This window comes from Artemia franciscana, chromosome 17, assembly GCF_032884065.1.
Source record: "Artemia franciscana chromosome 17, ASM3288406v1, whole genome shotgun sequence".
Classification (NCBI taxonomy): Eukaryota; Metazoa; Arthropoda; class Branchiopoda; order Anostraca; family Artemiidae; genus Artemia; species Artemia franciscana.
The window spans coordinates 10542912-10687090 of NC_088879.1; the positions used below are offsets into that span (position 1 = coordinate 10542912).

A 144179-nucleotide genomic window follows, 5' to 3' on the forward strand; every position below is an offset into this window, starting at 1 on the left:
TCATCACTAACTAGCATTTATATATTTTTTTCATTGTAATAATTAAAATAATGATTTAATTTCAGTACTCGGTTAATCAGTGCAGTAATAAGCGTCTGATCTCCGTTCCAAATAGAAAAACAACAAGATCTGAAAAACTGCCAGGTGTTGCCAAATGCTTGATAGTGTTGATGTTTTTTGCAGTCTAGCGACAGTTCCTATTCTTTAAAGTTACTCATACTCTTTGGTCCTTGTTTTCATCCCAAGGAAAATAACTTTGAGTAAAAAAAAAACTTTGTTATAAAAAATTTTCCATTGAAAAATTTTCTACCAAAATATCTGCAGCAAAAGATTAAAAACTTGCTATATTAAGATTTTGAAGAAGATTTTTCTTAGCTGTTCTTTTTGCTGAAACATCGTCGAAGGTTTGGAACATATGTTCAAAAAGTTGCAAAGCTGCCAGTAGCAGAATTATAAAAGCTGCCAACACTTTTGCAGCACAACTTGTCTTTTGCTTAGCCTCAGGATTTTTTCCTAAAACTTTATTACTTCTGGGATTGCAAAACATACTTTTACGTAAAACACCAAAACCAGCATTTGGTAACGTAATAAGGTGTAATGCAGCTCACCCATACTTATCAGTAGCGTTAACAACAGTGTCATATCTCAAAAGAGTTTCAACAATTTCGAAGCATTCGGTTTCAAGAGCTTTGAAAAAAACCTCAGGACTGTCTTTTACATTAGCTTTCAAACAGATCATGGTAATGAACTGTAGTAAGGAGCGACCCAGCTCAATAGTAACTAAAACTCTAAAAAATGGAGTTTCGATACCAATAGCTGCATCAAAAGAATCGCATTTTAATACTGATTTTAAATATATAGGTTTCATCAAGTTTAGTCTTACCAATCAAAAGTTACGAGCCTGAGAAAATTTGCATTATTTTAGGAAATAGGGAGAAACACCCCCTAAAAGTCATAGAATCTTAACAAAAATCACACCATCAGATTCAGCGTATCAGAGAGCCCTACTGTAGAAGTTTCAAGCTCTTATCTACAAAAATGTGGAATTTTGTATTTTTTGCCAGAAGGCAGATCACGGATGCGTGTTTATTTGTTTGTTTGTTTTTTTGTTTGTTTTTTCCCCAGGGGTGATCGTAACGACCCAGTGGTCCTAGAATCTTGCAAGAGGGTTCATTCTAACGGCAATGAAAAGCTCTCATGCCCTTTTTAAGTGACCAAAAAATTGGAGGGCACCTAGGCCCCCTCCCACGCTAATTATTTTCCCAAAGTCAACGGATCAAAATTCTGAGATAGCCATTTTATTCAGTGTAGTCGAAAAACCTTATAACTGTGTTTTTTGCCAGAAGCCAGATCACGGATGCGTGTTTATTTGTTTGTTTGTTGTTTTTTTTCCCAGGGGTGATCGTATCAACCCAGTTGTCCTAGAATGTTGCGATAGGGCTCATTCTAACGAAAATGAAAAGTTCTAGTGCCCTTTTTAGGTGACCGAAGAAAGTGGAGGGCACCTAGGCCCCCTCCCACGCTAATTATTTTCCCAAAGTCAACGGATCAAAATTCTGACTTAGCCATTTTATTCAGCGTAGTCGAAAAACCTTATAACTATGTCTTTGGGGACGACTTACTCCCCAAAAGTCCCCGTGGGAGCGGCTACAAGTTACAAACTTTGACCAGTGCTTACATATAGTAATGGTTATTGGGAAGTGTACAGACGTTTTCAGGGGGATTTTTTGGTTAGGGGGAGGGGTTGAGAAGAGGGGATATGTTGGGGGAACTTTCAATCAAAGAATTTGTCGTGGGGGAACAAAATTTCCATGAAGGGAGCGCAGGATTTTCTCGCATTATCTAAACAAAAACAATGAAAAAATAAATATGAAAAGTTTTATCAACTGGAAGTAAGGAGCAGAATTAAAACTTAAAACGAACAGAAATTATTACGCATATGAGGGTCTCACCTCCTCCTAATACCTCGCTTTTTACGCTAAAGTATTTTTAGTATTTCAACTATTTATTCTACGGCTTTTGTGATTCAGGGGTCATTCTTAATGAATTGGGACAAAATTTAATCTTTAGTGTAAAGAGCGAGGTACTGACGAGGGGATGAACCCCTCATATATGTAATAAAAACATGAGATTACAAAAGTTCGGTACTTAAGCTAATTTATAAGTTACTTTTATCTTTTACTAATAAAAACATTCGTAAAAAATTAAAAGTTCTAGTTGCCTTTTTAAGTAACCAAAAAATCGCAGGGCAACTAGGCTTCCTCCACCGTTCCCTTTTTTCTCAAAATCATTCAATCAAAACTATGAGAAAGCCATTTAGCCAAAAAAAACTTGCAGATTTCGTGTTATATACCGAATTACTTCGGTATATGAAAGGGGCTGCTTCCTCATCAACGCCCCGCTCTTTACGCTAAAGTTTTTTACTGTTTTAAAAAGCAGAGTTGAGAGAAAGAGTCAAACTCTTTTCTTGGTAGCATAAAATATCAAAATTTTGCCATTTTCATCTTGGACAATTATATTAGCTTCATTGCTTATCAATAAATTAGCCACTTCTTCCTGTTTATTTTTAAATGTAATATGTAAGGGGGTTAAACCTTTTCCGTTCCCGCTACGACCAAATAGCGCATTAACGTTAGCACCATACTTTAAAAAGTCTTCAACAATCTTGTCATATCCTTTTTGACGTATGAAAACAAGGAGATAATAAATGGAAAGACAAAAATCAAAAAGGTGAAAAACGAGGATTTTGTCAGCCAGTGGCAAAATATCAAAAACAAGCAAATATTTCGACAAAGACCTCCGCCAAGTCGTCCTCAGTGCTAAAAAAAAATAAGAAAGAGGCATATTCTGCTTTTTCAACAGCAGAATGCAACAACTCTATGTTATTTGCATCTTCGGGGTTTAAACCACATATTCTAGAAGAGCCTCAACAACCTCTTTAAACCATCTAACATAGCCACACTCTGCAATTTAAGACATTCTCTTTTGCTTTGATTATTAATGTCTGGGCTATAAAGGTAAAAAAAAAGGTAAAGGATACGGCATTAGACTTTACAGTCCGTACCGGCGGTGCTGATCTCCGTTTCTTGGCCCTTCAGCCAGGAAGTGCAATGGGGGGTTGGGGGCCAGCCATCCTGTGCATTCGCAAACCCTTCCTGTTTATCTTCCCCAGATTTCTCCAGGTACCCATTTAGACCTGGGTTGACTCTGGCTAAGCTTACAGAGTCACGCCACTGACCCCCGTCCCAAACCGAAGAATTGGGTACGTCGGGATTCGAACCCGCGTCCTCTCAGACAAGGGATCCCGAATCCAGCGCACCAACCCACTCGGCCAGGACGATACTTAAAAAAGACTCGCTATACTTAAAAATATCCTCAATAGTCGGTAACTTCCATTTTTCAACAGCGAGGCGTAGTGCAATTTTACCATTTTATTCTGATTGTCAACTTTAGCTCTATACCGTAAAAGGAATTTGACAATGGTTTCTTCTCCCCTTAAAACAGCAATATGAAGAGGGATGTTGCTATCTTCTCGTTTAGCATCAACATTAGCACCACTGTCCAAAAGTAGCTGAACAGCTTCTGCACTCCCTTTTTCAACAGTACAGTGCAGTGGTGTATATCATTTGTGCCATGTGGAAGTATATGCACAACAACATTGGCTTCATTTGAGATGATAATCAACAGCCTGAGAGCAACCTCTGCAAGCAGCTAAATGAAGTAGACTTGTACCATAATTTGTTCTTCGTTAACATTACTTTCATGCTTTAGAAGTAACTTTGCGCAGTGAAGTGGAGTTTCTCCCTATTTGTTTTCTGCAATCATCCTAGCTTCGTTGTCTAGAATCATCTCAACAAATTCTGCACCACTACTAGCAAAAACCAAATAAAGTGGCGGATCAGAAGGCATTTTGTTTTTACTGTTTACTTCACACCCGTAATTTAAAAGCAATTTAGAGATTTTAAATTTTTGTTCAACAAAGCATCACAAAGTAATGCATATCCTTCTGGCCATCCTTTTGAGTAAGAGACCCCATATGAGCTGATTAACACCCTTGTTCTTTCCAGTTCTCCTTTACGATCTTCACGAATTAAAACATAGTGAATATCATAGTTATCTTGCATGGCTACTCCACTCCTTTTAAAGATTTTTGGGGTATGAAGTTTTGAGCAAAAAATATTTTTATACGTAAAATTTTCAGGAAAGTAACAAATGTAACTTAGAATAGCTTACAGTTACAAACACTTATAGTTTACTGAATCACAATTAACAATGTAATCTAATTCAGTGATAAGCCATATACTAGCCATAATTATCATAATCCATAATTTTATATGTAAAATTTTATCAAAAGTACTATATCATATTTACTCTAATACTGCAAGTGTAGTATAGTATTCAAAGTCTGAAGTACACTGTATATAGCTTACTGCTGCTACTTTATGGATGAAGTTGTTGTCTCCGATCCTATTGGTATTATAAGAATAATATATACCCAACTGCATGCTTGATACTCATTGATTACTATACTACAACTACAAAAAGCACCATTTGATTTTCTGGGAGAACAATATTGATTGGGATCCTGGCAGGCACATGCATTATTAAGCTGTATTATTAGCTTTGTCCTAATCTAATCCCCAAAAATAGAGAATTGCAGCTAGATTGTAGTGTGGCTGTTTTAGGCTACCAATGTTCAGTGTTCCAGCCTTCCCATTACCTTCTTTAATTGTATGTACATCTTTATGCATAATAGCCCTTTTAAAATTCTTTCAACAGACGAATAAACAGTTTTGAGAAAATTTGGCTATTAGTGTGACATTTGGACAAATATTCACTTTCAGCTGAAGAGAAGTGGAGCAACTAAAAAATTGACCACAAGGATGAAGGATAACAATGACTTAAAAGTAAATTTTCACATAGCAGCACTGAAACTCAATGATTTTATAGTTTGAATACGTTTCAAAAAGCAGCAGCGTGAGAAGAAGTACATCTCTTCTTGCAGAAGAGAAGAGATGCATAAAACTTGTGAGAAGAGATATTATAGAAGAGATGCAACACTTGGTAAAAAAAAAAATATCAAAAACGAAAACAGTTCTTTTTGTTTTGTATTTGTTCTTTTTAGAGTTTTGGTTCCTGCTGGGTCAAATTACATTCAGTTCATTACCATAAACTGTTTGATCAATCACCAAACACAGATATCAGGCAGCCGAGTAAGAAATAAAAACCAACTTTTTGGAAAAAAAATCTGAAAAATAATATGAAACTTGACAAGACAACAATCTGGAAATATTAATCAGATTTTAACTTTCTGCTATAGCTTACAGTTTTTAATGAATCATGTTTTGGGGTCGCTTCCATTTCAATCTACTATTCCCCGAGAGGGGAATAGTTAACACTGTTTTTATTATATTATTTTATCTCAGGAATAGCCTTCATACACGGTTAAATATCACCCGTTTTAGAACAACCTCTTACCACCCCCAGTGCAATGGGCAAGCATAAGGGATACATTAAACCCTTAAAAATGTTATGACTGACGTGATTTCTGGGATGAACACCTTCTATTCGCAATTTATCGGCTAAATACCGCATACAATAAAACCCCCAAGGAACATTTTGTCATGTCTTCCTCCCAAATATTGCTAAAAGAAGATCATTCCATGATTCTTTGGAAAATCATAAATCCCATATGTTGACCAAAATGACTGAAACCCTTAATCAAAGTTCCAGTAGGATTTACGCGTAAAAACATTATCAGAAGAGTTAAGCGGACGAGAAGGCCACGGTTCAAAGTGTTGAACCCGGGGAATATTGTGTTTTTTTGAAGGTACCACTATCTCCCAGTATGGGTTATAAACGTGCAGAGGTTCATTTTGAAGGGCCTTATCGTGTTATTTGCAATTAAAGGAAAGATTGAATTATAAAATGCAACGGTCGGGACCAAAAACTGAGATTGTATATTATAAACGTTTGGCTCGGTCAAATTTGAAGCCCCCTTGGATTTTTGAGCATGATAAAATCCACTAGGCACTGGAAGAAATCTCCCCTCAATCGGTCACATCAGCACCTGAAACAAAACCCAGGAGCTCTATCCCACAGCTCCTTGAAGATTTCTCTTATTGCCCGATAGATTTGGTTGAAAATCGGTGCACTGACCTTCCTAGTAGCGGATCATTACATTGCCAGTCTTTTCAATGTGCATCAAATCACCAGATGCCTCCAAGTGCACCAAATCCCCAGCCCCCTGCAGGTATCTCCAACCTCCCATTCCTGGGTAAAACCTAAATGGATCTATTTTAGTGGTGTTCCAACCATTCCTCACCCCTAAGAAGAAAGTTCACATAACTCTGTTTTTTAGAAGGTGCTGTACAGTCTATTCTTGCTTCAGACCAAGTCGCTAGAGAGGAGGTGCCAACATTAGGGGCAGACACAACGGTGCTATCACACAGCTGCAATTTGAGGCCTCGAATGAGCAAGCATCAAATGAAATGGTTATTTGGCTATTTGGAAATTTGTTCGTGTCATATCGGATGCAGGAAATTGATTTGTATTAGCCTGCTGCAAATCTAACTGGACAATATCTGGCACTATTTGAAGCTGGGGGGTCGTAAAAAAGCCCCCCTTGCGTGCAAGTCTTTGTCTCATGTTAATTAGAGTTACTAATTAGTAGTTTACGATGTCGTCTTGGAAAATCGGAGATGTTGCGGTTGCTAAGTTTCACGGTTATCCCTTGTGGCCAGTTAAAATTATTGGTGAAGTCAAGCAAGCGTCAGGTACAGCAAAATTCACCGTTTTCTGCTACGAGTCGCATGATTTTCAAACAGTCTCTACCCAAAGCCTCCACGACGTCAGATTAAAGAGAACAGAGGCACTGCAAAAAACTACTAACGAGGCCAAGCTTGCTTTCTATGAAATGGACAATGACCCAGAAATCTACCAGCCATACTTGGAAACTTATCGTGCTAAGCGCAAGGGCACTGTTTCTAACAGCACCGACCAACCAGGACATCTCTCGAAAAATCATCCGTCAAATCCAAGCCCGGATATAGGCAACCATTCTTCTGACCTGAGCATGAGACTAACTCAGACCCAACAAGAATTGGAAGCTGTAAAAGTGAATCTCAGGGATGAAATCTCACGTAAAGTTTCTGATCGCATAAAAAATCAACTCCCGCACTCAGCTGAATCAATTATATCTGACGTATATGATTCTTTGATGGTCGAATACTCTCCAAAATTTGATTTTATCGAAAAGCAACTAAAATCGCTAAAAAACAGCTTCATGTTACTCGAAGAGCGAGTGAAAAAGATCGAAAGTAGTCTTGACGATATTGAGCAGGAAGATAGGCTGGATTCACTTATTTTCAGTGGTGTCAAACAAGATCCGGGGGCTGATGTAAAATCGTGCATTAATAATATTATCTCTGACAAGATGGGCCTACAGGTTAATATTTCGGAACTAACTAAAGCGTATAGATTTACCCTACCAGCGAATCCTACGCGGCCTGATATGATTGCCCCGGTACTCGCCCAGTTTTCGTCTAAGGATGTGGCTAGAAAGGTATTTGCTGCTAAGAGCAAACTGGCCAAATCAGGTATATTTGTGTCAGAAAGTTTAACTAAGAAGCGAAGAGAAATTCTGCAACTGGCTCGTGATAGGTTAGATAACCACAACGTATGGTCCGATCACGGCCGTATTTTAGCTCGATCTGGAAATGACGCTCGGACACGCCGACTGTGGAGTTGTGACGACATCTAATCTGATTTTTTTTTTGTTTTAGTTAGTTATAAATGTGTACTTCAGTATTTACATTCTTTCGTAGTAATAGTTCTTTAATAGGAAGTAGGATAATTTATTTATGAATGTTTTCACGATTACTACAGTTAGAAAATAATCGCTTTTCGTTGGATAATATTTTGTCGAGTGATGTTGGAAGCCGGTCGGAATTTCCCGATAAACAGCCTGCAAGGCTTAGTAAATATGTTGCAGTAGATGATGTGAGTGCACCCGTTATGCTGTCCGGATTCCAGATTCTACACTGGAATTGTCATTTAACTACTTCACATGGAGATGTAGTTGATGTAATTAACAAACTTGACAGTGAGGTGCAAGTGATAGGTATTTGTGAATCATTTATTAGTGAACAGTGTCCTGCTTCGTTATTTAATTTTCTAGGTTACACACTTATTTCCAAGAACCGGTCATTGATGGGAAGGGAAGGTTTAGCATTCATAATCAAGGATGATATAAAATTTAAAGTAAGGGAAGATTTATCTTTATGGATTGAAGGTAAGATTGAAACTTTTGCTATTGAAATAGTGACAAGTAATAATAATCCACTTCTTATTTCATCGGTGTATAGACCCCCTGGTGCTAGCCCGGATTTTTTCCTAAAGGAATTCGCAATTTTAATATCTGAAATAAATCGAAATTTTGATAAAATTGTAATCATAGGTGATTTTAATTTTGATTTATTAGATCTTCAAGCCAGAAATTAGGATTTCCTTAATGTCATGCTTTCATTCGGTCTTTTCCCATTAAATTCTATCCCATCCCGATTAACAGACCATTCTGCAACTTTGATTGATAATGTTTTCGTCAGTGAAGTTATGGTGGAAGATAGCATGTGTGATGTATTAATCCATTCTGGTTCGGACCACTTACCGCTTCTTTGTTGGTTGCAGAAGTTATCACATTGTAAAATTAAAAGGAAAAATAAGATTCTTCGACATGACATGAAAGAAGTTAATCTGGCTAAATTTAAAAACGAAGTTAGTTCGATGGATTGGGAGGTTGTTTACAATGAAAAGGATGATGCTTCAAAAGCTTTTAATATTTTTTCAGATATTCTTTACCCTGTGTTTGAGAAAAATTGCCCATTGAATAAAATTAATTGCAAGAAAGCTAAACCGAGAAAGCCACGGATAAATGATGAACTTTTGAGTTTAATAAGACAAAGAAATAAGTTGTATTGTCAATATCTTGATAATCCATCTGAAATGATTTTAAATGAGTTTAAAGAGTTGAGAAATTATGTAAATAATTCAAAAAGAAATGCAAAGAATGAGTATTATTTAAACCGTTTGAAGATTAAGGAAGGTAATATAAAAGATACTTGGGGAATTGTCCGTGAAGTGATAGGATGTGAAAAAAAAGATATGTGTATAACTAATTTAAAAACTAGTAATAGAATTATTCATGATAAATTGGAAATAGCAAATTACGTGGGTGATTATTTTTCGAAAATTGGTAGTGTTATACAGAATGAAGTGTCTAGAGGTGGTTGTGCCGTCAACATTAAAGCAAATCCTTCAAGCATGCAGAAAGGGTTTGAATTTGTACCATGTAATGTAGAAGAAGTTGAAAAAAAATTTTGTAGCCTTAAATCAAATTCTTCTGGTGTAGATGGATTGAACCTAAAGGCTTTTAATTATGTGTCGGTGTATCTTTTACCGGTACTGGTTCATTTAATCAATCTCTCAATGGTTAAAGGGCATTTCCTGTCGGAAATGAAACGATCTAAAATCATACCTTTACATAAAGGTGGGGACCCCTCAGACCCCTGTAATTGGCGACCAATTTCCATTTTACCTTTATTTAGTAAAATTTATGAAAAAGTTATTTATAAACGATTGTATGATTTTTTGGATTCGAAGAAAATTTTGTATAATGGACAGTTTGGTTTCAGAAGTAAACATTCCACTAGTCATGCAGTACACCATCTTTTAAGTTTTGTTGATAATGCGCTTGAAAATAATATGGTTCCTTTAACTGTTTTTGTAGATTTCCGTAAGGCTTTTGACACTGTTGATTTTAATACTCTTCTTAGTAGACTAAGTGGGCTTGGGTTAGGTAGTACTTGTGTAAAGTGATTTTCATCGTATTTGCATGGCCGGACTATCAAAGTTGCTTTATCAGATATATCAAGCAGAGAGTTCGGTGTTAAGTGTGGAGTGCCTCAAGGTTCCGTGCTGGGACCTTTACTTTATCTTATTTATGTTAATTCGTTGGCTTCACATGTTGGATTTGAAGCGCTGACCTCTTTCGCGGACGACACTGCGATAACAGTAATTGGTAGTTGTTTGGTGCAGGTTGCACATGAGGCTAATTTGGCACTTGAACGTTTGCGCAGTTTTACAGTAGGTAGTTCCCTAGTGTAGGTTACTTAATGATAATAATAACATTTTTTTGGACATTTACCCATTAAACAAGTTTTTGAAATTAGGTATTTGGGGTTTTATTTAGATAATAATATTAGTTGCAAAAAGCATTGTAGTGTTATTGGTGCTAAAATAGCTAGGGGTCTAGGAATTTTGAGACGTGTAAAAAAAACTTTTCCGTTCAAGATTTTAAAAATCATTTATTTTTCCCTTGTTCATCCTTATATAGATTATGGTTGTGTTCATTGGGCTAGCAATTTCTTCTCTAATTATAAAAGGATCTAGATTTTGTAAAATAAATTGATTGCGGACATAAAAGAGCAGTTTGAATCCAAAACTACTGCTAGATTTTCCCTGAGTAATGTTTTAAATGTTGGTCAGATTCGTGACTACCAGGCATCCATTTTTGTGTTCCAGAGCATGAAACATATATGCCCTGAGTATTTTCATGATTATTTTTCCATGAATCAGGAGTACCATAATCATGATACAAGAAATTCACAACTTTTAAGCCATGAACAAAGAAAAACAGTTCGATCATCATATGTGGTTCGTAATCTGGGGCCTTCTGTTTGGAATAGTTTGCCGGCTGGCATCAGGGAGTCTGTCACTTTATATGGGTTTAAAAATAAATTCAAAACATTTTATTTAAGTAATAGATTTTGAAGGGCAGGAGGTTTTTGATGTCTTGTTTTTTACAGTTTATTGATGTGGGGTAGGGGCTGAATACCGGTAAATGATATTTAATATGATTATTTTGTTGCATTTTGTTCACGTGCATGTGTTGTTATTTTTTATATATAAGATAGGCTAGGTGGTTAATCATGAGATGATATGTTTAAATATTTATTTATAAGATGTAAATCATAATATGAAATTGCAGCACAAGTCCTTAGGACTTTCTTTTTGCTGCAATAATTTATTAGTGTTGTCTTTTTTATTTATGTTTGTATTATGGATAAAATAAAACTTACCTACCTACCTACCTATCCTACGGGTTTGAAAATCACCACTGAGTCGCCTCAAATCCTAAGTCACATTGAAACAGCCATAGGGCTTGAATCAGGCACATTAACAGATATGTGGTCGTCACCCTTATCTATTGGCTCTGAATATATGGTAATACCAGCATCGCTCGTTCATAGTACTGTCAGACATTCGAACAAACCTATACCATATACTTCTACCCCGTTAAATCTACACCTACTAGCCACTCCGTTCAACCAACTAACCCCTCCAACTCCTCAAGTCAGCACCATTCGATATAGTTATCGACTTTCAGTGATTCATTTTACGAACTCTCTTTCCAACCATTGTCCAGCGCAGCATATCCCACCTCCCCAGCGATAACCCTTAATATCAACAGCTCCTGCTAGATTTTCAAGTTATTCCAGTAGATAATATGAAAAAAACTTCGTTTTCTTAAAGAGTTAAAGAGGCTGCGTCCCAAAGTCGAACCTTAAAACGTACAGGAATTAGAAGAGGCAGTTGGGGGGCTGCCGCCCCCCAAACCCCCCGCTTTTAAAGACTCTTTTGGACAGGTTTTTTTTTGTGGGGGGACTTCATTGTTACTAATTACTAGTTTCGGCAAAATGGTTCTCCTGTCCTCTTGTGTTTAACATTTTTCGAAGTTATTCCATTATTCATTCATTTCAATTATTTTTTAGTTAAAAGAGGGCCTTTCCGAAGCCAAGAGCGGGGGGTTAGCAAAAAAACAAAAACCTATACAAAAGAGTCTTGAAAAGCGGGGGGTTTGGGGGGCGGCAGCCCCCAACTGCCTCTTCTAATTCCTGTACGTTTTAAGGTTCAACTTTGGGACGCAGCCTCTTTAACTCTTTAAGAAAACGAAGTTTTTTTCATATTATTTCTGTACGTTTTTCTACAATCCATGGTTGATGTAATTTAATAATTCCTGTACTCCTCGTACAGGAATTAGGAGAGGAACCCCCCCCCCCCGCTTTTAAATCATTGTATAAAATAGAAAAAAAATAGATAGAATGACCGAAATGTTTCTTTTGCTCATAAGAAGCTAATATTCTGTTATATCTCAAATGATAAGCTGTCCAGGTGTTATCAAAATTTTTTTGATGTTGTGAAAAAAAACCGCCCGTAAGGGACTTGAACCCTTGACCCGAGGATTAAAAGTCCCACGGTCTACCGACTGAGCTAATCACTTGCATGTGTGTAAATATAACTTCTCAATAAGTTTTAAAAATTTCAAATTAACATGGGCTCTTATGGACAGAAATGCGTTAATTAAGTAGCTAATGCGTGGTTTCTGGAAAACAGGGAAGGAGTTGTCGGATCGAGCTGAAATTTCGCGGATAAGCTCTTGGGCCGTAGGGAACCTTAACTTGTGAATTTCAGCCCGATCGGACAACGTTAAAGGGGGGCTGGGGTTGACGGGTCGAAACTTTCGGCCAGATTTTCTCCATGAAGGAAAAGTTGGAGGGGGATGAAATTTTGCAGGTTTCTTAGTTGGAGCTCGGGCTACGAAATGCAACCCTCTCCATCCCTCTGCAACCAGTGGAACCGAAGATCGCTTAACATTGTCGTGTGTCGCCTCTTTATAGAGGCGCGAGTGTGCCTCCTTGATATATCGCTATCCCCCTCGTCCATTGCCAGTGAAAGTTCTGCCAAGCCATTCATGCCCCTCCGTCTTTCCCAAAGAAGTCGGCGTCCACCTAACAGATACAACCCTAATTGGTAGCTAGAAGATCTACATTAAAGTAGAAAATTGCATTCATCTGTTTATATACCGCCAGGCAAGATACTGAGCTGTCATCCATCAACGCCTTCCCCATCTTGTTAGAGGAGTCAAGTCATGAAGCCAAAAGTGTTAATCAGTTAGTGTTATTGTTATGTTTGTTGTGTATTTATACGTATATTCGTCATGTTCGTACCGTGTAGAGTTATTTTGATGTTTTTTTCCCGCTCTGATCTATCCATTATTTGGATTTTGGTTGCCACCTTGATTGACCTCGGTAATAATCTTTTTTATGATATTAATGGTTGATAGTTCGCCATCTTTGGGATACTATTTTCCCTTTTGGCTCCCTTAGTCCCTTTATCTTGTCCCTTGTTTTCGGTCCCTTGTGGCTCTCCATGGTTGGTTTCTTGGTTTAAAGCTATTTAAAAGTAAACAAATTATGTTACAAAGGGGTTGACCTCACCCAGTCAGACGTATGCATTATCTCTTGACAAGTCCGCTGCATCCACCCTAAAAATAATATTTTGCAATTTAAAATTTTAATTAATGTTGTTTTAATTATTTTTTTGGATGGCCCTGGTTTTGATCCTTGAAGGCAGATATAGTTGTTAGATGGTCCAAAAATTAACAAACTGTCTTTGCTCACATTGGGTTCACTTTATTTTCCTTTTTTTCGGAATTAGTGTTCCCTTCCCTAAATTTTATGTGTTGAATGAATGGCTAGTTAGTCTGTTACTGGACCAAATTTTTACAACGGCTAACTATGGCTGGGAGATCACAAATTATTTTCCTTTACTGAAAAAAAAATGGATCTGGACCATGGGCAGCGAGCTAAGCATGCCAAGTGTGGTCAGCGTTCAAATACTGAATATGCAAGGCTAAATATCCGTTGGTCATGCCTAGTCTACACTGGCCAGGAGCCACTATTTTGGTAGCCTTCTGAATTAGGGTAAGTGAGTAAGAATTACGGGGATGTGATGCAGCAATCTAGAATCCATGCTGTTTATTGAGGCCTATGAATTTAAGGTAAAATCAGGAATCTAGAAAATAAAAGCCATTACAATAGTTTGGTTAGAATACAATAGTAAATATTTTTGAAGAATTAGGCATATTATTCCATTTCTCCAGCATTTCATGGGATGAGTTTTTCAGAAATTCTTACCATAGATAGCTCTCAGCGTGCTAGACACCCCATGCCTTGCTTACTATGTTCATACTGCTGCTACAACTAGAAACTCACTGCAGCACCATGCCACCTAAGGTCAAAAATAGCTACGCAGACTCCTATTCCATACCAATTAATTCAAGACATCCTTCGTTTCACCTTTCCAGGAAGTACCTGTTTCCCCTGAATCTTTCCTTATGACATGCTCCCAACCCAATTGATGATAACCTACTTTTCTTTTGGCCCTTAACGGTTGGCCGACAAGGATGATATTCAAGCATCAATAAAAACAAAAAATAATCACTTTGTTTGATACCATCGTCTCTTTCTATCAATGCGAGATTGGTTTTCTTCGTATTAATGAGAACTTTGAATCATGCATAAAATCAAAAGCCACAACATGTAAACCCGATTTACTCCAACTTTCCAAGGAAATGCAAGCACATTGTTCGCATTAATAAATATTCATTAAGTATAAAATTTAGTTTGATATAGTGTGCTAAAATTTAGTGGAATAAAAGTTTATTAAACAAGAAGACTTGGCCCCTAATTTTTTTTTATTGCTGTTATGTTCATATTTGACTCTTTGGCTTTGGCAATAAGTTTACCGACCACTGACTTAGAGAATTCTTCGGGAAATCTTTGAAACAGGGCTGTTAGCATGCTGAATTTGATAGTTTGGTTTTCATTGGATCCAACCCTGATCTCGGACAGTCTTTCCATCATTTTTCCAATTTATGCAAATTTTTATCCCTAAGAACTTCTTTTATGTAATTTTACAAATAATAAGTTTTATATGCTGGAAATTACCGTTTTATTTATTCTTGAATTTTCTTTTTATTATTCTGATGACTATTTTGTTTTTAATGAATCGTATACTTCAGGTTCTTGGTTACCATTGGTAAGGGTATAGTTTGTTACCACAAGCTGTTTAACAAGGTATACAGGGTCCAATATTCTACTAAAATTTATTTAAGATCTTTGAATTAAAATTGACTATTTGTGTAACTAATTAAAAAAAAAATTTACAGAAAAAAGCTTTTTTAAAAAAAAGTAAAGGTCTCTATTAAAGCAAAATTGAGCAGAAATAAAGGCGAATAATCATCCAAGTTTAAAACTACCACACTTAACCATCAATAAATAAATGAAACCCAAAACAAACACAAATTACAATAAATAATCAAGTCAAGCTCAAAACGAGCAAAAATTAAAATGAGTAGTGCTGACATCCCCCCTGCCTTCTCAAGCCTAGAACATAATTCGAACTGTACTGAAGAAATAAAACAATGACCCTGGATTGTCAGTTTAATATATATGTAATGGCATTAATTCTTTAAATTGTTCAAGAGGTTTTATTTATTAACGTCAGAAAATGTGTTTTCAGTCTAAAGCACAAAAAATAAAACTATTGTCGAAATTAAAATTATTGTCAAAAATGTAAAAATATTGTCAAAAATTGTTTCTATGATTTTTGACAATTTGGATACACTTGCACACTTTTGTGTTATTTACCTTGTAAGAACAGAAGGAATAATAGTAATAGCCACGAAAGTTTCAACTTAATATCCCCAGTCGTTCGAGACATATTGCTGAGGCGTCTTATTGGTGACCATACACACAGTGCCTTTTGATTTAGTTTTAAAGCAGCATTCAGTTTTAAAGCACAATGGGTCATTTACGTAATTGTGGGTGGGGGGGGGGGGCAATATACCCAATATCCCTAGAGACATAGTGACAGGACATTTCAGCTATACAGAACAAAATGATTATCTGAAAATTTTGACTGGATGTGTTGGATGGATTTTGGAGGAGGGCTGCTTTCCCTCTTATCTCTTTTGACTGTTAGATATGGCATTAGAACTTTTTGATTTAGTTCAACATCCACCTACATATTCCTTGAAAACATCAACCTTATTTCTCTTAGCTCGCGTAGTAGCAATAGTTGTAATAGTATTAATAGCAGTGTGTGAATAACATCTTTGATTTCTTCAACATTCCCTTCAACACATGCTGAAAGCTTAAACCTAATACCCTGATCCCTTCCTTAAGGATTGCTGATACGTTCTCTTAACAACCTATGGGAACACAGTGTATTTTGATTTATCTTCTCATACAGTTTCAATATTTCCAAATTGTTGCCTTTATGCCCTTAATTTTAGTAGCAGTAGTACCAGTAGTAGCAATAGATTTAATAGTTGTAACCTTATACTTAGCGCCAGTAGTAGCAGTAGAAGCAGTAATAATAGTAACAGTACTATTAGTATGAGTAGAAGAAGTAATAGTCGTAGTATAGCAGTACGAGTAGAAGCAGTAGTAATAGGATGCAAATATTTTCTTTTGGTTAGTTCAACATCCCCATAACAAGCCTTGTTCGTTTCAACTTCATATTCCAAACTTCTCCTAAGATATTGTTACGACGCCCTTTTGACACCATGTATTCAGACGGCGTGTTGTGATTAAGTTCAACTCCCCTTCCCCCCAAAACAATTCTTGGTTCTTTTACCTTTGAATCATTAGGTATAGCTGTTATAGTATAGTAGTATCAAATATAATAGCGACAGTAATAGTCGCAGCAGAAGTATTAAAGTATTGCCTATACAAAACGCAGCAGTGATATAAGTATTAGTAGTAACGTGCACATGTTGCCTTTTGAACCGATAATTTTCCCCTTCTAGCATTGTCTAAATGCTTCAACTTAATTACCAAATCAATTCTTTAGATTCACTCTTTTAACAATGTGCTTGCAAGTAACGTCGTTTGATTTATTTAAGATGTTCCCATAATATTGTATTTAAAGTAGTGTGGTACTAGTGGTGGTAGTTATAGCAGCAGTAGTAGTTGTAGTAGTAATGATAGTATACAAATATTCCCGTTATGATCACCTCGCCTATTATTTCCTTAAAGTTCTAAATTGATATACTCAGTTTTAATTGATACACTCAAATTGATATACGCCTTTTTGACGAACCATAGACATATAACGTGTTATGATTTAGTTCAGCACTCTCGTCAACATTTTCTGAAAGGCTCACCTGAATTCCCTTCGTATTTTTTGGAAAATAAAATTCAAAAATGCATACCTTTCTCAATAACATATACTATACGTAAATCATGAACAAATTGCAAAATTTACACACCTTAATTTGAGGACTGTATGGAGGTTGACATCCCCAAAGACAAAATTACTGGACCTTTCAACAATGCTTAACAAAATAGCGCTCTTAAAACTTCGATTGGATGTGTTTCAGGGAATGATAGGCTTGTGGGGGAGGAGCTGGTTGCCCTCCTTTCACTTTTGAGTCTTTAAAAGGGCACTAGATCTTGTAACTTTATTTCGAATAAACCACATCTGATTCGAAGTTGATATGAACATCCGTTCCATAAGAGCCTAATATGAACGGGTCTTAACTTACACCCCTTGCCCCTGAGCTCTCGAGAATTGTGTCCACCCTGAAGGCATTGCTACACGTTCTTTGGACTATTATGAAGAAAATGGCTATCTTATAATTTTGATAGGATGCGTTTGGTAAAAAGAGTGTTTTAGGAAGGGGGGGGGGGCTAGTGGGCCTCCATTAATTTTGACGCTTAAAAGGCAACTAGAACTTTAAAGTTCCAATCCAATGAACCTTCTCTTATGTTGGCATATCCCCCTTTCCATGAAAAGCTTATTGGCCCCCTGAGCATAGCTTACAGCCCTTGCCCCTAGACTCTGGGGGTTGTGTGAGCCCCAGAGGCCTTTTTTTGTGGTGTTTGGACTATTTTTGAGTAGAGGGCTATCTCAAAATTTCTATTGGATGTATTTGACGTAAATAGACCTTAAGGGGCGTTAAGTTATGCCTTTTAAAAAGGGCCATAGAACTTCAGATTTCCAATCCAATGAGTCCCCTCCAAAGTTTATACGACCGTCCTTTGCATTTAAACCTTTAGATGCCCCAAGGGCAGAACCTACAACCCTTGCCCAGAGGGCTGTGTTGGGTGGTTGTCATCTTAAAATACATAATTACCGAACCTTCTACTACACGGAGCAAAATGGCTATCTCAGAATTTTTCTTTGATGTATTTTGGGAAATGATGGACGTATGGGGTGGGGGAGTCAGGTTACCCTTAAATCAATTTGACTATCAAAGATGGCACTAGCTATTGCAATTTCCAATCGAATCATTACTTTTCAAAGTTTCCACGACAAAGTCGCCATTTGAATATTGGAATAAGCTTGTTTAAGAAGCAAATTAAAGTCTAGGGATCGGAAAGCAGGAAAAACAAAAAAAAGAAGCAGGAAACCAAAAAAGAAGCAGGTGGCAGATCCTTCTTATTGATGATATGTTTGTTTTAAATTCCACGTTGGCCTCAGACTTAAAATTGAAATGGTTAATTTCTTATTTAATTACCAAAGGGATACTCACGGTCCAGGAGCCCCACAAAGAAGATTATCAGGTGGAGGGAGGTACACTTACCACCAACAGCTTTTTCTTACCATGATTTAAATTTGGATATTTATCAATATCCCGTTTTCAGGACTTTTAAATGTGTGTTAAAAGTCCTGAAAGATTTTCCCTCAATATTGTAAATAGAGTAGCGTGGTACTAGTAGTGATAGGTCCCTGTCACAGTTTCAAGAATGTGTGTCTTTTTGTTTGCTGTAATTTTATTATTTTGTTTTCTTTTCAATAGGATTGAAGATATTGAAACAATTTAGTAGAAAACTGGGTGAGGGAGATTTTCCGACGAAGATTTTCATTCTAATGATCTTTCCAGTGGAAAAAAGGTTGTCATCTATAAAGAAACAAAAGTTTTTAAGACCGATAAATTGAAAACATCATTTATATTTTGGAACAAGTACTCCGGCCTATTATAATCAACTTACAACCGAACGGTCAGGACTATTTTCTTGGGAGGGTAGTTTTGAACGATGTAAAAGATGGCTTTTCTAAGCCCCAATTAGATTAATTTTCTTGGGTTTCAGATGTGTCATTTTGAACACATACAAAGGACGGTTTCCCTGAATTTGGTTTTTTCCTGTTTCATTCCACTTTAATTCCGGTTTCATTTTCATAGGATTCCCTTACTGACTGATGAACTTTAAGAGAAACATATCTTCACAATCTAAGCCTTTGACCCAATATAAATGAAAAAGAAAAGATATTACGTACAAAAAAACTGTTTTAACAAAAAAATAATAAAGAGCCAAGTTATATCCTATATATAATGAACAAAATGTACCCTATATGTTAGGAAAGCTACCATTCTGACCATACCGTGCAAACCATCCTGACCCACATCTTGTGGACACTTTTGATTAAGGCCATATGTTCTTCCATTAATTTATTTACAGTTTTTTAGTAAATGTAATGCTTTAAAAGAGTACTTTATGTTCTATAAAAATCGATTCAAGTAATATAAAAAATCTTTATGTTCGTATAAGACATACAATCATTGCAGACATTAAACAGTTCTTAGTAACATACTGTAAGTAAGGTGAGACTCGTTCTAATAGACATAAAGAAAAGAGTCAAGATAACATAATAAATTTCAAAATAATTGTCTTTTTATCTGGATTAATTTAAAGAAACTTTTTGAAAAAGAAGTTTATCAAAGAAGTCCCAAGAGCCATATCGAACTTTGCTCTGGAAAATCAAAGTGGCTCTGAGAAAAAAGTAAATAATAGGAAAACATTGAAGCCTTAGTGCTCTTTACTTTTGCCATCACTGCTATGCTGCCTTTGACTCTCAAGTTCAAGTTCAAGTTCCTTTTATTACCAATATCCATCCATTTATAAACAAAAAATATCCCAAAGGGCTCAATGGCCCGTTATTTGGGAAAAAAAAAACAACAAAACAAAACATAAATAACTATTAATTACATTCACACTTAAAATATATTTAGAGTCTACTCACCAATCCTCACCCGAGTACAACCGGTCTCCGCACCACCTACTTACAAAAAATAAATAAAAAAAAAAAAATATATATACATCGAGGATCCAACACTCACACCACCCAAATCTAAATAAATAAATTCAATCTAAATAATTAAATAAATAAATTAAATCTTGATAACTAAACAATATAAATAACTGATCAATATTATAATTTAAATTATTTTTTTTTGATTAAAAAATTCTTCAACCGTTTCTTGAAGGATCCTATGGTACAGGACCGTCGAATCCCAACAGGAATGGAATTCCAGGCACGTCCGACAGCAACTATCAGACCAAAGTTCGAGCGCACTGCAGGGGTGGATGGCACTAGCACATCATCCTTGTTTCTAGTTTCATAAGGACTGACATTTCGAACAATTTCAAAAAGCCCGGAAAAACTTGATGGAAGGTCTCCACGGAAATACTGAAACGCAATGAAAGAGAGGTGTAATGTATGAATATCTTTAATCTTCAGAAGTTCAACAGAAATATGGGTGGTAGACTGAAGAACTTTTGCTGCTTTCAGTTGGAGATTATGTAAAGGTGTAAGTACAGATGGAAATGTTGACATCCACACTGACGAGCAGTAGCATAAATAAGGGTAAATAAGAGAGAAATATAATAGACGAAGGATAGAGAAAGGAAAGACTCGCTTCAGCTTTCGAATAATTCCAAGGCCTCGAGAAACCTTTAATCTCATTGACTCAGTATGCCGTTTGAAAGATAGATTTTCATCCAGAAGTATCCCAAGGAATCGAATAAACCGGTCAGCTGGGCGGGATATGGATCCCTTAGATGTTTTAAGCTCTGTCACTGTAGGGCAGCTTTTGCCTATGCGGGAGAATATAAGAAGAAACGATTTTTTTACATTCAAAGCTAACAAATTTGCATCAAACCAACGATATATATTTTCTGCCATCAATTGTAGCTTGAGGATAAGAGATGATTCATCAGGTGCTGCAGCCCCCAGGGTGGTGTCGTCGGCGAATGCAAAGAGTTCTTCATGTTGACCAGGCGTATCCAAGGCTTCAACCACAGCATCTCCTTTCTGGCACAAATGACAACAGAAATCAGATCGTGGGTTGCTAAATAGTCGATAGAGGTCGTTGACATATATGAGGAAAAGGGATGGCCCAAGAACTGAGCCTTGTGGCACTCCATATTCGACTGGAATATGCTCATCAGAAGCTTCAACTGCAATGGATCGGCCAGTTAGGAATGAAGAAAACCAGGACAGAGCTTCTCCACGAACGCCTTGATGCGACAACTTACCAATAAGTATCTCGTGTGTGAGGCTGTCAAAAGCTTTCTTCACATCAAGGAATATTGCCGCAGGTATAAGGCCGAAGTCTAAAGACTGTCGTACAAAATGAAGAAGCATATTACATGCGTGTTCTGTTGAGCACTTCTCCCGAAAACCAAATTGGTGCCGATGAAAAAACTTCTTCGCGTCTAGGAAACTCAGCAAACGCTTTAGCATAGCCTTTTCAAATATTTTAGAAAAGACGGACAGAAGAGATATAGGCCTATAGTTCTCCGGGTCCTCCTGGTCACCTCCTTTAAATAGTGCTATCACTCGTGCCAACTTGAGACGCTGAGGGAATATTCCGAGCTTGAATGACTGATTAACTAAGTGGCACAGTGGTGTAATAATTGAGGGAAGAATCTGTTTGATTAATTTGGCCGGAATTTGGTCGAATCCAGATGAAGAATTTTTCAATGACGAAATTATTGTTATCAGTTCCTGCTCCGTAACTGACTCAAGAACCATTGACTTTACACAGGAAGGACCGAGGAACTGCTTCCAAGTTCTAGAACTTGAAGAAGGAACCACACCTAACGCCGTTGTTTTCCCAACCTCAGCAAAAAATTTAGTCATCTGATGTCTGATGTCTGATGTTGTGTGACCGGAGGTCATCCTCGTCCTTGGATTTTCTTTCGACAATGCTTGCTTGTGGAACACTACCTTCTGCATGCATTCCAACTCGCATAACTAACACTACCACTTCTTTGCTTGATAATATTTTTTCATCTTTGACGTTGATGCGAAATTCTATATTGATGAGTGATATATCAGACCATTTTCCTGTTTTTTCCATGTATGATTATTCCGATTCGTTGCCAAGGAGGAGCCAAGAAGCTGGTTTTTCCTCTTTAAAATTTAATGATCAGGGCTTGCATATTCTTAGGTCACGGTTGGCAGGTCGTTCGTGGAGTATTTCTAAAAATGGATCTGACATAGATTCTTTGTTTAATTCGTTTTATGATTCTTTGAAAGAAGTTATCTTTGATACATGTAATGCACCCCAGTCGAATCCAGCATCGAAAAGAACAACCCCTTTGAATCCTTGGATGACCCCTGGACTTCTTAAAAGTTGGAGGAAGAAAAATTATCTTTGAAAGGCTTACAGGTGCTCTAAGCCATTTTCGCGTGATTCTCGGCTTCAACTTTTCAAAGCTTATAGAAGAGTTTACAATTCGCTTTGCCGAAGGGCTAAATCGTTATTTTATCATAGAAAATTCTCTGCGTGCGGTAAAGACATTAGGAAGACATGGCAAGTAATCAATTCTGTTATCAGGCCATCTTTTCTGCCTCCTTCTGTCCCTTCAAGTGTTGTGATTGACGGGAAAAATGTAGAGGGTGAGCTAAAAGTTCAAGATGCGTTTACTTCCTATTTTGCTAATATCGGCAAAACTACAGCCTCTTCTGTAAGTCCTTCTTCTTCTCTACCTGATTTTAGGTCTTATCTAGGACCACCTTGTCCTAAATCAATGGCATTGGAACCTGTCTCTGAAGCTTAAATAGCCAGAATTGTCAATTGTTTGAGGGGTTCTCTTCATCCTCTGGCCCAGACCGTATTCCGACTAAGGTTGTCAAGTTCATTCTTCCTGTCATTGTGTGTGCCCTCACGAGACTTGTCAATCTTTCTTTTGAAAATAGTGTCTTCCCAAGTGCTCTAAAGCGTGCTCGTGTTATCATCCTTTTTAAAGGTGGATCAAGAAATGATCTTGCAAATTATCGTCCCATATCTCTTTTATCAGTGTTTAGTAAAATTTTTGAAAAAGCTATGCTTTCTCGACTTCTTGATTTTCTTAATTCTAAACTCTTTTTTCATGATTTTCAATTTGGTTTTAGGGCCAAACATTCAACTGAGCATGCATGTGCAACTCTCTTGAATTATTTAAATTCAGCTCTTGACTCTGGTTTGATACCTGCTGCTCTTTTTCTTGATGTTCGAAAAGCGTTTGACTCATTAACACACAAGATTCTTCTTCTGAAAATGTCCCATATTGGAATAAGAGGGAATGCTTATTCATGGTTTCTATCATATTTATCTGGTCGAGTCATCTCGGTTCATTCGGACTTTTCTAATCCTTCTGGAATAAAGTTTGGTGTTCCACAAGGATCTGTCATTGGGCCGATACTCTTTTTAATCTACGTCAATGACCTTATTAATGCGGTTAAAAATTTAAAACCTACCATTTGCTGTCGTCTTTGTCAACCAGTATCCGTTACTAGCTGTGACAAGAGTTTGTCCTTACTGGATACACTTATTGCTTTTGCTGATGACAGTACTCTTGGCACAACTGGTAGAACTGAGTCTGATCTTCGTTCAAGGATGATAGCCCTTTTTGAAAGAGTTATCCAGTGGTCTGATGTAAATTATCTTGCCTTAAATGTCGAAAAGTCATATTTTCTCATTTTCTCCAGAGTCTCAAAGGCTTGCCCTAATTTAAAGGAAATAATTGTATCAAGAGGTTCCCTAAGTAGACCTAAGGATCGTTACGTTCGATTCCTAGGCATCTTGCTTGACGAAAATCTTTCGTTCAAGTGTCATATTGACCTGATTAAAATGAAAGTCTCCAGGAGTCTTGGAATCCTTAGAAAGCCCAAATATATATTTCCAGGGTCGATTCTTAGACTCTTGTTCTGCAGCCTAGTTCAGTCTTATGTTTCATATTGTTCTGTTATTTGGATGTCAACTTTTCCCTCGTCTCTGAAGCCACTTTCAAAACTTTATGATAAAGCAAGGACTCTTATTCAGGAAACTAACCGTTTTTCACTTAAACCCTTGCTTGATTTGAAATCTCTCTATTTTCTTTCTTGTTCTTCTTTCGTTTTTTTACAGTTGCACGGCCATCTTCCTGCTGTCCTATGTAATAATATATCTTTTGTTTCTGATCAATCGACTTATCATCTCCGCAGTTCCAAAAATTTAATGGTTCTTCACACACCATCAGTGAGGTCTGACTTCAACCCTCTGACAGCTTGCAACAGGATCTGGAACACGCTCCCAGAGTTCGTACGAAGCTGCCACTCGTTTGGCATGTTCAAAAATTATGTTAGAGATTTTCTAGCTAGTAAATAATTTTGTTTGTTTGTTTTTTTTTTTTGTCTTTATTTTTTATTCCGGTTTCCCTTGGAGTTGATGTCTCTGGGTTGAGTTGGAGATTTAATTGAGTTGGTGAAATCATGTGCTACTCCCTGCCTAGCTTGTCATTTTTTGGAGATTATTAAGGTGGGTGACTCAATTTTTGGTTTTTGTTTATATGTTTTTGTTGTTGGTATTTTTTTCTCCCCTGTTCTTTCCCGGCCATGGAGCCTTATGGGGGAGATGGTCCTGAAGTAATTTTTTTGTTTATGGATTTTAATGTTAAATAAAGAACTCAGAACTCAAACTCAGAACTCAGAACTCACAGTTTGAATAGATATGGCGCATGTAGCTTGGTTCTCTGCACAAAAAATAACACAGCAATTTTTCACGACTCTCTCTAAGATTTAGTCTGTATTCAATTCGGAGAAACTAAGTACAGCAAAAAAATTCTTAAAATATTTATATTATTTGCTTATTATTTCATTATTAATTTGTGAATTAGTTTTATTGATAAAACATTCTACAGCAGCTGATTTTCAAAAGTAATTAAAAAAAAATTATAAAGATATGATCACAAAGGTTACTGAAAGAAAAGGGAAAGATAATAATAGTTATGTACATATTGACTTCGAACTATCCATTAAGTATTAAGTCATATATTATTATATTTTATCAATAATTATATAATATCATCGAGTATTCTACTTTCACTGTAATCTTTACTGGTTTTATTTCCTAAACTTTCAATTTTATTCATTTATCATACAAATAGGTTTATTAACCAAATTTATTCTTTCATAGTGGTATGTCAAAGTTCTTTTCTATATTTTAGAGCTTCTTTATTTGTTTTCAGATCAACCACTAAAAAAAAAAGAAATTTAATCTTTAGAAATTTATCTTTTTTCGCTTTGATTAGAAAATTTATAAAGTGTAAAATAATTACATTTTAATTGTACTTTCTAGGCTATCAAAATAGCTCTCAGAAATATATTATTGGCACATTTTGTTTTCTATCTCTCACGAATAAATCTTCAACGTTTTTCTGATCCTTTTTTGTTAAAAATCTTCAAAGATAACTAAATTCGCAAAATTATGGTCTAAGTCATCTACTTCTACGATATCGTCTTTATCATTACTTGCAGACAATGTATTCTGTCCATTTTTCTTTCTAAACAGTTTTTGGTTTGAATTAGGTCTTGATATTTGTATTCTTCGAGATCTATAGCATATAAATAAACTTAATCGAAATATAAAGAATTTAAAATATAAAGAATATAAATATATTAAATTTAAAAGTAAATTGGTTTACCACTACTCTAATTTGCGCAAAAGAATAATCGAAAAGGGCATTGAGGTGCTATCGGATGATTATTATGCGATTGAATATTCAAAGATTCAAAACCATATACTTTAATATGTGCTTCAATTTGATTCGTTTATTTAGCATAAAATTTTAATAGATAAAGTACTTAACTACCAGGTTAACCTAATTAGCTAACTTGACTACCTAGCTAGCCTAACCTTTGCTGCAAGGGCCTCTCGGTGAGTATAGCAGTGATTAAAAGTGATTTAATCATAATGAGTAGCTTAAAAAAATTATTTAAAACGAATATTTTTGCCTGTCACTTAAGCCGGCGAGTAAATTAAAAAATTTTCCCACCAGTCACCATCAGAATAAGCCAGTCTGGCGAGTAATAAGCCAAAATGGCAACTTAAAGAAGAACCCCAATACTACAATAGTTCACATTACTGTCATTACAGTCAGTGTTATTGAATCATTGTCTCGCTACACGTGTGCACGCGCATTCCAACCTTTGTTTGTGTGCAGGTATGTGAGTATGACTCTACACAAATACACATCTAGATGTTATACATCGTGTATTTAAATATTTGACATTAAAATCTCACCCTACCATGGAATTTCGATACGTGACTCAATTTGTGGTCGTAAACAATAGTTTAAGAAGGCCTGGTATATACCAAACGAACATTTTTTAATAGCTTACAGAAAAAATACACTAAAACTACTGCTACTACTACCAAAAACTCACTGTAGCATCTTTTATATATATATATATATATATATATATATATATATATATATATATATATATATATATATATATATATATATATATATATATATATATATATCCTCAAATTTGGCTCTTTTCTCCATTGACATTAGTTCTTGCCAACGTGCTTGTCCCCTGAATACTCCTTCGACTGTGATTTCTAAAGTTAATTAAGTATAATTTACCTGATTAGTGCTTGTCCAAGCAGAAGCATATTTGTCATCTGGGCTTAAAGACAGACCTTGGAATATACCCCTAATTTTAGGTGCTACTGCTCTTGCGAGGTCACTCGTAGACATGTCAAACGTTAAAAATTTGTTAGAAACAGATACAATGTAACGGCAGTCAGAAGTAAGCTTGAATCCAAACACTGCAAACTGATGACCTTCAAGGGAGTACTAAAAAAAGAGTGAGTCTTATCATTAAACTATGAAACTAGAAATCAGTATTTCACAGTAATTTTTATATCTCTCTGCTGTAATATTTCAAGATACTCTTGTCTATTAGTATTTTAAAATGCCCTAGATAGTAGATACTATATAAATAAAGAACTTTAGTGAATAATTACGATGTTCTCTAAGCACCTCTTTTTTGTTTTGACACGACATGACACTGACTGGATTTATGTCGGGGTTGTTTTCAATAGTTAATAACAGTTCTATAATACATGTATATTGTTCAAAATTTATTTCTATAAAAACACGTGCATCTCTTGCCACATAATAAATTGCATTTTATTAAAAGCAGAAAATTACGTATACACTTGAAATTTACGTATACGATTGAATGGTCCAGCATACGGACCATTAAAATACTATTTTTTAGAGAAAAAACATATTTAAATGAAAAATAGTAGATTCAGATTTTTAGACGTTTTTAGCCCCCCCCCCCCAATCCTCTATTGCGTTACAAAAGTTTTAGGCCACACAAAGGGTGAAACTCGTCGGCAATAGAAGGAAATACAATAAGAGATTGACAGCTGGTCGAAAGTCTCAGCCAAAATATTTGCATTCTTTCCGCTTTTCACTTGCTTTGAGTTTTCTCACTATTTTCCTTGTCCAACGTTTGTTCTAATGTCAAGCTTAACCAGAGTTATCTCAAATTTATACGGTGCAGAAGTAAGGTCGTTTGAAGCAGAGCCAGTGGGGCTGTGTGGCCTTCCTAATCTCAAGAATACTAGAAACGTTCTCCATAGAGAGGAAAGTAAATTGGAAAAGCAAAAAAAGTGTTAATTTCTCGAGTCCCGCAGGAAAATTTTTGGCTCCTGCTCTCGTACCAAAAAAAAACGAGACAGAAATTATGGGCAATAATAGACTTAGACAGCTAATATAAAACTATAGAGATATTTTTCCGACAAACTTTCAATTCTTCGTAATAAATTGGTAGAAAATTAGTTCAACTGGGCCCTTTACTATTCTATCCGGGAATAATCTTGTATGCATATCTGTTGCGTAATTTTATCTAGGAAAAATCTGTATGTATAATTGTCATTAAACGTAAAAGGATTTCTAAACACAGTCAGCTGCACAGCTTAGATATATAATACAGTTATGAAGACCCGATTTATTTTTAGGACACAGTGCGCGGTAGTAATCATAGCCGCTGGAGACAGGAAACTGGCAGTCTGAATCTAAAACTCGGGGCAATTGGACTGACGTCATGAATAGAATCGTAAATCTGTAATTTATTGCTGTGTGAAAATCATGCCGGTTGGAAACAAAACAAAATTGCGTTCCCACCTATGGTGCTGTAGTACGATCTACGCGTCGGAGCGCGGGCTTGGAGGAGGCGCCAAGTTCAGAGCTCTGTACCAAAAGCTTCTCATGGGCAAGATAGGAGTCTTCATAACTGAACTTTATATCTAAGCTGTGGTCAGCTGCAAGCAGTCTTTGTAGTGAGAAATGTCTGTCCCCTCTACAGTATTTAAGCGGTTAATATATCTCCATCGGTGTTACTTGCTGTTTGTCTGGCAGAATGTCCGAAGGAGAATTGTACAAAACAGGGCTGAGGCTAGTGATCACATTTAGTATCTTTGAATAGTATTGACCGCACAACAATATATCTTTCATAATACCATAGAAAATGCATACTGATCTTCTTCTTCTTCTAAAAAACATCTATAGTTCCAGTTTTGTTAAAATCAAATTCACTAATAGGAAATCTAGAAGGATTAACGAGAAAACCAAAATCATGATGCCTGGTGTAAGACTGAGTTCAATATTTGCACTGAATTTTAGAGTCACCGAGAGTAGAGGGAGAAGAATCGACAAAGAAAAGTATTAAAGGCCTTTTCCTAAATGCCTAAAAACGGTCTTAATATCAAAGAGCATATATATTTTTTTCAGACTCGAGACATCTCCAACTCCAAATTTTTCTACCGACTTAAAAAGCTGAAGCTAAAAGCTCTAGTGATTATTTAGATCCATCTTTTACCTTTAGTGGTCCCCCTGGAGTATGCAAACAGTGTGCAACAGGGATAAGTGCACAATCTTGAGGTCCTTCCAGGTCACATTGCTTCAACAGTGCTTTGACTAAGTTATGGCCCATTGACTCGGGAAGGAGTCTGCTTAAAAGCTGAGGGGCAAGCATATCCGGGTAATGGCTCAAAATGGCACCTCCTAATCGCAGTGCGTCTGCAACCAATGTTATTTGCCTAAAAAAGTAATACTTATATGATTAAGATATTATGGACAAATTTAAAGGGCATAAAGGATAAAGGGCAAAATTATCCATGCAAATTGTATTTTCACTATAAACTTTAAGAACTTTATTAGCGGTCATGGAAAAAATTGTCACGCAGGGGAATTATCACCATTTTCTCGTATCTCAATTTTCTACATTATATAAGCAAAGTTGACCACAATTCTCAACAAAAAGTTAATAATTTTTTTAATCTTGTTCTTAATTTTTTCACTTTTCCATTAAAAACAGAATGCAAGTATCGGCTTACATACTTTAGAACTTGGTGACTTACAAAATCACTGGGTTACGATCTTCACTGGCTAGACTTAAAATCAACCTTCATTTTGTATTTTTGGTAAATATGAAAACCTAAATTTTCCGAGACCCATTATTTTTAGCTGTTCTATTTTCAGCCGTAATATGGAAAAAGTAGCTTCTTTGGATGAGTTTTTTTCAGTTCACTAGACTCGAAAATTAACACCAATCTCAACTCCAACTGAAGTTGGCATTCTGAATTTCGTTTTGTGGAAGATGCCAAACAGAGACCTGCCTTTGCCCCTTTAAAGTAACAAAGAGAAAGGAAGCAATTTTTGCGTCAATATACTAAAATTTAGAGGGGGGAGCAAATTGCTTTTTCTTCAAAATTTAAGTGGTAAGGGAAAATAATTCAAAGTGGAGCAAAAGCCCCCTGCCTCCCCCTCTCCAGCTAACACCACAGAGGAACAGTATGTTATAAAAGTTGCGATTCTGATGGCTTCATAAAACTAAAGACCGTTCTTTGGTACCTGGGTCAAGCTTCTTTGGTCCAAAGTCGGAACATTAGCTTGTTAATGTACGTTTCTGAGAAATTTAGCGGCATTCAAAAACAAAATGTCGATCGCTGATTTCGGTGCACGGAAAAATTGGTAAAATAATGCAAATGACATTATAGTACTTCCATGTACAAAGGGTACTAGTAGGATCTTTGCTTTCTAAAACTTATGCCAGGAACGAGAAGTCAAAAGTATACATTAAAGGGAATAAGGGCGAAGTCTTTTTTCGTATATAACCCACTACTTCCACCGAAAGGAGGAAATATGTAAAGTTATAAGAATTAAGTATTAATTTTTTTGCTAGGAAACGTAGATGGCTACTTTACCTTACATACAGGAAGATATTATCATGTCAACTATTTTTATTTATTGGTTCCCTCAGAAAATGGCCTTGGTAAAGTTCTATTCCAGTTAGGTAGTTTGGGTCAAAAAATTAGTTACCTGCTATCTCAAGTTGAATTCCAAAGGTGCACCAACCCAGGTACTGAAAGGCCCAATTTTACTGCGTACCCTGGATACTGTTTGACCAAAGTATTTGACATTGCTCGGAACCCTCCGAGCAAAAGCACAACCCAAATTCTTACGGAAACTAAACTGACGGTAATCTATCGAGCACTTGGATACTATTTCTGAAAGTATAAGTCGTTCAAACACTTTACACAATGCGGTAGAAACTGTTATTGGGTGGTAACCGGAGCACTCGTTAGCATTTTTACCTTTTTTTTAGTATATTAGTAACTATACCAGTATGAAAAGACTGTGGCACTGTTGCAAAATCAATACACATCTAATATAACAAGGTAAGATGCAGGTAAAGTAAGTCAGACCCGTGTTGAAGGTGTTCTGTAGATATGCCATCGAAACCAGGGTCTTTCCGGCGTGACGGATAGTACACTATATATCTGCAGGAACAATTACAAATGTGCTTTTTTTAGAAGGGGTTGTAATTTACATTTAAAACTAGTTTCACTGTCATTTTCCAGCTTTAAACTCTTAGATTTAAAGACGCCACTATTATGCTTAACCCACTCTTCCTCACTAATGTTTGAGGCAGGTCAACTTTCCGGACACGATTTTTTAAAACACTTCCACATGTAATTTGGATTACTGATCGCTTCCCTAGATACTTGGTCAGCATTTTCCATCTTTGCTCTGTCAACCAACATACTGTATTCTTTCTTGGTTCTTTGGAAAAGATTAAACAGGGTCCCACTTCTAGGCTTATTTGAGTCGATCCATATGCGATACCACAACTTGGCTCACCGTTTAGCAATTTTGAGTTTGGGGCATGTATCCCATCCTGGTTTGCGAGCGCCTTTCCTAATTTTGCACTTTGGTACAGCAGTGGTCCCTGTAACTTTCATTGCATGAACTATCTCCTAAGGCTATTGGGTCTTTAGTTCCATGTAGCAACAAATTATACGGTACTTTCATTTTCGTTTAGAATACTATCAGATGTGGCAGCGTACAGCTCTCTGTTTATTTTTCACCACTCCGACTTAATATAGAATTTTCCACTTTTGGGGGTAGGGGCAACTGGCTTGAATAGAACTTTGAAACTTAGGTAAAGAAGATCACTCACTGTGTGTTCTGATTCAACTAGAACTGAACCTGATAGTCTTGCGTTGGTTAAAACATGGTCGATAGTACTAGTAGAGCCTGAATTATGAATAAAAGTAAATAATGAATCAAACAAATTCAAAAATGGCATTGGTCTCATTTTGGGCAATTTTTGTCTTGACTAGTGATATAATGAAATTAGAAAAGTGTCAAAACACCATCTATCCCTAACTGGATAATTTTTGCACACGGTTTTATATGATATTTTTAAGATGAACGAATTTATATCTCTCTCTTTCTGAAATGGCAGTGTTAGCATTCTGATCTTAACTTAAAGAATTAAATTTCTTCCCCAAAGGTGGTGTTTGTATTGCAACTAGTCTAATTTCCTTGTACCTAAAAATCTCACTTAAAAGACCAAGTCTTCGTGATAGCCCAAACATCTCTCCTCCTCCTTCAAAATTAGATTTATAAAACATCTAGTGTGAGAACATGACAATTTCTTTAACCCACCAAGGACATTGAAAAAGAATATAATGGTTTGAACTCGTTTAGTGGAAATTTACACCACCACATTCCAAAAAGTTACAAAACAGTAAGGCCCCAATTTCTTATGAAAAAGACCACCATATGCAGTTATAGAGTTTTTGGTAGCAGTGAGGACAAATTAAAAAAAGAAGAAGAACGGTGACTGAAACATCAGAAAAAATAAGCCAAAAATATGACACTAAGCAACATAAGAAGGTGCTGCATTTCTTTGAAGGCGAAGTAGTCTATGGGAACAAAAATTGTCCTTTGTTTTTAAGGTTAAACGTGAGTAAGAAGACAAAAATGTGGTACTATCGTAAAAACTTCATAATTTTGGTAAAATCAAAGGAAATATCATGGAAAATCGCAGTTTTAAGGTATTAATGGACCAGTTATTGGTCAAGAGGGCAGAAATATTTTATTTTTATATCCTTGTTACTTTAAGTCTAATGGTCAAATAACAAACTTACCTTTTTATGTGTGGATCCTGAATATGGACAAAAGCATCATCAAAGTCACTCAAGACCGCCTGTAGTGGACATGCCGCCAATTTCGCATGTAACCATTTATAGTTAAATAGGACGTGGTTAAACAAATCGTCAAACCTTTTTGATCTAATGAAGTGGAACGGAAGCTCACCAAACTGAAGAGATAAATGTAATAATTAATAATTATTAAGTAGATCGTGGCTTAATCTAAAAAAAAGTTGCTTTTGGCTGTATATGACCAAGCAGTAAGAAGGAATTACAATTATATTAGTTAGTAATTAAAAACATTTTTTTACACAAAAATGTTTTTCAAAGAAGAACAAAGACTTAGACTTAGCAAAAGTAAAGTTAAATGATATTTTTTTCAAGTCGAAAGCTGACATAAATCTCTATCAATGAATAAATGAAACCCAAATGATTAGAAATCTTTGGTTTGACGTGGCCCTTTGGTTCTCTTAGAAAAACTTCTTTTGTGGAATTTTTTTTTACATAATTTTTGATCCATTTAATTGACATCTAATTTTCCACTAGTAAATTTAAGAATATTTTTAATCTTTTCAGTTTTTGCTATAAGAATCCAGATTTTGGCTTACTATTTATGTGTTGGACAATGCTTTGCAACAATTTTTAATATGAGTTGTATTATAATACCCTCGATTGATGAATACCTCCATCGTGTTACAACCTAAAGTATAGACAAATATTAATCAAATATTCCCTTCTACATGGCCTGAAAATTTCAACTTAATTCCCTTGACCTTTCCTAAAGTATCGTAGATACACCCTTTTTATATGAAAATAGTTCATTTTTTTTTTCATTTTTCGTCTCCAAAGCCCCGAAAATTTGAACTTAATACCCTTAGCCATTCCTGAGATATCGCAGATGTGTCCCTTGGTTTTAACTGGACGTAAATATTGTCTTCTGATTTAGTTTGCCATCCCTAGAAACATAACCTTAAGGTCTAACGTAATACCCTTAGTTTTTCCTGGGATTTTACAAAAATACTCTTTTGACAACCTGGATGCAAACAGTTTATTTTGATAAGTTTTACATACCCCTTGACTTTTCCTGAAATTTTCAACTTATAGCTCTATTCCACTCCTAAGATATTGTATCTCTGCCATCTGGACAGCATGGACCCACTTAAACTCTTTTGATTTAGTTCAATAGTAATAGTAGTAGAAGTAGTGGTAGCAGCAATATTAGAGTAATACTAGTTGTAGTATAGGTAATAGTGTTAATAGTATTAACAAGTGCCAAGTGGTACATCCATATACAATTCCAAGTGGTATATCCACGTAGTAAAAGTAGCACATACAGACCAGTGTCCACTGAAAGATTCACCCTAATACCTTCAGCCATCCCAAATATATTTTGGGATATACCTTTGTAACATCCATGTCAAATTAAAAATCTCCCTAGTGCACTATGCACATAGTACCTTTGATTACTCCAAGACACCCTCAACATGTCCCTGAGTCTTAAACTTAATACCGTAAGTTGTTCCTCGAATATTGCTGGTACGCTTGTTTGAAAACCTACATTCACGTCGTGTGTTTTGGTTTAGTTTGATATCCTCCTCAAAATTTTCTGAAAGCTTCATCTTAATACATTTACCCTCACTACTAATAGTAGTCGTAGTAGCAGTATGCACATACTGTTTTTGGCTGCTAAATCAAAACTTCGCAAGGCAGAGCTACAATAAAACCATTAGCTGTTCCCATAAAAATTATATCCTACTCTCACTGGCAAAAAAACGGTTTGAGAAACTTAGCTCTCTGTACTAACAAATATGGTAACTCCGTATCACACTAGACAGTCCTTAGATATATTGAACTTATCCATGGACAACATTTTAGCAAATCCAACATGTAAATCAACTTTCTTAGATTTTTGAGATGACATGTTTGTCAAATTAGAGTAACTTAAGGTCAATCTCCTAGGATGAAAGCAAATTCTATTTCCAATAACATTGAAATACGTTACGAGATTTCCTCCTTTCTCATTGGCTTAATTGCTCCTTGAGGGTTGTACCAGAATATCTAAAGACTGTTGAATTTCCCTGAACATTAAGACCGGATTTAAAGGGAATTTAGATTTTTCACATGTCTAATTGGTAACAGCTGACCATTTGAATTTGGTTGATTACAAGTCAGATAACAGTTTAGCATTTGAATTTTCACGATGGGCAGAAAAAAAATACAAAAACAAAAAAGGGACGGGAAAACCTGAGACATTAGTAAGTTCTATCTCAACGTTATAGTAGAATGTATTACTTTTATTCATTTACAAGTTACTATTTCAAACAGTTCGTGGTAAAAAACTGTAGTAAGAAGCGACTAGGCTCAATAGTGACCAAAACTCTAAAAAACAAAGTTTTGATACAAATAGTTACATCAAAAGAATTGCATTTTAATACTAATTTTAAATATATAAGTTTCATAAAGTGTAGTTTTACCGGTCACCGGTTAAGGTTTTTCTCCAAGGTCACCGGATCAAAATTTTGAGATAGCCATTGTGTTTAACTTAGTCAAAAACCTAATAATTATGTCTTTGGGGATGACTAAATCCACCACATTTCCCGGGGGAGGGGCGGCAACTTATAAACTTTGACCATTGTTACACATAATAGTTGTTAATTATGAAGTGTACAGACGTTTGGGGGGGACTTTTTTTGTGTTGGGTTTAGGGTGGGTTGGGAGGGGGGGCAGGTTAAGTGGGAGGATCTTTCCATGCAGGAATTTTTCATGAGGGAAGAGAATTTCCATGAAGGGGTCGTAGGATTTTCTAGCATCATTTACAAAAAGACAATGAGAAAATTTTTTTTTTTTTCAACTGGAAGTAATGATCAACATTAAAACTTAAAACGAACATAAAATATTACTTATATAAGGGGGTTCATCTCTTCCACAATACCTTGCTCTTTACGCTAAAGTATTTTTAGTAACTCTAACTAGTTATTCTACGGCCTTTGTGATTCAAGGGTCATTCTGAAAGATTTAGGACAAAATTCAAGCTTTATTGTAAAGAACGAGGTATTGACGAGGGGGCAAACCCCCTCACAATAAAAATATACAATTATATAAGTTCGTTGCATAAGCTAATTCGTAAGGTACGTATGTATATTACTAACAAAAACGTTTGTAAAAAAATAAAACAAATCTAGTTGTATTTTTAAGTAACCAAAAATTGGGAGGTAACTAGGCCTCCTCTCCCACCCCCTTTTTTTACCGAAATCGTCCGATCAAAACTATGAGAAAACCATTTAGCTTGTAATTAACATAAAAATTGCTTCTCCAGACTAAACATCCGTATGATATATGGGTAGATTATTGCAAAATATATCGTGCGAAGAGTATGTTCCGGCAGAATATGCTTCAATCTTTTGAGGATGCCAACTCCAAGTGCAACTTTGGTGGAGATAATGTCGCTATGATGCTTCTACGATAGATTAAAATCAATATGGAAGCCGAGGTACCGCAATGATATAGCTTGTAAAATAGGTTTTTCACCAAATAGAACTTTACTAAATACATCAACAGAATCACCCACTCCACAGAATGTCAGTAAAAAATTTTTCTTTACATTCACACACAGCAAACTTAAACTCGTAAACATCTCTAATCTTTTGAGAGTAATAAGAGCTTTTGCTATTAAATTATCTGCAGATTTTGCAAATTTTGTTAGCAATAATGTTAGTAATATATGTATCCTTTAGATAAACGTGCATCATGTTCACGTAAACTAAATAAAGTAAAGGGCCCAGCACAGACATTTTGCTATTTATAATATTAGATATCGTCGTATGAGTGTCTACACCAGGTAACTACTTTAACCCATGAAATACAAGGCTATCAAGCATGGACTCTTGATCATAATTATCAAGCTTTTTTTCTATTCGTCCAATTCTCTCCTCCAAATTTTCAATTTGAAATCTCAGACTACCTAGTAGAGCCTGATCAATTTTCGCAAACTATGGATTAAACTCGAGCGTGATTGAATCATAAACCTGGCTGATTATCAGTTCAGTACCTTCTTTTTTCAGTGAATTTGGATCATTGAACTTTTCAGTAACTGAAAGTAAATGAATGTAAGGAGCAACATTAAAACTTAAAACGAACAGAAATTACTCCGTATATATAGGGGCTTTTCCTCCTAACGCCCCGCTCTTTACGCTAAAGTTTGACTCTTTCTATTAACTTTATTTTTAAAACAGTAAAAAACTTTAGCGTAAAGAGTGAGGCGTTGAGGAGGAAAAGCCCCTTTCATATGCGGAGTAATTTCTGTTCGTTTTAAGCTTTAATGTTGCTCCTTACTTTCATTTAAAAAAGCTTGTTTTTTTTTATTTAATTTCTGGATGTTTTTGAATTAATTCATGTTTTGATCTTGGCTCTCCGCACATAATAATTAAAGCGAAATTTGCACATGAATTAATTGCAATTAATCGGAATATTTTGAGAAAAAGGAGCGAGGGAGGAGGCCTAGTTGCACTCCAAGTTTTTGATCACTTAAAAAGCAACTAGAACTTTTAATTTTTTACATATTTTTTCATTGGTAAAAAATATTCGTAATTACGAATGAACTTACGCAACGAACTTCTATATCCGTATGTTTTTATTGCGTATATGAGGGGGTTCAACCCTCGTCGATACCTCGCTCTTTACATTAAAGCTTAGATTTTGTCCCAATTCCTTAAGAATGACCTCTGAATCACAAAGACCGTAGAATAAATAGTTGAAATTACTAAAAATACTTTAGCGTAAAGAGTGAGGTATAACGAGAAGGTAAACCCCTGATATGCATAATAATTTTTGTTCGTTTTAAATGCTGCTCCTTACTTTCAGTAGAAACAAACTTTTCATATTTATTTTTTCATTGTTTTTTCAAATAATGCTCGAAAATCCTGCGCCACCTTAATTGAAATTCACTTCCTCCATGAGAGGTTTCTCCATGGAAATATCCTCCCATGTAACCCTCCCCCCTCAAATCTCCCCCCTAAACCAAAAAAATCCCCCTGAAAACGTCTGTACACTTCCCAGTAGCCATTGCTATATGTAAACATAGGTCAAAGTTTGTGACTTGCAGCCCCTCCCACGGGGACTGCGGAGGAGTGAGACGTCCCTAAAGACATAGTTATTAGGTTTTTCGACGATGGTGAATAAAATGGCTATCGCAGAATTTTGATCCGGTGACTTTTGGGAAAAAATGAGTGTGGGAGGGGGAGTAGGTGCCCTCCAATTTTTTGGTCACTTAAAAAGGGCACTAGAATTTTTAATTTCCATAAAAATTAGCCTTCTTGCGACATTCTAGGACCACTCAGTCGATAAGATCACCCCTGGAAAAAAAAAGGAAAAACAGAAAAAAAAAACAAAAAACAAATAAACACGCATCCGTGATCTGTCTTCTGGCAAAAAAATGCGAAATTTCACATTTTTGTAGATAGGAGCTTGAAACTTCTACACTATGGTTCTTTGATACGCTGAATCTGATGGTGTTAATATTGTATGACTTTTAGGGTGTGTTTCCCCCTATTTTCTAAAATGAGGCAAATTTTCTCAGGCTCGTAACTTTCGATGGGTATAACTGGTCTTGATGAAACTTGTATATTTAAAATCAGCATTAAAATGCGATTCTTTTGATGTAACTATTGGTATCAAAATTCCATTTTTTAGAGTTTCGGTTACTATTGAGCCGGGTTGCTCCTTACTACAGTTTGTTACCACGAACTGTTTGATTGGTTATATTTTCCAGCAGATGACTTCTTGTTTTCTCCAGCTGGGCTTCAGTTGTAGCTAATTGTTCGTAAATCAGGGCGATACTTGAAGACACCGAGTTAGACCCTAATTTATCTCTTGCTTCCAGGGCTTAAAAGGTCTTAGAAAAAGTTTCGTAAATTTCTGTGGTATTAGCAAGTTTATGTGGCACTTTGTATTTACAAAGTGACATATAGTGATCGTAAATTCTGTCAGTCTGTCTGTCTGTCTTTCCCTGTTTTGCTAGTTTAGGCACTTCCAGATAAGCTTGGACGATGAAATTTGGCAGGCGTATCAGGAACCAGACTAGATTAAATTAGAAATAGTCATTTTCCCAATTCGATCATCTGTGGGGAGTGGGGAGACGGTTAATTCAGAAAAAAGACCGGTTTGAAACTTGGTGGAAAAAATGAGAACAAATCCTAGATACGTGATTGACATATTCGGGACGGGTCCGCTCTATTTGGAGAAGTAGGGAGGAGGGTTAATTGTGAAAAATGAGAAAAATCAGTACCAGACAAGATTAAATTAGAAATAGTCATTTATCCGACTCGACCGTCTGTAGGGGGGGGGGGGGTGGAGGGACGGTTAATTCGAAAAAATGAGGTATTTTTTAAGTTACGAAGGAGTGATCGAATCTTAATGAAATCTCATATTTAGAAGGATCTTGCAACTCAGATCTTTTATTTTAGATCTGGCTGAATCCAGTTTTATTGGGGGGAGTTGTGGGGGGGGGGACCCCACAATAAGCACACATCCAAGATACGTAACCGACGTAACTGGACCAGATCCACACTCTTTGGGAGAGTTGGGGGGAGGGTAACTTAGAAAAATTATAAAAATGAGGTATTTGTAATTTATGGACGGGTGATAAGATCTTAATGAAACTTCATATTTAGAACGATCTTGTGCTTCAGCACTCTTGTTACAAACCCTGACAAGATCCGGTGACAGTAGCCAGAGGCGGAGGGGGAAACCAAAAATCTTGGAAAATGATTAGAGTGAAGATATCGGGATAAAACTTGGTGGGTAGAATAAGCAAATATCGTAGATAAGAGATTGACGTAACTGGACGGATCCACTCTCTTTGGGGGAGTTGGGGAGGGGAAGGGTTAATTCTGACAAATTAGAAAAAATGAGGTATTTTTAACTTAGGAAAGAGTCATCAGATATCAATGAAATTTGATGTTTGGAAGGATATCGTGTCTCATAGCTCTTATTTTAAATTCCGAACGGATCCGGTGATATTGGGGGGAAACTGGAAGGGCAAAAATTATGGGAAACGCATAGAGTGGGGGGATCGGAATGAAACTTGGTGGTAAAAACCATCGTAAGTCCTAGATATGAGATTGACGCAGCTGGAACGGATCTGCTCTCTTCGGGAGAGTTGGGAGGAGGAGGGTTAATTCTGAAAAATAAAAAAATAAGGTATTTTCAACTTACGAAGGAGAGATTGGACCTTATTGAAATTTGATATTTCCAAGGATATCATGTCTCAGAAAACACTTTGAGTATAGGGGTCGTGATGAAACTTGATGGTAAAAATAAGTACAAGTCCTAGAAACGGGATTGACATAGCCGGAACGGATCTGCACTCTTTAGGGGATTTGGGGGGGGGGGAGGGGGAGGATTAATTCTAAAAAATACACAAAATTAGGTGTTTTAACTTATGAAAGAGCGATCGTACCTTAATGAAATTTCATATTTAGAAGGACCTCGAAAATCAGATCCCCCATTTTAAATCCCTACCAGATCCAGTGTCATTAGGGGGGGGCGGAAATATTGGAAAACGCTTAAAGCGGAGAGATCAGGATGAAACTTGGTGGAACGAATAAGCACACGTCCAAGATAGGTGACTGACATAACCGGCTCGGATCTGCTCTCTTTGGTGGATTGGGGGGGGGGAGTAATTCGGTAAAATTATAAAAAATGAGGTATTTGTAACTTGCGAACGGGTGTTCAGATCTTAACGAAATTTGATATTTAGAAGGATATTGTGCTTTAAAACTCTCATTTTAAATCCCGACCGGCATTAAGCCTTTGATTTTCCTCTTAAAGCAAGCTATTGATTCTTAGAATTCTACTAGAGCTCAGATCACATGAGCTCTTGGCTCTTCTTGAGCTCGTCACAAGTGCCATATGAGCTCTTAGCTCTTGTTTTTGACGAATAGTATATAAATATAAGTAGATTCAAAAATTTATTAAATACCCCTAAGAGGTTTCCTTCCTCCCTTACCTGTATTTATGACCCCAGGGCAAAATTGCCCAATGTTTATTATGTACCTTCAAGAACATATGACTTTAAATGACATTAATTTAATAGTATATGCATTACTCTGTAAAGCAAAGTATATGATTACCGCGGTTCCAAACCGGGGTAATCAGTCATTTATGAACGAGCCTATAAATCGTCAACTATATAAGATGTTGGGGAAAAACCAAAATATTCTAAGATACGGCACTATTGGGAATAAAATGAGATCCCGTGGAACTAAAATGGACGTATATCCTACAACTTTAGATAAAAAAAATAATGTTCGTATATTTTATAGGCCTACAATCGGCGTTTCTTTACTTTTAAGAGCCAATAATGTTTAAAATAATGTGTTAAAGAATAACGTTCTTTTTTTTAAATAATATTCATACATTTTATAGGCCTACAATCGTTATTTCTTTACCTTTAAAGGCCGACAATGTTTAAAATAATGTGTTTTTAAGAATAATGTTCTTTTTAAGAATAACTTTCTTTTTAAAAATAATGTTCATACATTTTAAAGGCCTACAATCAGTGTTTCTTTACTTTTAAAGGCCAATAATGTTTAAAATAATGTGTCTTTAAGAATATTGTTCTTTTTAAAAATAAAGTTCATACACTTTATAGGCGTACAATCGGTGTTTCTTTACTTTTAAAGGCCAATAATGTTTAAAATGATGTGTTTTTAAGAATAATGTTCTTTTTAAGAATAATGTTCTTTTTAAAAATAAAGTTCATACATTTTATAGGTCTACAATCGGTGTTTCTTTACTTTTAAAGGCCAATAATGTTTAAAATGATTTGTTTTTAAGAATAATGTTCTTTTTAAGAATAATGTTCTTTTTAAAAATAAAGTTCATACATTTTATAGGTCTACAATCGATGTTTCTTTACTTTTAAAGGCCAATAATGTTTAAAATGATGTGTTTTTAAGAATAATGTTCTTTTTAAGAATAATGTTCTTTTTAAAAATAACGTTCATACATTTTATAGGTCTACAATCGATGTTTCTTTACTTTTAAAGGCCAATAATGTTTTAAATGATGTGTTTTTAAGAATAATGTTCTTTTTAAAAATAATGTTCATACATTTTATAGGTCTACAATCGGTGTTTCTTTACTTTTAAAGGCCAATAATGTTTAAAATGATGTGTTTTTAAGAATAATGTTCTTTTTAAAAATAATGTTCATACATTTTATAGGCCTACAATCGGTGTTTCTTTACTTTTAAAGGCCAATAATGTTATCTGCTTTGTAAAAGCCGTGTAACCTAACAAATTCCCATTCGTATGAGGTGTTAAAAATGATATTGCCTCAAGGTGTTGTTGCCAATTATACATGTTTTCAACTTCCTTTTAAATCTGGTCGTAATAATAAGGAGATGTCAACATTCTTAATGATATTCTGGCAAACCCCTTAAGGAGTGCTTAAGCCAATGAGAAAGGAGAAAATCTTGAATACTAAGAATTATTGCTAAAAATCATCTCTCATAACTACAAACTTAAGAATCTTTGGGATTATTAATCAGTATAAGATCTACAAAATGACACAAAAATCAAGGCTGTATAATTAGTACAACTCTTTTAAATAGTAAAGGAAGAATATCTTAAATGGCAAATTTTAAAGGAAACTGATGATAATAAAAAAAAATTCACGGCCAAAAATTTTGAAATCTTGTGGCAAATCGAGAGGCTACTTTACAATTCTCTACATCTTCCAAAAGTAATTTTATTACTACTTTTAAAAATTAGAGGTGTCCCCACTAATTAATTTTTTATGACCCTCTAAAGAATAAAAATGCAAATTTATTCGGCCTATTCATGTTAAAGCTTTCAATGAAGCCACAATAATTTTTTCATCAAAGTATCTGCTCGTGTCTGCTGTTAATACGCATTTCACTGCTATAGGAAAATAGCATTGGCTTCAAACCTCGGAGATTGACCTAATATAAGACGTCTCGTACTAACATATGGAATTTAATTCAGTTAAATAACCTGATCGTCAATTTTTTTGGCTCACTCAACCAGATTCAGGTCTACAAAATAATACAAATTTAGCAAGGCGGTTGTAAATAAAATTACTTATTGTTTTCGGTGAACATACGCCTTTTCTGCTTCTTCCGTATGTACCACAGTTGAAAACATGAATAAACAAACAGTGGTCAACATAATTTCGACCTTTGAATGTCCAAATAATAAGAATTCATGAATATTGCAGCATGTCAAACGCAGGTGACAATTACATGTCAAATGAAAGATTAGAACCATTTAATACCTAATTTGAAAATATTTCAAGTGAAGATATTTTTCCTCATCTAGATTTAGAAAAGATATGTAAAAGTAAATGCACTGACATCAACACATGTGTAGCAATCGAAATGTCATGTCTAAACAATGCAAATTAAAAACTGAGGAAAAAGAATCCTGAGCGAAAGTACATAGAGGATAAAATAAATTTAAATGTAAGATGTCTAACGAAGTATTTTCTTATAAACCAAATTTATACTGGAGAAAAGCCAGATACAATTAGGATCTGTACTAAATTTTTTTCAGAAATCTACATTATCAATTCATATGAGGATGAAACAGTTAGTGGTAACAAACTGTAAGTAAGGAGCGACCCGACTCAACTGTAAACGAAACTCTAAAAAGCGGAATTTTGATACCAGTAGACATATCACAATAATCGGAGTTTTATACTGATTTTATATGTTTCATTAAGTTTAATCTTACCCATCAAAGGCTATGAGCCTGAGAAAATTTGCCTTATTTTGAAAAAAAGGGGAAACCTCCATAAAAGCCATAAAATCTTAACAAAAATCACACTATCAAAAACAGCGTATTAGAGAATTTTACTTTAGAAGTTTTAAGCTCATATCTGAAAAAATGTGGAATTTTGTATTTTTCGCAAGAAGAACAGTCATGAATACGTGTCTATTTATTTTAATTTTTTTGTTTGTTTTTCCAAGGGGTGATCCTATTGACCCAGTGGTTCTAGAATATCATAAGAGGACTCATTCGAGTGGAAATTAAATGCTCTAGTGTTTTTTTATGTGACCAAAAAAAATGGAAGGCCGCTAGGGCCCCTCTACGCCCCTTTTTTCTCAATGTCATCTGATCAAAATTTTGAGATAGCCATTTTATTCAGCATAGTTGAAAGGCCGAATAACTATGCCTTTGGGGAAGCAAGGGTCTGCTGTTGATGTCAGGCTGGGTGGTACTACTGTTCGGCTTGCCGAACACATAGTTTATTTGGGGATCCCTATTGGTCGGTCTATGCTTGGAACGCGTCATCTTTTGCAGAGTCATCTGCAGAAACGGATCTCTTTAGCGTATAGCCGTGTTGTAGTTTATAAGCGCCAGTTTGATCGGCGGATTTTGGCCCATCTGTACAATGCAGTGGCACTTCCCCATTATCTCCAAAAGGAAGATAAGAAAGAATTGCGGTCTACATATTATAAATATGCGAAGTACCTCTTACGGCTTCCACCATGGACAAGTAACCGTATTGTGACAAGTCGGTATGGGATTATCGACCCTAATGAAGCGATCATAGCCCAGATCGCCAGATATAACTCTAATATTGTTACTCATCCCTGGGCAATTATTTTGAGGCAATAGGTTTTGTTTTTTGTAGTTGATATCCATTTGTTATTTATTTTCCTTGTGTTTGTGTATTCTTTTGTAGTGTGTTTTTTGCTTTTTTATTTTATACTCCATCTGTTTCTTTTGATGGGAAATAAATACATACATACATATCATGACCCTCCCAAAGTCCCTAGGGAAAGGTCTTCAAGTTACAAAATTTGCACATTGTTCACGTATAGTATTTTTTATTGGGAAGTATGAATAAATTCTTCGGAGGAGGGGGCGGAATTATCTGCTGGTGGGATGTTCCACGGGGAGGGAAGTTTCAAGGGGGTTAATTTTTCAGGAGAAATTTTACAATGGGGGAATTGGCCTAAATTCCTATAATAAATTCTTCTTATGTCTTGCTTTCTCATTGCCAGCTCCATTTTACAAGTGGAGATGTTAGGCGCAATTGTCTGATGTAAATTTTCATCGTGACTGAATTGTCTAGAGAATAAATCCTTGGGGAGGAGGGATTTCTCCGTAAAGGAGTAGCGAGATTTCCTGGAATTACTCAAAAAACGATCGGAAAATAAAAAAACAAGTTTTTCAACTGTTAGTAAGGAGCAAAATTAAAGCTCAAAACAAAGAGAAATTATTACGTATACGAGGGAGGTTACTCTTCCAAACTACCTCGCTCTTTATTCTAAAGTTTGAATTAAGTCCCAATTCTGTAAGACCAACAAATGAAATACTATGTTCGTTTAGAACAAGAAGTTTTTTCCAAAAGTATTAAAAACATTTAGCACAAAGAACGAGGTGGTTTGGAGGAGTAACCCCCCCCCTCATATATGTAATAGTCTCTGTTCGTTTTAAGTTTTAATGTTGCTTCTTACTTTCAGCGTGAAAACTTGTTTACAAGGAGCCAGATACAACGAATTACCAAAATTTAAAGATAGTTTAAACCCTTGCAAATGCTTTAGATTTATCAGCAAAGAGTCAATTGTTGTTCTTAAATAGACTGTTGTTCTTTTAATATTGAAATCCACTATTTGTTCCCTATACACTGTTAATGATTAAAAGCGTTTAACTAAACATTAATAAGCATTTTCATCACTTTCAAATTTCCTTCAAGCTAAATTAACCTAACTTAAACTAAAACCAAGATAATTATCACTATTCTGACTTGAATCAAGAAAATAAGGTTAATGTAACTTCAATCAAGGTTCAATTTCGATAATAATTGCGCTTTGTAATTAAGCACGTTCTAACGTATTCAGGCTTGATTAACCAAATTATAACAACCCATGCTAATTTAACTAAGGCTAAAAAAGAATACATTTACAACGGTCCTTTGATTATGTAATTGAGATTGACCATACTTATTCAGCCGTAATGAACCAAGTTATACTAACTCAGGCTAATTTAATATGACCTTTTTCAGATTAAGATTTTTTCAGGGATCCTTTTTCAGTGGTCATTTGCTTATGTAATTCTGCATGATCAGAGCGTTAGGTCGCAATCAACCACATTATAAAAATAAAACTTCAGGGAAATGTAAAATTGGAATTATTTGATAAATTTTAAAGATTTAAATTAATCATTTTTGGATATGATATGTCATAGCTCATTTGAACATCTTGGGCAAACTGATTTCTTAGCTTTTTTCTTAAAAAATACTTGTTTTTTTTTCTACATTACATTTATATTTCAAGCATTGTAACTCTAGTTTATTAATATTGTAACATCCAAATGTTCGTCCATAGCTGTTCTACGGTTATGCTAATTGGCTTGAATAATTATTGTGAACAACCTAAAATTGTGATGCATGTCCGAAAGTTAAGCTTTTATTCAAAAATGTACACAAACAAAATAATTGTTATTATTTATTATTGTTTTTCAATAGAAGACTAATTTCATCTAGGTTGTTGACAATTACTTTTAATCCATTCTACATGGAAGTTATGTTCGTTACAGGTCTATTCACTATTGAACAAAATTTTAATTATTTTTCCATTCTAAATGGAGTCATTGTTATTATACATGTAACATAGTTCTCATCCGATTTAAATGATAATCTGATTCCTAATGCTAGTTATGCTACGATGTTTGCTGCTCATATTTTCACACTACACTCTTGTTTTTTTATGTTCAATAGTGCCAAATCACAAATTTTTTTTAATGCTCAGGAGTAGAAATGATATCTTACAAAATCTGTTTAGCTCCGGCTATTTGGAATGATATCCCAGCTGGCATTAGGGAGGCGGAACATATTGGGTTGTTTAAAGTAAAATTAAAAAAAAACATTTATTGGGAATGGGGAGATAATATTTCTTTTTGATTATTGTTAGCCTTTATTTATGTATATTCTGGTGTTAAGGAGTTATTTGATTGAGAGTGTTTTTGTCATTCTTATTTTTTTTTATTATTATTAAATTAGGTTGAGAATCAGAGGATTGCAGCCGTCCAACATTATGCTGTTTGAGCCTTCCCACGGGTGGTTGAGTGTATTTATAGTTTTTGTAATTCAGTAGTTAATAAAGAGAGAGTTCATTCAAAAAAAAAACTAGGAGATTAATCAAATACTTTCGATTTTTATACGGTATCCTATGATTATTACTCCTAACGAGACGTTATAAAAGGTGGTTTTGAGCATTCCAAGTCTCTTATAATGGCGATTATCGGTCAATGACACTAGTGCCTTCACCTTTTTGGACCTGCTGAAACAATTATCCCTCTCTTTTATTAAATAAGCTTTAGAATTTAATTTCATCTTTTATATATCAGATGCGGTTAAATCTTTTGAATTCTCTGTTGTATGTATTCTATCCTAGATTTTCAAGTGTTCTTTTAGAGTTTCGGTTAATTTTGATTGTTCATTGAATACGCAAATCTATTTATTCAACACTTTAAAACCCCTTTTGCCGTTATTTTATTGTCCTCTTACTAGGTTTCGTTTTACAATTGACGGATTTGTTTATATAATTTTATTTAAGGACCGGTATTTTTATTATTAAACCCAGACAAGTATGAAAACTAAGTAATCAGTAATGTAGCTATGACAATAATTAACTCTGTACCATTCAAGATATTGTTCAAAAATTAAAGTAGAAAGTAGGACGTATTAAACATATTTTATAGGAAATTGGTGAACACGAAAAGTATATTGATGTCACAAGGAATATTGTAATTTCATATATCACAGCAAGCTGTGATTTGATAGAAGTAATATCACTGAGGGCCGCATCCAATATCCTTAAAGGCCACATGCAGCTTGCAGACCATGGATAGATTTGGCCAAATAAATGATACTTTACCTTGCGTAAATTGTAGCGCGATACAATTCCATCCTTTGACTGAAAAACCAGTGGCTGTAAGGGTACCTTTCGATCAGCCTCTCCATCTGCACTTGGAAGATTAAATCTGGAAAATAGTTTTGGTTAGGCATGTCCTAACCAAAATGTAAACTTGATGGACAGGTGAATGATCATCAGTAGGTTAACATAGACAAAAGCAAAAACAAAACTAGTATTAGACAGTTTTTCTCTTCAGCGCTGCCATGCAAATTATTTCCTACTTTGTTCTTTTTTGTTTTTTTTTTGTTCTTTGTTCTTTTTACCTTGTCATATTCTACTACTACTGCCTACTATTCGATCAGAATTCAATCCCCTCATCACTTCTCAACAGGTCTGGAATTCACTACTTTCTTCATTACAGAGATGCCACTCGTTTGGGACTTTTAAAAGGATTCTTAAGGATCATTTAGTAAAGAATCAAACAGAACAGCATTGTTTTCTTTTTCCTTTTCTTCTGAGGTGTTGATGTCCATTGAGTGTTTGTTCATGGTGTATGGTTGTCTTCTTTGCACTTTGACTCCCAGGCCTAAGGTGTGTTCTCTTTTTCCTCTTTTGTGTCATTTGGCTATTGTTTTCTTTTTTTGGTTGGTGCTGTATTGTATCTTTTTTGTATCCTCCTTGCATCCCTAACCATGGAGCCTTTCGAGGGGGAATAAAAGTATTGCTTTAATGTATTTGTCTTGTATACCATACAAGGATACGACCTTTGCTAAGGTTCTTCTATTAACAGAATCGAATAATTGCTCATAATCTATAAAACCGAGGACTAAAGGTGTTTGATAACTCAGGCAGTTCTCAATTATTAACCTAACATAAAACTTTGGTCAACACATCCTATACCCTTTCTAAAACCGAGCTATTCTTCTCTTATAACTTACTTACAATATGACTCAGTCTAAAAAATTCATATTACTAAGTAGTTTACTACCTACAAAGACCAGGTTGATGCCTTGATCATTACCACACTTACTCTTACCACCTTTCTTCGCTAGGTACTTCCCCTTTGTCAGAATAATATTCATAATCTTCAGCATCTTAATTCTAACCTCAAAGTTACCACATTTAAAAAAAACTCATTTACCACACTATCAATACCTGGGACTTTACTGTTTTTAGTCTTTTTAGCACTGTCACTAATTTTTCCTCACAAAACAAATCTTCTTTCATATTCAAGGTATCATAAACTTTTTCATTTTCCTCTATATATTTTCCTACAACTCTATCACGGTTTAGCATATTCTCAAAAATGTTCTGCCCATTTCTCTTTAACTCTTTCTTTATCACTAATTGTAGCGCCATTCCTATCTTTAACCTGGACAAGTCAAGATTGACTACTCCCTCTCAATTTATTAACATGCAAGTACAGTATTTTATCATTATGCTGTCTAGCTGCATCTTCCAGTTCCACAGTGTTTTTATACATGGCCTCCGCTTCACACGTCCATAGTTCATAAGTTAGTGATTTCTCCACTTTCTTTACATTCCTCTTGTTTTGATATGATCTATCACTCACATAATTATTGTACAAGCCCATTCTTTTCTCTATTAAACATAAACCTTTTCTACGAATATTCCTAGCTTGTCTTCAACATTGTCAAATTTCAAACTCCCCAGTTTAGTATTCAACTGCTCCTGGAAAATATCTCTCCAATTTTCATTCTAGAGTCTACTAACATCACAACTTCCCGGGAGGTAGTTACCCTTCCGAAATTTCAGCTTTAAATTAACCCTAATTACTACTAGATGACGATCTTTACTTTTAACATCAATAATAGCACTCATGTGTACCCTAGAACCTGGTATTGATTCTGCCAGTCTTTGATTTACAAAAACATAATCAAAAGCTTGGCTGTCTTACCCTCACTTGAATGTCATGTTAACTTATGGACCGTTTTATGACCAAATATTGTATGGGTTGTAAGTAGATTGTTATACGTACAAAATTTCTGCAATCTGCAACCATTACAGTTTTCTGTTTTTCTTACTCTTTGCCCATCCTAATCATTAATCATAAATCAATACTTCATAAACGTATGATCATAAACAATCAAGGAATAGTCCAACGATCAGATGACAAAACTTCTGGGTTCCCATTCCAAAAACCGGAGGAAGGGTTGTAACTTATGCCCCAAAGGCACATAGGGCTCTTAAGGAAATGGTAAATGTATAAACTTCGGAGGGGACTCAAATAATTTAAAACGGAAAGTTTTGTTTCACGTTTTAAAAGTAAAGTAATCTGATGGCAACTAGCCTCCCCCTCCACCGAATTCAAGGCCATAAGGCATAAATTTTTTTCCCAGAAGCACTTCATATGGAAAGGATGATCTTATAAACTTCGGAGGGTGACGTTCTATTGGAAATCGAAAGTTATAGTGCCCTTTTTAGGAGTCAAAAGTCATCGGAGGGCAAATAGCACCCACGCTATTTTTCCTCCAAATTCATCAAATAAAAATTTTGATCTTACTATAAGGATTAGATTACGAAATCTTCGGAGTGACAACGAACCCCCAGGGCACAGGAGTAGGCATTATAAGTTATGCCCTAAGGGGAAGTATGGTTTTTACGGAAGGGGTGCTTGTATAGGCTGCAGACGGGGGTCATTTGATTACAAATTGAAAGTTCTAGTTCACTTTTAAGAGTCAATAGAGATGGGGAATCAACTAGCTCCCTGCCCTTTTTTCTTCAAACCCATCCAATAACAGTTTCGAGATGGTTATGTTATTGAAAATATTCAAGCATCAGATAGAAAAACTCCAGGGTCAACACAACGCCCTAGAGACCAGCGGCAAGTGTTTAAATTATGCCCCGGGGGTATTTAAGGTTTTTGTGCAAGAGGTAGTTGTATAAAGTTCAGAGGTAGCTCATTTGATTGGAAATTTATTTACCTTTTTAAGAGTCAAAAGTGATCGTAGGGCACCTACCCCTCCCCCAAGTTATCTCTCCCCAAATGCATCTGATCAAAACTTCGAGACTCCATTTTTGTTTAAAACTATTTAAAATTATTTAAAATTTTATAACAAAAACTCGGATCAACAAACCCCTCCAGAGCCCGAGGAAGTCTTGTAAGTTATGCCCGGGGGGGGATAGATAAGCTTTTATCTAAGGAATAGCTGTATAAACATTTGATGTGGATCATTTGATTGGAAATTGCCATTTCTATTTACCTTTTTAGGAGTCATCATAATTGATCGGCGGGCATATATCCCCCCACCCTCTTTTCCCCAAACGTCTGGAGTAAAAATAAGGTTGACACAGGATCGTTTGGCCTAATTCCATGTTGTTCTTCACGCAGGTGAGGATGAAAGTAAGTTTGAAGTAACCTTAGTATTATGTATGAGAAAAGCTTCTCCGAGATTGAGCAAAGACTGATGACTCTGTAGTTGTTGCATTGGCATCTCCTTTCATGAAGAGTTTGACTATAGTTCCCGTTCTTCATACTCCGGGGAACCTTTCGGTCTGCCGAAAGAGTAAAAAGAAGGACAACCAGAGAGTCAGGTTTTGTCTCAGGTCTAACTTGATCATTTCCACTATAATGCGGTATGTGCCGGGAATCTTCCCTTCTTCAGTTTTTAGCTGCAGAGAGTATCTTATTGGCTGTCGGCTTGTCGTCACTGATGCTGAGATTGAAGAGTGGCTGGTCTGGTAAATCAGGTTGAACTAAAGGTACAGATGATTTAATACAATTTCAAAATAACTGGCCCATCGTTCCTTTGGCTCTTTCACTTCTATCAGAAACTTCCCTGCTTCATTCTCTACTTGGCATTCGTGTGAACTTGACTTGCCTAGAATTTTTTTCGTAAGAAGATACACTGTTCGTGTGTTTTCATGGCTTGCTCCTACTTCAGACGGCCTAGCCTTTTCAGTCACGTATTTCCGTCTCTTGGACCTGGTAATTTTTGTTTACTTTTATATTAGCTTCTTCGTACGCAAAGTTCTTGGTCGACATCAATTCACCATTTTCTTGAAATTTGCCTTGAGGTCCTTGTGGATTTCCACAGTTGTTTAACCGGTTTTCTAAACCCGACAGTTTATTTTGCCATATCCGTAGAGTTTTCGCAAATGGTTTCCCAGGCTCCCTCGATGTCTTCTGGTAGATCAGCAAGGGATTCAAATCTACCAAACAGTTTTATACCAAACGAAAATCAAACTCCCTTGTCACTTAGCTTGTCTGCGTCAGAACGTGCAGCCGTTGTATTCGAATATTTGACTTCAGTTTGAAATTCAGTGCATTTACTACCAGTTCGTGATCTAGACCTATGTCGGCATTTCTGAAAGTTTGAACGTCTTTTAAGATCATCCACCATCTCTGGGAAATCAAGAAATAGTCGATTTTATTTTTAGTGGTTTTATCCGGGGATACCCAGCCGTATTCATAATTTTTTTATGTTGCAAGAGCGTACCGACAATTAGTACATTGTTTTCCATGGCAAAAATGACAAGTCGAGCACCATTTTCGTGTATGTTGCCAACTCCGTGACATCCTATACTTTGAGGGTAGTAGGATCTGTCTTGGCCAGATATTCCATTAAGGTTTTCTGTGACGCAGGTGACGTCACTAATCAGAATAGGATCAATCAATAATTAGAGGGTATCACAGAACTCGCCCTTAATGGCGTCGTCAGCATCATATATGGGTGCATAGCACACTATCAACGACAATTTACCGTCAGAAACAGGTCTTACACATAAAATTCTTTCATTGGTTGGTTTCCATGGGCAAAGTGCCTTTGTATCTTTTGGACCAAATATTGCTGAGGCTAAAAGTTACTCTCAGTTTATCCACTGTATAGGACTTTAAACATCGTGTGGTCGGCACTGATTTTTTTTACTCACAGCAGCCAAGACTATAAGAAAAATCATGAGAAAATAGAAACAATCCTGAGTTTTCATAGGTAGGGGGGAACCAGGAGACCTATCCTCTCCTTATGTGCCAGCCCTAAGAGTTGCATACATAGGAATAAAAGTTAAGTCTATTTTAATATGAAGTATCTGTTGGAGATATTCTAAAAACTAAGTATAAGTCATGAATGAAGATCAAGACTACATTACCTCATAATCTGCATTTCTGTATACTTGAACGGTTTAGGTTTCCCACCACCCCAAACACCAAGAAAATATTCCGCAATCATTGAATGGAAATAGATTGATTGATCTTCTTCACTGAAATATCGTTCCAGAGCTGTCTCCCGGAATTGCCTGAAATAAAAACACAAATATGACAGCTGTTTTATTACAAACTATTTCGTTCATACTCGTTCGTTACGAGAATCGTAGAAAATATTTCATTCTAGGAGTAGAAAGGAGTCAGATTAAGAAATAAATTCAATCTTTCATTCTAGGCAAATGTTTAGTACGTTTAAATCCAACTAGTTGCCAAGTTGCATCCTTGTCAGGTGAGATTCTAAAATTCTTGTGACAATGTTTTATATTTTAAGAAAAAAAAATTATATTGAAATTATATTGTGTAAACAAAACTGATTGTCTAGGTTAGACATAAATCGGTCTTCAGTCATGTGTATTAATTGCATAAATTTAGGGTGCAAGTGATGATAATGATGAAAAAAACTATCAGAATCTCTATGCATATTAGCATAGGTTTTGAGCTTAATTTCGGAACTGAAGTGACTTTACACCGACCTAAATAATACCTTAGAGAAATCAAGTGCCCCAAGGCAACTTAGATAGCATGGAATCAAACCCCAAGTCAGAACCAAGGAAATTTAAGATGGATCGAATTCATTATTTTAAATAAGCACGCAAATTCTATTGTTTAACCTTTATCTTACCCTTCTATGATAACTCAAATCCAGGACTTACACAAATATTTTAAGCTGAAGGTACAAAGTGTGTTTGCCTCAATGGCCACCCAGCTCTCTCTCTCTCTCTCCTTAATTTTTTTTCGGGAAAGAAAGGTGTGCTGAACCTTCCCTGAGCCACCATGAACTCAGGCCGTGGCTCTTCCAACATCCCTCTGTACCTTCTTCTGTCACATTATAAGCAAAAAGGTAGGCATGTTGCAGCTTGTTTGAGGCGTGCAAGGATTGTTATCAATTGGTATGATCAGAGAAACAAAGGGGTGCCCTTCCACCCCTTGTACCACCAAAAAGGCAGTAGAAAGTAAAAAGGTGTGTATGTTGTCAACCTAAATAATGGAGGTTGGTGTGTGAGCCTAAATATCGAAAATATTCAATCTATTTGACTGGGTACAGAAAGTAGACACGTCCAGCAACACCCTTTGTCCTTGCATTTTTTTTTTTTTTTTTCAGAAAAGTAGTCATTTTACACATCATTGAAGTAAAACCGTGCAAGGAAATTAATCTATTTCATGGAGTGTAAAAAGTAGGCAAATAACCCTCCAACATTCCTCAGCCCTTTGTCTTTTTCAGGCTCGACATGGATTGAAATTAAAGTCTGAATATGCAGATAAAATTCTAAAATGCTTATAGGTAAGATGTAAAATGTTTCTTCAGAACTTTCATCATACGGGAACAATACACACATCAATGGATAGCAGCAAAAATGAATACATTCAGACCTGTGATACCAATTTTGGACAGATACGCCATCTGCCTCTCGTTCGCTTAAGTAATTGGGCAGATCATTCTTTATTCTAGTCCAAAGAAGCGGTGGAATTCGTCTGACCGGTGGCATGTGATATTGATATACGTCATCTAAAACAATATCGTCTAGTGAAATGAGATCTTCAAGCTCAGTTTCTGATAAGCCACTCTTCGAGGCTGTTATGTAAGCAAGCGCGTGAAAGACCAATTGACGTCCATGCTGAAAAACAACAAAAATAACAATATAACGTCTGAGCTAAATTTGTAGTCAAGACAGATTAGTACGTAGACAATTAAAACTGTTAAGTTCGTCCATTTCTATTTGCTCTATTCTTTTTTTTTAATATGTAATATTTTGCAATTCAGAGTTAAGTCTGACGTTTAGATCCCAAAAACGTTTTGGCTAATCCAGCTGAAAGGAGTTCTTTTGACTCCCAAATAGAATTATGAGATAATTTTGCCCAGCATACGGCTGTAAAAGAATGACATGGAAATTTACGCTGTGTTAAAGAGACTCATTCTTTCTAGATTTTTTGGTTAAAAGAAAAACACACAAAAAACATAGTCAGTATTTCTGAGGACAATTATTTAGAACTTCCCATTTCTAGCTCTATTTTTGCCACTTTCTTTCAATTCCTCCTTGTCCTAATCACTCATACTTAAAGTGCATGGAAATTTACGCTATGTTGAAGAGACTCATTCTTTCTAGATTTTTTGGTTAAAAGAAAAACACACAAAAAACATAGTCAGTATTTCTGAGGACAATTATTTAGAACTTCCCATTTCTAGCTCTATTTTTGCCACTTTCTTTCAATCCCTCCTTGTCCTAATCACTCATGCTTAAAGTATAGCCCAATTAAGGAAAAAAAAAACACGAAAAACTATTAGCGTGAACAAACACATACAGAGTTATGTAGCTATTGTAATTCTTGTAAGCCCATCAAATACATAAACTGTATTCATAAGAATATATGAAAAAAACAATAAAAGCACCGGTAGTGACATGTATTAATAGCCTAATTGTAGACACTATTCTACACAGGCAGTAGTAAAAGAACCGAAAAAGCTAAAAGTTTCTTCCGGACCATCGCGAATTCTGAATATCTTATTTTAAAACCTGGATGTTAATAAAATAAAATATTTCTAGCTAATCTTTAAACCATGTCCGAATTCAGGCGTTTCTGATGAGACTTAAATATTAGTTTAATTTCACAGAACAATATTCGCCAATAGGCTTCGGTCACAAGAGGTAGTGGCAAAAGTGCCACGAAGGTGAGCTGACAATCATATAGCTGGTGGCTATTAACTAATTTACATCAGGCAACATTGTAAGCTAACAAAGTGCTATACACGCTACCCAAAACAAACAATGCAAAACAACAATGACCATACCGCCAGGGGTTCAACTTCTAATTACCGTGTGGCCGTACACATCATACTCTTAAAAATACCTTCACAAACGACAGGGTGATATATCGAACTAATATTATGATAAAACAAAAAAAATACAGAAGGTCTTACTTGTATTTCAATTTTTTGAAAAAGCATCATGATGGAATCAATTACACCTAATGCAAGATGAGTATCCTGAAGCTTCGTGTAAGATCTCCACCTAAAAACTTCTGCAAAAACTAACTTGATAAATATAGGTAAAGAGCAATGACGGATCGCATTTTTCACAATTTCCCATTGGTGTTGCACAAGGTCTCGGCGGGCTTCTGATAGCCATCGACGAATAATCTATAAAAGAAGGGTGGAATTACTTTAATAAAGTCCTACTTCAGTAAATCCTATGGAGCTGAAGAACCGTTGTCCTTGAACCCAGTTCTGTCAAGTATAAATGATAAAATTTACTATCAACTAGACCAATCGACATATTTAATAATATAGTGAAGACTACATTTATTCAAAATAAAACTGAATTGAAAAATAAGCAGTACTTGTCAATGAGATTTGTCTAGGTAAACTTGAAAAATTGAACAGGAAAATCAGCCTTCTTAGATCCCTCACAAACTTGAAGTCAAATAAAAGATGATACTGCTTATTCTTAAACTTTTAAAGGCTTATTTTACTGTTTGAAAGTGAATTTTAAGGAGAAAGAAGAACCATGCTGGCAAAAACTTACCTCAATGGCCAAGTCAAACCCTAGGGCTTTGATTTCAATGAAATTATCTTGTGCATCAATTATTCTTCGCAAAAACTGGTAATCCCTTGAAAGTTCGAGCTTAGCTGGCTCGTATGAGCATGACGCTACAACCTAAAGCAAAACAATATATAAAATGTGAAGTTATTGAACAAATTCACTGTCGATAAATATTTGCTTTATTTTTCCAAATTTATTATTTTTAAGGGTCGTTAGAAGATGATTTGTACCCCTCCCACCCCAAGATTATTCCGTATCGTAAAACCTTGTGGTGTTTTTAGTGACATCTTAAAAATGACTCCCAACTGAGGCTGTCCAAAAGGCAGACCTGAGTGCACCCATTTACAGAAAATAAAATCCCTAAAATTGCATTGGTCTGCCAGAATCCTTTATTTATTACCAATCCTAAAATTTTAGCCCCTCGTCCTATGACTTCAAAACAGTTGAGAAATACTTTATTGAACTTTTTAAAAACTGCAGTCTTTTATTACACTGTTAAAAAATATTGGATTTCTGACAAAATTTTCTGCTGGAATTTATACCAGTAAAAAGGAATCAAATTTTCTGTTGGAACTGTGATTCGTGTTTGAAGTTCAAAGATTATTAAAAATATTAAGGTTTATATACTTTTCAGTAGAGAAAATATAATTCTCAACGTAAATAGGTTTTATTAATCTAAATGGTTTGGATTTCAATAGTAGATTAAAAATTTTTACCTATCATATCAAATTTGACTATGGTGGCATTTAAAACAATATGTTCAATAGAAATTCAAAACAGATATTGGAATTATAACAGAAAAAGCGGAAGGTAAATATATTTTTACATTGAAAGGGCTTCAACCTCCTTTTCCGCAAACGCACACAAAGAAATTTATCCACGGAGATTTCTAGCTTATAATTTATATTTTTGAACAGTTAAAGAATGTTGCAGCAATTTTATATCTCATTTTACTTAAAAATTAGTTACAGTATATTAATAAAGGATAAAAACTCATTTTCTGTTGTTTCTAAAAAAAAAGACAGAAATGGTGTAAATTTAAAATCATGTATCACAGAATCATTTCTTTAGTAGGATTAAAAAAAAATTGTTTTTTCTTAACTGAAAGTAAGGAGTAACATTAAAAGTTAAAACGAACAGAAATTACTCCGTATATGAAATGGGTTGTCCCCTTCGCAATCCCTCGCTCTTTACGCTAAAGTTTTTAATTGTTTTAAAAAATAGAATTGTGGCAAAAATTCAAACTTTAGCGTAAAGAGCGAGGGATTGTGGAGGGGACAACCCGTTTCATATACGGAGTAGTTTTTGTTCGTTTTAAGTTTTAATGTCACTCCTTACTTTTAGTTAAACAAAACTATTTTTTTTATTTAATTTCTGAACGTTTTTGAATTAATGCATGTTTTATTTTGGCTCTCCGCATATTCCGCACAATTATTAAAATGAAATTGGCATATTAATTCTTTTTTGGCTAAATGGCTTTTTCTTAATTTTGATCGGAAGATTTTGAGAAAAAAGGGGTGGGGAAGGAGGCCCTCCAATTTTTGGTTACTTAAAAAGGCAACTAGAACTTTTAATTTTTAACGAACGTTTTTATTAGTAAAAAATATACGTAACTTAAGAATTAACTTACGTAACAAACTTTTGTATTCTTATATTTTTATTGTGCATATGAGGGGGTTTGTCCCCTCGTTAATACTTCGCTCTTTACATTAAATCTTAAGTTTTGTCCTATTCTTTAAGAATGACCCCTGGATCAGAAAGGCCGTAGAATAAATAGTTGAAATTACTAAAAATACTTTAGCATAAAGAGCGAGGTATTTATCTCCTCCTAAATACCTTGCTCTTTATGCTGAAGTATTTTTAGAGCCCTCATTTACGTAATAATAATCTCTGTTCGTCTTAAGTTTTAATGCTACTCCTTACTTTCAATTGAAAAAACTTTTTCGTGTCTATTTTTTCATTGTTTTTTTTTTAATAGTAACGCTAATTTGATGAAACTTACATGTTTAAAATCAGCATGAAAATCCGATTCTTTTCATATATCTTTTAGCATCAAACTTCCGTTTGTTAGAGTTTTGTTTACTATTGAGCCGGGTCGCTCCCTACTACAGTTCGTTACCACGACCTGTTTGATTGATTAGGTTTCGGTTGGAAACCAATGTTTTCATAAACCACGGTGGTGGCTCAAAATGTATGTCTCTGAGCGAGAGAAGGACCAGTTTTGGCTTATATCAGAATTTGGTTATTATGGACAGGGTAAATTTATAGCAAACCATATAACTGGCTTTCGCATAAAGTGAATATACCACTCGATGCCTTTTTTGTGCTCTTTACGAATATAATAATCGCTTCTACCTTAAGTTCAGATTTAAGCACTTTTTAATCTAGCATAACCCAACCTAACCTAAGCTAACCTTATTATAAATAATTTTAGCACTGAGAAAATGTAGTATTATTTTGTCGAAAACGGCGCGGAGAAAACGTGGAATTATTTTGTCGGAAACGACGGATAACTTGTACTTCAATTGGAAATTCGTCATTTTTAGAGCTTAAAAAGTGCTTAAATTTGAATTTGTGGTAGGAGAGATTATTATATTCGTAAAGAACATGCAAAAAGGCATCAAGTGGTATGCTTACTTTATTGGTAAGTCAGTTATATGAGCTATCAAAATTATTTGAAAATTCGTCATTTTTAAGAGCTAAAAAGTGCTTAAATCTAAATTTAAGGTAGAAGCGATTGTTATATTCGTAAAAAGCATAAAAAAAGGTATCGAATGGCATAATCAATTTTTGCGAAGCCAGTGTTATGGCTTACTATAAATTTACCAAGGAGAGTCCCTGGCTGATTTAATAGCCAGTTGTGATGAGATAGACGTAACCCAAGTGGTTGTGGAAGCATTATTTCTGTGATATTTCCGATTGCCATGGATATTGCCTATGGCTTATATTTATTGTTTGTTAATTAGGGCGCCATCGTTAATGACACATCACCAAATTTGTTGTTTTTACGCGTAATTGAGTAGCCTTTTTGAAACCGAACTTATTTATTATTCAAACAATCGAAGATCCAATAAAGATCTGGAAAATAGACATGTTTGTTCTTCAACATACTGAAATTTTAATTCTGGTTTCTATATCCAATATTTTTGTCACTCAACAAGCAGGAAACTCGATTATAAGGGAATTCTAATAAGGCTTTTAACATTCAATTCCAACAATGTCCAGCTGTTACAATTGTAATTTTTTGTTGATAAACATTACAAACAATTTTTGTTGAATCCAATTACCGATTGATGTTCAAAATAACAAAAGTTCAAACAATCAAGAATGAAGTTCAAGTTCAAGTTCAAGTTCCTTTTATTACCAATATCCATCCATTTATAAACAAAAAATATCCCAAAGGGCTCAATGGCCCGTTATTTGGGAAAAAAAAAACAACAAAACAAAACATAAATAACTATTAATTACATTCACACTTAAAATATATTTAGAGTCTACTCACCAATCCTCACCCGAGTACAACCGGTCTCCGCACCACCTACTTACAAAAAATAAATAAAAAAAAAAAAATATATATACATCGAGGATCCAACACTCACACCACCCAAATCTAAATAAATAAATTCAATCTAAATAATTAAATAAATAAATTAAATCTTGATAACTAAACAATATAAATAACTGATCAATATTATAATTTAAATTATTTTTTTTTGATTAAAAAATTCTTCAACCGTTTCTTGAAGGATCCTATGGTACAGGACCGTCGAATCCCAACAGGAATGGAATTCCAGGCACGTCCGACAGCAACTATCAGACCAAAGTCCGAGCGCACTGCAGGGGTGGATGGCACTAGCACATCATCCTTGTTTCTAGTTTCATAAGGACTGACATTTCGAACAATTTCAAAAAGCCCGGAAAAACTTGATGGAAGGTCTCCACGAAAATACTGAAATGCAATGAAAGAGAGGTGTAATGTATGAATATCTTTAATCTTCAGAGGTTCAACAGAAATATGGGTGGTAGACTGAAGAACTTTTGCTGCTTTCAGTTGGAGATTATGTAAAGGTGTAAGTACAGATGGAAATGTTGACATCCACACTGACGAGCAGTAGCATAAATAAGGGTAAATAAGAGAGAAATATAATAGACGAAGGATAGAGAAAGGAAAGACTCGCTTCAGCTTTCGAATAATTCCAAGGCCTCGAGAAACCTTTAATCTCATTGACTCAGTATGCCGTTTGAAAGATAGATTTTCATCCAGAAGTATCCCAAGGAATCGAATAAACCGGTCAGCTGGGCGGGATATGGATCCCTTAGATGTTTTAAGCTCTGTCACTGTAGGGCAGCTTTTGCCTATGCGGGAGAATATAAGAAGAAACGATTTTTTTACATTCAAAGCTAACAAATTTGCATCAAACCAACGATATATATTTTCTGCCATCAATTGTAGCTTGAGGATAAGAGATGATTCATCAGGTGCTGCAGCCCCCAGGGTGGTGTCGTCGGCGAATGCAAAGAGTTCTTCATGTTGACCAGGCGTATCCAAGGCTTCAACCACAGCATCTCCTTTCTGGCACAAATGACAACAGAAATCAGATGAAGAAATCTAAAACAGAAATCTAAGATTCATTTCTATTAGTAATATATAGTAACTATATAGTAGAGTTGAGAGAAAGAGTCAAACTTTAGCGTAAAGAGCGGGGCGTTGAGGAGGGAACAGCCCCTTCCATATACGGAGTAATTTCTGTTCGTTTTAAGTTTTAATGTCGCTTCTTACTTTCAGTTAAAAAGAAACTCGTTTTTTTTTTAATTTAATTACCTTTAATTAAACAAGATGCGAAACAGTTGCACTAGGAAGACTATCTGATTGACTCGAGACAAACAGCGGATTAATACTAGGGGTTTTGGGGAGATGATCGTGGAGTTGACAATCGAAAGAATGCAAAATTAATGGATGATGTAACAGATCAGTTGATGGGTGAGTAGTTTCATGAATAAGATCCCTCAATTCAGTACTAACCGAGTAGACAGTATATGAAATTAGTATACAATGAAAAAAGAGCTACATAGTACCATTAGGGCAAATATATACTAAAGAAAACTGACCTGTTTCACTGGATAATTGAATTATGCAGGCCTATCTTAATTTTGACAAAATTTCCTGCAGAAACTAAATTTCAGTTAAGGGGCAAACTTATGTCTGTGGGGAGCGGGAGAGTTGCCCCCCCCCCCCATTCCTTACATACAGTTCGTTACTACGAACGGTTTAGTCCGGGGTCGGGTTTAATCATTTGGACTGTATTTATTTCGTTGCTCTTTCACAATGGCTTTAAGGATGGTTAATTTGTATGGGACAGGATGAGAATTTGATTTTTTTTTTCCCAACCAATTACCCCTCTCATTCTCCTCGATTACTATTTGCCCTAATCAACAATTCCAAGCATGAACAATTTTTATGATTATGTTTAGGTGGAATTATGTCGTTTTGTGTTGGATACTCATTGAAAAATCAGTTTTCTCCTATCTTGTCTCCCAGGATTTTCTTTTTAATTTACGCAATGGTTACCCTCATTGTTGTTATCCAATACATTGGTGGATCTAGACATGGAAGAGGGGGACAGTGCTTGTATTTATATTTTTACACTCCAGTGGTATACCTACCCCCTTCCACCGATTATGAGGCAAAAAACTAGTACAGATTAAAAACCAAACTGAATTTTTAATCCGAACAAAAACTGAATCATCCCCCCACCAGTTTTGATACGGGGTTGGATTTAATCTTTTGGACTGTATTTATTTCGTTGCTCTTGCAAATGGCATTAAGAATGGTTGTTTTGTATGGGAGAGGATGAGAATTTGACTTTTTTTCAGACCAATTATCCCTCTCTCATTGTCCTCGATTACTGTTTGACCTCTTCAACCATTTCAGGCATGAACAATTATTATGATTATGTTTAGGTGGATGAACATGTCGTATTATGTTAAATGCTCATTGAAAAATAAGTTTTCTCCTATTTTGTCTCCTAGGATTTTCTTTTTAATTTACGCCATCGTTACCCTCATTGCTGTTATCCAATCCATGAGTCGTTCTAGACATGGAAGAGAGGGACAGTACTTGTATTTATATTTTACACTCCTATGGTATACCTACCCCTTTCCACCGATTATGAGGCCTAAAACCAGCATTGATTAACAAGAGATAAGAGCTCATATGGCACTTGTGACGAGGTCGGACCAGCCAAGTATCATATGGTTTGAGCTCCAGCAAAATTTTAAGAATTGATAGATTGGTTTAAAAGGAAAATTGAAGGCTTAATGCCGGTCTTGATTTAAAATAAGAGCTCTGAGTCACGAGGTCTTTCTAAATAAAAGCACAAGATCCTTCTATATATTTACTTTCATAAAGATCTGACCACCCTTCCATAAGTTACAAATACCTGTTTTTTCTAATTTTTCCGAATTACTCAATACTCCCCCCCCCCCCCAGCTCCACCAAAGATAGCAGACCCAGTCCGGTTATGTCAGTCATGTATCTTGGAAATGTTTTTATTTTTCTTACCAAATTTCATCCTAATCTCTCCGCTTTAAGTGTTTTCCAAGATCCCCCCCCCCCAATGACGCTAGATCCGGTTGGGATTTAAAATAAAAGATTTGAGTTACTTGGTCCTTCTAAATATGAAATTTCATCAAGATCTGATCACTCCTTCGTAAGTTAAAAATACCTCATTTTTTCTTATTTTTCAGAATTACCCCCCCCCCCTAACTCCCCCGAATAGAGTGGATCCGTTCCGGTTATGCCAATCACGTATCTGGGACTTCTGCTTATTCTTCCCACTATGTTTCATCCCGATTCCTCCACTCTAAGCGTTTTCCAAGATTTTAGGTTCTCCCCCGACCCCCCCTCCTTTAATGACTGGATTCAGTCGGGATTTACAGTAAGAGATCTGAGTTATAAGATCCTTCTAAATAAGAAATTTTATTAAGATCTGATCACTCCTTCGTAAGTTAAAAATACTTATTTTTTTCAGATTTAACACCCCCCCCCCCAACTCCCCCAAACAGAGTAGATCCATTCCGGTTATGTCAATCACGCATATACGACTTCTGCATACTTGTTCCACCAAGTTTCATCCCGATCCCTCCACTCTAAGCGTTTTCCAAGATTTTAGGTCCCCCCTCCAACTCCCCCAAATGTCACCAGATCTGGTCGAGATATAAAATTCAGCTCTGAGACAAAATATCCTTCTAAATATCAAATTTCATTAAGATCCGATCACCCAATCGTAAGTTAAAAATACCTCATTTTTCCGATTTAAGCGTCCCCCCATCTCCCCCCCTCAGATGTTCGAATCAGGGAGAGGACAATTTCTAATTTAATCTTGTCTGGTTTCTGATACGCCTGCCAAATTTCATCGTTCTAGCTTACCTGGAAGTGCCTAAAGTAGTAAAACCGGGACCGACAGAATTTGCGATCGCTATATGTCACTTTAGTGCCATAAAGACCAAACTAAATTCTTAATCCGAACAAAAACAGAATCCTCCCCTCCCAGTTGAAAACTGCAACCGAAGAAAACAACCATGAAGAATGTTTCTACTGATATTCCCTAGTCCAAGGGATAATCCCAACTCTTACAACGGACAAATTTTACAGACAATTCCAACCCAGCTGAAAATTTAACCGTACAATATCCCCAGAACTCTTCCACATGGAAAAATTTAGATGGCAAAGAGAAAGTGAGACAAATCAGAACTGTATATAAGAAGAAGTATGTTTTTTTTTTATTTACGGAATGGTTACCCTCATTGTTTTAATCAAATACATAGGCGGTTCTATAACTTCGCAATGGGAGGTGGGGTTCTTGCATTTTATATTGCTACACTATTGCAGTGTATCTTCCTCCTCCCGCAATTAAATTCCACTTAAAAATGTGTCATACATCCTAGCGTCGGGTATGTTTCCAACCAGGGATTATAAAGTGGAGTAACGTAAAACAGCACAAGCATAGGTTTAAAATTAACTATTTAATATAGATAGGTTTAAAATTAACTATTCTAATTTAAACCTGAAAATTTGGAATACACTATATAGAAAAGATCTACATTTGAAAGTTAATTTAAACTTTGTGGCTTTCAATCACACCCTGCAAGAGTTCAAAGCGCAAAAACGTAAAAGCGCAAAAAAAAACAACATTCATTCATATTCTTGGCCATGTTCAGGACTTTAAACATGGACTTATCACTAAAAGACACTAATCCCTGACAAATATACTGAACATTGTTTAAGATAAGAAAATAGCATTAGATTAAAACCAAGAAGATTTTTATATTAGCACATATGTTATATAGTTTGCATGTGTATGTATTAGTTTGAATAGTCAAACCAAACTTAATTCTAAGAGAAACTTCCACAAACAGGGATGGGGCTAATAACTGCAAAGCCTTCTAAAGGCCAAAACTTCATTTGCATTTTATTGAAAGCAGCTTTTATTTTGAGTAGTCTGTTCTGTCGTAATATGAATAAAATAGAAAAATAATCCTAGAATTAACCAGGATTATTGAAAAAAGAACTTAAAAAAGTACACAGACTGCTTAATATATAATGATATTCATTCCTTAAAGTCTCTAAAATTTTGGAATTATTTACGATATAAAGAAGAGTTTTAAAATATATTTAATTTTTGACAAAGCAAAAATGACGCTCCGGCCTTGAGAAGGGCGTTATCCTTACTCCTATTTGTCATAACTTCAGTCTACTTTAAATTTAATTTGTCTATCTGTTGTAATTTCATTGTTTTTGGTCACGTCTATTTATTGATAGTTACTATTTCTCATTTAGTTAGAATTATTATCTAATTGTTCTTTGGCTTGATATTGGTTTAATTTAACATTTTTTTTTTGGGAAAAAGTTTCTATAAAAACAACTTCTTTCCTAATTTTTCAACATAAAATATTTTTAAGGTGGGGGGAGGGTAATAAAATGAGTATTCTTTGAAAAATGCTTGTTCTTCTTTAAAACAGAACAAACATCGACTTGCTACTAAACTTTCAATTTTCAATTGTATGAGATACCTTTGATGTTTCAACTATGATTCCTTCCATACCAAAGGGCCTGGGAAAAATGATGCATAGAAGCTATCACTCCATGGGTAATAAATAATAATACAGTGCCAATGATGATTTTTTATTTCTAAATCCATCCTTACGGTCAATGGAGGCTTCAACATTGCTCATCTTTGAGCATACTTCATACGCTATTTTTACCTTAACGTGAAACGCATACTTTTCTAAAAATTATCATTAAGCCCTCAAAATATTCTTTAAATTGCTGAAATTTCATATTTATGTCAAAAGCACTATATATTTTGTAAATGAAGACCCGAAGTCACAGTAACAGAAAAATAATCAAAAACATGTTTAATACCTACTGAATCGGGTTGACAAACATAGAATCCCTGGACAAAAGTAGAACGTAAAAACAATTATCTAATGTAATATGAGAATTCCCTCAGTCGCCAGTAAAACCATTAAATAATGATAGCTTTCCTTACAACTCGCCATTTAAACACCATATAAGCGACATTCTGATGCTTCCATAGCAAAGTCAAAATATCCCAAATTTAGCGCAATTCCTAACATGCAAATGACATAAATAATAATAATAGTCAGCGTACGCAGTCAGCATACTTGCCTTAAATTTGAGTGAATTTTGTCTTTAACATACTAAAGAGTAAAAAAACAAGTTAAACTTCTTAATGACTGGAAAACACGGCAACTTTGTTAGGGTCGATAAGTAGTAACTTAGTAGTTACTTTGTAGTAACTACTTAGGTACTTAGATACTACTTAGTAGTATCTTTACATCAGAAACGTTCTTGGGGTTAGTGGTACCCAGGGTTCAAACATAATCAAAAATAGCCGAATAAAAAGAGAAAAATATGATGAATGTGTTCACCCCCTCCCAGTCACAGCACCCAAGGCAGCTCGCCTCAGCCCTTCCCCAGTGAATGAATATTTTTCACCACTTTTTACCTTTATTTTACTTATGATTATTACAAATAATATATAGAAAGAGCAATATAGAAAGCGCCGCATTTTATTCTTTTCTGGTTAAACTTGAATCTTTCAACGGATCATCAGATTCTATTTTAGCCTATTTTCAAGTTTTATAATAATTTTTATAAAAACTAATTTAAAAACTTTATCCAAAGAATAAGTTTTTCAAGGAAAAGTAAAGAAAAATTAGCAAAAATTAAATCAAACAATCTACAAAGCATTAAACTACCTCAAATGACCCTCAATAAATAAATGAAACCCAAAACGAACAGAAATTACGATAAATAACCGATTCAAACTCAAAACGAGCAAAAATTAATACGAATAGGGCTGACAACCCCCATTTTTATCTTTAATATAAAAAATGATAATACTTTTAAGGAATAAATATCAGCATATGTATATTAGACTGACAACGCACATTCATTTATATTCAGTAAAGTGCACATTTACAGAGTAAAGTGCATATAATCTGGACTTGGGAAGCAATGGGGGTTGTCAGTCCTACTCACGTTAGTTTTTGCTTGTTTGAGTTCAAAGAACAATAATAATACATTGTGCCAACATCGTTCTTTACATAGGCGCTGCTATTGCGCAGCTTACGATATAGTTTCATAATAATAGATTCTAGTGGCTATATTGTCTTTAAAGATATCTGACAGATTTAATTGACAAACAATAGCTTCCTTTCGTTTCAATAAAACAATAATTAGGTACTTTCCTTTCTACTACTGCTTATATTCTACTCAACTTTCTGAACAGTTGAGTGCTATATTGTGATCAATCTATCAAATTGTTTGTTCAGGCAAAAAAGATTTTAAATTTAATATACCATGAAATATAGGAAAAAAACAATAAAATTCATATAGGGAAATGTTCTCAACTTTATTGATCGCAGTACACATAGCTCTAATAACTAATCTTTTCTTTTCCTCTTTGAATAAGTGATTTCCAATTTCTACTTCCAAGCTTTCCTCATTATTTAATATTGTCCATCAAAGAGTTCACGGTGTATATCTCTATTCCCTGAACATGGCACTCAAAATCTACTAAAACTTGCCCTTGCACACAAAACTTACAGTTAAATTGCACAAAATATAACTACATTAAAAGTACTTGATTATACTATATCTTCTTAACTGATACAATCAGGCTCAAAAGTATCTATCAAATTTGTCAATTCTTCATTACTTATATAGTTCAATATTTTTTCAGTACATTCATATGGTAACTCAGTATAGGCCTTGAAAAGAAAATTGAAACATCTACTGGCCGGTTCAAGTAACTTATTCCTTTCCATACCCTTTCTGAATTGATTTTTTAGTATGCTAGCATATGATGGAAATTGCGTTTCATATCTTGCTGTTTTTGCAACTTCCACTACGTTTTGATTCTTCATGCATGCTGCTAACGAGCTTGTTCCTTTTACCAAAATGTCGTAAAATGAAATATTGGAATTAGCAATTTTCTCATTCCTCATTTTTGCTAGTTCAATCAAATAATGATCCTGAGTTTCCCTTTCATCTTCAACATCTAAATCAATGTCTTTAGTAATTTCGCTGTACCATCGTAAATTATTTTCACTTACATATAAATTTGCCGTTTTCATTTTAACTATGAGGCAAACAATAAGTTTAACAATTGTTTCCCCTGTTGTTTCCCTCCAATCAATTTTTTCCTTCCAATGAATGTCATCAAGAGCTGTACAACCACTTTTACTCGTAATGTTTATGTCAGAACCATTATCCAGAAGCTCTTTAACCACTTCTATATACCCCTTATACGAAGCATAGTAAAGGGCTGTTCTGCCATAATTATCTTGAGAGTTAACTATGGCACCACATTTTAGCAACAATTTTATAATATACCTGCGAATATCAGAACCACAACGATATATATAATAACAAGAATAATGAAGTGCTGTTTTCCCATCCTTGTCTCTAGAGTTAACTCTGGCACCATGCTTTAGCAACAGTTTTACAAGGTTCACGTGAATATCAGAAAAATAATCATATTTACTATGACAAGCATAATGAAGTGCTGTTTTCCCATTATTAGCTTGAGAATTAACTCTGGCACCATATTTTAGCAACAGTTTCACAGTGTTCTCGTGATGATTTTGACTTGCAATGTGGAGTGCAGAAATTCCATCGTTTTTCTTCACATTCACATTGGCTCCTTTATTCAGAAGCAAATTGCAAATTTCTACATTTCATGTAAGAGAAGAGAGACAAAGAGCTATGTCTCCATTTTTTGCTCCCAGGTTAACATTTGCATTATATTCCAAAATAGTTTCTACAACTTTTGCATTTTGTTTTTGAATAGCAAAATGAAGAGCTGTTTCGCCCTTTATAGTCTGAGCGTCAACATCTGCACCTCTGCTTAGAAGCAGTTTAGCTATTGCGTCCTTAACCTCGGGATTTTTACGTTTATCTATAAAGGCAAACCAATCATCTTGTAAAGCAATAAGGTGTAATGCTGTTTGCCCATACTCATCAGTAGCATTAACATCAGCATCATATCTCAAAAGAACTTCAACAATTTCGACGCATTCCGTTTGAACAGCTTTGAACAAAACCTCAGGACTGTCTTTTACATTAGCTTTATTAACTAAAAGGAACTTAGTAAGGTTTAAATCGGCGTTCTCAGTAGCATAAAATATCGGAGTTTTCCCATTTTCATCTCGGGCATTTATATCTGCTTCATTGCTTATCAATAAGTTAGCCATTTCTTCTTGTTTATCTATAACTGCAATATGTAACGGTGTTCCGTGTCTGCATTCCGTGACAGTGGAATGCCGACACAAAACACCTTTTTCGGATCTGCAAAGACTAAGTAGCGTATTAACATTAGCACCACACTTTAAAAAGTCTTCCACGATCTTGACATATCCTTTTTCAACAGAAGATTGCAACAACTCTGTGTTATTTGCATCTTCGGCGTTTACACTAAAACCGTATTTTAGAAGAGCTTCGACAACCTCTTTAAACTCTCTAGTATTGCTACGCACTGCAGTTTTAAGAGATTCTCTGTTGCTTTGATTATTAATATCTGGACTACACTTCAAAATATCCTTAATAGTCCGTAAACTTCTGTTTTCAACAGCGAGACGTAGTGCAGTTTTACCATTTCTATCCTGATTGTCAACTTTAGCTCCATACCGTAAAAGGAGTTCGACAATGGTTTCTTTTTTATTCAAAACAGCAATATGAAGAGGGGTGTTGCTATCTTCTCCTTTAGCATCAACATTAGCACCACTGTCCAAAAGTAGCTGAACAACTTCTGTACTGCGCCCTTTAGCAGCGCAGTGCAGTGGTGTATATCCTTTGCGCCATGAACAAGTATATACACAATCAACATGGGCTCCATATTTGAGAAGATAATCAACAGTTTCAGAGCATCCTCCAAAAGCGGCAAAATGAAGTGGACTTGCACCATTATCTGTTGTTACATTAACATCAGCCCCTTGCGTCAAAAGAAAATCAACAGTTTCTGGGCATCTTCTAGAAGCTGCTAAATGAAGTGGACTTATACCATAATTCGTTCTTACGTTAACATTACTTCCATGCTTTAGAAGTAATTTGGTCACTTCAACATTTATATCACTGTTTTTTATAGCACAGTGAAGTGGAGTTTCTCCCCGTTTGTTTACTGCGTTAATCCTAGCTCCTTTGTCTAGAATCATTTCAACAACTTCTGTATCACTACTAACAACAGCCAAATGAAGTGGCGTGTTAGAAGGCATGATGTTTTTACTGTTTACTTTACACCCGTAATCTAAAAGTAATTTAGCAAATTATATTTGTCTGTTTAACAAAGCAACACGAAGTAATACATATGCTTCTGACCACCCTTTTGAGTAAGAGAGCCCAAACGAATTGATTAAGTCCCTTGTTCTTTCTAGTCCTCCTTCAGGGACTCCACGAATTAAACTATAGTTAGCATCATAGTTATCTCACATGGCTACTCCACTACTTTTCAACGATTTTTGGGGTATTAGTGGTTAAAACTTCGGAACTTGAATCAAGTCCTCTTTTCTAGATGAATTTTCTTGATTTTCCCTGAAAAAATTACTTTATATTACATAAATAATATTTATTTTAAAAATATAATATTAATATATTAGATAAATATAATATATATATGACTATATAAATTCTTTCTTAAAAACGTTATCGTTTAAAATCTTTCTTAACATGTCTGTAAATTATCGATTAGAGGCAGGGAAACAAGAGGTGGTTAAAACTATAAGGAATAAAAATAAATTTACTTATTGGTGCGCAGAACAATTTTGACGTAGGTCAAGATTCATTTAAGATAGAATTAACTTATCTCAGTAGTTTCAAGTCATTAAACTGACCTATGGGAGAGGCCACGGTAGCAATGCCTGCCACATTTGAGATTGAGAAAAAAGAAAATGTTTAAAGTAGTGACCAAAAGAGTGATACCATAATATGACTCTCACGTTTACTTTCTAATTTCACAAATAAATATAGATCATATAAAGACTTCTCCAACCCATTCTATTTAATGCTTAAGTCTCTACTCCTTCTTCTGAGGTTATGATTTCTTTGGAATTCTTTATCGCAACCTTATCATTTGGAACCGAGGATCAGAGCTCAATAATCTAATTGACTAATAATAAAAAAAAATCAATTGTTAAATTTTTATTATTGGTTCAATTAAAAAACAAATAAAATAACACGGTAGCCTCATTTCTACTATAATGAAAACCAAATATATTTGCAACATTTCTGCTTATTTTTTTTTTAGTATTAAAAATTTAGCATTTTCATGAATACTTTCCAGTCATATTAATTACTACGGTAATTCGATTTTTTCTTTTTTAGTTGCTGTTTTGACACACTAAGAACACTGTTCAAAACCAATGTTGTTCCAACTGCTTCGAAAGTTTGGACCATAATTAGCCGTGTTACATTAAATTATCTTTTTTAATGTGTTGCTATTGATGTTATTATGATCAATGCAAGAACACACTACTCGAAATTTAAATTTTTATTTAATACTATAACTACTATCCCGAGCAACATATAGTTTTTCTCGGGAGGGGGGAATGGGGGAGCAGATGTAGATTTTACCATCCCATCCACATCATCATTTCTTTAAATTTTACAATTTTGTTTAGAGAGAAAGGTAAACATAGATCATGGGTAACAATGGTACAAGTATGTGTTAATTACATAGCTATTATCATAGATTCACATAATTATCAAAAAATGCAGAATATAATGGACTTGAAAAGAGCCTAACTCTCTCAAATATAGTCTAAAGCCCAAGAATAAAAAAATGGTAGTGTGTGAAGTTAATTGAATTTAAACATTCATGAAATATGTATTTACCCAATACAATTATCGAAAAAGGGGAAAACGCCTCCAAAAGGTCAAGGAACCGTAATGATACTCTTTTAATCAGATTCAGCATATCATAAAATCATACATTGTATGTTTCAGACCCCTGTCTTGCCAGAAGAAAGATCATGGATGCGTGTTTTTATTTAAGGGTGATGGTATCGACCCAGCCATCCTGGAAGATCAGGAGAGGCTCATTCAAACGGAAATCAAAAGTATTAATGTTCTTTTGAAATCAGAGCAATTTAAAATTAGTTCATCTCAAGCAGTACAACAACTTGAACAGCCCCCCTTCCGCACCCCTCTTTATCCAAGAATTTTGATTTAGGTGTCAAAAATGAGGACAGCCTGACAACAAGAACTATCTATAAAAATGTGCATAGTCTTACACCAGCTGTTATATCAGTAACTTTCAATTTACAAACAAAATTATCTTAAAACCATTAGAATAAAAACAAACGTCTTTTTAATAGCCGCAAGTCATTGGACAGCATTCAGAAATATTGGATTGATTTAACAGGTAAAATTTTGGTCTTACCAGTAGTTTATAATACCAATAGAGAGAAAGAAACAGTCTTAAATTGTAAGAAATGTGTTTTAGTATTACTCGAAATGAAGATCAAATAAGCCATAATATGAACTCTGGAAATCGGGATATTTCTTTCTATACAACAGGGAATTTCAAAATATTATATAATATTTTATATATCTTATATATCTCTTATTATATTTTATATATCTCACTCCCAAGCACTCGTCCAAAAAATTCATTCCGCGACTCAGACAGCTCTTCACACTCGGATACAAAATGAAATAAGTTTTCATTCACAAATCCACATATAGGGCAAAAGTAGGGGCCAGCCGCCAGCCTACACTTTACCAAAAATTTCCTTCGCTCAACTAAATCCTAACTATCCCCTCTCACCAACAACAAATTCTTCAAATCCTCTTTATTCATCCTAAATTTGAAATAAACCTCCTTCCCCCAACAATCTTTAGCTAGAGAGTAGAACCTCCAAGACTTAAATTGGTCCTTATGAGCTTGCCACTCTTGGATCAATTTTTACCAGTTTTTAATTCAGATTGAATTTAGACGCAACACTGCCATGAACTATTTTTTTCGGGGTACGGAATGGTTTCTATTCATTTCAGTTTTAATGCAGTCCCTTACTTTCAGTTGAAAAAACTTATTTTTTAATTTAATTTTTAATCGTTTTTCAAATACGTCCGATAAATCCATTCTACACAAAATGGTTTACACAATTTTTGAAGGTAAAAAACATCCACAGTTAGGAAAGAGTAACTATTTTTCTAAAGAAGATTTTTTATTATTGCTTACAACATCCTCAAACCCCTGTCAGGAACAGCCTGCTTTTCGTTTGGCTTTAGATGGTTGGCCAACAAGAACGATTTTAGGGCATCTGCCGTCTTTCATCCATAGAACATGTTCTAACCATCTCAACCAGTCTCCAATTATAGCCCTAGAACAATGCTGAGACTACATTTTTCGTACAGGTTACTGTTTGAGAAACGGTCAGTCAATCGGGTACTCAAAACAATCCGTGTGCAATTTCTCTGGAAAACATCTACCAATCTTCCTCCGTCTTTCGGAGCACCCACACTTCAAAACTATACTTGACCACTGTCATTGCTATAGGGTAAAGGTACCGATGGTTAGACAGTTTTTGTAAAAAAAAAAAACAACACTTTTTCTATTCCAGAAGTTCTAATTTAAAGACTTTTAGTTTGAAAAGGGTTTCAGTATATAGGAATTACATCTAGGAATCTAACTGTTTGATGAGAAGTTTCAAGTTTTATCTGAAAAGGGTACAAAACTCCGATTTTCTGAAATTAGAACATTATAACCTAAAAATTCGACACAACAAAAAAGTTACCTGTTTTCGACGCAAGTCGAAAACAACGTTCAAACAAAGTCGAAAAACGGTACCCAATTCGACACGTGTCAAAATATTTGGGGAATACCTGTGGGTGGAAACTGGTGCATTTAACATGTACATTCTTGTTTCTTTGTTTTTCTTCAACTTCATTTAATGTATAAAAGTATAAAACACTATTCAAAGAGTACTACTACTACTACTACTACTACTACTTATAACTCACTGCAGCACCAAGCTGCATGAGGCCTAGACAGCCACGCACGCTCCTCCTCCAACCTAATCTATTTAAAGCCTCCCTCTTTACACCCTCCCAGGAAGTTCTCATTTCCTTTAAATCTTTATTTATGACATCCTCCCAACCCAGACAAGGACGACCTGCTTTCCGTGTAGCCCTAGATGGTTGGCCAAAAAGGACAATCTTCGGTAATCTGTCATCCTTCATCCGTAGAACGTGGCCTAGCCATCTCAACCTTTCTTTCATTATAGCCCCAGAAAGCGGGATTGAACCACACTTTTCGTACAACCTACTGTTTGAAATACGGTCAGTGAGCCAGGTACCCAGAACAATCCGTAGGCAATTTCTTTGGAAAACATCTAGTAAATTTTCATCTGCTTTTCGGAGTGCCCATGCTTCAGACCCATATTTGACCACTGTCATCACTGTAGCTTCCAATATTCTAATCTTGTTATGTAGACTTATCTTTCTATTCTTCCAAACTTTTTTTAACTGTGAAAAAACACCCTGAGCTTTAGCTATTCTACTTTTAATATCTTCACTGCTCCCACCATCTTTACTAATAATACTACCAAGGTAACTTAAGCTCCCAACCTGATCAATCTTTTCGTTACCTAATGTCACCTGTTCATCTTCACTTATTCCTAGCCTTACTAACTTAGTCTTCTTAACATTAATTTTCAAGCCTATTTTAGCACCCTGAACTCGTAAAACCTCTAAAAATTCATTCATTTTGCTCACACTTTCATCTAATATGCTTAAATCATCAGCATAATCTAAGTCCAGGAGCGTTCTTCCTCCCCATTTGATTCCAAGGTCTCCAATGGCCTTTGATGTACTCCTTAAGACGAAGTCCATCAAAATGATCCATATAAAGGGGGATAGAACACAACCCTGCTTAACTCCTGATTTAATACAAAACCAGTTGCTAACCTCATTTCCTGCCTTAACCGCAGCAGTATTATTTTCGTACATAGCGCAAATCACTTTAATGTATTTTTCTGGTATACCATATAACGATAAGACCTTTGTTAACGCTGTTCTATCAACAGAATCGAAAGCTTGCTCATAATCGATAAAACTAAGGACCAAAGGTGTTTGACAACGAAGGGACTTCTCAATTATTAACCTAAGAGTGAAAACATGGTCGACACATACTCTATCTTTTCTAAGACCGCATTGTTCTTCCCTTAAAACTTTGTCTACAGCATGTCTCAGTCTAAAAAGTATCATATTACTCAGTAATTTGCTATCTACAGAGACCAGACTAATACCTCGATAATTACGACACTCACTCTTGTCACCTTTCTTATACAGTGGTTTAATTAAGGTTTTCCTAAAATCACTGGTTACTTCCCCTTTTTCAAAAATCATGTTCATAATCTTCAGTAGCTTATTCCTAACCTCAGAGCCACCATATTTAAGAAACTCATTAATCACACTATCAACACCTGGGGCCTTATTATTTTTTAATCCTTTTAGTACTGTCGCTAATTCTTCCTAACTAAACAAATCTTCCTTCACATCCAAGGTATCACAAACTTTTTCATTTTCATCTATATCTTTTCCTGCAACTGTATCTCGGTTTAGCACATTCTCAAAATGTTCCACCCATCTTTCTTTAACTTTTTCCTTATCACTAATTTTCAAGCATGAGTATTTGGTATAACAAAATTCGTTAATCATAAGGAATGTGATATTGTGACCTAGATTACATAAATCTTCTTTTTTCCAAGTGTTACATATATGCTACACGAACAGGATCTGTAATATTTTCCAACATTCCAGAATTTGATCTGCAATTTTAATTCACTTGAAAAAATTTAGTTTGGACTGTCCTTTGTCAGGAAAGTCCAGAGCCTTACCGACAAAATATGATACCTCGCTTTTTTTGTCGATAAAGAAAACGGCATTGTATTGGTCAAGCTGCGGTTCAACATCTGATCCAACAGCTGGCGAAATTTTGGAGTTGGATTCAGAAGATGATTGGGACTTGCCATCTTCGATTATCACCTCATTACGAACTTTGTTCCCTCTTTTGGCTTTTGCATGGCGATTTTGGCGTCAAGATTGGAAAGACGTTGATAGAACTTCCTCATAACCGTTCTAGAAGTATTTCCTTTAAGTTCCACTTGTGACACAGTGTCACTTGTCTTTGTCTTGTCTCATGCTAAGCTGAAAGAAACTAACAAAAAAACCAGTCTGTTCTCAAGTCTTATACAGCGTAAACTTGAGTGAGTGGCGTATAATACACAAGTACCAAATTTTTTCCCCCTACAGAAAAGAAAAACTCATAAAATTCTCAAATTATGAAAGCCTTATTTTCTACGTGGGGGGGGGGGATTTTCCCTGAGAGTATTGTCCAAGAATGTGGGGATTTCGCAGTTGTTAAAAGCCTAGAACCATATTTCGTATTTAAGATTATTGGAAATTGTGACACCAGCAGTTTATCATGTTTCACTAGCATTTTTGAAGGGATAGGGTATAGGAAAGCATGAGTGTATTTCAAGAAATTTAAGAAGTTTATTTTCATTATATTTGATTTAGTGAGTTTTATTTTCATATGTAGATTCTTAGATTCATACAAAACATAGGTTAGAATTTTGAAGGGGGTCAATTTTAATATTTCTATGACATGTTTCTAGGCGTTTACCTCCTCCCAACCCCCAGAAAATAAGGTTTTCCAAATTTGAGACTTTTTTTGTTAGTTTTATTGGTAAGTGCTAAGAAAAGGGAAAAATGTCTTCCATGTGAACCTCTGCAATTTTTGGCAGTAGCGGGCACCCATAAATTCGACAGCTATAGTTTCGCCAGTGGACCCTGGAATTTCAACACCAATTATTTCTCATCTGTTTCACAAGTTCGGTGAAGTTTCGACAAGGCTACTAGAAGATATTCGCAAAAGAAATAAATCCATTTATGGAAGCCATTATCAATGTTTGAATTAGGCTGAAGGAACATTTTTAATGCGCCTGGTATTCCACTCCATTAAACAAGAATTTTCAGCCTAATTTCGGCCAAGAATTTAACAGCCTAGTTTCGACAATGTAATATTTGTTGCCATTTTCAGTAAATTTTATGAAGAAAAAGCTAATGTGGCTAGAATTCAGATAAAATCACATTTATCTTGATGTATTGGTGCTAATCCCAACTTTTTTTTGCAATAAATAACCATGTAACAACTGTTTGAATATTAGGCTGCATACATAAAAAATTGTCGGGAGCTCCTTTCTTGTCAAAAAAAGAAATTGACTGAAAAAAATGTTTTTTTCTTTTGTGGATGTACCGGATATAGTGTTAATGATTCCTATCGTTGAAATACAAAAGCGCCTTCAAGAGATGGCGCTCCATGTCACGGCTAAGCAGTTATTCCATTTTGAAGGAAAATTTGGACAGTGGTTCCAAAATTGCACTCTCGAATCTTCGGTACTTTTACTCTAATTTCCAATATTTTAATCTTTTTTTGTCGAATATTTAAAAGGAATTCTTCATACCACAGTTATGAGACTAGAAATATGGATGATTTGGTATATGAGTGTCGCAGCTCTCAGAGGGGAAGTTTTGGTCCCAGGTTTGCTGGACCAGTGGTGTGGAATTCTTTACCAAAGAGTATAAGGTTATCTGAAAATGTTAGCCAGTTTAACAGTAGACTGAAGAACCACCAGACTGGGAGGAGATTAAGTAAATAATTTAATTGGGATGGCTTATTGAGTTGTTTTTTAAGTATGATTTTTTTCTCTCTCTTCTTATTCTTTGTTTTCTTGTTCCTACTTTTTTGTATCATTTTGTTTCATTTTTTTGTGAAAAAAATTTTGTCTCATTTTTTTTTCTCTCTCTCTCTCTCTCTCTCTCTCTCTCTCTCTCTCCTCTCTCTCTTATTTTCCAACGCTACCTAACTATTTGCAACTGCGGAAAAAACACTCTGAGCCTTGGCTAACCTACTTTTAACATCCTCACTCCACCAAATATCTTCCTTTATTATGCTACCTAAGTAAGTTAGCCTATCCACTTGATCAATTTTATAGTTACCCAATATCACCTCTTCACCTTCACTTATTTCTAGTCTTAGCGGCTTAGTTTCTTAACATTAATTTTCAAACCTATTCTTGTACCTTGAACTCTCAAAAGTTGATCAGCTTTATTCATTAATTATTTCTAAAATGTTATCAAAACTCCAGATAGAAAAACCTATATACTAATCAAATTTACAGAAGCTACTGCTACTACAAACAACTCACCGCAGCAGCAAGCCACCTGAGGCCGACACAGCTACAGACACTCCTCCTCCTTCTATAGGAGGAGGAGTGTATATATTCAAAACTTCCCTCTTTACGCCCTCCCAGGAAGTATTTTCCCCTAAAACTCTCTTCATCATCCTCTCACCCGGACTACGGACGACCTGCTTCCCTTTTAACCCTTGGCGGCTAGCCAAAAGGAAAATCCTTGGCAATATTTCATCAGTCATCCACAGAACGTGTCCAAGCCACCTCAAACTTTCTGTCATTATGGACATAGAAAGCGGGATTAAACCAGACTTTTCGTACAGCCTACTATTTGAAATACAGTCTGTCAGCAGGCTGACAGACTGTTTCATATGGAAGAAGTCGTCGTAAGAACTTCAGAGAGAGCTCATTCAATTGGAAATCGGAAGTTCAAGTGCCTTTAGAGAGTCAAAAGTGACCTGAGGGCAACTAGCACCCCGCCCACGCCCTTTTTCCCCAAATACATCCGATAAAGATTTCAGATAGTCATTTTGTTAAAAAAAAGTTCAAAAATAATACAACAAACTCCGGGGCTGACAAAACTGCCCAGGGTCCTGAGACAGCCGTTGCAAGTTATGCCCTGGGGGTATATATGGTTCTTATAGCAAGGATGCTCGTATAAACATCAGAGAGTACTCATTTAATTGGAAATTGAAAGTTCTAGTTCAATTTTTACGAGTCAAAAGAGATCAAAGAGCAACTACCCCCGCCCCCTACATCCCTCTTCCCAAAACAGATCTGATCAAAAATTTTAAATTGCCATTTATATAAAAATAGTAAAAAAAAATCAGATAATAAAACTCTGGGGTCGACAAAAACCGTTACGCTCAAAGAACTTGCTCTTTACGCTAAAGTTTATTATTGTTTTAAAAAGTAGAACTATGCTAAAGAGTCAAACTTTAGCGTAAAGAGCGAGACGATAAGGAGGGAAGAGCCCCTTTCATATATGGAATAATTTTTGCTTGTTTTAAGTTTTAATGTCGCTTCTTACTTTCAGCAGAAATAATTGTTTATTTTTTAAAATTAATTTTTGATTGTTTTTCAATTGCTGCCAGGAAAGCTGACCCCAAATCCACGGAGAAACCCCCTCAACATGGAAATATTCTCTAGACAATTCAATCCCGGTGCAAATTTACCCCGGACAATTACTCATAACCACACGGCGCGTAAAAGTGAGACGAAAACGAGAAAGTAAGACATATAAAAAGAATGTTGTATAAAAATTCTGGCGAATTCCCGCAGTGTATAATTTCCTCTGACAAGTTCACTCCCTGGAAACTTCCCCCGCGGAAAAACCCCCAGCAGAAAATTCCCCCCCCCCCCACAAAAATGTATGCATGCATTCCAATAAAAGTACTATGCGTAAACAATGGACAAATATTATGACTTACAGATTTTATAACTTTCCTCTGGGGCTGTGGGGGCGGGGGTTCATGTTATACCCAAAGGCATAGTTATTTCGCCTTTCAACTATGATGTACAAAATGGATCAAAAAATTTTGATCAAACAATTTTGGGAAAAAAGTGGAGGGCGGGTTGCCCTCGAATTTTTTTGGTCACTTAAAAATGACACTAGAACTTTAATTTCCGTTCGAATGAGCCCTCTTTTGACGTTCTGAAAACATTGATTTGATGCGATCACTCCTAGGGGGAAAAAGCAAATGTCTTTTAGGGGGTGTTTTTTCCTTTTTTTCGAAAACCAGGAAAATGTTCTCTGGCTCGTAACCTTTGATGGGTAGGACTAAACTTAATGAAATTTATATATTTGAAATCAACATAAAAAGCTAATTTTTTAATATATCTATTGTTTTTTAAAAACCGTTTTTCTAGAGTTTCGGTTACTATTGGGCCGGGTCACTCCTTGCTTACACTTTGTTACCACGAACTGTTTGAACCGCAATTTCCTCAGATTTTTCTTTTGGTTGTTATTTTGTATATGAGGAAGTTTCCCCCTCCTCAGTACCTCGCTCTTTGCGCTAAAATGTTTGTGAATTTTTAAACAGCTTATTATTCTAATTAAACGGTCCTTGTGTGTCAGGAGTCACTCTTAAATAATTGGAACAAGAAGTTAAACATTAGCGTAAAAAGTGAGGTACTGAAAAGGGGACAAACTCCTCACATACGTAATAATTTCTGTTCGTTTCAAGTTTTAATGTTTTTCCTTACATTTAGTCGGAAAAGCTTTTTTTTATATTTAATAACAACCACAAGTCGAAAAAATTAAATATCTTTGATTCAGGATATTATCAAATAAAAATGATGGTTAAGAAACTGCTTTAGATAATATTAAATGCTGAGACTGGCCAAAAATAAACACAAACAAATTATTATTTATTTAACAAAATTCTAAGTTTAGCGTAAAGAGCGAGGTACTGACGAGGGAAACAAACTACCTTATATGCGTAATATAAGAGGGTTCACCCCCTCGTCAATACCTCGTTCTTTGTGCCAAAGTTCGAATTTTGTTCCAATTCTTTAAGAATGCCCCCTGAATCCCAAAGCCGTTTAATTATAATAAATAGCTCTTTTGAAATTACTAAAAATACTTTAGCGTAAAAAGCGAGATATTGACGAGAAGGTGAGAACGCTCATATAAATAATAATTTCTGTTTGCTTAAAGTTTTAATGTCGCTCCTTACTTTCAGTTGAAACAACTTTAAGTTTTTTCAGTTGAAGTTTTTTTTAAGATTTAATTTCTGATTATTTTTTAAATATTTCTGGGAGATCCAACCTTAATACTGGATGGAAATTCTCTTCCCCCATAAAAAAATCCTCAATGGAAAGATCCATGGAAAATTTAAGTTGGGAGAGGGCCTAGTTGCGCTCCAATTTTTTGGTCAATTATAAAGAGCACTAGAACTTTTAATTTCTGTTCAAAAAATCTAATTCGTGACATTCTAGGACCGTCGGGTCGATACGATCACCCAAGAAAAAAAAAATAAACACGCATCCGTGATATTTTTTCTGGCAAAAAATACAAAATTCCATATTTTTGCAGATAGGAGCTTGAAACCTCTACAGTAGAGTTCTCTGATACGCTGAATTTGATGGTATGATTTTCAATAGGAGTCTACAACTTTTAGAGGATGTTTCCCCCTTTTTTCGAAAATCTGGAGCATTTTCCCGAACTTGTAACTTTTGATTGGTAGGACTAAAAGTCCTACCCATCTTGTATTTGTGTATACATCACGTCTTTGTATTTTTGATGGGTAGGACTTGATGAATCCTATATATATCAAATAAGCATAAACATCTGATTCTTTTGATGTATCTATTTGTATCAAAATTCCTTTTATTAGAGTGTCATTATTGAGCCAGGTCACTCCTTACTTACAGTTCGTTACCAAGAACTGTTTGATATGGAAAACAGTACGTTTAGCAGTTCGTTCCCCTGATTAGAATAGTAAAAAAAAACTCATAATTAATTTAATATTCATAATAATCAGTTAAGGGAGGTGACCTTATCCAAGCTCCATGGTCATCTAGTGATGTACAATAATTTTTAAGCATAATATTTATGTCAGATCCATAATCCAGAAGAGTTTTAACAGCTTCTCTGCACCCTTTAGAACAAGCATAATGAGGTACTGTTCTCCCATCGTAGTCTCAAGAGTTAACCCTGGGACCATACTTTAGCAATGATTTGACACTTTACGTGTAGCCACTTAAAGAAGCTTCTAGAAGTGGACTTGCAAAATCATTTTGTCTTATATTAATTTCAGTGCCTTACTTTAAAAGACATTCAGCAGTTTGTGAGTATTCGCTAATAGCTCCTGAATGTAGTGGACTTTCACCATCCTTTGTTTTCACATTAACATTAATTAAATTCTTTAAAAGTAGTTCAATAATTTCGAAGTTCATTTTTATCGCGCAGTAAACTGGCGTTTGTCCAAGTTTATCTACTAAACTACATAAAATCTTAGTTCCTTGTCTAGAATCATCTTCACAACTTCAATATCACCACTAATACCAGCCAAATGAAGCGGCATATCATAAGCCACTCGAGTTTTATCGTTAACATTACAGTCTTAACTCAAAAGTTCTTTAGCAATTGTTAAGTTCTTGATGATCAGAGCGTCAAGAAGTAATACGCAGGATTCTCACCATCCTTTCGAATAGGACGGCCCAAAAGAGCTGATTAGTTCTGGCACTATGAGTATGTTCAATGAAATCCGAGGGTATGTAATGGGATTTGTATTTCAACATGTATGGATACAAGTTCAATACATCGATTATTTAATTTGTGTTTATGGTGCCAAGTCTAATAGAACACTACCGTTGGGGGTAATTTCCCAATTGGTTTCAAATTGATTCAGTGGAATTAATGTTACACTCTCCGTCAATGGTTCGGCAAAGGTACACTCTAAACGTACAGTATCCGTTCAGACAAAACCCATATCTTGAGTACCAGACAAGTCTAATACAATGAGGGTCCTATATAATTTACCAAAGAATAAATTGCAGAGAAGGATTCCATTTACTTTACACACAAGAGAGGAAAGTCCAAACATTTCAAATTCGTGTTGAGAACTTGTCCATGATCCATTGGCAATGTCACTTTTTACAAATGCCAAAGTAAGTTTTGAAGAAATTTCACCATTGAAAAAAAAAGAGTCGGTGTAGGTACTTAAACCAGTGGCAATGTGTCGCTAATTGGTGATCGTGTGAGGAACGAGAAGTTTGATGTTATTTCCATTGGCTCATAATTTTACATTACCAAAGCAGCAGAACTCATAGCCTGTTTTTTTCGTACATGAAGTATTGCTGAGGTGCGACTGACATTTGCATTGGGTGCTGCATCAAATGTTTTTCTTAAAATGAAATTGGACGTAGTGAGCTGTAACTTTATGTCAATCTTAGCATTAGGGGGCATCCATTGAGCTATATTAAATATTTGAACATTTAGCTTAGCAACTAAATGACACTCCTTGCTCACCGCCCAAGTGAGTCCACCACCAGTATCAGCATTCAATTTATAATCATAGCCCTTCTCCAGACCTCTCAATTTCTCATTGACTTTAGTGTCATCAAAATAAATTGTATGTAGCTTGCATAGTTTGTATAGGAATTTAAATTACAGACCTACAAATAAAGTGAACATACTAGTTGATGTCTTTTTTAAGCTCTTTCCAAAAATATAATAAATCAATTTACTTTGAAATTCAATTTAAAGCACTTTATGGTCCCTTGAAGACAATAACCTTTTCTCTTAAGTTTGTTATAGAATAGAATTAAAACAATGGTTAAAAACTTAATACCATATTTGATTATAGTTTCATTTTGCTAAAATGATGTTATCATTAATTAATTAAATGATTTATAAATCTTTAAACAACTGCTTTGTTTACTTTAAGCTGTTAGCATTACTCTTGTTTGCCCAGCTTACTTATATATTGCAAACTTCCAATCGCTCCATTCCCATTTTGATTTTGACACATACCAACATAAATTATGAATTAAGTTTAGTAATTTTTCTTTTTATGTTGCGCTGAAGACGCCTAGCTTAGATACAGGCAAAATATCCGCGTTATTTTAGTCTTTCATCTCTTTTCTCTCGGCTGGCCGCCGTCTCATTTAAGGTTTTTTTTTAGTTTTATCTCTCTTTGTTGTTTGTTTTCTTAGATGGCCAGCTGGGCTTCAGAACTTTCAATACTCAAGTTGACCTCAATCACCATTAAGTTTTCATTTATTCTTTCAACATCATTCGGACCATAATGGTTTTTTTTCTCGGACCTCTTTTAGCTGCAAAAGAAAAATGTATGTTTATATTTCTGAATTATAATCAAAACCATTTTTATTTAAATTTTTCACTTAAGTAACCAAAACTTGTCCACAAAATTATAAAGAAAAAAACATGTTAATTAATACAATAAAACTATTAAAATACAAGTTTAAAAAATAAGAAAAGAGACAAAAAACAACAGGCAAGAACTAATACAGAGCAAACAGCATCTTTCTATTTTTGTAATTTTGTTGCCTCTTTCTTGACAACAGCCTGATCTACACAACGACATACTTCAATACCGAACAAGTTTATTTTCTCTTTTTCATTTTATGCAGGAAATTTTAAGACTGTATTTAAGAAATATTAATACAAATCCAATTGCCAGCCAATTTTTTGTCGGTTTTTTATAGAATTCTTGTCTATTTTCCTGATATTTTGTGAGAAACTTTCTTTAAAATATTTGCCAGCCCTCAAATCGTGTAGTGTAGAGGATGCAAAATCTACGGCAACAGGAGCAGTATATTTTTATAGCCAAGGGTAGTACAGAGCAAAACAACTTAGCAAACTAACTACCAAGACCATAGGATATAGCCCGATATTGACGAACGACCTTTGAACCAGTCCATTACATGACTCAATTGTTGTGGTCTGAGAGCAGTAAGATAGCAATCAGTATCAGGACAAACAAATTTATTTTTTTCTATTATCCATCTCGTTGTTCAATGAGTCAAAAATGACATGTAATCTCAGTCAAGTCTTTTATAGATAAAGAATCCCCTAAATTCCGTCTTGATGCGAACTGCCAGAAATCCAAGTGTTTACAGGAACATACTGAAGCTGCTTTATATTGTAGTGGTGAACGTTTCCGTGGGTGGTTTTTGTTCCTTGATTCCCTTCACGAACTGCAGGAATTTTCCTATAGGTTAAATTACAAGGAGCTAATTGGCTCCTTATTCAGATTCTTTGTGGTATTGGTGGCCAAAACTGATGCCCTTGAATTGAATCCTCTTAACCAGACAAATTTTCTTGATTGCCCGCCAAACAAAGAAAGACTTTATAATGTCTTTGTTTGAGGGTTGGTGGGGTGGGTGAGCTGTATAATCTAGAATGCATAAAACCACTGAAAACACTAAAAACAAGAAGAAAGAATAGGGAATTTCTCAAGACAGTGAGAAACAAATTAGAATGAATGTTTCGGAATAATACAAATAAATATAAGAAGAAACAACTTATAAGAGGATAAAATCAATAAAACTAAAATGAAAAGTTTTCCAAAACAGTGCAAGCACCCTTACCACAGCAAAGTTCAACCAAGACTGATAAATATATTGTGCTGAAACGAGGCAATTCTTTAAAATGAATGAGAATGATTTAAAAACACGTATTTAATTTTAGCCTGGCTTTTTTCACTGCTGATCTCATAGGTCTATTTGTGACAGGTTCTGTGTTAATATCTATTGGTTTTTTATAATATTTCGTCAGGTCATTTTAATTAAAGTTGTATATAGAGCATTTAGTGAGTATTCTCCTAAATCCCTATTTAAAGAAATATTATTATTAATCTTAAGTCTGATTTCAATTGCTTCTCGAACTACTTAATTTATGCCTAGATCATTGCTAATAATGGCAGATTCTTCAAAAAGTATTTTGTGGCTAGGATTTTCAAAAAATGGCTGCTTAAAGCAGAATCAAAAGAAGCAGAAGTAATATCAGAATTCAGAGCTTTGGTGATATCATCCTTATGCTGTTGTAGACGTTTCTCGAAATTCTTGTGGGTTCTCCCTACACAGAATTTGCCACAGTCGCATGATATTTGATAGACACCTCTTTGGTGAGTAACAGGAGTTTTATCTTTACCAAAAAATTAGGAGATTTATGATTTTCAAATTATTGGTAAATACAACGTACAGATAATTTTATGTGCATACTTTTTTAAGATTTCTAGTGATTTTTGGGATATATGGGAGGTAAATTGTGTTTTGGGGCTTATCAGGATTCTCACATGGTAAATTATCCTTGATTTTAAGGGAGTGTCTTTTCAGTCTACGGTAAATTGTATTATTAATAAAAAAAAGAGGATACCCATTTCCCTAAAGTATGTCCCTGATAAAATCTAGTTCAGCTGTGATGTAAGAATCGGAACAAATTTTTAGGGCCCGATCGACGAGAGATATTACGACACCTCTTTTAACTTGTGGGGGGTGGTTTGATTCAAAATGTAAATATCTATTGTTTTGTATTGGTTTTCTGTAAATTTTAAAATTGAGTTCATCTAAGTTACGAATAATTAAAACATCTAGGAATGAGATTTTATTTGCAATTTAAATTTCTAAGGTAAACTGTAAATTCCTATCATATGTATTAAGGTGATCTAAAAATCCCTAAGTTCATTTTCCCCATAGGTCCTTTGAGGACGGCCCTTGGACATAGGGCCGAAATATTCATTCTAATCTGTTTCCCACTGTCTTGAGAAATTCCTTATTCTTTCTTCTTGTTTTTGGTGTTTTTTATGGAAAAGTAGTGTGGTCTTCGTCGCTATTTAAAACCACTGCAATTTCTGTTAGCTATTGATTAAATCATTAGGTAATTAAAATCATTAAAAATAAAACCGATTCTTCTGTGGGGGTGTAGGACAATTTTTATGTGGTACTTTAGAGTTATTTACCTTATCTGAGGAATTTAAAATTTTTAGATAAGCATCATTGAAGAGGGGCCACGAAAGAAATGCCTCTTTCACATGAGGAATAAGATGACAATCAAAGTGTGATCAGAAGAAGAATAAAATAATATAGTTTTCACGTTTATATACCTTTTTAAAAATAACTATAAATCATTTATTAAATGCTTCTCCACCTCAGTCTATTCATAGTCATTCTCTACCCATCTCGATAGGTTTCGATCTCTTTTGAGTCCTTTCTTACGACTTTATCGTTTGACTGCAGATGAATAATGAAAAGAATAATCAACATGTAGTTGTTTTGAGAGTAGTAATAAAAATAATATTCCATAAAAAGTAAATTTAAGCATAATAAACTTGTAATAAGAACTCCCACTAGGTATTTTGAGGTTTGTGCGCCAGTATTTTTCTTGATTCAAAATTATGAAGTTTTTTGAGGATATGACTCACCAGTGGTAGAGAAAAGTTTTGTAGTAGCATCTTATATACAACTTAAGTTGCAGTATCCCATTTAAAGGGCTAACTGGGATTTGGTGGAAATCAGCTTCTCTTCCCTGGCCTATTCTGCTTGTACTTCCCCCTAAAAATTGATCAAAAGTCATTTCATCCTAAAACATCGAAAGGTCAAATGTAGCCTATATTTACGATTTAAAATCAAACCAGAGCCAAATAATGTAATTGAAAATAATAAATTAAAACACTAATACAATGACAAAACAGCTTCAAAAGCATATAACTGAAAACCAAATAAATTTGTAACTTTTCCTCTTGTAGAATTTGTGCTTCCAAAATTAAAAAAAAAGTTAATAGGATTCCAGTAACTAATGTCAATATATATTGAACAATCAGTCTATGTTCATTAGTGTTTTATAGTCACCTGGATTATCAAAATCTTGTTTTTTCAGTAGTTAAGCTTCTATGTCACTAATGTGTTTTTTTTTGTTTTTTTTTCTCCTGCTCTAATGGGAGATTGGAACATCATGGAGTTGCTTAGGGGTGTATTTTAAAGAAAATACTCATATATAGCCCAAGTGTCTTCATAAATCTGTCTTGATAACATGACAATTCAGTGCCATTAGGAACTAACAATGGCACTTTTAGGCACTTTTTCTCAAATGAAAATGCAAGAAAACATATTCAATGTACCAGTACAATTTTGATTAACAAAAATTCTTACCTAGAGGCTTATAATTCATTCCCTTCGAAAATTCCTTCCTATCCGCTACAACAAGAGTAAAAAATATGTATTCTGATAACAGATTTCTAATCAAAAGATATTTCATTCGAATTCAATTTTTGACTCTCAACTTTCCTCTATGATTGTTGTAATTAAATTGAGAACCCGTGAACAAGTGCGACTTGAAAATCTTGGAGAATAAACAAAAAAACAAACACTTCATGAAAAAACATTATTAAGAATTGTTGCAGCAATCCCAATCTACAGAAGAAAAGCAGTTTGAAATTTTTAGAATTTCTTTAAAAGATTATAAAATACTTAGCAATAACATTCTTTAAAGCAAATGTATGAGCTCAAATGCCCCCCCCCCCCCCCCCGAGTGGTCAAATGTAGCATATACACTGAATTGTATAAAAGCAATGAATATTCAATCAAACTTCTTCTTCAAATTGATTTAAACAACGGATTCCGCACATATAATTTTTATTTAGCACCATACCTATACCCTAATTCAGGATAATTTCTGATCATTATTGGGAGTGGGTATGACTAAAGTCATGTGGCAAATCTTAAGGAATGGTATTAGTAACTATTTAAGAATTGTTTAAAGTGGCATTTTATAGTGTTTCCTTCTGTTGAGTGGGAATACAGCCCCAATGCCCACTTTAATAACAAAATTTTCACTTTACAACTTGAAGAAAATTTCTGTCAAGATTTTATCATAAATCAGTCAATTAAATCCACTTTTATCCAAGCATTGTATATAATCTACGGCTATATCAGGGTCCAGTAGGAGAAGCCAAGCCCAATGGTTAGTGTGATGATTATAAAAGGAAGGAGTGTGAAATAGGTACAGAAAAGGTACCAATCTTTGACATTTTAGACTTTTGTTTACTTTTCTTGAGGAATCTTCCTGCAGAATTACCCAATATAAAAGGATAGAGAGTAGGCATGGTCCCATGTTTTGACTTCTTGGGTACAGGCTTGAGTAAATCCAACCAAGCTTTAATCTGTTCTTGAGTCACAACTCTAAAGAATATACCTCCAGACTCAAAAGGCATTAACTACCTTCCAGGCATTGTGCTAATACTCCCACCCTCATAAGAAGTCAAGTCAAATGAATTAGAAAATTAGAGTGAGAATTTAACATCTTGCCTTTTTTATTCTATTTGGTCAAGAAGTTCTAACCAAGTTGTAAATTTCTTTACAATAAATATTTCTTTAAATATTTTCTTTACAATAAATTTCTTTACGTAAATTTCTTTACAATAAATTTCTTTACAAAAAATAAGAGCAATAAACTATATATAACTAGTTTGTTAGGTATAATTTTTTTTTGGTTTTATTCATATCTTCTAGTTTTACTGCTGATGATGAACATTTATATGTGTTCGAAATATCCAGTTAAAATTTTAAATCTGTTCACTGTCAATAAAAAGGTTTCATCCCTATTTTGAACTGTTTTACTTTCGTGATTAAAATTCTTTCTATATTTATCACCTTCTTCACTGTCTTTAACAGTGAAATTAAAAAAAAGAAGTTATTTTAACTGCAAATAAGGAGTGATATTAAAACTTAAAACGAACAGAAATTATTCCGTTTATGAAAGGGGTTGTCCCCTCCTCAACACCTCCCTCTTTACGCTAAAGTTTGACTCTTTGTCACAGTTCTACTTTTTAAAATAATTAAAAACTTCAGTGGAAAGAGAAGGTCGTTGAGGAGGGGACAACCCCTTTCATACACAGAATAATAAGTGCCTTTTCTATTGAATCTCTATTTTCTTGTCAAGATCTTTTTCTTAGGTTAACTGGCTTATTGATCTGATCATAAAATGTTTAAATTGGGTAACAGATATATGCTTAGAAAAAGTTTTAAGGTGGAGGATATTGGGCTTTTCTCCCATGCATTGGGTGAGAGATATATGCTTAGAAAAAATTTTAAGGTGGAGGATATTGGGCTTTTCTCCCATACACAGCTCATTGGGTCCTAAAATTACTTAACTATTGTTTAGCAAATTTTTAATTGAGGATGGTACATTTTCACCCATCCCACAAGTGGCATACATCTTATCCTAAGGAAATATCAATAGATGTTTGTTTACCTATTTTTATCAAAACATTTTCCCTAGGGACTCTATTTGGAATAACAAATGGCGTATCAATGCTGGTTTCGTGGCTCGGTCCAGTCATGGTAGGGTTCATGACAGATGAAAACGTAAGTCTTTTTCTTCTTTACATATTTGAAAAAAAATTATTTTGATTTCTGGTTTTTATTTCATAGTTAAAAGTGCGCTGAACTACAAATCACTTCCCTGCGACGTATTATTTTAAAGGATGAAATGAAAATTAAATTTCTTGCCGTTGTCTAGAAAATCTATACTTTCAGGTCTAAAAGACGATATTCAAGAATGTTAATTGAAATCATTAGAATTTTGTATTTGTAAGTTTCTATTATTTTATAGTGGTTTATCACCAAAGATTATACGTGAAATCCTTTGTCCGTGAGGGGGGGGGGGTTTGAGTCCTGCTGTCGGTGGTTATTTTGTTTGGAACAGAGGTCTGTGGTATGACTCTTTAAGCTCAGCCAAGAGCAGACCCAGCTCCAAATGGATGCCTGGAGAAATCTGGAGTAAAAACACGAGAAGAAAAATATGGGTCAAATGATTCTGCTTCCAACCACGCAATATATTCCCGGATGATGGCAAAGAGACAAAAAATCAGTGCCTGTGCTATGCAGACCATTGGTCAGCTTGCAAAGTTTTTCTTATAGATTAAGTTAAGTTTTCAATGAATTTGTACGGTTTCTAAATGATAGTTTTATTAATGTAATTCTGTTGCAAACACTATATTACAAATACACAAATGTGTATTTGTCTCACAAATACTACAGATTATGTGCCAATGTATTGATGTTGGAAGCTCCATGTCGATGTGATTTGAAGATATGACGTTTTAAGCCTGTTGCTTGACACTTGACACTGTTATATTTACTATTGATAAAACTTTTACAGGAATTTTATTTTCTCATATTCAACTTGGGAGTAATATACTATTGTGTTACCAAATACTTAACCTCTCATGAATTATGTAAATGCTTCACAGATACGACTGTTTTCAGGTTATAATATCCTGGACCACAGTTATTTTTAGTAGTAATTTTCGTTTGATGCAATGTTTTTCACGGCATTTAACATTTGATTCAATTCATTTTTGTATCTTGATTTAAAGTCACAGACTTTGTTTAGAGGTAAAGACATTACCAATTTTTTCTGCCAGATATTGTATCTAGAGATAGGCTTGCCTTAGGAAAGGGGACTTAATTTACTTTTGAAAATAGTTGATCAGGGCTATCAATTTTTTAGTGTTTTGTTTTCATCCTTATTTTTTATCTATGCTTATTAATTTTTTTTTTAATTTTGCTCTTGTTTTACAAACTTTGATGCAAAATTTAATTGGGTTTGGTAAAGATTGTCCTTTTGAAGGACAACGTGCATGATTCGGCTTGTGTCTTACTTCTCTTTTTTACTACTTTTTCATTTTTTATCCTGATTTTACCTTTTATTTTGTAGCAAACCCTTGAAGCATGGTCGGCGGTCTTTATCATGGCTGGCAGTGTGTTAGCGGCAGACTCGATTTTCTTCCTTATATTTGGATCAGGCTCTGAACAATTCTGGAATTACAAGGCTGAAGGAGAGAATGATGAAATAGAATCTAGGATGAACACTGAAAATAATCCACCGATAGTTAAACGAGAAAATACTGAACTTCCCTAATGTTCAATATTTTTGTGTTAAATTTATTTTAGTTACGACTATTATTTGAAAGATATTATATATTTTTGTATACAAAGTTAAAGCATAGTTTTTATTAAAGTGGAACACTATCTTTTCTGTATTCAAAATATTGATCCTGACCAATTGATATAAAACTATCTATCTCCCAATTGAGGCTTGGGCACTCACTAACATAATAACCTAAATCAGACTAAAGTAATAGGTTTGTTTTTGCTTTGGTTTTAAAGTTATTTCCATAAACTAATGCTTATGGATGATCATGATTCTCTGATTAACATAGACTAATAGATTGTTTAACTATTGTTTAGCGCATTTTTAGCACAACCGTGTATATGAAAGGGGTTGTCTCCTCCTTAGCGCCACGCTCTTTACGCTTAAGTTTGACTCTTTGTAACAACTCTATTTTTTAAAACAATAAAAACTTTAGCGTAAAGAGTTAGGCATTGAGGAGGGGACAACCCCTTTCAAATACAGAACAATTTCTATTCATTTTAAGTTTTGATGTCGCTCCTTACTTGCAGTTAAAAAAAAACTTGTTTTTTATTTAATCAATATAAAAGAAAGAGGGTCAATTTAATTAAGAGCCGTAGCCGACCTTCATGCGGATTAGCTATCATTTCACAATTTCCCGTCAATCTCCTTGAGTCAAATGACCATTTCATTGCTGCCGAATTTTCGGACCTAATCTGTATAAACATTTACCTGCCAACTAATTACTGCTCTTCGCAATCAGAGAATAAATTCATAAATGCTTTCAAAAAGCTAGCAAGTTTTGTGAATGGAGTTTCAAAGCGTCCTAACACTCGAGTTTTGATTGCAGGAGACAACCCAACTCCTTCTTAATTCCCTCCCCCTTCCTACTCAGTTGCTGACAAAACAGAAACTTTCACGTTTATTGGTGTCCTGTCAGCGACTTCTAACCTTGATCATTTTATTGCAACTTTCGAGGTAATTTGTGATGGCTTTTATTCGGATCACCTTCCAATAAAGTTGAAAATAAATGCTTCATTCCATGCCCCTAAACAGCCAGATAAAAAGTGGTTTTATATAAAAGACTGGAAAGAAGTTAACCGCAAGATGTTTTGTTTTGAATGTGACAAAATATTAAATAAAATAAAGGTGCCCTTTCATTTGTTGTGCACGCTCTCGGGCCTTATGGAAAAAGAAATAGCCATCAGACTTACCACCTATCTAGCTGAAATTAACCATGCATTAAAGTGTGCTGAAGCTTCAGCTGTCCCGTGCAAGCGTATTAGGAAAGGCTCTTAAGTTCAGGGCTGGTCAAAAAACCCTTCCCTTATTTCTGCGTGTGAGTCTTCTAAAATTTGGCTGAATATTTGGAAGCATTGCGGCAGGCCTAAGTCTGGGACTATAAATGGTTTGCTGCTATGTTCTAAACGTTTTTTCGCTAAAGTGTTAAGAAAACATAAGGTTGACCTTATTGAGAAAAACACTCGTAAAATTGCAGAGAACCTTTCGAAGCTCTGGAAAAAATTTGAACGCCCTTGTGAACACATTAGTGCAAATAATATTCCTGAGCCTGAGTGGATAAATTATTATAAGCATGAGTTTTCTTCTCCCGATCCTGCTCTTGAGTCAAAATTTGAAAAAGAATTAAGTGCTTGTCTGAAAAAACACGAACCTTCGACATTTATAATTAAGCCAAGTGATGTATCGTTTTATTGTAAAAAACTAAAGAAAAGAAATTCCACGGGAGTTGATGGAATTACTGCCAGACATTTTGATTATGCAAGTGCTCTTCTTTTTAAAAATTTATCTCTACTTTTTCAAATGTCTATTGAAAACAGAGTTTTTCCTTATCAATTTACAGTTGGTCAAATGACCCCTATCCCGAAAAAAAAGCAAAAAGGATTTTACTGCGTGTAATTCGTTCCAACCTATATCAGTTTCTTGTACTATTTTTAAATTGTTTGAGTCAGTTATTTTGGATGAAATTGTTTCTAATTGTTATGTCCCACCCCACCAGTTTGGTTACCAAAAAGGTATTAGCCGGGAGCATGTCCTTTTTGCTTCAATGAATGTTCTTGCTGATGCAGAAAGAAGTAGATCCCATATTATCCTTTGTGCTTTAGATGTTGCTCGTGCTTTCGACTCTTGAATTTTTTCCAAGTTTTATTTGAAGCGTATAAAAGAGGGGTAAATTTTTCTATAGTGAAGTGCCTTCTGTATATGTACCATCACCTTAAGGCGAAGCTAAAGGGGGGATCTTCCCTTTTTGATATTTTGAAAGGAGTCCGTCAAGGTGGCCTAACCTTAGCTTCTTTATTTAATAACTCTGTTTTAAATGCCCAAAATTCTGTTCATTTTAGTTGTATTCACCGTGGATTTAACTTGTCTTTAATAACTTTTGCAGATGACGTTTTGAATCTAAGCCGTACTTTTAGTGGATGTGAAAACGTGTTTAATCAGCTTTACAATGAATATGAAAATATTGGGCTTTCTTTCAATGTTGAAAAAACTGCTGTTGTAGCTTTCAATTTTAAAGAGACAAATGGCCCTATTTTTTTTATCTTTAGCTAATGTTCAAGTCCCCCTTTCTCAAAAATTAGTTTACCTTGGAATGCCTATTGGAAAAAATATGAAAGAAACTGTGAAATTATCCCTTGAAAATTTGAAGAAAAAACTGAGAATTGCTTATGCTTCAATTGTATCTAATATTAAACATATTGATAAATTAAATCTAGCGAAAATTTATAATAGTTTAGTTGTACCTCATCTCCTTTCTCTTTGTCCGGTTTGACAGTTTTTAAGTGAACCTCAGAAACTATCTGTTTGTAGAGTATATTTTCGTTTTGCTAAATTCCTTCTCAGTTACCCTCCTTGGAATAGAAATAGTTACTTAGTGAACAAATTCCGCCTAGTTTCTCCTACATCTATTATTGATTAAGGCTTCATGATTTTCGCTCTTCTATGTCGATAGTGTCTCACCCATGGTCAGCATCACTTATTTAATTGTTTGATTGTGTTGATTTGTATTTATTTGTACCTTTTTTTTTCTCTTATTACCCCATCTTAAGGGCGTTCCGCACTCTTTTTTGTAGATGGGTTATAAATAAATTGATTGATTGATAACAAACTCTAGGTAAAGAGACTTCCTTGTCAATAGAAACTGAAACGATAAAAACAGGGTTTTGACTAAAATATATGCTATAACAAAATCTATTATTCATTCCAAGGATAAATGTCCAAAATCCATTCATTCCAAAGTTGTTCATTATTCTTATTAGTACATGAAAAAAGATATAAATTTATAAACAAGAATATGTAAATTCAAAGCATTTTAGCACAAAGACAAAATTTCGACTGAATAGATCGAGCTTTCTGGATGAGGGTAGGTCACCTCGTATTTTGGGCAACCCTGGATATAAATTAAACACAAAAAGATATTAAATAAATCATGAGTGTTTTCAGATAAAAATAAAAACGACATTAAAACTCAAAGTAAACAGGCAGCATCCAGTATATGAGGGTGCTGCCAGCTCCTCAACCTCCACATTTTACCGTGAAGTTTGACTTTTTTCATGTTCTATTAATCTATAGAAAAAATTTTAATACAGCGACCAAGATCTTTGACATTTTGCCCGAAAATACAAAACCAAACATTACATATTTTTGCTTTGCTCAAAAACTGCAGTAAGCACAAGTAAGGATGAGTCACCATGACTCTCCATTACCTTGTCTATAAAAGATTAATGGTTAAATTGGACATTCATGTTAACTCTAAAATTAAATAAGTTAATTCACTTGATCTTTCATGAAATGGTAAATAGTGATGCTTAATTGCACATCAGCTATTATGGCAAAGGGTTGGTGCGTCATTATATGGGGGGAGGGGGAGGCAGATATAAAATTGAAAGCAATTATTTGTAAGTGCGCATCAACTATTTTGAAGAAAGGGGGGCAGGTCATTTGGTTGTTAAGGGGGAGATCACTCCAGGAGTGCATTTGAATGCCTAAATATCGAAACTTTCATTTAATATCCACATAAGTATAGAATGAGTTTTGGTGAAGGGAAGTTGGCATAAATAGGGGTATAATCCGTTTTGATTCCGAAATATATTTTCGGTCAAAGCCTTTATCATTGATAATAAAGAAGGGGCAATAGAACCCCTTCCATTCAGAGCTGTTCCTAGTGTTGCTGGCACCTGGGGAAAAATTAATTATAGCGCCCCCTCCTGAGTCAAATATAGGTATTTACACTCAAGGTACCCAACACTACATAGGTACGAAACTCAAATACTGAAGCTACGTTAGTCATGATGAAATATACCCAAATCTGATAAATGTGATACTTCAGTACCAAAATCATGGAAACTGTAAAAGAGAATTATGGAAAGCAGGTCAGACATAACACATTATATTACATACCTTACGTAACCTAGCCAACCCTATATATTAAATATTTAATTGAAACATAACTACAAAGCAGGCTATCTCACACAGACTAAGCTAATTATCTTTGAGAAGAGATAGAGAAACTGGTTTTAAATAGATCAAGGACAACAGTGTGGTTGTTATAATACGGAAGTACCCCGGTATAAGTAGATAAAGCCAAGTAAATGGAAAAAAATTCACCGAGTTGGGAAGCCTCTAGTCAGAGGCACCCCTTCCCCAGCAACAGTGCCAGGAATAGCTTGATCCAGTTCATCCCCTCATTTGAACGGCACTTTTTTCATTACGACAATCTTAATCTATGTATATACGATTTGGTTTTGGCATAAGATTGGTTTATTTGTCTACGAGCTCAAAGATGAAAAAAGTGAGGTGGAGCATCGTGAGCCTCACAATGAAAATGAATTTTCACAATGAATTTTTGAGGAGGAGTGGCAGCAAATACTACCACAATTTCTGTTTTCAGTGATTTTAAATGATATTATTACCCTTTTGCTGTTTACACAAAATGTTTCAATGTATTTAAACATTCAAACACGAGAGGATTCTATTGTAGAGATTGTGAAGGATTCAGCCATGTAGATGATTAAAAATCACATATAAAAACCCTTTCTATCCATCCAAAATTAATTAGTAAACAAATTATTAAAAAGTTATTCAACAAAACTGCTATTCATCGAAATTTTTTACCAAATATTCAAATTTTGTTCAAACTTTAAATACAATCGAACATATTGATTCTTAAGCAGAAAACTGAGAAAGAGTGACGCCATCATTGATTTATATAATTTATTAGCAAGAAACCAGGGGTATTATAGGTCTGGTACCCAACATCATATCTTGGTTAGGTCTGGGCATTATTTGAAAAAAGATCAAAATTGAATTAAAAAGACTGATTATTTCAACGGATAATGAGCAACATTAGAACTTACAAAGAACCGAAATCACACCGTATATGAGGGATAGAGCCCCCAATCTAGAATGCCATATTCTAGGATTGGGATATGCCATATTCTAGGACTGGAACGTGAATAAAATGGGGCTGGCTCTGCAAATCTAACTGAACATAGTGGAAATTGACTGAATTTGTTTGTTCAAATATCGGCACTTATAAGCTTTTTTCCAATTATATTGTATGAGGCAGGTCATGCAACGGATTTCAAAACCCATTTCTTAAAGACACTCAATTCACTTACTTTGTTAGGGTAGTAACTTTTCAAGTTTGGTTGTCCAATTAGTACAATTAGACTCAACCAAATTGGTTATCAGGACTGGAGTAGTGAGCATTTCCAGAAAAAAAAATGTATCTTACCTGTGTTTAAAACGGTTTGATAGTTGAAGAAATTTAAGATTGATTAACACATGAAATTTTCAAGTGTGTGTCAGTGGTTCTCAACCGGGATTTGTGATACGTATCTTGATGTGCACCGGAAGCAAGGATTTTAAAGATAAAAATGGCCCGGCTTGTTCGTCATGAGTTCAGAGGAGGATGAGGCAGCAATTCCTGTGAAGGAAAACATGGAAACCACTCGATACATTAATGTTTTATGGATGAAATCATATAAATTTAAAACTGAGGAAATGACCAATTTACCGTAGGAGGCATAGGAGCTAGAAAGTATGACTATAATAATGAACCACAGAAGCATTAACTGCTAATGCAAAACTAGTTTTTCTAAGAAGTGCACAGTTCTGTGTCATCAGAAGAAAACACAATAAAATTCTGAAAATAACTTGAAAATTTACAAAAACTTTACTTACATCATTCCTAAATGAGCTTTGCTTTACTTTACTCCCCAACCCTCCTAATTGTGCAAATTAAAAACCAACTTATGAATTTTTATGGTATTTTCTTGTTTCTTTATTCTGCTGATACTGCTTCAACCTTAAAAAGGCCCTATAATATATACATACATCATTATTAAGAGCTCCGTAATATTTAACTCCCTAACAGTTGCTAATATGCAAAAATAAAGCCAAGCCCAATTATATATTTTTTATGTATCTTGCAGTGCTATTGCACTGCAAGATTTTTTTTAAACTAACTCGTTTTATCACCCTTATTTTACCCGGAATTCGGAGGATTTGACTCACGAGAGAAGAAATACAACGAGAGCAGGATTTGTTCTCAGGAACATAGGTGTCGCCATCTGGAATGACCTTCCAGAATCTGTCACAGCGGGAGTAAGTCTGGCATCATTCAAGAGAATGGTTAAATTCCATTTTTTAAAAAGGAGAGAAGTGTGATAAGAGGAAAGGGTGTTTATTTATTTAGTATTTAATATTAATAATTTTGTTTTTTTACCCCCCCCCCCAAGGATTTTTTTTTCTTTCTTCAAAATCATTTAAAGAAATGATTTAGCAGATTCATGGTGGTTAGAATTGCGGCCACAGTCAGGACTCTTTTGTCTTAAGAGTGGCTGTTAATGGTAAATTCTTTGTTTATTTTATATGTTTTGAATGAAAATAAAAAATGTCTATGTCTATGTGTCTATGTAGGTACATGAATCTTTTGTTTCAACCCAATACCCATAAACTGAATCAATGGTATTAAATTCAACAAACAGAAAATGCATGGAAATATCTAGTTTGGACAATAAATTATTGTTTTTAGATTCTGTTAAGACAAAGATTCTGTCAAGAGTCTTTATTTTGCATTGAATTTCTTTACAATTTTGAAATTCTTTCTTTATAATTTACAGCAGCTATTGGTTAACCATTGTTTATTTGTTTTTTTCTATTTTGTCTGGTCTTGAATATGATTTAGTCAATTATTATACAACTTTAATTGAATAGCCTATGACTATGAAGACCATTAAGGGGAAGGGGAAACCTAGACAATTAAATTGAAAATTAGGCAAATATTTCGGTCAAGACCTCCGGTTGACCGTCCTCAGTGCAGAATAAACTGATAAAAATATTAAAAAAACTTAAAACAAAACACAAAACTAAAATATAATGACCCTTTCTCAGAGACGGTGAAAGGGTAACTGAATAAAAAACACAAGTCTAAATGACATTTCACAATTTCTCAATTTTACTCACAGCGCTCTTAAAGGCTAATCGGTTTCCATATAGATTATTATCAGATTTTTATTTGATTCTGCAACAAAAATTTGTGGATGTGTGTGAAAACCAATAGTGCTGTGAAAACCAATTATAGCTCTCCGACTGGTCCAAGTGGGCTTATTAAACCACAGATGTATAAAATATTTTTCTTAAAGGTTTTTCCTCTCCTAAATTTTACGGTCTCCCAAAAATCCATAAAGATTAAGTTCCTCTACGCCCAATTGTGGCTTCTTATAGCTTTCCGACTACCAGACTGGGAAAATGGTTGTCAACAATTTTTCGCCCTTTCATGCAAACACAAACTTCATTTATTAAAAATTCAGTTCACCTTGTCAAAAAATTAAAAGACATTGATATAAAAAAAAAGATACGAAGAAAATAAGAAAAATATATTGACCAAAGGGAAAGCACTGGATATAAAAACTGTTATGTGTCTTGTCCGGGTTTGCTATAGTTCTTCCCCATATTTCCCATATAATGGTCAATTTTTAACCCAAATCATGAGTTTACCCATGGGTACGAGCCTTTCACCATTTTTGGCAGCTTTTTATATGGAATTTATTGAAACTTCAGATTTGAAAAAAAAATTTCTCTAAAATACTGGTTCTGGGGTCGGTTTGTGGATGATGTTATTTCTGTGTGTTCTGTGTGGGATCATAAAGAGGAGTCCTCCATATAATTTGATTTGATTAAATTTTATAGCACACGGGGATTCACATGGATGATAAACCTCATAAATGTGATCTATGTTACAAGACCTTTTCTCAGACACAAAATTTGAACAAGCATCAAAGAATGCATAATGGTGAGAAACAGTTTAAATCCGATATATGTAAATAGTGCTTTTTTGAACTGGCCAAATTGAATAGGCACCAAAGAGTACATACGGGTGAGAAACCGTTAAAATGTGATGTATATTACAAGATGTTTTTTTACGCTACATATTTGAAGAAACATTAAAGAATTCATATGGGTGGGAAACTGTTTAAGTGTGATGTTTGTGACCAAAACTTTTCTCAAGCAGGAAGTTTGAACATTATTGGTATTGATGAATAATGTTCTGTATGCTAAAAGTGTTTTTTCCAAGCTTTTAGTTTAAATGCAAATCAAAGACTGCATATATTTGAGAAACCTTTCAAATGTGTTTGGTGTGGGAAAACTTTACTGATTTTAGCAAATTTTAAAGGCATCAAAAAGTAATGTGTTAATGTAAACAGGAGTTTAGAGAGACTATAACACATACTCATTCGGAATTCCTTAAATAGTTTTGATAAGACTTAATAGCTTTAATCAAGTATACACTGCTGAAATCTCTTTGGTAATGCTTTTTTTTCTTTTTCTATGGCAATTAATTTTTCTTTATATATTAGTCATTTGTACAAGTTGGGAAAGTTTTCTCGAAATGTTTTTTGAAAGAAACAAAATGCTCTTGACGAGTTGTTTTTACAGGTAATTCAATTTCTATGTTTTCATTGTTTGGTTGAGGCTAGGTGTAAAAATAACTTCAAATAGTCTTGCATAAGGATTAGTCTACTTAGAAGGAAATAGTAACTGAAAAAGAGTGATTAAAATTTATTGAAAATCCCATTTCAAACTCCAAATATAATCGTTCGTTAACTTTATATTTTTTGCTCCTTTCGTGTCTAATTTTTCAAAATAGGTATTTATTATTTTTTAGACCAAAGAAGCTTTCCTTTTATTCAGTAACAGACAATTTCACTGTATAAATAATTGTCTCAATCAAAGCTCATCAATAGTATTCTCATAGCAGATCCTATTATAGCCGTTGCTAAACCTTTAGAGAAATACAACAAAAAGATTTCAAGACATGCTTGGAGCCGACTTCTTCAACTCTAGTTACGTGGTCATAATTGTATAGTGATATTTTGCTGTTGTTTTTATGGCACTTGGTATTTACCAACTGACATATAGCAATCGCAATTTATGTCTGTCTGTCTATCAGTCGGTTCCGATTTTGCTTTCCAGATAAGCTAGGAGGATGAAAGTTGGCAGGCGTATCAGGTACCAGACCATATTAAATTAGAAGTAGTCACTTCCATGATTCGACCATCTGGAGGGGGGGGGAGCGAGCGAATAAGATAGTTGAGAAGAATTTTAGTTGCCGATAAAACAAATAATTGCTGTTCTTAAGTATGGCTTGCTGGTCTAGCGGTATGATTCTCACTGAGGGTACAAGAGGCTTTAGGTTTGAATCCCGGACCACCACCCAATTTTTACATGAAGAAGATCCGAAACTACATCCGAATCGTGAAAATTGAGGTATGTTTATCTTACCAATGGTTGATCGGATCTTAATGAAACTTTATATATAGAAAGATATCATGTCTCAAATGCTACATTTTCAATTCAGATTGGATCCAGGGACATTGGGGGTGGAGGGGGGAAACGGAACTCTCGAAAACTGGAAATCTTGGAAAACACTGGGAGTGGAGTTATCGGGATGAAACTTGTTGTGAGTTGGGAAGAATACGCATAATTTCTAGATTAGTGATTGACATAAGCAGACCATATCCGATCTACTTGGGAGAGTTGGGGGGATTTATTGTGCTTTGGCAAGTTCAACAATAAGCACACATTCTAGATGCGTGATTGACATAACCGGGCCAGATCTGATCTCTCGTCACAAGTGCCATATCAGCTCTTAGCTCTTGTTTTCTCTTTGTAGCGCTATGTCATTTTCTTTTTATACGAAGACTGGTTTTCAAGAAATAGTAATAATAATAAATACAAACAACGTTAACTGTTGTCTCCGGATACATTACATTTGAGAATATGTGTTGAAGGCGAATAAAGTGGTCCTATTGTTTGGCTATTATAATGTCTAGTCCAGAATAAGGCACGCATAAGAGTACTACTTAATTGTTCTGTTGACAGCTTTGAATGACTAGGGAAACAAAGGCAAACCTGATGATAGGACCACCTCCGATGATAGAAAACCTATTGTTTACTTTAAATTTCAAATCGAAGTTCCATTTGAATGTATCAGAATTTTAATTAACACAATCTCTTAAACCTATATAGTTCTTTTCTTATTGATTCCATATTATTAGGTCATGTTTGCAGAACTTATCAATAAGCAAACCCTACTTGTTAGGCTAACTATTAAGTTCTCATATGACCCCTCCCGTCGTACAAGTTGACACAGACAAATCAGTTAGGTGTTTGAATCTTTTAGGACTACTGATTTAAAACATCTGTTAGGCAAAGTGAGTGGGAAGTACGCGTGAATATCTCTTACGGAAGGCCCAAAAATAAAATAGAGTCAAAATTATTTGATATGCAAGTATACAAAATTTTTCTCAAAGTAGTACGCAGAGACATGAAGTATGCGAAGAATTATGGGAAAAATTTTGGAAAAATTTAGAATTTCATGCCCCAGGCCCATTATTATCTCAGCTACTAGGTCCCGAGGTTATTTGTATCAGTCATTGTAAAGAACCTTGAAAACTTAACCTAAACTATAAAGAAACTTAAACTTAACCAAACTTAACTTCAATCGTCTTAACGAAAAGAACAGAAGGATAATTTCCAGTTTAAAAAAATACTTAAGAAATGAAGACACTATTTAGTGTTTCCAATCGGCTTGACGATAATATTCGTAAGATTTGGGAGTTGACTCAATGCAAGAACATTGATTGAAACTGAATTTTGGCTGTATCGATGCAAGAACCCCAAAGTTTACTTAGTCTTAAATATGATTGAAAATTATAGTACGTGTGGAGTGGACCACATAGTTCGAACTTTATTCCTACTCTTTAAGAATACCCCTGAATCACAAAGACCATTTAACTGGAATAAATAGCTCTTTTGAAAGTAATAATAAAAGTTTAGCGCATAGAGCGAGATATTAATGAGGGGGCAAACCCCTTTATACACAAAATAATTTCTGTTTGTTTTAAGTTTTGATGTTGCTCTTTGCTTTCAGTTGAAAAATTTTTTTTATTTATTTAGTTTGTTATCGTTTTTTTAATTTTACTCGGAGATTCACCCCTCCCCTTTCATGGAAAATTCTCTTCCCCTATGAAAAGATCCTCCCACGTAACTATCTGCCCAGACTCCCCACCGTCCCAACCAGAAATGATCCCTCCTGAAAACGTTTGTATACTTCCCAATAACCAATACTATATGCCAACAATGGGCAAAGTTCATAACTTGCAGCCCTTTCCCCGGGGAATGTGGGGGATTAAGTTGTCCTCAAAGACATAGCTATAAGAGTTTTTGACAATACTAAACAAATGGCTACCTCAACATTTTGACCCGGTGACTTCAGGAAAAAAAACGAGCGTTGGAATTTTTTGGTCACTTATGACCCTCCAATTTTTGTCACTTAAAAGGGAACTAGAACTTTTAATTTCCGTTTGAATGAGCCCCCTTGTAACATTCTAGGGCCACTGGGTTGATAAGATCACCCCTGGAAAAAATAACTAATACTATATACTAAAAAGGAAGACACTATTTACTGTTTCCAATCGGCTTGACGATAATATTCGTAAGAATTGGGAGTTGACTCAATGCAAAAACATTGATTGAAACTAAATTTTGGCTGTATCGATGCATGAACCCCAAAGTTGGCCTAGTCTTAAATATAATTGAAAATTATAGTACGTGTTGAGTGGACCGCAAAGTTCGAATTTTATTCCTATTCTTTATGAATGCCCCTGAATCACAAAGGTCATTTAGCTAGAATAAATTGCTCTTTTGAAAGTACTAAAAAAAAATTTGCGCATAGAGCGAGGTATTGATTAGGAGGCAAACCTCTTTATATACGAAACAATTTCTGTTCGTTTTAAGTTTTAATGTTGCCCCTTACTTTCAGTTGGAAAAACTTTTTTTTTATTTAGTTTGTGATCGTTTTTTAATCATACTGGGAGATTTATCCCCCCCCCCTTCATGGAAAATTCTCTTCCCCTATGAAAAGATCCTCCCAGGTAACTATCTGCCCAGATGCCTCCCCTCCCCACTGGAAATAATCCCTCCTGAAAACGTTTGTATACTTCCCAATAACTAATACTATATGCTAAAAATGGGCAAAGTTCATAACTTGCAGCCCTTTCCCCAGGAAATGTGGGGGATTAAGTCGTCCTCAATGACTTACTTATTAGAGTTTTCGACAATACTAAGCAAAATGACTACCTCAAATTTTGATCCGGTGACTTCGGGAAAAAACGAGCGTTGGAATTTTTTGGTCATTTATGATCCTCCAATTTCTGGTCACTTAAAAGGGAACTAGAACTTTTAATTTCTGTTTGAATGAGCCCCCTTGCAACATTTTAGGGCCACTAGGTTGATACGATCACCCCTGGAACATATAAAAACACATCCGTGATCTTTCTTCTGAAAAAGAAATAATCAAAATTTGTGGATAGGAGCTTGAAACCACTACAGGAGGGTTTTCTGATGTAACGTATCTGATAGTGTGATTTTTATTCATATTCTATGACTTTTAGGGGGGTTTTTCCCCTTTTTAAATAATAAGGCAATTTTTCCAAGGCTCGTAACTTCTGGTAAGCAGGACTGAACTCAATGGAACATATACATTTAAAATCAGCATAAAAATCCAATACTTTTGATGTATCTGTTGATGTCAAAATTACAGCTCTTTACCACCTTATTTACAGTCCGTTACCCCTAACTGTTTGATAGCATTTGGAAGCTTGGCTTGGCATAGAGGATAACATATAAGCTTGGCAACATTTAACGCCAAAAACTGGCCAAAAACTTTTCTCCTTGGCCTCAAATTTACAAGGCATTTAGACCAGGCCTATGGAGTCTCCCTTTGGTCAGCATGTAAAGACGAAAAAAGAAAATTACAATTTGAATACATTAGTTTGGACCACATGAATACCTGAAAAACTTAAAACTTTAATTAAAGATGAGAAACAAATGAAAGCAGACAAATGAAATGCAAAAATATATTTAAAAAATTCAGTCCACATTGATTCGTGATGCCAGAAGCAGGCCCAAGTCTGTTTTGTGGCAAAGTGTCTGGGTGTCAGTAATAGAAAAATATGCCTTTCAAAAGTTTTGAAAGAAGTCCAGCTTTTGAGTATTTATTTCCAAACCCCAAATACGAATAATATTATTTTTCTTGGTCAACTTCATTGAAATTGATCAGCCAGATGATAAGAAAGTGTCAAGATAACCTTAACGAAGATAATGAATTCAAAAAGAAAAAGTTATCTTGTATAGATTCGTAGTAAAACAAAGGTTTAAATTCTTCTTAGCCGATTCACCTGTAAACTACAAAATAACTGAACGTAAATTAGAATTACGTTTATTTTCGGAATCCCCCTCCAAAAAAGAAAATTAAGTCGTGAAATAAATTCAGTTGAATTCCTAAAAGTTGAATTCATAAAAGCGACGAGGTTCCACAAAGGATTTTTTCTGTATTTCTTGAGAATAAAAAAAAAAAAAAAAAACACAGACCAAATATTAGATTCTTTTCCAAAGAAAACTTGTGAAAAACTTCATTTTCCTGACTTGTCGGGCTTGAAAGCAAGCTTTTTTTTCACATCCTAAGATAATTTACATTTCAATTGATTTAGTGACATTAACCCTAAGCCCCAACATGAGAAAAATTTATTTTGTGAAGGAAAGGAACCACCCCTTCCTCATTCACACCTTCACTTCGTGGTCACGAAAACTACGGAGAGTGCTCATAACATCAGAAATCTAGAGTTCTAGTCCTTTCTTACAAGTCGAAAGTGATTGGAGACCAATCACCCACAGGGGGGAGGGGTAAACACCGGTTCCTTTCCATCAGATGTTTTCTATACCTATTTTCTCGCCTTCAACAAAGTAATCAAAAGGCAAGCCGTAATAAAATTTAACTCCTGTCTGTCAATAAGTTTAGCTTTGCGTATGTCTATTTGACATTAAGACCAATAAACTTACATGTCTGTTTAAAACACATACGAGTTTCCAGAACAAGTATTGGACAAAGTTAGTGAAAAGACAAGGGAACCACAGAACAGTTTTTATATAGTGATAAATCAATACCTTTTTTACAAATACGTACAACAACTATCGAGTAAAGCTATATTTTTTACAACCATTAACCCTCCCATCCCCCACTGAGCATTACTGGCCTTATAAGCCATAATCTGACCAAAAACAAAGTTTGTCGCGTAAGGAGAGAGAGTTTTCGAAAAAACACATCTAAAAACTAACTTTTTGAAGAAATCAAAAGACAAAAATAAAATCTGGTTTGGTTGTTTAATTTAGATGACCAGGCTGTTTCAAGCTATGTACCATTCATATCTTCATTTATTTATATCATTTTGAAATCATAATTTTAAGAAATTAGATATGGGTGTTGCAGTTTATTTTTTAGTTAATTATTAATGGTGTTTTTGAGAAAAAAAAATCGTTGACATTCTTGGCCATGTTCAGGCATATAAACACAAACTTACCATTAAACAAAATTAATCCCTGATAAATATATTGAAAATTGTTTAAGATAAAAAAATAGCTTTAGATTACAGCCAAGAAGATTTTTATAACAAAATATAAAATGAATAGTCAAAGCGAACTTAATACTAAGAGAAACTTCCACAAACAGGCATAGGGCTAATAACTGCGAAACATTTTAAAGGCCAAAACTTCATTGGCATTTTAATGAAAGTAGTTTTTGTCTTGAGGAGTCGGTTGTATCGTAACATGAAAAAAAAAAGAAAAACAATCATAGTATTGAACAGGATTATTGAAAAAAAAATCACAGACTGTTTATATATAATGATATTCATTCCATATAATGATATACATCTCATTTAGTTAAAATTATTATTTATTTGTTCTTTGGCTTGATATTGGTTTAATTTAACATTTTTTTTTACGGCAATGTTGTTATAAAAACTACTTCTTTCCTAATTTCTCGACATTAAATTTTTTAGGTGGGAGGGGGAGGGAAGCAGAGGGGAATAAAAAGAGTATTCTTTAAAATATCCTTGTTCTTCTGCAAAACATAAAAAATGGCTTGCTACTAAACTTTCAATTTTCTGCTGTATGAGCTAGCTTTGCTTTTTCAACAACAATACAAACGGGCCTGGGAAAAAGGATCCTTAGAAGCTATCCCTTTATGGGTAACTAAATAATAAAAAACTAGTTTTTCTTAACTGAAAGTAAGGAGCGTCATTAAAACTTAAAACGAACAGAAATTACTCTGTGCATGAAAAACCTGTCCCCTCCTCAACGTCTCGCTCTTTACGCTAAAGTTACTTACTGTTTAATAAAGTAGGGTAGAGAGAAAGAGTAAAACCTTAGCGTAAAGAGCGAGACGTTGAAAAAAATTTTGAAAAAAATGGCTATCTCAAAATTTTGATCCGTTGACTTTGGGAAAAATGAGCGTGGGAGGGGGCCTACGTGCCCTTCAATTTTTTTGGTCACTTAAAAAGGGCACTAGAACTTTTCATTTCCATTAGAATTAGCCCTCTTGTGACATTCTAGGACCACTTGGTCGACACGATGACTCCTGGGGAAGAAAACAAAAAAACAAAAACACAAATAAACACGTACCCGTGATCTGTCTTCTGGCAAAAATACGAAATTCCACATTTTTGTATGTTGGACCTTGAAATTTTTTCTTTAGGGTTCTCTGATACGCTGAATGCGATGGTGTGATTTTTGTTAAGATCCTATCACTTTTAGGGGGTATTTCCCCCTATTTTCCAAAATAAGGCAAATTTTCTCAGGCTCGTAACTTTTGATTACAAAGACTAAATTTGATGAAACTTATATATTTAAAATCAACATGAAAATCCAATTCTTGTGATGTATCTGTTAGTACCAAAATTCCGTTTTTTAGAGTTTCGTTTACTATTGAGCCGGGTCGCTCCTTACTATAGTTCGTTACCACGAACTGTTTGATAAATAATATTACTGTGTCAATGATGATTCTTTACTTCTAAATCCAAGCTTACGGCCAATGGAGGCTTCAACATTGCTCATCTTTAAGCATACTAGATAGGCTATTTTTTCCTTAACTTGACACGCATACTTTTCTAAAAATTACCATTAAACCCTGAAAATATTTCTTAAATTACTTACTCAAAAGCACTATAAATTTTTTAAACGAAGACCAGAAGTCACACTAACAGAAAAATCATCAAAATCATGTTGAATACCTTCTGAATCGGATTGACCAGCACAGAATCCCAGGACAAAAGCAGTATGTGAAAACAATTATACAATGTAATATGAAAATTCCCTCAATCGCCAGTAAAACCATTAAATAAAGAAAGCTTTCCTTAGTACTTGTCATTTAAACACCATATAACCGACATTCTGATGCTCTCATAGCAAAGTCAAAACATCCCCAACTTATAGCAACTCCTAACATGCAAATGACATAAACAATAATAATACTAAACTAAATTAAGCGAAAGAACGAGCTTTAACTTTAACTAAACACAGTAAGCATACTTGCCTTAAATTTGTGTGAATTTTTTCTGAAACATACTAAAGAGTAAAAAAACATGTTAAACTTCTTATTGACTATAAAACTCGGCAACTTTGTCATGATCAATCAGTAATAACTTAGTAGTTAGTTAACATAAGTGTTGTTCCTAGGGTTAGTGGTGCCTAGGATTAAAACATAATCAGAAACAGCCGAATAAAAAGTAAAAAATTATGAGGAATGTGAGTACCCCCTCAAGAAAAATGAGCAAAAATTAAATTAAATAATCTACAAAACATAAAACTATCACAAATGACTCAATAAATACATGAGATCCAAACAAACAGAAGTTACAATAAATAACCGATTCAAAGTCAAAACGATCAAAACAAAACACGAGTAGGGCTGACGATCCCCATGGCTTCTCAAGGCCACAACACAGTTTGGACTTTACTGACAAAAAATAAATATTTTCATAGTTTTATCTTTAAGAAACAAAAAATTAATAATGCTTTAAGGAGTAAATATCAGCATATGTATATTAGGCTGACAGCCCACATTCATTTGTATTTTTGTCCGTAAAGTGGAAATTATGATCTGGCCATGAGAAACCACAGGGGTTGTCAGACCTATTCATTTTAGTTTTTGTTTTTTTTTTATTTCAAAAACTAATAACAATAAATTGTGCCAATATCGTTCTTTACATCGGCACCGCTATTGTGCTGCTTACCGTGTAGTCTTATTATAATAAATGCTAGTGGATATATTGTATTTTAAGGAACCTGACAGATTTAATTGACAAGCAATAGCTTCCTTTCGTTTCACAAAAAAACAAAATTTAAGTACTTTCCTTTCTATTACTGCTTATATTCTACTCACCTTTCTGGACAGTTGAGGCCTATATTGTGATCTATCTATCAAATTATTTTTTCCGGCAAAAAAAAATTAGATTTACTATACCATGTAATATATGAAAAAATACAATAGAATTTACATAGGAAAATGCTCTCATCTATATTGATCACAGTATTCTACACATAGCTCTTAAAACCCATCTTTTCTTTTCATTTTTTAATAAGTGATTTTCAACTTCTAATTCCAAGTTTCCCACCTCATTTAATATTGTCTACCTCTGAGTTTACTGAGTATACCGCTATTCCCTTAACTTGACGCTCAAAATCTTCTGAAACTTACCCTTGCACACAAAATTACAGTTAAATTTCGCAAAATATAACTTTATATTAGAAGTACTTAGTTATACTATTCCTTCTTAACTGATACAATCAGGCTCAAAAGCATCTATAAAATTTTGCAAGTCTTCATTACTTATATAGTTAAATATTTTTTCAGCACATTCATATGGTAACTCAGGATAGCCGTTAAAGAGAGAATTGAAACATCTATTGGCCGGTTCAAGTAACTTATTCCTTTCCATACCCTTTCTGAATTGATTTTTTAGTATGCTAGCATATAATGGAAATTGCATTTCATATCTTGCTGTTTTTGAAACTTCCACCACATTTTCATTCCTCATAAATGCTGCTAACGAACTTGTTCCTTTTAACAAAATGTCGTAAAGTGAAATAGTGGAATTAGCAATTTTCTCACTTCTTAATTTTGCTAGTTCTCTCAAACAATGATCTTGGGTTTCTCTTTCTGTACTCATCGATAGTATATTTTCTTCTCTTACATATAAATTTGCTGTTTTCATTTTAACTAGGAGTTTAAATATGTGGCAAAGAATGAGTCCAAAAGGTCTATTAACCATATCAATGTCACAACAATTGTAAAATTGAAGAATAGATTCATCAAGAGCCGTACAACCATCTTTACAAGTAATGTTTATGTCAGACCCATGTTCTAGAAGCTCTTCAAAAGCTTTATCATACCCATTATGACAAGCATAGTGAAGGGCTGTTTTGCCATCATTATCTTGAGAGTTAACTCTGGCACCATGTTTTAGCAGTAGTTTTACAATGTACCCGAGATTAGAAGGAACACGAGAATGTTTACAATAACAAGCATAATGAAGTGCTGTTTTCCCATCCTTGTCTCTAGAGTTAACTCTGGCACCATGCTTTAGCAACAGTTTTACAAGGTTCACATGATTACCATAGAATTTCCCACCACTAATGAGCATGATGAGTGGAGTTTCCCCCTTTTTATTTCGCGCATTTATATCAGCTTCATTTCTTATCAATAAATTAGCCATTTCTTCCTGTTTATTTATAATTGCAATATGTAAGGGAGTTAAACCTTTTCCTTTCCTGCTAAGACCGATTAGCATATTAACATTAGCACCATACTTTAAAAAGCCTTCAACGATCTTGACATATCCTTTTTCAACAGCCAATCGCAACAACTCTGTGTTATTTGCATCTTCGGGGTTTATACCAAAACCATATTCTACAAGAGCCTCAACAACCTCTTTACACCGTTTAGCAAAGCCACGCACTGCAATTTTAAGAGATTCTCTGTTGCTTTGATTGTTAATATCCGGGCTATACTTCAAAATCTCCTCAATAATCGGTAAGTAAGTGTGGCTTCTTTCAACAGCAAGGCGTAGTGTAGTTTTGCCATTTTCATCCTGATTGTCAACTTTAGCCCCATACCGTAAAAGGAGTTTGACAATGGTGTCTTTTCGCCTCGAAACAGCAATATGAAGAGGGGTGTTGCTATCTTCCGCTTTAGCATCGACATTAGCACCACTGTTCAAAATTAGCTGAACGACTTCTGTGCTACCCTCTTCAGCAGCGCAGTGCAATGGTGTATATCCTTTGCGCTGTGTAAACGTATACACACAATCAACATGGGCTCCGTATTTGAGAAGGTAATCAACAGTTTGAGAGCATCCTTCAGAAGCTGCTAAGAGAAGTGGACTTGCACCATTATCTTCTATTACATTAACATCAGCTCCATGCTTCAAAAGATAATCAACAGTTTGTGGGCATCTTCGAGAAGCTGCTAAATGAAGTGGACTTGTACCATAATTTGTTCTTACGTTAACATTACTTCCGTGCTTTATAAGTAATTTGGTCATTTCAACAATTTTATCACTGTTTTTTATCGCAAAATGAAGTGGAGTTTCTCCCAGTGTGTTTACTGCATTAATCCTCGCTCCTTTGTCTAGAATCATTTCAACAACTTCTGTATCACCACTAACAACAGCCAAATGAAGTAGCGTGTCAGAAGGCATGATTCTTTCACTGTTTACTTTACACCCGTAATTTAAAAGTAATTTAGCGATTTCTATTTTTCTGTTGAACAAAGCATCACGAAGTAATACATATCCAAAAGAATCCAAAAGAATCAATTCAAAAGAATTGATTAGTTCCTTTGTTCTTTCCAGTTCTCCTTGATGAACTGCAGAAATTAAACTATAGTTGACATCATAGTTATCTTGCATGACTACTCCACTCTTTTTACACAATTTTTGGGGTATTAGTGGTTAGAACTTTGGTCCTTTTAATTAGCAGAGCTGCCAAATTTTTTTTTAAAGAGTCTATCATATTTTTTCCGAAAATGTGCTTTTTGTGCCATCTCAGATTCTATAATGTTTAAAAAATGTGTCATATTTTTTTGCTACACTTGGTATCATATTTAATGGTCAAATCTTTATTTAAAGTTTTGAATCTATATTTTTTTCCAAATCAGTTAAAAAAGGAGTAGACTTAACCTTATCCTATTATCTTGGGATCGTGACGTTTTTATGATGTCATGAAAGGAATAGGAACATTCGATTAAATTAATGTTACACACTATGAATTTGTGTCTGGGGGGCCAATGAAGGAAGTTCACTCAATTCCGAAAGGACATTGAAAATAGACTTTTCTAATGATGTCATGAAAATTAAATATAACGCCTGAACACACTTCGTTTCATTTTAACCTGCATTGTTCCTTTTTTCATCTCTCGTACAATATGTCACTTTGACTCCGTAATCAGAAATTAGTTCCCAGACAAGACAGTTCCGACTATCTGTCTATCAACTTGTCTGGGATTCAATGTGCCTTCATTGAAATTTAGCTTTAACCAACAATACTGCTAAGCCATCTTCCTGTCTTAATGGTTACAATCGTACTTCTAATGGACCTAGAGGCAGAGGAAACATGTAAGCCAAAATCAATCGTATATTTGTACTAAAAATTACAGATGAATATCAGATATATAAGTACTGAACAACTTGGTAGCCTTTGAAACACAGACCTTCCTCTTGAGAACTGCAAGTATATTCGACCCTCGTTATATATAGGGCTCATTGGTTACTTCTTATTTCTCCTTGTGCCAGGCTATAAAATTGTTCCGTAAATCGGAAGAAATTTCCCAGTCGTGCACTTCTCCTGAGGTATGAGAGACCAGCTGCTTTCCACGCATTTGGGAGTCTATCGTGTCAAGAAAAAGATTGTTCCTGAGTTTCATTTTTATATTTGATAGAACTGGAAACTGACATTCTGCAGCTGCACTGAAATAACGGTGAGCACACAGATTTAGCATGAAAAAGGACAGCTCTTCGAACTGTGGCTTGCCTTGAGCATCTTTTGTATTCAATAATGTCTTCCAATAGATCAAAGGAGATATTTCAGTTCCCATGGTTCTGATTATCTCATCCCTGTGCTCACTCACCAGGATCCACTGAGTCTCTATTACGTTCCTTGACCTTTCCAGTTCACCTTCATGTATCCAAAGTAAGCTGCTGATCCGACCAGTCAATCCCACTAGACTGTCAATTCTTCCACTCAAAGCATTTCACTTGGTCCAAAAAATCCAGAGCCTTTAAAGTTGGATCGGAATGATCAATCCTTGTCCTCACTTGTGTGATAACTTCTACAAAGAATTTCAGGCAGTTCAACCTAAATTGTTAGAGACCATTCGAGGGTATCACATTCTTGTATTTAAGCAAGTGTATTTTGGTTTTTGGACCACAAAAAATTTCAGAAATTTCCTTGAAACAGCGTGAGATCATGGGTTTGACAAAAGCATCATGATTCTTTTTTATGTCAGTTTTGACAGAAGACTTCATGATAAACTTCATGGTTGCCCTTGAGCTGGAAAGGAGTTCTTGAATCCGAGTGTCACTTCTTTGAAAATCAAAATTCAAACAATTGATCTTGTTGAGCGTATATGTAATGAAATGAAAGTATGCCTTAGCCAAGGGTGCCTTCAGGTTAGACAAGATTTTGGCAGCCGTATCTTGTGAACTCTTCTCCCCAGCTGCACCTCATAGACCGTGATAGGTGAAAAACATCACAAGGGTATTTCATTGCTCAAAAACGCCAGAAATTGCTTGTTCCATCAAAAGCCACAGAGTATTTGATATTTGAAATATCCGATGTACCTTTAGTTCTGCAAATTGTTGAATTCCTTCAGCTCAAAAATACATTTGGGGCTGTTAGCAACATAGTTGATCAAATCTCTCAGCATAGTCTCAAGGCCTTCTGGCAGTCGCTTGCTTGCATGACTAGCAGCTAGGGCAAGAAAACGACTGGTAAATCAAAGAACAAACAGCTCAGGCAGTGCATCATACACCATCCCCCCCGGACTTCAACTGGTAAGCAGTGCCCCAAGTCAAGCTCGACTTCCCGTGTTAACAGAAGTATTTTCAAAGCCAATACTGATCATCCAATTCAGTGGTATGCCAAGCTTTTCTAAATTGTTCATTATTAAAGTTTTCTGTCAAAGACTGCTTGGATCTTCAACCTCCAGAATTCCTAGGAATTCTTGTTTGACTGCTTGAGTATCGGGGAGTTTATACTACACAATAATCACTAAAGATTTGACAGTTCCTCTATCTATTGTTTCATCAACGACCAAAGAGTAAAATGTTTTGCTCAAGTCACGAGAAAGCCTGCTCTGTTCATATGGGGCAAGAACATTCTTCACAATCCCTTTTATCTTTGTCCGTTTCATCAGGACACTCTTAAGCACTGCAGAGTCTGGTTTACATGCTTTCAAAACAGGGATAAGTGTATTGGCTTTAATGAAAGGTATGTCTTCTGAGGCAAACCATGCTGATAAGCGGATTTCTGCATTGGTTATATCAATGTCTTTCTACCTAACAGACATCAGCACACCGGGTGTAATTGCAGCTCCCGCTTCTTTGTAGCTATCGATGTGATTTCGAGTTCGTATGCCAAAAATATTCTTTTTGACCTCTTCAAAATCTGATGACAGAACCAGCACCACGGCTGGTCTTTATTGTTGGTGACTCTGGTTAAAAAATGGCTGATCTCTTTGTCATCCTCCCAAGCCTTATCAAAACCTCGTTTCGGTTTCTTCTTGGTTTTTCTTCCTGTTGTCCTGGATTGAGCTGTTTCTGTCTCACTATCACTGCTTATACTGTCACTCACACAAGTATTAGCCGGTTTCTTATGACCAACTTGCAAATTCTTCTTTTTGCTTTTTTTACTAGCCGTACATGAGCTTATGATGGCTACACCTTCAGAACTTTCAGACTTTTCACTTTCTGAGTAGTTGTCTCTCAGTTCTAGATTGTCAGTAGCCATTTTTCTCTTTTTCTTGTTTTTCTGTTCTGTGCTCAGACCTCTACTATTTTCAGGCTCACTGTCGGTACCACTGTTCAGTTGATATGTGCGTTTGGACTTATTTTTGCTTCCAGTCACGTTTCCAGTATCAAGAACAAATCTCTGCTTGGTTTTCCCTGACCTTACCATTGTAGGACCACCAAAAAGATCGTAGTTTTTCAAGCAAAACTGTCTCTCGGTTTCTTAGGTTGGTTTCAATAGCACTATGCTCACCAACCTATTTGTTTGATATGCTGGAACATCAATGACAACTCTCTTGTCAATTGCCAGCTGCTTGATTTCATCACTTGTTTTTCCCTGTCTTTCAGAGTACTCTATTCCTTCTTCCTTCTTCTTCTTTTTTTGAGTTTTTTCTATATTTAGGAAGTTTATCTTGCAGATCTTGGCATATGCCTAGGATTCCAGCCATGCATAAGGAAACATGTTAAGAAAACAATTCTTACAAAAATTGTTTATACATTCTTTTGAGCCAAAAGCTGGCCACAGAATTGACTATCATAATGACTATCATATTCCTTCTTCTTCCTTTTTTTTTTTGAGAAAAAATACAATATCTGACTGAGCCCGCTTTTTTGGTCAATTCTTGGTTTCTTCCATACTAGAAGCCAATCAATTTCAATTTTCAGAGAATGTATATGCAAAGTGAACCAGAATCTGTAATACCGTTCTATTGCAATATCAATGCTTTCAGACTTTAAATAGCTTGATTATCATCTTCTATCATCTACTAGCTCAGTAACCACAGACAGACAAACTATTAAGTTAGATCAGACAGAGATTGTAAAAATCATCAATTACCTTCCTGTGTTTCATTTTAGGGATGCAAATCATATCGTAGTCACAACTAGGTCCATGTCTCTAAGTCTTAGATTATTTCAGAACATGCATGAACAGTAACGCTTAAATTAACCTCAAATAGGTGTTTGTATCATTTCAATTCCAGTAGAAAAGGCACCAAAAAATCAAGACTATACCTTAAAATTAAGATGAAAGATTGTATTGCCTAAATTCTCACAGACACTCAGAAATACTATGATTTTAACAAAGATTTAGTAGAAACAGCACCAGAAAATCAATACTATATATTAGAATCAAGAGAAAATACTTTATGGCCTAAACTGATTGCTTGGCTATCACAGATAATACTGAGTTGGTTTATGCAGTTTCTAGTCCTTATCTTACTTATATAAAAATAAACAATCTACAAGTGACACTGTAATTCCTGGGAGAGTATCAGCACATCAAGCTCTGAGTTTAGGGAGTAGGACTTCCCCTCTTTGATTTTTTAACAGTAGAGTTTTGAGTCAGCCAACTTAGGCAAACTTGCATCTCAATTTATCGATTTCTGTAACTAATTACCGTGAAACTAGAAGCTCTAGTTTCACGGCAATTACTTATAGAAATTGATAAATTGGGATGCAAATTTGCCTAAGTTGGCTGGTTTGTGGTCTAAACTAGTAACGATGGATTTTATCCGACTTGAACAAGGAATTATCTGACTAAAGAACGGTGACCAAGATTTAAAAAAAATATATTTGACGTAGTTCTATAACTGTTCATACGGTGTACTACTCAATGCGGTTTTCTGTGCCACTTATTAGTGCAGGATACTCGAACTCGACTCTATGAACATAAACGGAATAAGACAGGAGTTTGCGAACTCTGTTGCTCATAAATGACAAAAAACACAGAAAATCTTTTTCCGCGCAAATTCAGTTCTTTTAGTCTGCGAAACTGTAAATAGCATAGAAAACTGAAACCCAAAAGAATAGAAACACAAAATTGCACTTACTTACTGATTCGATTCACACGGTGACACTTTCTGTTTCTTAATCCATCTACTTAGAGAAGACAGATTTTCTGCCTCTTTCTCCTACTTCAAGGCTGCCAATATCCGCTTTTGAGCTCCTGACAAACTCATGATAACAAACAAATAAGATGTTGAATCGACAAGATCACAAACAATTCTGTTACTCCAATTCTAATCCTTCCCCAACCCGGTTAGCACTAGGATAATGACTATACTAACTAATGATAATGTCTATTAATACCTTAAGGCTTAATGCCTAATAGCAAAGAGCATAATTGCCACAAAGGTCGTGAAGTAATTACGATCTTTGGTTAATAGGTTAATGGTTAATATGCGTGCAGCAATTTCAAATCAATTGGACAGAATGGATTATGTTGGACATAATGGATTATTATGGCCGGCAAAGGACCCTTTTTGGTGGAAGCTTGGGCTCCCCTGGAAAATCTGGGATGGGGGAGGGCCCCATACCTCCCCCCTCAAATGGTACCTATAGGTTTGGTATGTGAACATTTGTTGACAGTAAACTTTGTCATTTTCTTTTACTTGCTGTGTCTAAGTCGAACGACCAGTTAGGCAAAATAGGTAATTTAGGGTACCTGAAAAGACCTGTACAGGTATTTTGGAACTTCATTTTACCATTTACTCCAAAACTGCACTGTTCACATTATTGTAACAGTTCACATAAGCATACTTCTACGGTATACAACTCCCAACAAACACAACAAAACTGCACTGTTCACATTAATTTAACTGTTTGCCTCAACCTCAACTGTATACAACTCAAAGTATTAGGTTCTCTTTTCAGTCTGTTTTCAGAAATATGTTACCAGTTTTCAAGTGTGGCATATCCCAAAAATAGGACGCGGGTACTTTCAGGATTACTCCTAAAAACGGTAATCGACCTGAAAACAGGATTTTAGGGACCTGTTTTGAGGAGTACATTGGAGGTCTTCTTATTTGAATGTTTGTTAGCTGTTTAGAAAAGTGCTATTTTAGTGTACTTGTTGTGACAAAACTAGGGTAGCCACAAAAAAAAAATCAAACCTGAGCTTTTGAAGAGCAGAATGTGATTCTCCTATATTTAAGCTTTGATTTGAGGCCAAAATTTTCTCTCTATTTTGCCTCTAACCATTTTAAATCTTTTTTATAAAACAATATCTTATAGAAGGAAATGCATGTGTTCAACTTTTGACTTTGGGGTTCTGTCCATCAAGTAGTCAAATCAGAACTATGTGCTACAATGGAATTCTATGAAACTGGGTGGTTTTGAGCTGGCTTGGGTGCATGGGGAACCCCAGCAAGTGAGTTAGATAGGAAAGTGTGAATACAATCATCAAAATTGTAGTCCAATAGATTTATTATAGCTGTAGAATGATAACTTTTCCTCCTTAATATCAGTAAATTTGTAATGGCAAGTTCAGCTGCTTTTTTTACATCTAAATTTACATTGAAAATTAAGAAATAATATTAAATAGCTATTCTAAAATATTTTTTAGAGATGTAAAACAGAAAAAGGAAAATTCACAGCAATTCATGCTTCTATTACAAAAATCAATAATTTCTGCCACTAAGTGTTTATGAGGCTACCCTGACAAAAGTCAATTACAAGTTAGCCAAAGTAGCTAAGGAAAACCGCTGAGAACCCTTGCATAGTTATTTTGGAACTTAATTATGCTATTTAGACAAAAAACAGTGTTCAAATCTATGTACCTAAGCACCTAAATAACCATAATATGCTTATCGCTAACCTACAGGAGGGGTGCCTGACCTTGTTTTTTCACTACCTCAATTTTTGCCGTGGAAATGTTAAAACGAAATGTGTGACTTTTCTCCAAGTCATGTTCCCAAAGATATTCAAATTCTGTGTCTTTTCTTGATTTAGTAGATGTTTTAAAAAGCTGTTTTCTGGCTATTGACTTTGTTAACTGTTCCTTTTTCATCATTTTTAAGTGAAACAAGGTAAGGTTAGAATGAAATAAACTTGTTTGAAAATAGTTATATGTTCGATTTGAAATGTTGAAGCTATATTTATTTACTCTTGGATGACTAAAATGTGTCATTTTTATTGAAAAATGTGTCATTTTTGTCGTTTGTGTCATTTACATTGAAAAATGTGTCATATTCGTCGATTGTGTCATCTTTTCGACAGAATATGTTATTGTGTGTTGAACAATTTTAACGTACGCCAAGCTTAATTTAAGACTGATTTAACGTATCACAGGAGTTTCAAATCATTAAACAGACCTCTGGGAGGGGTCATGGTAGTAATGCCTGCCAAATTTTTGAGAAAAAAACATTTAAAGTGGTGGTCAAAAGAGTGATACCATAATATGGCTCTCACATTTACTTTTTAATTTCACAAATAAATAAAAATCTTATAAAGACTTCTCCAACTCAATCTATTTCACGCTTAACTCTCTACCTTTTTTTCTTATGTTCTAATTTCTTTGGAATTTCTTATCCTAAGCTTATCATCTGGAACCGAGGATCAGAGTTCAATAATATAATTGATTAATAATAAAAAATAATCAATTATAAAATTCTTATTATTGGTTTAATTTAAAAAGAAATAAAATAACACGGTAGCCTCATTTGTACTATAATGAGAACCAAATATATTTGGAATATTTCCGATTAATTTTTTTTTATATTAAAAATTCAGCATTTTCATTAGTACTTTCCAGTCATCTTAATTACCACGGTAATTCTAATTCGTATTTTTTCAGTTTCTGTTTTAATACACTGAAATAACTGTTCAAAACCAATATTGTTCCAACTGCTTAGAAGGTTTTGGGGGTTGTAGGAGTAGAACCCCCATATTTGTAAACCATGATTAGCCTTGTTACATTAAATTATCTTTTTAAGTGTGTTGCTGTTGATGTTATTATGACGAATACAAGAACGCACTACTCGAAATATAAATCTTTATTTACTGCAACTACTATTGCTACTACCCAGAGCAACATATGGTATTCTCCAAGTGGGGGGAATGGAGGGGGCAGATGTAGATTTTAACATCCCCTCCACATCATCAATTCCTTATATTTTACGATTTTGTTTAGACAGAAAGGTAAACTTGTATCATGGGTAATAATGGTACAAGTATGTGTTAATTACGTAATTATATTATTATTTTAAGATGCAAAATATAATGGACTTGGAAAGAGCCTCACTCTCTCAAATATTGCTACCATAATATGAACTCTGGAAATCGGGATATTTCTTTCTATACAACAGAGAATTTCAAATTATGATACAAATCCTAAAGCTAGTCTATAGTCATAATTACTTTCAAGGGCTTTATTTCTACAAACTAATCATAACATTTCCTTTTCAGAACCAAAATGTGGTCAATTGAGCTGAGCCATTGCACAGAAGTGATGTTCATAGAATGTCTTTCATTCATAGAACATGTCCTAACCATCTCAACTTGTCTCCCATTGTAGCCTTAGAACAATGCTGGGACTACATTTTTCGTACATATTACTGTTTGAGAAACGGTCAGTCAATCGGTTACTCAAAATAATCCGTAGGCGATCCCCCACGCTTCAAAACTATACTTGACAATTGTCATTGCTATATGGTAACGGTACCGATAATTCGACAGTTTTATAAAAAAAAAAAACTTTTTCTATTCCAGAAGTTCTAATTTAAAGACTTTTGGTTTGAAAAAGGTTTAAGTATATAGAAAAACATTTAGGAATCCAGCTGTTTGATGAGAAGCTTCAAGTTTTATCTGAAAAGGGTACAAAACTCCGATTTTCTGAAATTAGAGCATTTTCACCTAGAAATTTGACACAACAAAAAAGTTACATGTTTTGACGCAAGTCGGTACCCAATTCGACACGCGCCAATATATTTGGGGAATACCTGAGGGCGGAACCTCGTGTATTTAACATATATATTCTTGTTTCTTTATTTTTCTTCGACTTCATTTAATTTATAAAAGTATAAAACGTTGTTCAAAAAGTATATGTAATAAAACTAACAAAACTATTTCAAGTATGTAGTATTTAGTATAACAAAATTGGTTAATCATATGGAGTGTGATATTATGACCTAGATTACATAAATCTTCTTTTTTCCAAGTGATGCTTATTTGCAACAGGAATAGGATCTCTAAATGGTATTTGTAATTACCAACTTTCTGTCTGATATTCCAAAGTTCGTGATCAAATCCTTTATTTCTCTTCTGAAAACGGTCTTTCTATTGCCCCTCAAATGATACCCCTGAGTTTTGTCATTCTCAGCCGCTATCTCGTTTTACATCGATACTCCCTGTGAATAGTTACATAGTGCAATGCTCTTTGTTAATCGAAAAACGATTGAAAACGTGATATGTCAATCTATCCTATTTCTTCAATGACCAAGTCCCCCTTCACAACAAATAAGATTCATTTCTTTTGGTTGCAAGTTTTGATGTTTTGAACATCGGGGATAACAAATTTTTCTTCAGTCGTTTTGCAGTTGTTAGACTGGACATTCCACATTAAAGTTTTGGGAAAAAAGTAAGTGAATGTAAATTCCGCTTTAATGTGGAATGGCTTTGCATTTCAGCTTTATTGAACATAACTGAAATTTAAATATGTAGCTTGATTATTTGATAGAAGGTTATGATCAAATATTTTAAAATAAGAAGATTTTAAATCCAAAAAGACTTTCTACTAAAAGTGTCGGTGAGTTTTCGACTATATTGGAAAGTGGTTCAGCTAAGTCAAGAAAAAGTCAAAGAATGATAATCCATAGTCTTGAAAATAATTTCAAGAACTTGAGGAATGGTCTCGGCTATATTGGGATGTTAGGCTTATATGAAGCCCTAGGCTATATACGAGTAATTTGATTTGTTGGGTAAAATTCTAGTTAATTGACTTCTTGCTATCTTGGAAAGGGTTTAGGTTAGGAAAATGAAACTTTCAGGGATGGGTCTACAGGCTAAAGTATGTCCTGGGAAGGTATTTTGAAGTACCTACCTCCACTCCTTCTCCCTTTAGAGGGCCCAGAACTTTGATGACCTTTAAAAATATGTGTGTTATAAAAGTGAAACCTTGCAAAATAGATCTTCAGCTTAATTGAAGTACTACAAAATTGTGTTCAGCTAAGCAAGCAATAATTTATTTTTCATAAGCAAGCAATGGGCAAATTACATAATTTATATGCCTTTCCCCAGGGTCTGGGGGGGGGGGGTTAGTCAGCCCCAGAGGCATATTTATTGGAGCTATCTCAAAATTGAGATCAGATGTCATTAAGGGAAAGGGAGCTAATTGCTCTCCAAACTTTTTGGTCACATGGAAAGGCCACTACAACTTTTTATTTCCTTTCAAATGAGTCCTCTCCTAATCTTTTAAGACTGTTAATTTGATACGATCACTATTACCCCAAAATTTAACAAAACTTTATAGATAGGAGCTTGGAACCTCAAAGTTGGATTATCTGATATGTTGAATTTTATGGTGTAATTTTATTTAATATTGCTTGACCTTTTGGGGTTGTTTTCTCGCCTTTTTGAAAATTTAACTAACCTCCTCAGCCGCGCTGCTTTTGATATGTAACATTGAAATTAGTGAATTACTTCTATTTGAGATCAGCATAAAAAGTTTTTTTTTTCATTATAAAATCACGGACGGCTTAGTTTAGCTTTTCGAAAATCCATACAGTCGTTTACAACAAGTTTGAAGTTCTTCTTTCGAAGTATTTTGAGTGTTACAACCATGGCGGTTAGGATGTTTCGATACTTAAGAGATAGCCAACCCAACTGGTTTTTGTTGGTTTTCGCCCTAATGATTTTCTTACCTCTTCAATCATAGGTAGCGCTCTGGATCTGTCTGTATTGAAGAGCCATATTCCAGCGGTGTATTATTTTATTTGTGTTTTTTTTTTTTCACCTGGACACCGTATTAAAGGGGTGGTTGTAGAAGTTCTAGAGTGGGCTGGTTATATTGGAAATTGAAAGTTTTAGTACCATTTTAAGAATGAAAAGTGGCTGGAGGGGACCCAGCCCCTTTCTAAAGCCTTTTTTGGTGTCTTCTTACTCCGTAATATCAAGAGACATCAGATAAAATTTTAAGATAGTCGTTTTGTTCAAAATTGTTGAAAGGTTCAATAGTATTTTTTCAGGCAAAATATGACCTTCACAGGCCCCGAAGAAAGTACTGTAAATTATCAAAATTTCCTATGCTTTGAATATAATTGTTAGTATGACGGTGAAGGGGGCTTGTTTGATTTTAGGTATTTTATTGGTTTTAAACTATACATTGATCGTTTTCTGGCTCAAAAAGATTAAATTGTTTTTGGGTATGTGTGTGTGTGTGGGATAAATTTTCGTGGGGGGATTTTACAAGGAGAGGGAGAGGAATTTCCTACCATTATTTGAAAAACGATCAGAAATTAAGTTTTAATAAACGAGCTTTTTTTTACTGAAACGAAGGAGCAACATTAAAGCTTTAATCGAACAGAAATTTTTCTATATATAAGGGAGTTGCCCACTCCTCAATACTCCGATCCTTACGCTTAAAGTTCGACCTTTTGTTCCATTTCTTCGAGAAAAATACCTGAATCTAAATGGCCATGTAATTAGAATCAGAACCTTTTTACAACTACTGAAGAAACTTTAGCGTGAAAAGAGGGGTAGTGATGAAGGGGTAGCACCTCTCACATACGGAATAATTTGTGATAGTTTTAAGTTTTAACATTGTTCCTTACTTTTGGTAAAAAACTTGTTTTTATAGCACTTGGTATTTACCAAGTGACATATAGCGATTGCAATTTCTGTCGGTCTGTCGGTCCCGGTTTTGGTAGTTCCGGCACTTCCAGATAAGCTAGGACGATGAAAGTTGGCAGCCGTATCAGGGACCAAACCAGATTAAATAAGTTACAGTCTCTTCCCTGATTCGACCATCTGGGGGGGGGGGGGGGTGGAGGGACGATTAATTCGGAAAAATTAGAAAAAATGTGATATTTTTAACATACGAACAGGTGATCGTATCTTAATGGAATTTGATATTTAAAAGAGTCTCGTGTTTCAGAGCTCTTATTTCAATCCTGACCACATCCGGTGACATTGGGGGGAGGTCGAGGGGCAAACCAGAAATCTTGGAAAACGCTTAGAATGAAGAGATCGGGATGAAACTTGGTGGGAACAATAAGTACAAGTCCTAGATACGTGATTGATATAACCGGACTGAATCTGTTCTCGTTGAGGGGGGGTGGGGTGTAAATTTGGAAAAATTAGAAAAATTGAAGTATTTTTAACGTACAAAAGGGCGACCAGATCTTAATGAAATTTGATATTTAGAAGGAACTGATGTCTCAGAGGTCTTATTTTAAATTCCAACCAGATCTGGTGACATTAAAGGAAGTTGGAGGGGGATTTGGACCGAAAATCTTGGAAAACGCTTAGAGTGGAGAGATCAGAATGAAACTTTGTGAGAAGAGTAACCACATGTCGTAGATACGTGATCGACATAACCCGACTGGATCCGCTCTCTTTGGGGGAGTTAGGGGGTCCAGTGCTTTGGCGAGTTCGGTGCTTCAGAACGTGCTAGGACGATGAAAATTGGTAGGCGTGTCAGGAACCTGCGCAAATTGACTTGATATTAGTCGTTTTACCCGACTTCATCATCTGGGGGAGTGAAGAGAGAGGAAAAATTAGAAAAAATGAGGTATTTTAAACTTACGAATGGGTGATTTGATCTTAATGAATTTTGATATTTAGAAGGACCTCGTGTCTCCGAGTTTTTTACTTAAATCCTGACCGGAATTAAGCCTCTGATCTTCCTTTTAAATCAATCTTTTGATTCTTAGAATTTTGCTAGAGCTCATGCCACATGAGCTCTTGGATCTTGGCTCTTCCGACCTCGTCACCAGTGCCTTATGAGCTCTTAGCTCTTTTTTTAATTTTATTTTGCTAAAAATCTTAAAGTTGTATAAGACGTGAAAGCAATTTTATATTTTGATTTTAAATTCTTCTGTCAATTTTTGTGAAAAGGGGAGCAGAAGGTAAAGATATACTTTTTTTTTCAATTTTATACGTTCTATGACATTAGGCTCACTTAATCTATTCTGGAGAAATAAATTAATAGTATAAGCTAAAAGTGAAAAAAGATAAATCAATTGAACCGATAAAATTGATGAAAAGATAAAAAAATAAAATGAATAAAAATTGCTCCTCTTCTATAAAAAAATTAACAAAGGATTCAAACACAAAAACTTTTTGATTCAGCAGCTATGAGGCATTTATTTGATTTTTCAAACAATAATTTTGACGAAACAAAAACAGTCGATAACATTGTGGGGATATTACAAATCTTTTGAGAAATTATAGAAATTAAAAAAAAAATATGACTAAAAACTAGTATAAATAGAGATGAAGAGAAGAATTGATTAAATTCAGTTCTTGTTTTAAATATAATTATAAAGGTCAAAGAAAATGAAGTTTAGAAAAAGCCAACGAGCCAACGAGGCAATGCAAAAGATTCATGCGACTTTTCAAACATAATAGTACTTTAAGTTTTATTTGATGTTAACCAAGGGTGTACATAATACTGATATGTTTTAACTATAATTATAAAGGTCAAAGAAAATGAACTTTAGAAAAAGCTAACGAGCCAACGAGGCAATGCAAAAGATTCATGCAAATTTTCAGACATAATAGTACTTTAAGTTTTATTTGATGTTAACCTAGGGTGTACATAATACTGATATGTTTTAACTATAATTATAAAGGTCAAAGAAAATGAACTTTAGAAAAAGCTAACGAGCCAACGAGGCATTGCAAAAGATTCATTCGACTTTTCAAACATAATAGTACTTAAAGCTTTATTTGAGGTTAACCTAGGGTGTACATAAAACTGATATCAGAATATAATTCAGACTTCCAATAGTATACATAGAGAAGAAAATTTCCCTTGCTGCTTTATTTGTCAGTGATTTGGTGCCTTATCATGCTGGAATTTGTTTAAATGTGAATTTTACATTTGGGTTTCCTTTTATATATATATATATATATATATATATATATATATATATATATATATATATATATATATATATATATATATATATATATATAGAGTTTTCTTTTCCTTTTTTCGATGATTTGGTTAAGCTAGTTTTTTTGGAGGAAGGGAAAAGTTGCTGATACGGCTTTTGGTTGCTGATAAGGCTTTTCGGTATTAAGCGGAAATATTCGGACTTCCATTATTATTTTGTATTTAACAGTTTATTTTGCAGTGTCTAATAACCAAAAAAAATACCTGTTTTAATGTATTTTCGGTTTGATTGTGCTGGAGAAACAGCTCTTCACTTTTGTAGTTTAGATCATACTGAAGTTAGTGACATTTTCCTGCCAACAAATGTTCGAGGCTCTTCTAGGGAAGGTGTTTTTAAATGTCTGGATGTGTCTCCAGTTTGACGTCTACCTTCAAGCATTTTCATGCAGAGTAGGATGGGCATCATGTTGCCACTCAGGAAGTGAACATCAAAGGCTACGAGCCTGAGAAAAATTGCCTGATTTTCAAAAAATAGGGGAACACCTGCTAAAAGTCATAGAATCTTAATGAAAATCACACCATCAGATTCAGAGTATCGGAAAACCGTACAGCAGAGGTATCAAGCTCCTATCTGCAAAAATATATTTTTTTTTCTTTTTGCCAGAAGAATGATCACGGATGCGTGTTTATTTTTTTTTCCAAGGGTGATGTTATCAACCCAGTGGTTCTAGAATGTCGATGGAGAGCTCATTTGAACGGAAAGTAATAGTTTTAGTGCCCTTTTCAAGTTACCTAAAAGATTGGAGGGCAACTAGGCCCCTTTCCCCGTCCCTTTTTTCCCAAAATCGTCCAATAAAAATTTTAAGATAGCCATTTTGTACAGCACAGTTGAAAGGACCAACAACTATGCCTTTGGAGATAACATGAACCCCTACATCCCCTGGGGAAAGGTCTTTAAGTTATAAAAATGCCCATTGTTCACATAAAGCATTTGTTATTGGGTAGTATGCATACATTTTTGGGGTGGTGGAGTAAATTTTTTCCTGGGGAGAATTTTCAAGAGGAGAATCTTCCATGGGGAGGGAAATTTTCAGAGGGTGAGCTTTTTTTGAGAAATTCTATACGGGGGAATTTGCCAGAATTCCTACACGAAATACTTTTTACATCTCTTGCTTTCTCATTGCCGAAATTTTACGCGCGGAGATGTTAAATGTGATTGTTCGGGGTAAACTTTCACCGGGAATGAATTGTCTAAAGGATATTTCCATGAGGAGGAGAAATTTTTCGTGGAGTTGTAGCCAGATTTCCTGGCATTATTTAACAACGATTAGAAGTGAAGTAAAAAAAGAGAAGTTTTTTTCAACTGAAAGTAAAGAGCAACATAAAAACTTCAAAATAAACAGAAATTATTATAGGGGGTTTCCACCTCCTCAACACTTTACTTTTTACATCAAAGTTTTAATTTTGCTACAATTCTTTAAGAACATCTCTTCAAACACAAGAGTTGTTTAATTAGAACAATACGGAGCTTTTTTAAAAGTATTAGAAACGTTAGCGTGAAGAGCGAGGTGTTGAGGAGGGGGAACCCACCCCACATACGTAGTAACTTCTGTTCGTTTTAAGTTTTAATGTTGCTCCTTACTTTCAGTTTGAAAAATTTCTTCTTTTTTTTACTTCATTATCTACTGGTGCAGAAGATTGGTTTCAAGTTTTTGAAAGTAGATGTTACGTACCTGGTTCACTTCTTGATTTTGTTCGCTATTTCACCATTTTATTCCATCCAACTGCCGAGATACTCAAATATTTAAAGACACTACTACAGGTATATTTAAAGACACTGTTAGCATCTAGTTTATCAAATTAGTATATCCGCAATACCTTGGGGGATGCAGTTCAAAATTTAAGCTAGTGTGGGGGTGGGATAAGGGGTCCCTCCAAATATTTTTGTCCTAGAGACCTTCATGGGCATTAGAATTTTTCACATAACAGTAGAGACGTAAATCATAAGACGCTATATGTTACAAGGCTATCAAAATAGCGTATCTGTGATATTCTCTTGAATTGATTGAGGTGTTTTAATTAACAGGTAGTGTTAGGGGGCCAAGTGGACCTCAAGCTTTAAGTTGCATATGGCAGAGAGGGAGACTAAAAATACCCTCTCTCCAAAGCCCCTATTCGCCATTCGGTAAAATCGTATACCGGGGCCTACGAGTATAAAGGTAATTCAAAAGGAATTGGGTGTTTCGACACGATCTAAACAGCGTATCTAGAGTATCAGGGAAACTATCCTATACCAACCAGCTGACATTTCCAAAGATTGTCAGGGGCCAAGTGAATCTCAAATCTTTACTTCGGGGAGGGGCTAGAGAGGAAAGGTCTTAAGATTTGGTCTCCGATCTGTTTGAAATATTTTGCATTTTGGCCCCAAGTTGGACTTAAATCTATTTCCGGTGAAGGAGTGATGTAGAGAGAAAGAAAACATTTGCTCTTAGGTTATCAAACCAGCATATTGCTATTACTAGTCATTAAAATATGTGAAGAACAAACTCCAGGATTGAATTGAAATTTTTAAGGGGCTTTGGTCCCACCCCACACAGTGGGAGGCTCTAAAAGATTTTATTTATATATTCTGATACATTTGAATATCTGTTTTGAGAAGGATTCTATTAACGGTCTGTTCAAGAAAGGGTTAAGGAAAACTTTTGGATCTGGCCTTGTTGTCTAACAACTGAATCTTTCCCGAGGGACCCAGTGTGAGCTGATTTTATTGAAACCTGAAAAGAAACCTTAAAAAGGGTGGGTTTTCTTCAGAAATAATGTTCTCTGTAATTTAAACTTTGTTAGTTGCCCAAAAAGATTAAATAGGATATAAGCTACTCTGTGAGGTTTTTACTAGGCGTCCCCCCCCATCACGGGAAATTTGCTCTTGGCTAATCTCCCACGTGCAGAATTGATCAGCCACAAAGAAGTACAAAATGGATGTCAATCACATGTCCTAGGGGATTAGAAAAAATGACTAGATGTCTTTTTTTCTAATTAATTTCAATAAGTCTTTTTGCTAACAAAATTCAAACAAAAAGAATTAATGCAAACGAACAATTTATCACAATTTCTTAGTGAACTTCGAAAAAAACAAATCAGATCAATTGGTAATGCTCTAGCTCTGCCTATACTAAAAGGCCAAAAGGTTTTTAATGTATTGTCGTTTATTTATTTGCTAGAGGCACTTTATACGGAAGGGGTGGCTGTATAAATTTTGGAGGGGGCTCATTCGATTGAAAATTTGAAATTTCAGTCCCTTTTCTAAAAGTCAAGAGTGATTGACTTGTAAGTTCCCCCTCCCCATGCCCTTTTTCCCCAAATATATCCGATCAAAATTTTCAGATAACCATTTCATTTAAAATCGCTCAAAAGTCAAATAAAATACCACAAGGATTGACAAAAACCCCCACAGCTACTGGGGCATAGGATTATTAAGTTATACAGGCTGCTCATTGCTAAAAAAGATTTTTACGGAAGGGCTGGTAAAATGATTTTTTTTTTTGGGGGGGGGGGCTCATTAGATTGGAAATCAAAATTTTTTGTGCCTTTCTTAACAGTTACAAATGATATGAGGGCAACCAGCCCACTCTTCATATTCATTGGATTTTTGACTTATAATAACCAAGGGGTTATCTCTAAATTTCATTGGGATGTCTTTGGAGAAGAAGAGGCATGGGAAGGGGACTCGTTGCCATCCAATTTGTTCTGTCACTTAAAAGGTCCCTTAAGCTCTTAATTTCCGTTGGAAATACCCTCTATCAATCTTCTAGGACTCTTGGGTCAATGCGGTCATCCCTGAGTAAAAAACACATTTGTGATATTTATTTTTCAAAAATACAAAATTCTAAATTTGTGTAGATGAGAGCTTGAAACCACTACAGTAGAATTTTCTGATCGTTTTTTGGTTATGGAGGGGACAGTTGCTTCAAAGGTTGCATTTTAATGCAGGAGCATCCTAACTCTCTTTGACCCTTTAAAGAATTACAGAATTATTTCTAATTAAGGGGTGGAAGTAGAAATCGATATAATAATATCTATACCTTTTGTTACCGCTTTAAACATTTTATCGACGTTTTGATGTACCTATTTTGCACTTTCTCTTTGGCTGCTTTTTCATTGGAAGAATTTTTCCATGGGGGGTAATTATCCAGCGGGGAGTTTTCTGTAGGTGAAAATTGTTCCACAGAAGTGGATTTTCTTGGGAGTGGGGCACTGGTCCCCCAGGATACATCTCTGTTGGGTAGCCTAATTACATTCACTGTAAAAAATAAATAAATAAACTTTCGCAAAGACTAATTACTTTTTCGTTAATCAATTTTACGCCATTTTCAACATAGTTTTTTTTTTATTGGAAAGTTGCAATGTACCCACACATGTATTTAAAATGTATAATTATATATAATACAGTTTCAAATCTGTAATAGTGTAAACGTTAATTCAGAAACCAGATGAAAATTGTCAATTAACTGAAGCAAAAAGAAATGTTTATTTACACTTCTATAAATATAAATTTAGAACCCTAATTATGATTGTTTATTAGCAAAACAAAACAAAAGTTTTCATAAATTAATTAAGTTTCGTATCATAACCAGGAATGAATGCAGGGGGGGGGGGGTGATGCTTTGGCTTTAATGGGGTTAAAGGTTAAGTCTTGTTTTTCCTGTTAGATTCCTGTTATCAAACATTTCGTGGTAACGAACTTTGGTAAGGAGCGACCCGGCTCAATAGTAAACGAAACTCTAAAAATCGGAATTTCGATGCTAAAAGATACATCAAAAGAATTCGATTTTCATGCTGATTTTCAATATATAAGTTTCATCAAATTTAGTCTTTGTCATCAAATGTTACGAGCCTGAGAAAATTTCCCTTATTTTGGAAAATAGGAGGAAACACCCCTAAAAGTCATAGAATCTTAACAAAAATCACATCATCGCATTCATTGTATCAAAGAGCCCAGCAACAAAAATTTCAAGCTCCTATCTACAAAAATGTGGAATTTCGTATTTTTGCCAGAAGACGGATCACGGGTGCATGTTTATTTGTTTTGTTTTGTCTTTTTCTTTTTCCCAGGGGTCGTGGTATCGACCAAGTGGTCCTAGAATGTTGCAAGACGGCTCATTCTAATGGAAATGAAAAGTTCTAGTGCCCTTTTTAAGTGACCAACAAATTGGAGGGCACCTAGGCCCCCTCCCACGCTCATTTTTCCCCGTCAGCGGATCAAAATTTTGAGATAGCTATTTTGTTCTGCATATTCGAAAACCATAATAACTATGTATTTGGGGATTACTTACTCCCCCACAGTCCCTGGGGGAGGGGCTGCATGTTACAAACTTTGACCAGTGTTTACATACAGTAATGGTTATTGGGAAGTGTACCGACATTTTCAGGGGGATTCTTTTGGTTTGGGGGATTGGGTTGACGGGAGGGGGCTATATGGGAAGATCTTTCCTTGGAGGAACATGTCATGGGGGAAGAGAAACTCAATGAAAAGGGCGCTGGATTTTCTAGCATTACTATATAAAAAAATAAACATGAAAAGTTTTTTCAATTGAAAGTAAGGAGTAGCAATAAAACTTAAAACGAACAGAGACTATTAATCAAATGAGGGATTCTAAAAATACTTTAGTCTAAAAATACTTATGATCCCTCAAATGAGGGATCATATTACTGTGATGCGGTCATAGACGATCTGATAAATGAAATTGAAAGTTATATTAGGTGGTTTAAAACCAAGATAGACGAAGATGAACGAAAAACTATTCACAGAAGTACGTTTGATCTATTAACAAACATGTTCCATGATATTCAGATGAACTGGGAGCAAGAAAATTCTGTTTATATACGATTTGGTTCTATGAACGAGGTTATGAAACGGTTTTTTCTTGACTTCGCTAAGGGTTTGGAGGATGTAGACCTGATGGCATCAAGATTCGAACACTTTTTCTCGAGACACACTTATAAGGCTTTTGAAAGTGAAGTTGAAGCAGTTGTTATGACTAACATGAGGAAAAAACGTTGGGTTCAATCGCCAAAATATGTGCAAGGCCAATATGGATTTATATCTGTTAGAAGAAGTAGAATCAAAAGGTATTAATGAAATATTGCTGCTAATTTAAAATCCTGTTGAGCTGAAAAAACTTACTACTAGTAGATTGATTCTCATGGAAGTGGACACAGTGCTCAAGCATTTTACATGGACAAAGTTCATGTCTCTACTGGAAAAAAGGTTTAAAGAACGCATATGATAGTGCTTCTGTGGATGTTGAAACCAAATCAAAATCTTCTTATCTTTTTCATCTTTTCAAATCTTTCCAGATTTTTAAAAGCACCTACGTTGCTGATGAATTAAGGAGAGAAATGCATACACTTGGTTGGACTGAATTAGCAGAAAAGTCAATGCAATTCGAATTAAGACGCATCAGTGCCATTGTAGATAAATTTGCTGCTGTTGACGTGGTTGGGGGCAAAGAACCTGGCACGGATAGTGCCAGGTGATTTGCCCCCAACCACGTCATTGCTCTCCCGGCCAAAGGCCGAGAATTAAAAGAACGGTACCTGCGCTACGCGAACCATTTTCTGAAAAAAAAAGTTATTTCTTATTAACAGTTACCTTCTATAGGACAAAACGCAGCGTCAAAAAGACAATTGTCCTGGAGTTGTAAGTAAACTGAATCTATAATGTTGTTTTTATCCATGGATGAAAATGAAGCAGCAAATTTATCTACAATGGCACTGATGCGTCTTAATTCGAATTGCATTGACTTTTCTGCTAATTGACTTTCCTTCTCCAGAAACTTAAAGTTCATATACATCAGATTTTTCTAAGAAGTTTAATACTTGGCTTCAACCTGATAGAACTCAACCTATGTCAGAATATCGACAATATTTAATCAGCAGATATAATGTAGAGATTGCCAAATACTATTCTGTAAACCCTTCTGATGCGGTAGACTCAGCTGAAAATCTGGATGTTGTTACGAGCAAAATTAAAAGAAGACTTGATTTCTTCAAAGATTTTCACCAGCAATAACCAACTAAAAGGATCCTCTTCAGTTTTTTGGATCTTCCCTATTAAGCAAAATTATATTCATTTCTATCATAGCCGAATAACTTTGTTTTAAGTGGCCTTTTTCGTATCTTTTTGATTAATAAAATATATGTGAGAAAGAGCAAAGAAGTAAATGTAGGTTATGTTTTTCACTCTAGCCATTGCCAATAATATTAACTTTTCATTTCTCTAAAGTAAGGGGGGAGGACTGAGGCCATCTTAAATTTAATCATATTCAAGTCTATTGAAACTAAGTCAATACGAGTTTCATTAAACCTTTACAATCTTTTTGTAGATAAATTCATTCTTTCGACCTTTTCTGTCCTAACAGAATCTAATCAGTATAAAAAAAACTTGGTGGTTGTAACAGTTTTAGTCTAAGAGACAAAGAGGCATGGAATTTTAATAATTTTTTTTTAATATTTTATACTTGGCTAAAACCTGATGAAACTCTATTAGTTTGAGAATATCAAAAATACAAACAGATACAACAAAGATATACCTGACTATTCATTAGCAAGCCTATTGCTATTGGCCCTGATGAAAGTCGAGGATACTGGATCTTCTTTCAAGCTTAGATTTCTCAGATCTTGTTGGAGTTTTGTTATTGGTACAAATTTTAATTTTTTCTGATTGAGCTGGCACAATATTTTATATCCTAAAATAACAATATAATGAAAATTTGCCTTTTACAATTGATTCTAGTTTGTTCGTCTTCTGTCGAACCCTCTAGGTCTGTCCGCCACTGACGTTTCAGGTTTGGCTTAAGACCGACCCTCATTTGGGGTGACAGAAGTCGAAAGAGACAAAAATAATTTTAAAACTAATCTAATAAATAAAATAAAACAATCAGCAACGCAAAACGAGCTAGAGCTAAATTGTGGTGCTCTTCAAATTTGGACATGTTGATTGTAAAGTGCCAATTTATGAAAATTTAGTGGGGGGCAGTGTATAACTCAAAATTTGGGTTTAGTCTCTGTTCAATGAACATTCTCTTTACTTTTCATCATAAAGCTTCAATTTTGATTGTAACTTCTATTTGTATGGCACTTGGTATCTACCAAGTGACATATAGCAATCACAAATTCCGTCGGTCCCGGTTTTGCTAGTTTAGGCACTTCCAGATTAGGTAGGACGATTAAATTTGGCAGGCACATCACGGACCAGACCAGATTAAAATAGAATAGTCGTTTCCCCAATTTGACTATTTGGGGGGGAGGTGGGGACAGTTAATTCTAAAAAATTAGAAAAAATGAGGTATTTTTAACTTACGAGCAGGTAATTGGATCTCGATTAAATTTGATATTTAGAAGGATATCGTGTCTCAAGAGTCCTTATTTTAAATCTCGACTGGATCTTGTGACACTGGGGGAGATAGAGGGGGAAACCTATTTCTTGGAAAACGCTTAGAGTGGAGGGATCAGGATGAAACTTGGTGGGAAAAATAAACACAAGTCCTAGATACGTGACTAACATAACCGGATTGGATCCGCTCTCTTTGCGAGAGTAAGGGGGAGGGTTAATTTTTAAAAATTAGTAAAAGAGGTATTTTTAGCTTACGAAGGAGTGATCGCATCTTAATGAAATTTCATATTTAGAAGGACCTCGTAACTCAAATCTCTTATGATAAATCCCGACCGGATCCAGTGTCATTGGGGGGAGTTGGGGGGACTGTAAATCTTGAAAAAGGCTTAGAGTGGAGAGATCAGGATGAAAATTGGTCAAAAGAATAAGCACAAGTCCTAGATACGTGACTGACATAACCGTACCGGATCCGCTCTTTTTGGAGTTGGGAAGGGGTTTATTTGTAAAATTTAATATTTAGATGGATCTTGTGCTTCAGAGCTCTTGTTTTAAATCTCTATCAGATCCGGTGACGTGGGACAGTTGGAGGGGGAAACCGGACATCTTGGAAAATGTGAAAATTGAGGTATCTTTATCTTACGAATGGGTGATCGGATCTTAATGAAACTTGATATATAGAGAGATTTATGTCTCAGAAGCTTTATTTTCAATTTAAATTGGATCCAGGGATATGGGGGTTGGAGGGAAACATAAATCTTGGAAACCGGAAATCTTGGAAAACGCTTAGAGTGGTGAGATCGGGATGAAAATTGATGGGTAGAATAAGCAAATGTTGTAGATACGTGATTGATGTAACCAGAATGGATCCGCTATATTTGGGGGAGCTAAGGGGGTTCAGGGCTTTGGCGAGTTTGGTGCTCCTGGACGTGCTAGGACGATGAAAATTGTTAGGCGTGTCAGGGACCTGAACAAATTGACTTGATAAAGTCATTTTCTCCAATTCGACCATCTGAGGGGCTGAAGGGAGAGGAAATATTAGAAAAAATTAGGTATTTTTAACTTACGAGTGGGTGATCGGGTCTTGATGAACTTTGATATTTAGAAGGACCTCGTGTCTCAGAGCTCTTTTTTCAAATCCTGGCCGGCATTAAGCCTCTGATTTTCCTTTTAAATCAGTCTATTAATTGTTAGAATTTCGCTAGAGCTCATGCTATATGAGTTCCTGGCTCTTGGCTCTTCCTACTTCGTCACAAGTGCCACATTAGCTCTTAGCTCTTATTAAGTTCGGTCGAAGTAAAGAGCTTCACTTTCATCTCCCTAAATTTCGTACCAGAAAACCTCAATATTCTTCATATAACTAATTATGTTTTATTTATTATTAGCTTTTTGGTATTATCTTCCGTAGCTGCCTCTTCAAGTTCCACAAGCAATTTTTGAGCACCTGATTGAGGCAGGAGCTCAAGCCCCTCCCTTCAATCCTTGCCCGCTGTTAACGTAAGAAAACTAAATACTGTCCGTTTTTGTGGGTGTTCATCTTTTTCACATAATCAAATCCCGGAAGTTAATGAATCTTACTCCGAAACTAATTTCAATGAATATTAATTCCATTTGAAAAAAATCAGGACACCAATCGAATTTATAGGAAAACAAGAGCCAAGAGCTCATGTGGCACTTGTGACGAGGTCAGAAGAGCCAAGAGCCAAGAACTTGTTGCATTACAATCTCTCCAAGTTTCATTACAATCTCTCCACTCCAAGAGTTTTCCAAGATTTCCGGTTTACCCCTCCAACTCCCCAAATGTCACCGGATCCAGTTGGGATTTAATATAAGAGCTCTGAGATACGAGGTCCTTCTCAATATCAAATTTACTTAAAATTCGGTAACCCGTTCGTAAGTTGGAAATACCTCATTTCTCTAATTTTTCCGAATTAACCGTCCTTACACCCCCCCCCAGATGGTCAAATCGGGAAAGAGACTATTTCTAATTTAATCTGGTCGGGTCCCTGATATACCTGCCAACTTTCAGCGATCGCTGTATTGATCACGTAATATAGTTTCAGATCTTCTTCATGAAAAAATTGAGGTGGTCCTGGATTCGAATCTAAGACCTCTCACACCCTAAGCGAGAGTCACACCCCAAGACCACAAGCCATACTTAAGAGTAACAATCATTTGATTTATCAGCAAATAAAATTCTTCTCAACTATCTTGTTCGTTCGCAACCCCTCCCCCCACCACCTAGATGGTCGAATCCCGGAAGAGACTATTTTTAATTTAATCAAGTTCGCAACTTTCATCGTCCTGGCTTATCTGGAAGTGTCAAAACTAGCAAATCCCCCAATTCCCCCAAAGAGAGCTGATCCGGTCCGACTATGTCAATACATATTTTAAGATATTTGCTCATTCTTCCCATCAGGTTTCATCCCAATCTCTACACTCTAAGCGTTTTCCAAGATTTCCGGTTTCCCCCTCCAACTCCCCCCAATGTCACCGGATCCGGTTGGGATTTAAAGTAAGAGTTCTGAGATGAGGTCCAACTAAATATCAAATTTCGTTAAGATCTGATCAGCCGTTCGAAAGTTAAAAGTACATAATTTTTCTAATTTTTCCGAATTAACCCCCCCCCCCCCAACTCCCCCAAAGAGAGCCGATTCGGTCTAGTTATGCCAATCTCATATCTAGGGCTTGTGCTTGTTCTTTCCACCAAGTATCATCACGATCTCTTCACTCTAAGCGTTTTCCAAGATTTCTGGTTTCCTCCTCCAACTTCCCAGTGTCACTGCATCCAGTCCGGATTTATAATAAGAGCTCTGAGACACGAATCCTTCTAAACATCAAATTTCATTAAGATCCAATCAACCGTTTGTAAGTTAAAAATACCTTATTTTTTTCTAATTTTTCTTAATTACCAAATTAGGTCTCCCCCCAACTCCTCAAAGAGAGCAGATCCGGACCAGTTATGTCAATCACGTATCTAGGACTTGTGCTTATTCTTCTCACCAAGTTTCATCCCGATCTCTCCACTCTAAGCGTTTTCCAAGATTTGCGTCCCCCACCCCGTTCCCCCACCCAATGTCACTGGATCCGTTCGGGATTTCAAATAAGAGGTCGTAGTGACGAATTCCCTCTAAATATAAAATTCCTTTAAGATCCTATTACTCGTTCGTAAGTTCGTAATTTCAGGTTTCCTCCTCCAACTCCCCCCAATGTCATCTAGATCCGGTCAGGATTTAAAATAAAATCTCTGAGACATGATATCCTTCAAAATATAATATTTCACTAAGATCAGATCACCCATTCGTAAGTGAATATACCTCTTTTTCTAATTTTTTCGCATTAACCATCCCCCAACCCCCACTCCAGTAGTTCGAATCGGGGAAATGACTGTTTCTAATTTAATACGGTCTGGTCCTTTATATGCCTGCCAAATTTCAATTGTCCTAGCTTATCTGGAAGTGCCCAAACTAGCAAAACCGGGACCGACCGACCGACAGAAATTGCGATCACTATATTTCAGTTGCTTAATTCTAAAAGCCATAAAACAATCAATTTCTTAGAATAGTAGCAACCGAGACATTCCATTTTTATTTTTAAAAACAAGCTTTTTGTTCCATTTCATTTGAAGTACTGAAATTTGACAACTAAAAACATCTTTTTAAACTTCGATTGGTAATCAAACAGTTTTGGTAACGAACTGTATGTAGGGAGCGACGAGGCGCAAAAGTAACCGAAACTTTAAAAAACCGAAATTTAAAACCGATAGATACACCAGAAGAATCGGCTTATTATGCTCGTTGATTTCATAAATAAGCATCATGGAATTACCGTAAAAAGAAATTTCGCTTTCATAAGTATTTAATCAAACAACTCGTTGTAACGAACTGTAAGTCAGGAGCCACTCGGTTAAGGCCGGACGCTCCTCCAGAAATTATACTGTCTTTTCAATTCTTTTTCAATCGCGGCATATCACACAAACACTCAAGGTTATCAGATTTCACTGCCGTCATTAAACTCAAGGGGTTTCTCACTGAAAATTATGATTAATGTATATTCATTCTTCGTAATTCGACAAGTAAATAGGAATATTTATTTGGAAAAGAACTATTATTCGAGGAGAAAATTAGAAAAATTATTATTCGAGATTTTTTTTTTGGAGGAGGGGGGTTCAACTCTTACGAAAGAAATACCAGGAAAACACAGGAAAATTAAACATTTTGCTGAGAAAATTAAGCATTATACAAATTTAAGGTGGGTGAATCCCTCGCCTGCGTGTGTGCCTGTGGTCTGGTCATCATTATTTGCCAGGAGACGCGGTATAAAATTGTGGAAATTACAAATAAAAAGTACATATTTTCGGGTTTTTACTTCATGCAGACCTATTTAGAAAAATATAATTTAAATAATTGCTCGCAGCGAAGTGACAAATTTATTTCATTTTATCAAAAAGTTCGTGGTAACGAACTGTACTAAGGAGCGACCCGACTCAATAGTAACCAAAACTCTAAAAAACGGATTTTTGATACCAATAGCTACATGAACAAAATCGCATTTTAATGCTGACTTTAAATATATGAGATACCTATCTAAAATTACGAGTCTAAGAAAAATTGCCTTATTTTAGAAAATAGAGGGAAACACCCAATAAAAGTAATAAAACCAAAATTACACCCATCCGAATCAGCCTATCAGGGAACCCTACCGTGGAAGTGTTAAGCTTCTATCAGCAAAAATATGGATTTTTTTTCCAGGGGTGATTATATCGAACCAGTTGTCATAGAATGTTGCGAGCGGGCTCATTCCAACGGAAATGAAGTTATATACAAGTGAATTATATATAAAAAAAAATGAAGTATATAGTACCCTTTTTAAGTGATCTAAAAAATTGGAGGGCACCTAGGCCTCTTCCCACGCTAATTATTTTCCCACAGTCACCCGATTAAAATTCTGAGATAGCCATTTTATTCAGCATAGTCAAAAAACCTTATAACTGTGTCTTTGGGGACGACTTATTCCACCAGAATCCCCGTGGAAGGGGCTACAAGTTACAAACTTTGATCAGTGTTTATATAGTAATGGTTATTGGGAAATGTACAGACGTTTTCAGGAGGATTTTTGGTTGGGGGGGGGGGGGGGGGTTGAGAACAGGGGGTTATGTTGGGGGAACTTTCCATGGATGAATTTGTCATGGGGGAAGAAAATTTCCATGAAGGGAGCGCAGGATTTTCTAGCCTTATTTCAAAATAGAACAATACAAAAATAAATATGAAACAGTTTTTTCAACTGAAAGTAAGGAGCAGCATTAAAATTTAACACTAACAGAATACAGAAGTTCGTTACGTAAGCTAACTCGTAAGTTACGTAGATCTTTTACTAGCAAAAACGTTCGTAAAATATTAAAAGTTGTAGTTCCCTTTTTAAGTAACCAAAACATTGGAGGGCAACTAAGCCTCCTCCCCTGCTCCTTTTTTCTCAAAGTGATTCTATCAAAATTATGAGAAAGCCATATAAATATGAAATTTCGTTTTAATTATTCATCTGTGGAGAGCCAAAATCAAAACATGCATTAGTTCAAAAACGTTCAGATATTAAATGAAAAAAAGACATGTTTTTAACTGAAAGCAAGGAGCAACATTAAAACGTAATACGAATATAAATTACTTCGTATGTGAAAGGGGCTGCTCCCTCCTCAACGCCCCGCTCTTTATGCTAAAGTTTTACTCTTTTTCTCTCAATTCTACTTTTTAAAACAGTAAAAAACTTTAGCGTAAAGAGCGGGGCGTTGAGGAGGGAGCAGCCCCTTTCATATACGAAGTGATTTCTGTTTGTTTAAGTTTTAATGTCGCTCCTTACTTTCAGTTAAAAAAAACTTGTTCTTTTTATTTAGCTTATCCATACGGGTTCATTAAAAAATATTCTAAAGTTCGATTGTTGCTTGAGTATTTGTATATCTGAATTTGTATTCGGATAAGACTGTAATGACACATGATAACTACCCATACCTAGCACAGTTGGATTTATATAAACGGTTTTCGTATCTCCATACTTCTTGGCAACCTTCCGTCGACAATTTCGGGTAACAGTGCCTCAAAATAAAATTTTTTTAGATTTGGCAGCATTTTGTTAGACCAGAATTCACGGTCACGACCAATCTTTTCATAATATAATTCCTCTTCCCCTAAAAATATTACAAAGTATACAAAATCAATGTCACAACATTCCAATTGCATTTGAATTTGGTAATAGTAGTCATGTGTTCTTTTCAGCTTTATTTCACTATTAACTTTCTTTTCTAGACATGTATTTTTTTAAGCGCTATCCACTCTTCCAATGTAAGCCCTTTTGCTGTCAAAGGGCACTTCACCTCCAAAAGAGCCTTCTCACCCGAAGGAAAAATTGCTATCCCGTCCGGACTGGCCCCTAGAAACCCATATTCCTTGTGAATGAAAAGCCCAGCAGAGTTCACAATGCAACCCATTTTCTTTGCAAAAGCTGCAATAGCTACAGGCTCATACATCTGACCATGCTCCATTGCCTTTGTTTGGTGGTTTCTGGGATACAGCAGCTGCCGAACTAATGAGCCCACAGTCTTCAACCGCCTTTTACAAACAGCACCAGCTACTGAAGCTGTAATTCTGTTTTTTCTGTATTCTATCCAGCTATTATCGATAGAATTTCTCTGAAGCCTAGTGGCTTTTTCGATACTGAGGATATCTGTTGCAGTACATTGGAGACGAGTCAAAAAATCTGTTTTTGCAATTTCGAGCGCACTGCAATCAAGATCAGGAGCAGTTGCGTTCGAGCCGTAGTTTTTGTCTGCTCCGGTTGGCTCCCTGATTTCTTTTGAAGGGAGTTTTGTGGAAGCATTAGTGAAAAGGCGCTTTTTAGTAGACAGTTTTTTACGTCGAGCAGTAGTCATGGCCCGCTGTTGTGCAAGTTTGTTCAACTGCCTACTTGGTGTAGATCCTACAGTTCTTCGAAATATTTCAAGGCGAGCTAAGTGACCTTTCGTAAATCGGATTCCTGCTGCTTTAACACGGGTGGTATATCGCGCACTTTGGCTAACCATGATGTTTTTGCCACCTATAAGCCTTGCAACTATGCTCATAAAATATTCTGCCAGGTTGCTCGTGTGGTTTCCTATCAGTAGACGAGCCCTTCTGGTCAGCGTATCAAAGGCTGAATACACATGGCTGAGAAAGATGTTGCTAGGGGTGTCTTCAGGATTGACCTGTAGAACTTTCCCGGAGAACAAGCAGCGTGTAGGACAAAATCTATGGTCGCCACGGAAAAAATGTAGAGGAATTGCCTTCAGCGCACTGATGAGATCCTTCACGCTTTTCTTCTCTGTGGTGGCACATACAATTGCATTTCAGGCAAAATCACACATTTTCTTTATTATTGCGGCACTAAGAAATCTTCTGCATTCGGCATTTTCATGCTGCTTCTTATAGAGTCTGTTTTTCAAGCATTTGCACGCATGATTAGCACACTCAATTTTTTCTACATTTCTGCCATATGGTACCCTTGCTATAATTTCAGAATGGGTACTTGAATCGCCGTCGGCAACAAATCGAGTATATCTTAGATTGTGCATGGATGTTGCTATTCGGAATGCGTCAACTAATATATCTGACTCCATACCTGTACTGGGCCCCTGCCAGTTCATAAAACATGTATGTTCAGGAACAGATCTATTTACTTGATGCCCGTATTTCACGCAAGTACAGCAATATTTGTTCCTAATTCCTAGATTTAAGAGTTTCTTCGAATAGAAACTTATCACCACTCCACAGCCTGAGAGTGCACGATATCTATTCCCATAACTTCGTGTACACCAGCTTCCATCAACTATAACACATGTCTCTACAGCTCCATTTGGGTGAGTTTTCTCACCTGCTTCCAGTGCCATCCTTCGCTCGGTTTTCCCATTTTCGATAAGATAGTCATAGAGATCTTTTTCCAATTCTACGCAAATTTCTTTCTCAAATTTCGTAAAGACTTTTTGAGACGGGGTATTTATTCCAATGGTAGAGAAAAGTTCTTGAACCTGGGCGTGAGTCATTCCACCATTTATTGCACCCACCACTACCTCTTTGTTGACACTTACTGTTCCTGTTTCTGTTTTGTGTTTCTTTCTGATAGTATTCACACTATCAAAATCAGTCCTTTTCCGTTTTTTGACTACGGTTTTCGTTGAGTCTTTTTTTTTAAGCCTTCTAGGAGCAAGGGGTTTTTCTGTGTGAATTGTGGCTTCCTCGTGACATGATTCACATTTGAAGATGAGTCTTGAGCGCAATCCAGCTCTATGTTCTTTAGAAAACATCATATTTGAAACCAAATTGATGTCTTGGCACCTGTAAATAAAATGCTAATTGGTTGTGAGGAAGTAAAATAGTAAAGTAGCGATTTTATTGTTTTGGTAGAAAGGAAAGTGCTATAACTTCAAAAAGGATAGGTAGTATGTAGAGTAGTGAGCGATGTAGGGTAATTAAAATATGAAATAAAACATAAAATATAGCTAGAAATGGGCGAGAAGTGGAAATTATACGATCTAGCCGAAAGTTTGTTGTATTTCATTGTCAGATTTAACCACCCAATTTTATTTATGCATGTAACCAAGCCAAAGACTGTCCTGGAACTACCAATCAGGAAAGCCAAGTATTTCAAAACTTTACAAAATCCTTTGGGGCATGACAGAAAATGCCCTCTAAACAGACCCGTGTCGATTTACCAAATTCCAACGGAAATTACTAAGTAAATTCCAAGAAAAATTAAGTCTCACTTGACTCCCTAAAATCAAATTCAAAGTAAAAATCCGTGCCCCAAATTCAGTTGCATCTCAACATTCATTTAAATTTTTATTCGAGTAATTCACAAAGTTCTTATTAGTACGATTAAAAATACCAATATACTTTTATGAGTTAGGAGGATCGAATTAGCTAGTTTATTTCTCAAATCCTTTAAAGCCTTTGCAGACATTCTTTCAGAACCTTTATCCATACTTTTTAATGATTAGATAAGAAAAACAAGTATTTTAAATGAAAGTAAGGAGCAACATTAAAACTTAGAACGAACAGAAATTATCCCGTATATGAAAGAGGCTGTTTCCTCCTCAACGCCCCACTCTTTACGCTAAAGTTTGACTCTTTCTCTTAACTCTACTTTTTAAAACAGTAAAAAATTTAGCGTAAAGAGCGGGGTGTTGATGAGGAAGCAGCCCCTTTCATATACGAAGTAATTTCTGTTCGTTTTAAGTTTTAATGTCGCTCCTTACTTCTGTTAAAATACTGTTTTTTTTATATTTAATTTCTGAACGTTTTTGAATCAATGCATGTTTTGATTTTGGCTCTCCGCAGATGAATAATTAAACCGAAATTTTAATATTTATTTTTTAGTCTAAAGTGCTTTCTCATAGTTTTGATCGAATGATTTTGAGAAAAAATGGAGCGGGGGATGATGCCTAGTTGCCGTCCGATTTTTTGGTTACTTAAAAAGGCAACTAAAAATTCTAATTTTTTACGAATCTTTTTATTAGTAAAAGATATACGTAACTTACAAATTAGCTTACGTAACTAACTTCTGTATTCTCATGTTTTTATTACGTATACGAAGGGGCTCACCCCCTCGTTAGTACCTCGCTCTTTACATTAAAGCTTAAATTTTGTCCCAATTTCTTAAGAATGACCCCTGAATCACAAAAGCCGTAGAATAAATAGTTGAAATTACTAAAAATACTTTAGCGTAAAGAGCGAGGTATTAGGAGGAGGTGAGCCTATCGTATGCTTAATAATTTCTGTTCGTTTTAAGTTTTAATGCTTCTCCTTACTTTCAGTTGAAAAAAGCTTTTTCATATTTATTTTTTCATTATTTTTTTTTTAAATAATACTAGAAAATCCTGGGCTCCCTTCATGAAAATTTTCTTCCCCCATGACAAATTCCTCCAAGGAAAGTTCCCCCAACATATCCCCATCTTCTTCGAGTTACGAGTTTGGAAAATAAGGGGAAACACCCCTAAACGTCATAGTATATTTTTTTATTTTTCAAAATGGCAAGTTTTTTTTTTTTTTTTAAATGGAGAGTTGTGAGACAGAGTCAAACTTTAGCGTAGAAAGCAAGGCGTTGAGAAGGGAACAGCCCCTATCATATACGGAGTAATTTCTGTTCGTTTTAAGTTTTAATGTTGCTCCTTACTTTCAGTTGAAAAAACTTGTTTTTTTTTATTTATTTCAGAATAGCGCGACTCATT

The 144179-nt window shown here is 35.1% G+C and overlaps 2 protein-coding genes and 1 long non-coding RNA gene across 3 annotated transcripts; 1 reads left to right on the forward strand and 2 right to left on the reverse strand.

Annotated features, from left to right (window-relative positions):
- Positions 1-8908: 8908 nt before the first annotated feature.
- On the reverse strand, positions 8909-59037 carry LOC136037859 (NACHT and WD repeat domain-containing protein 2-like). The gene is made up of 10 exons (XM_065720709.1): positions 58927-59037; positions 56094-56225; positions 55490-55708; positions 53944-54188; positions 52458-52604; positions 47370-47475; positions 32459-32631; positions 28840-29059; positions 26592-26804; positions 8909-8998 (listed from the first exon to the last, which is right to left on the reverse strand). Exons 1-10 carry the CDS (start codon positions 59035-59037, stop codon positions 8909-8911), a joined length of 1656 nt encoding a protein of 551 aa, XP_065576781.1.
- Positions 59038-63862: 4825 nt separating this feature from the next.
- LOC136037864 (uncharacterized) lies at positions 63863-111605 on the reverse strand. Its single transcript, XM_065720714.1, is given in 5 exon segments — positions 63863-69950; positions 82648-82946; positions 91064-91178; positions 94998-95002; positions 109637-111605. Coding segments are annotated over 5 exon segments (5037 nt in total). The 3' UTR covers positions 63863-67301.
- On the forward strand, positions 89587-91393 carry LOC136037830 (uncharacterized). The gene is made up of 2 exons (XR_010620048.1): positions 89587-89723; positions 91078-91393. It is a non-coding gene; the product is annotated as an uncharacterized LOC136037830 (long non-coding RNA).
- Positions 111606-144179: the final 32574 nt, after the last annotated feature.

Excerpts from the sequence above, each read along its gene's own strand:
- LOC136037859 (XM_065720709.1), bottom strand. The coding sequence starts at position 59,037 with ATGGCAATCGGAAATATCACAGAAATAATGCTTCCACAACCACTTGGG. Across the intron at positions 56,226-58,926 it reads CTCTCCTTGGTAAATTTATA|GTTGTAGCGTCATGCTCATA; the intron begins GTAAGCCATAAC and ends GTTTTGCTTTAG. Across the intron at positions 8,999-26,591 it reads CTTGGACAAGCACTAATCAG|ATGGATTATCAAGATATTGA; the intron begins GTAAATTATACT and ends AAATCATTTCAG.